Raw genomic sequence first — 107931 nt, 5'->3', positions numbered from 1 at the left:
GGGCATTCAGCAAGCAAGTGATGCCCCACACCAGTAAGGATGCAGCTTGCTCAGGCTAGGAAAACCAAGCTTTTAAAGAGCAGCTACTTGATTACATTAACCTCCCATTGGTACAGAGTGCCAGCTCTGGCCCTGGGGCTCAGATGGCCCAGCTCTTGGTATCTCTGAGTCTTATCCCCAGAGCAAGGCCCATCGGGACCTGCAGTCTTCTGGAAGTTGGGAGCCAAGTGGGGAGCTGGAGAAAGCGGCCAGCATCAGTGGGAGCACGCCAAGCTTCAGGCTGCAAGAAGGAGCCAGAAAAAGAACGTAGTCCCAAGAGCTGAGGGAGAGGAAGCTACATGGTCCCAGTGATGGAGAGCATGTCGGAAGGCAGAAAGGACTGTGGGACACCTGGATCAGAAGAAAGAGCCACCCTGCCCAGGCCACTGAGGTCGTTGGGAGTGAGATACTCCCAGTCCTGCCATAGAGCACACAGGTTCCTTCCAAATGAACATGAGTAAAAAGAGAACGAGCTGTTCTGCGTGGCTTTAATCCCAGTAAAAAAAAAAAAAAAAAAAAAAAAAAGGCAAGGGACAAGAAGGCTTACAGCAAAAACCCACAGCAGTCCCAGCTCCTGCGCAAAGTACAGGCCCAGACACAGGTGAAGCGGACTCTGGGGACCGCTGGGGCCTCCTCGGCCTGGGGAATGACCCTGGGGAAGAAAGCCGAATTTCCAATGTGCAAGGAAAAAGGCAGAACAAGGAGGAATTCTGGGTTCAGGAAGAGCTTTTAGCCTGGAACCTCTGTTCTCTGCTAGGCTCTCTCCTACCCAGACCAGAAGAGAAAGAGACACGTGCCCCACCATGAAGCCATCAAGCAGCCTCTGAGAGCCAGGGCGTCCTCATCGAGCAGAGAAAATGAGAGAGGTCACCACAAAACTCAGATTCAATGCTCAGTCAATCTGTCGCATCTAGTCTATTCCACAACCCTCGGGGGCTTCTGCCCTGAGCCACGGTGCTCAAGTCTGGACCAAGGAAATCAGGTTCCTCAGGCCCTTTTCCCAGGAGGGCCAGGCTTGGCTCTGGGTGATGGTTAGGCGGAAATTCATCCTCGGTTTCCCATGCATAGGGAAATCTCCAGAAGCAGAGTTTGCATGCACGCTGTCAAAATCTAACAGCCCCAACACAGGCATCCTTCAAAGAGGACGGTCTCTTTCCCATGAGCAAAAGGTGCTTAATGTATATATTTCTTCTCTAACAGCCGGTGCGGTCTTCTGTGCTCGCTCTGTTCGGGACGTAGTTTAGGGTAACCCAGACTGTGGGCTCAGAGCACGAAAGACAGGAACTTTGGCTCTTCCTGACGGACTGTTTTGGCTTCCCAAAGGTGACAGGGGTGCAGGGAGAAAGGAACAGTGGGGGTGCACATCTGTGCACCTGTAGGATGCACTGCACCTGCTCTGAGGCACTGTTTAAAATTTCATTTTTTCCCCTAACAACAAATGCAAATACTGTATAGCCTTCAGAAACTTCTCTCTGTGAGGCCGTAAAACTCCATCCAAAGACAAAGATAAACCAGACTTTGCCCTGCTCCCACACCTCCCATCATTTGGTACAGCTGGGAAGGGGTGTGCGTAGCCAGGTTACCAAGGGCAGACACAACCCGACATCCGCCTTCAGCTTTCAGGAGGGGTAAGGAGCAAGTATGTCTCCATTTCACACCGTCTGGGGAGTTGGGGGTGACTGGGCCTGCTTTCTTCGTGGCAGGAGACAACAGAATCCCGGATGGGGAGCAGCAGGCAGCTGCCCCCGCCAGCCCTGGCCATCCTGCTGGAGGCTTGCCACCTGCAGTGGGGACATAAGGGACCAGAAACCCCAGCTCTGGGGTTTCTGGTCCCTTATGAGGTGAGGAGCAGACAGGGAGGTGGCTGTGGGAGCTCCTCCCCGCCTGGCCAACTGCCAGGCATCTCTTACTCAGTGACCCCTTTAAGGTTCCCGAATGCTCTGATGCCCTGTCCTCTCCCAGCCCTAGAGAGGGCTTTGGTACCCAGTGTGAGGGCTTCGGGGTGTGACTCTGTGGGGAGTGACCTGGGCCAGCTGGCATGAACTCCCCAGGCCTGGGGTGGGGTTGGGACAGTAAGGCAAGACCATATACTCCTCTTCCTCTCCCTGACAAGAGGGAAAGCCTGGGGAGAGCAGGAAAGGGTCTTCTTAGCAAAACTGAGAATGAGGAGCGTGTGACATTCACGGCTTTACAAGGAATTTCAGCACACTCACAAGGAGTGCAGGTTACTTCCCAGCACTGCAGTGGGGACTTACTCCATAGCTGGGAACGCAGGCTAAGCTTCCTCTCTTTCTGGTTCCGCGAGCTCCCCCTTCTGACCCCGCAGAAGGAACAATGTCACTGCCACAGGAAGGAGGTGCTGTGTGCCAACTGAGTGGGGTGGGTGTGGTGGGGGAGGCCTGGTGGGTTCCAGGCTGACCCACTCAGGTCCTAGAATCAAGCTGTGTAGGTATCTGTCAGATCTGTGGTTTCACTCTGACCTTGACAATGAGCAATGAGGTCTCCCGCTGAGTGCATACCCTGAGGAAAGGGGGCCATGGCCTAAGCAGACTCTTCACCTTGGCTGGCCTGAGGGCATGACGGCTGGTCAGAAGCACCAGTCAGGGCTCACCCCTGGGCATGTTCCCTTTGCAGCCACACAGAGTGCCTTGGGGAAGTGAGTCAAAGTGAGGAAACGCTCTGGGGTGGCAAAGTCACCTGCTGGTGAATGACAAGGATGTTTCTGCGTACAGGGCTCCATCTACGTGTACGTGGTCCTCTGTTTGAGCATGAAGACCACACCCATGGGGGTGTTTTGGGCTGGGCTAGCCCTCTCCAGTGAGTGTCTTTGTCTTCCTTACACGGTCTCGGTCTCGATGACATCGTGCAGAATCCTGTCCCTGGTGCAAACGGATGTCCTCCAGGGTGGGAGAGTCCTCCGTGATCCTCCTGTGCCCATCTGTGTGGGGTTCACAAAGACGTTATGGGTATTAGTTATGCCTTTGGTTTAACTTTGAACTTGACAATGGGGACTCCCCACTGAGCTCAACACCTTGAGGAAGGGAAGCATCTTTCCACGGACGCTCTCCAGATGGGCTAGCTTGATGGCATTATCACAGGTCAGAAGGATCTGCCAGCCATCCATGGGGAAAATGTCCCACTTACAGCCTCACAGAGCACCTTGGGAAAAATGAGGACGGTGAGGAAAAATTTGGGGTAGCATGAGTGGTAAGAGAGGAAGGAGGAGGGGGATAGAATGATCAGTCCCTCGAGAGGATGGGCATGCCCAAGGATCGCCATCCCACACATACACGCACACGAGCACACACTCCTCCACGGTCTATCTCCTGGAGAAGGACACTGTGACGCCATCTCTGAAGGGTTTGCATGTGGGATTTGTCTTTAAGCCCAAGAAAAACCTGTGCCTACGTGTCCAGTTTGGGTATTGCCTTCTCTGAGGAAGGGGCATTCGGTGTCTGCCTGCCTTCTAACCCCACCTGGTGACAACGGGCAGGATGTCATCGGTGTGCAGAGGTGCTCTCGGTGGGGCTGAGCGGCCCCACTGTGATGTTTGTACGTTCCCTCGGACTCAGACTCGGGTGCATTAGCCATAGCTGTGTCCTGCTTCTTGCCTAATAAGGAGAGGGGCTCAGGGGGCTCGTAGAGGATCCCTACTCTGCCTCATGATGCGTAAATGCTTTTCAGCCTTCCTCCTATGGACACCTCATTCCTTAGATTTTCCTTCTACAATTTTGGTTAGCTTCTCGCTCCTCCCTGAGGACAGGAGGGTGAAGCTCTGAGTTAGGTGAATAAAGACACAGAGGGGAACAAGAGGTCAAATAGTGACGATCCTCCGGAGACGGGCCTTTGGGCGGGGTGTGGGGGGAGGGTAAAAGCATTTGTCCTCTCCTGCGGCTGTTACCGCTGGCTTCTGCAGCGACTTTGGTTGTGAGCCCCCTGACTTACACGCCACTGTGGAACCGGGGGGGAGGATCAAATAGGGCAAATTCAAATGCCACCGGGCTCACTGTTCTGACTGACATTCAGGCTTTTTTCTTTGGCATGTCTGATCATTTTTAGTTGAAAGCCAGGCATGCTGAATTGGGTGTTGTGAACTGAGGTTAAGTAGGCCTTCTCTGTGAGGGCTTAATATTAATTTGGCTAGGAATCGAGCTGTTTTTAATATTTGCATCCCTCTAGCTTCCAGAAACTTCCAGTGCCTCCAGTGTCCTTGTTGTGGCTCTCTGCTTACATGACTTTGGGCCTCCATAGATACTCCTCCTCCCTTTGTGTCCTGTGGCTCTTTCAGTTGTTCCCTCCTACACAGGCTGACTCGGGCCATGGTGTCACCTTGTGGGGAGGGGAGCATTCTGTAATTTTCTGATGACATCTCAAGTCTGGGCCTGTTTCTAGAGGCAGGGACCGTCCCATGTGTTTGTCCAGTGCTGTAGCTTTCTGCCCCCACCTCATTTGTGTAATAACATTTAACATAGATGTAGAACACGTCTAAGAAATCATGTTCCATCTGAAATAGAGAAAATAGAAGCAAAATACGTTCCTTATTTTTAATCACACAGCAAACGTTGTCCTCGATGAAGATGTGGGTGAGATGGTAGGGTATGTTGACACTACGGATACTTTCACAGCAATAGAAGAAAGGCTTACCGACTTTCTTGAAATGAAAGAGAAACTTGGATATGGTCCAACTAGTAACCAGCTATGTGATAAGAGACAAGGATGGCAGGTGGACACAAGGCTTGTAAAATTCGTATTGACCCCCTCCCAAAAGTGATTACACCACGTGGCTTTTCCTGGCACTGAAGGTGTCCCCAACTCTTTCAAATGAAAGGTCCCAATATTTGTATATTATACCTGGATCGGAGATAAGCTTCCCTTTCTCTGAATTTGGGTCGGGATCTCTCCCCAGAAATAATCCGGAATAGGAGGCATTAAAACACCAGGTGATTCTTTCGAGCCCCCAAACACCTCTCAGTAAATGGGTACATGTGTGAAATAAGTAAAATGTCTCGCTAAAGCGTTACCTGAGAAACTCAGGAATACAACGACGGGGGAAGTCCACGAAACTTACGGCCTTGGGCTCAGCATTTCAGAGAAGAGTCTGGGGAGACGTCAGTCCAACGGGGCTCCCCCATGGCAGAAAGGGGAACCAGGGAAAGACAGCCCTTAACTCATTGTTTGCTCAGCCCCGGCGGGTCTCGCAACCTGAGCGGCGGCCCCACGCGCAACCGGACCTGCGGCAAACCAAGCCTGGCTTCCCGCCGGGGAAGTGTCGCCGCATCGCCCGGACCCATGACCCCACGGAGGTGCCGGTTGGTCCTGGCGCGAGTCGGACGCCCTCTGCTGGCCGTTGGTGAGCAGCGAAAGACGCTCTGCGCTCGCGGCTGAGCGGTGGCCGCGCGCCCCCTCGCGGCCGTCTCGCCGAATCCCAGAAACTCTCGAGCTCTGAGTCTCTGCCGATGGCCCATGGGGTGCTCTGCTCCAGATTTGCTGTTCTCCTTCCTGGGACATGCCTTGGAGCCATGGCTTGGAAAGCAAGAAAACCTTCATGCCTTTGAGATATCTGGAAAGGATCTCTTCTAAGCCGTGCCGCAATGTTAGGACCGACTTCAAGTTTCATGAGAAAGAGAGGATCCCAAAATCCGGAGACAGAGGCACCTGTTTCTGTCATTGGAACGATTTTCAACCTGCTGGGCAAACTACAGTGCTACTTACATAAAACCCTTCTGGAGAGTTTTCCCTCCAGTTTTGATCCCCATCAGGAACAACGGGAGCAGAAGGTGAAAGTAGGGGCGCCTGGGTGGCTCAGTCCCTTAAGCATCTGCTTTCAGCTCAGGTCCTGATCTCAGGGTCCTGGGATGGAGCCCCGCATTCAGCTCCCTGGTTAGTGGGGTGTCTGCTTCTCCTCTCCGTCTGCACCACCCCCACTCCCCGCTCCTCCTCTCTATCCCTCAAATAAAATCTAAAAAAGAGGAAGACGAAGGAGGTAGAAAATCTTCAGGTTTGTACCTTTTTGGAATAGCCCAGAGGAACTTCCAAGAACTCAGTAGCTAATTGAAGCTGAAGTAATACAGACGGTGTGTTTTTGGAGCTTGTTAGAGGGGACAGTGAAGTGTGCGTTCCTCTCCTTTAACAAATCCAGAAGAAAAATTAGGAATTAACGAGGAAAGTAGAACTTGGAACACTCTTTATTATTATTATTTGCTGAGCACGAGAAGTCCATCTGCTCTTGTATTTCTGCATCAGCTCTAAAATACCAGAAGCCCAAATCCTGCTTGTACACCTTCAGTTTCCACAAGAAAGTTTGGAGAGAAAAACATGTTTTCTATTTCTTAAACAACTTGATGATTTTTGCATTTACCATTTGCTTTTGCAAATGTTCAGGGAGTATTTGAAATTGCTTTTTTTGTGGAGAACTTTCCTCCAGTGTGCTCTTTTGTTATAGGCTTCTGTTAGTTAAAGTGAAGTTAGCTGCTGTAACAGACAAACACAAAATTATTTGTTTGAACATCATACAAACTTCCCTTTTCTTCCTTCAACACTTAAGTAATGGGCTTGATTATGTTTACCTTCTATTCCTGTAACTTACTCATTCCGGAACTGACCTGACCTGACCTTCCCACTCCCCTGCATCCATTTTGCCCATCGGCCCCTCTGAAAACCATCAGTTTGTTCCCTGTATTTATAGGTCTGAGTCTGCTTTTTGTTTGTTTGTTTATTCATTTTTTTAAAAAATATATTCCAGGGCACCTGGATGGCTCAGTTGGTTAAGCAACTGCCTTCAGCTCAGGTCATGATCCCGGAGTCCTGGGATCGAGTCCCACATGGAGCTTCCAGCTCCATGGGGAGTCTGCTTCCCCCTCTGACCTTCTCCCCCCCCCCCTCTCACAAATAAATAAATAAATAAATAAAATCTTAAAAAAAAATTCCACATATGAGTGAAATCATGTGGCATTTGTCAAAATAAAAACAAGACAGGTGTTTCTTTCAGCTTCTTCTTTCTCCAAAAAGGGCGAAGGACAAAAAGGACCTGATCAAACCAAGATGTAACAGGCTGGGTGCAGAGCCCCAGAGCACCAGCCATCACAGCTGTCCCTGGGGACAATGGGTCAAGGACATCAGAGCCTAGGCCACCCTCACTTTGCCTGCTGGGTTTGGGAATGTTTTCATCACCAGCCTGAAACCATTCCCCCACCCTCATCCACCCAGAGGTGGAACCTCTAGAAACAATGTTTGCATACATGTAACAAACCCTGTTTCCCGCATGTTGGCAGTCCTCTGAAGAAGCGTCCCTGTTTATCACTAGCGAGGATTTCTAGCAATATTTCTTTCCTCTAACAGTCGAGTACTGTGTATTGTCTGTGCTGGTTTGGGAGTGTTCAGGGTGTCCCAGGACTGGAGGCTCAGGGCAGGGAAATGTCCCCTCCAGCTCTTCCTGAGGGCTCATGCCGGCTGCTCACGTGACCGGGGTTGAGTGGCCGATAGGAGCCTTCCAAACCCCCCCCACCCGCGCCCCAATTCTGAGGCTTCTCATTGCTCCTGCTCAGAGGTGTCAGGACTTAAATTTTTCATTTTACTCTGAATACATTTCTATAGGAACAAAAGAAAAATACTACCTAATTTTCAGAAGCCTTTCTTTGTGGGAGTAGAAAACTCCACCCAAAGCCATAGGTAAACCAGACTTTGTGCTATTCCCCCGCCATCTTTGCTTTCATAGAGCGGTGAAGGGGTGTGTGTGCCCAGATTGCAGAGCGCAGACACGACCAGACATCCGCCTTCAGCTGTCAAGTTGAGTAAGAGAAAATCCTACACTGGAATCAGTTTTGTAAAAACTATAAGGATCAATGTGTGGCTTGCATATTGTGACAGTTTATACATACTAAGACATTGTCTCAGTGAATAAAAAACTTGTAATATCAAAGAAGTCCCTGGAAGTTGTCTCCACCTTTGATACATTCTATTCTTTCCTTTGCTATCAGCTCAACTTACCGAATATACATTTTAGGTCTGTCTCTTCTAGTAGCCTGTGTTTTGAATCCGGACTATGAGGAATTTCTTACTATAGTCTCCAGGAAATGTTCTACAAGCTGATCTTGTGTAGAGCTGTACTAAGAAAGGAAAGAAAACTGTGTGATCCTATGTATCAATGCTTTCTCATTCATTCACTGCTTCAAACTCCTGCTGTATCCCAGGAACTATGGCAGGCATAGTGGATGCAGTAACGAGAAAAAGTGACACACACCCCCTACCTTCAGGCACCTGTGGATCCAGGGGAGGACACCACTATTCTTCAAATAAGCACACACGGGAAATGGACAATTATAACAATGCAACGCGCTTCTAGGAAATACACAGAGTGCCAGGAGAGATCGTGATCTACTCTGAGCAATTCCGAAACTTTCCCCAACAGCACAAAGATGAACAAGGGTGGACTTAGACAGTGTTTCAGGTCCAAGGAATTGCATGAACCAAGGCCAGAGCACCTCCCAGCCCTCACCCTCAGCCAGAGAACATGGAAGCTTCCTGATCTCCACGGAGAGACTCCTGGGAATTCACAGGCCTCTGCTCCTCCATCCTTTCTAGGGTCCTCACCCTTCTTCCTCTCCACGAAACAGGTTTCCCTTGCAGGCAATGCCTCCGCATTTTCTGTGGCAAGGACCTCGACTCTCAAAGTTCTCATCGCAGGGTTCTAGCCCTGTGCCCATCCCACATCACCCAGGTACATCCCTCTCTTTAACTCTGAGTGAGAGATGGGGGAAGAGCCAGGGAGTGGTGTGCCACGCAGGTAGGAAACCTTATGACTACGCAGGTAAGTGGAGCATGGGGCTTGTAAAACTCCTCCCTCCGAAGGAATTCCTTCAAAGAAGAGCTGACCTTGGGTGGTGTAAGGATTGCAAAGTGGAGAGCTAGAAGTACCCTATGTCTCGAGTGGAGCGCTGGTTATACGGGTGTGTGATCCATCTGTGGACGGTTTTGTGATGTGTGCGCTGACACCACCGGGCGCTCTAGGATTGCCGATAAAATCTCCTTAATGTTCGTACAGTGCAGCCCCGAAATAGGAGAACCAAAGATGAACGAACGAACGATTCAAGAGACCTTCAGAATACACAGTCGCAGCAGCCAAGGTTTGAGGTAGGAATACATTTATTGGAACCCGTGTAAAGGAGGCTTTCCGCAAGGAAGGAAACACGTGGTTTCACTTGGGCCTCAGACACCCTGCGGAGCCCCTCACCCATCCCGTGGCTCGTGGCTCCCCTGTCACAGTAGAAGCCTTGTTAGGGGTTTAAGCTTCTCAAGCTTCGTCCTGAAGAAACCCGGTCTCCAGCAGCCCCCCTCCCCCCAAAAAGGACACGTGTGTTTTACTTTTCGGCTAAAACAGGGATACGCCGAGGGACCAGAAAGCACCAATCCCGTCCCTCCAGCGATCGGAGGCCACCAGAGGCACAGAAGGGTTTCGCTCTGACGGCTCACCCTCGCGGGGTGTCTTCGGGACACCTGGCCGGTGTCCTGAGCTGGCGCCGGTGGCCGCGGAGCTGCGGTCCCACAGAAACCCGTTCCGCGCACCCGCGGGTCTGGGCCAGGCTGGTGGCGAGCTGGGGGTGCCGGTGCGCACCGGGCGGCCAGGGACGTCTGTCCCGGCGAGGGGCGCCCTCATCCGACCGGCTCGCGGCAGGGAGGCTCGCCGGCGGGGAGGCGAGCGCGCGGTGCGCCCCTAAGGCTCGGGCTGCGCGGCCAGCAGGGTGTAGAGCCGGGCGGCCGCCCAGTGCAGGGTCGCACCCGCGTGCACCAGCTGCCAGGCGAGCCAGGCGCGCTGCGAGGCCGAGGGTGGCGTGCGGCGGGAGGGCCCAGGCAGGAAGGCTCCCCCCGGAGCCCGCAGCTCGTCCAGCGCCACCTCCAGCGCGCCCACCCGGCGCCAGAGTCTGCTGGTCACCACCGCCGCCAGGGGATCGCGCGCCTCCGGCTCCAGGTGGCGGCGGCGGCGCTTCGGGGAGGCGGGACGGGCCTCGCGGCTGTCCGGGCGCCGTCTGCGGCGGGGGGGGGGGGTCTCACTGGCGATCTGGGCCGGGTCCTCCTGCCCTTGAGGCGCCAAGGAGAGTGGGCAGCAGCACCTGCGCGGGAGAGAGAGGGAAAGGGCTTTTGGTGAGTGCCCAAGGACCGGGGTGGGGGTGTGGGGGGGAATCGCTTACCCTTCCGGGGCTGGACTGCCCCACTCCCGTGACCGCCCCACCCCCATGACCACCCCATCCACTACGACCCAGCACGCCCCACTCTGGTGGCCCCTTCCAGGATCAGAGGGGAGCCGGCGCCCAGTCTTGCAAGCCTTCTCTCAGCCCCATAGTGTTCTGGGAGCATCTCGCCAGTGGTGGCAGTGTCTGTCTCCACCCCCCCCCACCCCACCCAGTGCCTGGATTGGCACGTTCCTCCATCCAACACACACACACACACACACACACACACACACCCCACTAGCTCCATCTCCACCCCTGCAGAGGCCCAGCCCAGACACCTACCTGTTCTGCCAGGACGTCCTTCTCCAGCGCAGTCAGCCTGCTGCTCCTCTCTTCTCCTTTGGGCTGGCCATGGTCCTCCCCCCCGCCCTGCTCCTCCCACTGTCCATTTTCTCTGTGGGGCTTGTCAAGGGAGCCATCCGGGCTTCTCCATCGCTTGTGCCTGGAGCCCTGGGCCACCTGGCTCTGCCTGGTGATGGCTGTGGGTGGAGAGAGAGGAGAGGAGTGAGTGGTCTGGATTCTAGGCTCCAGGAGACTAGAGGAGGCTCCAAGTCTGACCCTGGTCCCTAGTGGCTCCACCCCAAGGCAGGATTCCTTCAGTTCTCCAGGGCCCAGCCTTTTCCACCACTGTGTGTGTGTGTGTGTGTGTGCCTGAGCTGCCTGGCACGCGTGCTCCAGCAGCCCTACCCTCCAGGCCAGACCCCAAGGATGGCTCAGCTGGCAGAGCCCATGACCACAAGCAATCTGACCTTCGCCTTTGGTTTCCCTCACCACTTTCAGCAGTGGAAGGGTTAAATCTTCCCAGGTGCGAAAATCAGTAAAGGGAAAACTCCTTTAAACTGGGGTCAGGAAGGGCTCCTTGCCGAGTGTGGTGCCTGCTTAAGATTCTCTCTCCCGGGGCACCTGGGTGCCTCAGTGGGTTAAGCCTCTGCCTTTGGCTCAGGTCATAATCCCAGGGTCCTGAGATCAAGCCCCACCCCATATCGGGCTCTCGGCTCAGAGCGGGGAGCCTGCTTCCCCCTCTCTCTCTGCCTGCCTCTCTGCCTACTTATGATCTCTGTCTGTCAAATAAAAAATAAAAAATCTTTAAAAAAAAAGGGGGGGATTCTCTCCCCCCCCTCGCCGCTCCCCACCCCCATTCACCTGTGCATGGCCTCTCTCTCAAAATAAAATAAAATAAAATAAAAGTAAACATTTTAAAAAGTCATACTAAAATAAAATAAAATGGGGTCTGGAGGCCAGAAGGGGTTGTTCTCACCCCATAGAACTGGAGCTCGATCAGTTGGATCATCAAATAAAAACCCCAGAAGGAAATGATGTACATGGCCTCTCCTACCAGAAACGGATTAGGCCAGCAACTGAGCCCACGAGAAACACTCATCACCTTGAACCCGGCTTTTCTCCCCTGAACTTTCCTTCTAAACAGGCCCACCCAACTTCCTCTTCCTTCTCCATCAAGTAACATTCCTCGGCTCCGTTTGTTGGACTGGCCTGTGGGTTTGCCAGAGCTAACCGGTCCCGAATTGCAACGCCCAGCTAGTCCCTCCAAGAAACCCATTTTTCCTGGTAAAATGACTGACTTTTATTGTTAAGGTTAACGGGGGCCTGCGGCTCTGCCCACCCCAGCCCAGTCTCTTGTGTCTCCCAAACCCTCACAACCATCATGCCAAACCCGTCTGTGCAAAAGAGACGCTGGACCCCTACCTCCTGTGCCCCACGAGCCCTGTCTGGTCTCCACGATGCCGTCCTTCCTCTGGCTTTCACGGGAGCCTGGATCTTCTCCTTTCTCTGCAAAGCACAGGGATGCCTTGGGGCTCATCCCTTTGTAATTTCTGTGGGAGTGACCTCGGCTCCCTGGGGGCTCCTGGCCAGGCCTCCTGCTCCTCGTAGCCATAGCCACTTCCATTTCAGCCAAGTCTCCTGCCCGAGCCACGCGTCTGAGCCACACGTCTGGATGCCTGAGGACGGGAAAGGCCACTGACCAGGCAGGCAGAGGGCAGGCCTTCTTATACGGTCCCAGGGTCGCCCAGCCCCTCCTCCAACCGGGTCAGTGAGGGACCACACCAAGGCCAGGGAAAGCCAGGGGAGTCCACCAGCCCTCGCGGGCTCTCGTCCTGAAGCTCTTCGGGGCTGGTTTCTGAGAGCTCTTCCTGCCGCAGTCCGCAAACCCTGTCGGCTCTGAGTGCCATGCTGACTTCAAGGAAGGTGAAGTCTTTTGTTGTTTGCTTCTGGTTGCTTCTCTCGTATTTGTTTTCACAGTTCCACGTGTTTATGTGTCTATCACCATGGCTCGCCCACATGCCTGAATTAGCACGGTGTTGGTAAAGGTATGAATCACAACTTCAACAGGTCCAGCAAAGGTCAAGATCGTCTGGTCCTTTACACCAACACCACACTAATTCAGCATGGCTCGCCCAGATGCCTGAATTAGAAACCAGCCCCCAAAGAGCTTCAGGACGAGAGCCCGCAGAGGGCTGGTGGACTCCCCTGGCTTTCCCTGGCTTTGGTGTGGTCCCTCACTGACCCGGTAGGAGGAGGGGCTGAGTGACCCTGGGACCGTATAAGAAGGCCTGCCCTCTGCCTGCCTGGTCAGTGGCCTTTCCCGTCCTCAGGCATCCAGACGTGTGGCTCAGACGCGTGGCTCGGGCAGGAGACTTGGCTGAAATGGAAGTGGCTATGGCTACGAGGAGCAGGAGGCCTGGCCAGGAGCCCCCAGGGAGCCGAGGTCACTCCCACAGAAATTACAAAGGGATGAGCCCCAAGGCACCCCTGTGCTTTGCAGAGAAAGGAGAAGATCCAGGCTCCCGTGAAAGCCAGAGGAAGGACGGCATCGTGGAGACCAGACAGGGCTCGTGGGGCACAGGAGGTAGGGGTCCAGCGTCTCTTTTGCACAGACGGGTTTGGCATGATGGTTGTGAGGGTTTGGGAGACACAAGAGACTGGGCTGGGGTGGGCAGAGCCGCAGGCCCCCGTTAACCTTAACAATAAAAGTCAGTCATTTTACCAGGAAAAATGGGTTTCTTGGAGGGACTAGCTGGGCGTTGCAATTCGGGACCGGTTAGCTCTGGCAAACCCACAGGCCAGTCCAACAAACGGAGCCGAGGAATGTTACTTGATGGAGAAGGAAGAGGAAGTTGGGTGGGCCTGTTTAGAAGGAAAGTTCAGGGGAGAAAAGCCGGGTTCAAGGTGATGAGTGTTTCTCGTGGGCTCAGTTGCTGGCCTAATCCGTTTCTGGTAGGAGAGGCCATGTACATCATTTCCTTCTGGGGTTTTTATTTGATGATCCAACTGATCGAGCTCCAGTTCTATGGGGTGAGAACAACCCCTTCTGGCCTCCAGACCCCATTTTATTTTATTTTAGTATGACTTTTTAAAATGTTTACTTTTATTTATTTTATTTTATTTTGAGAGAGAGGCCATGCACAGGTGAATGGGGGTGGGGAGCGGCGAGGGGGGGGAGAGAATCCCCCCCTTTTTTTTTAAAGATTTTTTATTTTTTATTTGACAGACAGAGATCATAAGTAGGCAGAGAGGCAGGCAGAGAGAGAGGGGGAAGCAGGCTCCCCGCTCTGAGCCGAGAGCCCGATATGGGGTGGGGCTTGATCTCAGGACCCTGGGATTATGACCTGAGCCAAAGGCAGAGGCTTAACCCACTGAGGCACCCAGGTGCCCCGGGAGAGAGAATCTTAAGCAGGCACCACACTCGGCAAGGAGCCCTTCCTGACCCCAGTTTAAAGGAGTTTTCCCTTTACTGATTTTCGCACCTGGGAAGATTTAACCCTTCCACTGCTGAAAGTGGTGAGGGAAACCAAAGGCGAAGGTCAGATTGCTTGTGGTCATGGGCTCTGCCAGCTGAGCCATCCTTGGGGTCTGGCCTGGAGGGTAGGGCTGCTGGAGCACGCGTGCCAGGCAGCTCAGGCACACACACACACACACACACAGTGGTGGAAAAGGCTGGGCCCTGGAGAACTGAAGGAATCCTGCCTTGGGGTGGAGCCACTAGGGACCAGGGTCAGACTTGGAGCCTCCTCTAGTCTCCTGGAGCCTAGAATCCAGACCACTCACTCCTCTCCTCTCTCTCCACCCACAGCCATCACCAGGCAGAGCCAGGTGGCCCAGGGCTCCAGGCACAAGCGATGGAGAAGCCCGGATGGCTCCCTTGACAAGCCCCACAGAGAAAATGGACAGTGGGAGGAGCAGGGCGGGGGAGGACCATGGCCAGCCCAAAGGAGAAGAGAGGAGCAGCAGGCTGACTGCGCTGGAGAAGGACGTCCTGGCAGAACAGGTAGGTGTCTGGGCTGGGCCTCTGCAGGGGTGGAGATGGAGCTAGTGGGGTGTGTGTGTGTGTGTGTGTGTGTGTGTGTTGGATGGAGGAACGTGCCAATCCAGGCACTGGGTGGGGTGGGGGGGGGGTGGAGACAGACACTGCCACCACTGGCGAGATGCTCCCAGAACACTATGGGGCTGAGAGAAGGCTTGCAAGACTGGGCGCCGGCTCCCCTCTGATCCTGGAAGGGGCCACCAGAGTGGGGCGTGCTGGGTCGTAGTGGATGGGGTGGTCATGGGGGTGGGGCGGTCACGGGAGTGGGGCAGTCCAGCCCCGGAAGGGTAAGCGATTCCCCCCCACACCCCCACCCCGGTCCTTGGGCACTCACCAAAAGCCCTTTCCCTCTCTCTCCCGCGCAGGTGCTGCTGCCCACTCTCCTTGGCGCCTCAAGGGCAGGAGGACCCGGCCCAGATCGCCAGTGAGGACCCCCCGCCGCAGACGGCGCCCGGACAGCCGCGAGGCCCGTCCCGCCTCCCCGAAGCGCCGCCGCCGCCACCTGGAGCCGGAGGCGCGCGATCCCCTGGCGGCGGTGACCAGCAGACTCTGGCGCCGGGTGGGCGCGCTGGAGGTGGCGCTGGACGAGCTGCGGGCTCCGGGGGGAGCCTTCCTGCCTGGGCCCTCCCGCCGCACGCCACCCTCGGCCTCGCAGCGCGCCTGGCTCGCCTGGCAGCTGGCGCACGCGGGTGCGACCCTGCACTGGGCGGCCGCCCGGCTCTACACCCTGCTGGCCGCGCAGCCCGAGCCTTAGGGGCGCACCGCGCGCTCGCCTCCCCGCCGGCGAGCCTCCCTGCCGCGAGCCGGTCGGATGAGGGCGCCCCTCGCCGGGACAGACGTCCCTGGCCGCCCGGTGCGCACCGGCACCCCCAGCTCGCCACCAGCCTGGCCCAGACCCGCGGGTGCGCGGAACGGGTTTCTGTGGGACCGCAGCTCCGCGGCCACCGGCGCCAGCTCAGGACACCGGCCAGGTGTCCCGAAGACACCCCGCGAGGGTGAGCCGTCAGAGCGAAACCCTTCTGTGCCTCTGGTGGCCTCCGATCGCTGGAGGGACGGGATTGGTGCTTTCTGGTCCCTCGGCGTATCCCTGTTTTAGCCGAAAAGTAAAACACACGTGTCCTTTTTGGGGGGAGGGGGGCTGCTGGAGACCGGGTTTCTTCAGGACGAAGCTTGAGAAGCTTAAACCCCTAACAAGGCTTCTACTGTGACAGGGGAGCCACGAGCCACGGGATGGGTGAGGGGCTCCGCAGGGTGTCTGAGGCCCAAGTGAAACCACGTGTTTCCTTCCTTGCGGAAAGCCTCCTTTACACGGGTTCCAATAAATGTATTCCTACCTCAAACCTTGGCTGCTGCGACTGTGTATTCTGAAGGTCTCTTGAATCGTTCGTTCGTTCATCTTTGGTTCTCCTATTTCGGGGCTGCACTGTACGAACATTAAGGAGATTTTATCGGCAATCCTAGAGCGCCCGGTGGTGTCAGCGCACACATCACAAAACCGTCCACAGATGGATTACACACCCGTATAACCAGCGCTCCACTCGAGACATAGGGTGCTTTTAGTTCTCCACTTTGCAATCCTTACACCACCCAAGGTCAGCTCTTCTTTGAAGGAATTCCTTCGGAGGGAGGAGCTTTACAAGCCCCATGCTCCACTTACCTGCGTAGTCATAAGGTTTCCTACCTGCGTGGCACACCACTCCCTGGCTCTTCCCCCATCTCTCACTCAGAGTTAAAGAGAGGGATGTACCTGGGTGATGTGGGATGGGCACAGGGCAAGAGCCCTGCGATGAGAACTTTGAGAGTCGAGGTCCTTGCCACAGAAAATGCGGAGGCATTGCCTGCAAGGGAAACCTGTCTCTTGGAGAGGAAGGAGAAGAGTGAGGACCTTAGAAAGGATGGAGGAGCAGAGGCCTGTGAAATCCCAGGGGGCTCTCCATGGAGACCAGGAAGCTTCCATGTTCTTCTGGGTGAGGGTGAGGGCTGGGAGGTGCTCTGGCCTTGGCTCATGCAATTCCTTGGACCTGAAACGCTGTCTAAGTCCACCCTTGTTCATCCTTCTGCTATTGGGGAAAGTTTCGTAATTGCTCAGAGTAGATCACGATCTCTCCTGGCACTCTGCGTATTTCCTAGAAGCACGTTGCATCGTTATAATTGTCCATTTCCCGTGTGTGCTTATTTGAAGAATAGTGGTGTCCTCCCCTGGATCCACAGGTGCCTGAAGGTAGGGGGTGTGTGTCACTTTTTCTCGTTACTGCATCCACTATGCCTGCCATAGTTCCTGGGATACAGCAGATGTGCAGGAAGTACTTAGGGAGTTTTGAAGTGGTGAATAAGTGCTCTTTCCCTATAAAACAATGGTGTCTACACGATCGGGCTTTTTCTCCTTCGTCCCTCAATCTTTCTTTCTATTCCGGCTGCCTCGAGTCCTTGCTGGACATCATGCTTGCGGATTTCCCGGCAGCGGGATGCAGTGACCAATTCGGAGAGGAAACTCCAACTTCTGCCTTTGTGTGGCCAAGCCCCTGGGCGTCGGGCACCGTGAGGCACGGTGCAGTGAGGAACTGAGCACCTTTTCCGCCGGCTCGCAGCTCACCCCTCAGGACCCTCCACGGAACCCCCCACCCGCCCCCCCCTCCACCGGCCACCTGCCTGCGCGCCGGCTGGGAGCGCGGACCCCCGCTGTACGGCGGAGCCTCGGTCAAGATGGCCGCGCCCGGCCGCGATACCCAGGGGCGCCGCCATGGCAGCCGCGGGACCCGCTGAGGCCGCCCTTCCAGCCGCCGCCATGTCGGCCTCCGCCTGCGAGCGGATCCTCACAAAGCGGGAGAGCCTGGGCCGGAGGAAGAGCGCAGGGAAAGTCGAAGGGGCCGGGTGTCCTGCGGAGATGGCTGTGTCCGAGCCGGCGGGCAGCGCCGCGGTGAGCGCGATCGCGGGGCGGGGCGGCCTGGTGGTCGGAGGTGGTCTCATGGGGGGGGGGTCGGTGATTGGAGGGTGACTGTAGTCTCTGAGAGGAGCGATTTGGGAATTGGAGACGATTCTGGAGGGCCTTCTGGCGGAGGAGGGGTCGTCTGCGCTCTGGGGGGGATCTGTAGGGCAGTGATGGGGGCCCTGCGGGGTCCGCGGGTGCTACAGGTTATGGTTAATCCATGTTCGGGGAGATCTGCGGTGACAGGGATGCGGGGAGTCTGCGGCACTCACGGAAAGGCCAGAGTCTGGAAGGCTCTGGGGATCGGAAATAGGGGCTTTGTGGTGTGTCAGAGACTGGGGAGGTGTGTGGCAGCTTGTGGTCTGTGGGAGCCAAGCGACTCTGGTGCCTGTGGTAGTTAAGAGACTGGATTGTCCCTGTGTGTGTGCAGAGGTGCAGGGAGGTCCATTAGGAGTTTATCACAATAGTTAAGAGATGGTGATGGTTTAGGATAGGGAAATGCAGGGAAATGAAAAATCAGATCCAGAATACATCTGGAGATGAGCCAGTAAGACTTACTGACGAGTTGATATGAGACATGGGGGTGGAGAAGAATCAAGACTTACATCTTGACTTTCGGCTTGAGGCACTGGATAAAGGGGTTTCCCTTTTCTGGAAAAGGATTGTATTGGAGACAACCAGATTTGGTGGATATAAATGGGAGCCAGAGTTGGATGACCGTGGTTCTGTTTTGGCCAAGTCAAGATGCCTATTACATGTCCAAGGAGAGTGAGTAGTTGTTAAATGTATGAATCTAGAACTTAGAAGAGATTTGGGCTAGAGAATCCATATGTGAAAGGCTTCAGCATAGAGATGGTATTTAAAGCCACGAGATTGGATGAGATCACTAAGGAAGGGAAGGCAGCTATAGAAAAAAAGTGGGACCAAGGACAGATCTCAGACATTTAGAGGTTTGGTAGAGGAGGGGACGGGAGGGGAAGGAGAATGAGGAGTAGTAGCCACTGAGATAGGATGAAAAATGTAAATGTGGTGTCAAAGAAGTATAAAGAAGAAAACTTTTCAAGACAATGGGAGTTGTGTTGTCACCATTGTGTCATATGCTCTTGTGAGTCCCAGACATGTGACTGCAAAGATTTGAGTTTGGTGAGATGTAGCTCAATGGTTATTTTGATTGATTAGAGCTTTTTCAGTGGAGTGATAGGGATAAAATCCTGGTGGAATAAGTTGAAAGAATGGAGGTAATGAAGTAAAGACAGCAGGTGTAGACCACACCAGGAATTTTGCTGGTAAAGGGAGCAAACACACTGACATTACATGTGACATAAGATTAAGAAATGGTTTTCACTAGATGAATTGACATTAAAACAACTTTGTATGTCAGTAGGAATGATTGAGTAGAAAGGGAAAAATAGGTGGTAAAAAAGAGAAAAGAGGTTAATTGCAGAGGGTGAATTCCTTGAGAAGGCTGTTGGGGTTGGGATCTAGAGCATAAGTGGAGGAACTGGCTTTAGGCAAGAGAAGGGACACTAACTCCATTTTAATAGAAAAGAGACAATGATAGGGGTTTTGGAAACAGATTGGTGGAATTGGTGGTAACAAGGCAAGGTAGTGCTTGTCCATTTACACTTTCTCTTTGAAAGTATATTTGAAAGTGAATCTGTCAGCTGAGAATGGGAAAGTAGCAGATGCTGGAGATTTCAAAGAGAAAGAGGAGAATGTTTGGAATAACCATCTTGGAAAGAGGAACAGGAAACTCTCAGTATTGGATACCCATTTGCGATACGTGTTATAAACCTGAAGTGGGTCCAGGCAACTCAGTTGTTTGATTTTTCTCTCTTGGAATGTTCAGCTGCAAGGTTGCAGGCAGAGATTAAGAGGAGAGTTGAGTTTGATTGAGTTTGAGGCTTTGCTAGGTAAGTACAGTGGAGAAGAAAACGGGCAAGGAAGTTAAAGCTGTTTTCCATGGAGTGCATATGGTGTTAGAACAAAGAATCTAGGCAAGAGAAGAGAGAAGAAAAGTAAGGCCATGTGGTGATGGAAGATTGTGGAAAAGTGGTTAGCATCAATGGCTCATGGGGTCTGAATGCTTTTGGAGAATTATTGGCATGGAAGTAGTAGAGGACGTAGGCTGGCAGCATGGGAAACAATAGTTGGGGATAGAATGTTTTCAGTAAAGCGGGGCTGCCATGGTACGTGGCAAGGTTTAAGGAATGGATGGCTGATGAGCAGGTGGCTGAGTCTGGGAGTGAGAAAATCTTTTGGAGTCAGGAAAGAGAAAGGCTAGGCTGTGGAATGGTTCCTCTACATTGATGTAGCGCGAGTGCCGGAGCTGGAATGAAGAGGAACGTGGTAGTCAAGTTTTCAGTGAACAAGGAAGAAAGACTGTGCACAAAAGTTGACCAAAGTGTCCCCAAAGAGCATCCTTAGAAAAACCTGCTTGCAAGGTTGACCTTTGGCTGATGTCTGAGAGCTTAGACTTCAGAAGGCATCCCATCATTTCCAGAAATGATAAAAGTGTCTCACTGTGCCTAAACTAGGTCAACAATGTGGTTTATGCCGAGCTCCTGACTTCCTTCTGGACATCTAAGATCTTAGTGGGTGCCTATGAGTGCCACTGAGTCTCCATGTCCTTCCTTGGGAAACATTTCACGCATGTTCTTACAACTTACGTCTGGAGGAATCAAGTATGTCCTGTGTAACTCAGATACTTGTGTCTGGTTTCTGTAGACTTTACCCCACCTACCATTTCCTTAGCCATTTTCTTTTTCTTTAAAGATTTTATTTATTCATTTGTCAGAGAGAGAGAGAGAGCGAGCATACAAGCAGGCAGAGGCAGAGAGAGAAGCAGGCTCCCCACCAAGCAAGGAGCCCGATGTGGGATTCGATCCCAGGAGCTGGGATCATGACCTGAGCTGAAGGCAGCTGCTTAACCCAGTGAGCCACCCAGGCATCCCTCCTTAGCTGGTTTTGCTGTGTGTTCCTTTGCTGTACTAAATCATAGCTATGGGTACAACTATATGCTGAGTTCTGTGGGTTTGCCTAGTGAATCATTCAACCAGAGGATTAATGGTTTAAAATCTCGTGATATTCTTTTTTTTTTTTTAAGATTTTATTTATTTATTTGACAGACAGAGATCACAAGTAGGCATAGTAGCAGGCAGAGAGAGGAGGAAGCAGGCTCCCCACGGAGCAGAGAGCTCAATGCAGGGCTCTCCCAGGACCCTGGGATCATGACCTGAGCCGAAGGCAGAGGCTTTAACCTACTGAGCCACCCAGGTGCCCCATAAAATCTCGTGATATTCTAAACATGATAGGGATTTTGAAAGATGTATGAAAAATGGTTGAAAGTCATCATTTACCTCATCTTCAAGCCCTGAGGTACAGAAGTCATGGTTGGGCCGCAACAAACAACCTCGGCTAGGGCACCTTGTAAGGAAGCAGTGTTCTCAGGAGACGGGTAGATTTCAGGTAAAGCGAGCAGGTGAAGACAATGGCCGAAGAGGTTGAAGGCATAGTGCAGTGATTAGGGTTTCTGTAAAGGCCACTGTTGGTGGAGTTCTGTTGGTGTCAGTGATTGGGGATTGGTAAGATAGGGGTTTGGGGTCATATCAGAGATAGTCTGTGTTCCATGGGTATCAGTATTTGAAGGACCCCTGGGAATATGTGATTGGAATGTTTGGGGAGTGATTGGGGGAAATCTGTTGCTGTCAGTGATCGGCAAGTTTGTTGGGATCAGTCATTTGGAATTAACGCCAGTGATTGGGAGGCCAGTGGCAATCAATAAGGGGGCTTATTAGAAATCAATGACTGGAGGTCTGTAGAGGTTACAGATTGTTGACATACGGCAGCTAATTGATTGGTGGCTTATGGAGGTGGGGGTCATTTTTCAATGTGAGATAAATATGTTTGAATGTGTATTTCTTGGTGGCAAAATTCTCCAGTACCTGGGTCATCCTTCTCTCACCTGCCTAATAAGAAGAGAATCTTTAGGGCGCCTGGGTGGCTCAGTGGCTTAAGCCTCTGCCTTCAGCCCGGGTTGTGATCTCAGGGTCCTGGGATCAGGTCCCGCATCTGGCTCTCTGCTTGGCAGGGAGCCTGCTTCCTCCTCTCTCTCTCTCTGCCTACTTGTGATCTCTCCCTGTCAAATAAATAAATAAAAATCTTAAAAAAAAAAAAAAGAATAGAATCTTTAACATGCTTTAATTTCTCCCTCATCCCCCACCCCTACCAGTTGTAGTCCTGCTTATTTTTCTTACATCACACCTCTTGATTTTAAGGATACTTTTGTAACAGTTGTACAAGAACATTATCAAGTTACTTGGATATAACTAGACATTTGACAGGTTTTATTATTCATCTTTCTTTCTTGTATATTTCATCTTTCCCAATATTGAAATCTTTATTCTAATGCACTTTTCCTTTAAAAAAAAAATCATTGCTTTTCTCCTCCTCCTCCTCTTCTGTGTCCCTGTCCTTTTCTTTATTTCTTTTTTTTCCCCTTCTCTTTATTTATAAAGCACAAAGGCGATAGACTTTCTGCATCCTTACATGCCTAAAATATGTTATTTTTGGTTCCAAACATGAATGATCTTTTGGCTGGTTATAAAAATCAAGGGTCTTGATTCTACCTCACAACTCTAGTCCGTAGTAGTCTTTGGTTCTAGAAGGAAAGATAAAGACTAATTCTTTTGTTTTTGGTAATTTTCTTTCTCTCTGATAATTGTATAATTTTTTTATCCTCTTAAATAAACAAATTTGCCAATGGGACTGTCATTTGGGGGCCGCTACAACAAAGTACTATTGACTGGGTAGCTTCTAAACAGCAGAAAATTATTTCTGACAATTCTGAAGGCTCGAAGTCCCAAGATCAGGGTGCCAGCATGGTTGGGATCTGGTGAGACCTTCTGCCGGGTTACAGACTTTTTGTTGTATCCTCACTTGGCAGAGAGAACAGAGAGGAAGCAAGCAGTCTTATGACTCTTATAAGGGTATTAATCCCATTCACAGAGACTCCACCGGCATGCTCATCTAATTCTAATTACTTCCCACAGGCCCTATCTCCTAATGCCATCACATTGGAGGGTAGGGTTTCAACATATGAATTTTGGGGATACACAGATATTCAGTCCTTAACAGGGACAGTTCTTAAAATGATCTTTGTTTCTCAAAAAAAAAAAAAATGCAGATGTGGGTGAAGAATTAGTATCCTATATAATAGCATGATCAACACTGAATGGTTGAGGTAAGAGCAAGTCATTATTATCTCGTGCAAATCACCCATTAATGTGGATAACATTAGACTGAATAGGAATATTGCTATTACAGGGATCGGTAACATTCAAAGATGTGACTATGGCCTTTACCCAGAAGGAGTGGGAGCGACTAGATCCTGCTCAGAGGGACCTATATAAGGATGTGATGCTGGAGAACTACAGCAACCTTGCCTCAATGGGTAAGGACAATTCTTTCATAATTCAAAATGTGGCCACTGTAGTACCTTCTCTCTAAAGTTCTTGATAAGTTTGGCCTTGGTTATTATGAATTGAAGAGTTTTAATCCCTTTGGGTATGAGGCAGGATATTTGTGCCCCTGTCTCCAAAATGGAAGGTCTACTTAGATGGGGTACATGAGCAATCACATTGTGAAATTTCAGAAGCCATATATTCTCTCCCTCCCTCCCTCCCCTCTCTTTCCTCTCCTCTCTCGCCTCTCCTCTTGGAAGCCATAAAATATATATATATATATATATTTTTTTCTTCTTCTTCTTTATCCTCTCAGGGTTCTGAAGTCCAGATATTAGGGCTTGACTTCTGGGATGTTTGTTTTCCTAACACTCAATTTTTGCCATTTCTTATGAGCAGGGTTTCAAGCTCCCAAACCAGACATGATCTCCAAGCTGGAAAAAGGAGAAGAGCCGTGGTTGGGGAAGGGCAAAAGACCCAGACAGGGCGGTCCCAGTGAAATAGCAAGACCCAAGCAAATAAGAACCAATGGAAGTAAGTTTCTAGTTTTTTGGTGATCCTTTGGAGTTCTTCAATGAATAATTTATTTTTAAAATCTTCTTCAAGGTCCCATACCCTTTTTTCTTAACTGGGAGTGGCAGTTGAAAAATAGGAGAATTTCTTGGGGAGGAAGAGTTCAAACTACAAAGGTAGATTCTAATCTCTCTTCCATCTACAAACCTCTTCACGTGTGAGGCTGAGGTTCATTTTAGTTGTAAACCAGTGCTACTCATGGGAGTTAGCTTATACTGCTTGTATCGGTTAGCTTAGGCTAAGTTATGCTCTATTAAGGAATGACCCCTAAATCTTAGTGGCTTCCAACAAGAAAGATTTGTTTCTTGTTCACTCTGTAGCCTTATCCCACATAATCCTTTGGCCCTATACTGAAAGAATGGTCCCTATTTGGCAAATTCTGGTTTCATGGCAAAAGGAAAGGAGAATGAGTAGAACCACTCTTTTTACACCGCTGATTGGAAGTGGTCCATAATCCCTTTCAGTTCACATTTCATTGGTTAATTGGTTAGAGCAGATCACCTGGCTTCTGTTAAGTTCAGCAGGGTAGGAATCCTCCCCCTTCCAGAGGGAGGATTCAAGGGACAATGGGTCTGGGAGGTACAGTCTTTCCACAGGGAACAGTAATCCAGTCTGCCACACCATTTGTATTGTGGTAGGAAAAAAGGGAAAAACCAGAGCTCTGAACCTCTGGTAGCAGCCCCCGAGATGCCTAACTGACCCTTCCTTATTAATTGTCTGTCCTCATCCATGCTGTCCATCACTAAGCTTCCAGAAGGAACAGTTCTCAGAATCCCATTACTGCTTGCCTTATTTAAAGCAGAGTTGTTTTTTATTTTATTCTTTTCCCCCAATATCCTCAGTGTTTTCCCTTCATCACTCAAACTCTGGGACTCCATGGTATCACGTTTCTCTCCTTATGTGTTCAAACCTTCTTAGATCCATCCTCTTACCAAATCTCTTGGCATGATTCTCCCCTGCCTTTAATTACTTTCCATGTCCCTCCTTTTCACTGTGAAATGCTCTAACCCCGTAGTGCATCATTATTTCCATTTACTCATTAACCTGTGCAGTCAACTCCCACAGAATTCATGCCTATATGTGAATTTCTGGCTTTATAGTAACCACTGCTTACCTTTCAGTGCATATTTTGGTAGTTTCAGTCCGCATGAAATTCTTGCCTACCTGGCTTGAATTCTACCACTTGAATCTGGCCTTCTCTTCTAAGTGCTTCTTTACATTTATTTCACCAGATTCTCTGCCTTCTCACTTTGCTGAAGTGTTCCTAAGGTTTTGTCTTCTACTCTGTGTTCCTTTTTTTTTTTTTCCTATTGTATTTCCCTCAAAAGAATCAAGATGTTTATCGTACCCTGGTGAGTTTTAAGGTAAATTGATCTTGTCCAGATAAACCTCCAGTTTCTTTATGTTGCACTCATATTTTACCTGCTTACAGGAAAGCCCAGTCTCACAGTATCAGAAATGGAAAGCTTTGTCTTCCTGTCTTTCGGTGTAAATTAGAGCTTCCTTTCACCTTCCCTATTTTTATCAGAGTCTGCTTTGAGTTGAGGCCTGTCTACCTCAGAATTCCTGTGAATCTCTGCCTTCTCTTTTACTGTTCTCTCCTCAGCTCCTGGGTTGTTTTCTTCAGTTCTCAGACATCACTCAAATCAGGTGTATATTATCTCATACCTGAATTGCTCCAATTCTTAAGCCGATTTGTCAGATCCATTTTTTTTAAAACAATTCATCTTGGATGTTGCCACCAAATATTAAAATATTCAGTTATTATTTATATCACAATAGTCCCCCCAAAAGCAGAATGTTTATAGTATATATTTAAGTGTCCAAGTGTCCTCTGAATGTTCTGGGACTCTATGAGTTTCCCAAAACCAGAGGGACTAGTCCTTCAAATGACAAATGAAGAGACCTCGTGGAGTTTTAATTCATCCATTAGTGGCTCCAATTTTGGCTGTGTTCACTTTTCTTTCCAATACTCGGTGTTACAACTAAAAAATAGTCCTGGTAGTCATCTAATAGATCTTTGTCATTGCTGCAGTAACTTTCTTCTTGGTTCAGGTTCTTAGATAGTACTTGGAGTTTCTTCAAAGAAAGGCTATTCTATTCCCTCCAATGATTGGCTGAGTCTAGTGAGCAATACACATCAGTTTCTGAAGTTAGTCATTTTAGCTTAAAATTCGCGTTTTAGTTGTTGTCTCAGATTCAGGAAAAGCTTACAGCCTTAAACCCATGCTTTGTCAGACCCAACTCTCCTAATATTACCTTATTATTATACCATTTCACTAGTTCAGTATCCTCTCCACCCCCCACGGTAAATGTCTCTCACAGTGCTTTATATATTTTCATGTTGGCCAATCTCCATGATTATAAGGGGTTCTTATAATGTTGCACCTCAAGAGGAAAGGTTTGAGTTTTGGTCCCTTTCTTCCTAGAAAGAGATTTGCCTCTATTTTTTCCAGCATCCTTGGGCATTGGAAGATGCCGCCTTTGTCATGCTCTTGTTATATTCTTTCCCCCCAAATGCTTGCATCACTTAAAATTTCCTAAATGGAAAAGCAGCTGGCAACTCTACTTCTTCCTACTCTATCTATACTATATATCTATACTTACAAAAATTGATCTTCTACTCCATGGGAACTAATCTCTTAAGAGTTCTTGATGAAAGGAATAGTATTTCCTGGCTATGTTGAAATACCATAACTCTTTTCTGTTTGATCCCAGTTTTCACTTTCATGTAATGTTCCTTTATGACCTAGGCAGATATTTAATTTCTCTCTCTCTCTATTTCTTGGAGACTCATATCGGCTTTTCTCGTGTCTGTTTAATTCCCACCCTAAAGATTTTTTCTGCTTTTTCATACATATAACTGAAAAAAGTCACCTCAAAATGGTAATCTCAACTCTTTAAGTTTTTAGATTTTTACACATATAGTATCCATACCTAGCTAAAAGAACTCTTTGAATTTCAGTTCTAAATTCTTAGGAGAGAGAATATTATTGGTCTAGGTAGGGCTTTTTGTTTACCACCGACCAGTCAATTGTTTTCAACCAGGGGTTGGATCATATGGTTCACACGTGGTTGCTGCCATATGTCAGTGTGGGTGTGGTGGTCTCAGAGAAGGAAGACACACACTGGGAAGATATCTTAAAATATGTCACTGTATAATGTATGGAGGGAAGGATGTGAGCAATCATTTAAAGTTGGGAATCAGTTTAAAGTTGATAATTAGTGGGGTGCCTGGGTGGCCCAGTGGGTTAAGCCTCTGCCTTTGGCCACAGGGTCCTGGGATCAAGCCCCACATCAGGCTGTCTGCTCAACAGGGAGCCTGCTTTTCCCTCTCTCTCTGCCTGCCTCTCTGCCTACTTGTGAGCTCTCTTTCTGTAGCAAATAAATAAATAAAAATTATTTTTAAAAATTGATAATTGGTAATTCGTAGAGTGAGCTGGCAGAAACAAAGGTATGCTCCATACTTCCATAAGAGGAGGAAGGCTCTTAGTGGACACCATGGTTTGAGCCAGGTGTGTCTCCAATGGTGACCATGGAGAGTTGAATTAATATAGTAAGGCTGTGGGAGCCAAATACTATGGATGGACTGGCTGTTATCAAAGCTGGGATGCTTGGGCTGAGAAGAAACCTCAAAAAATATTAACTACAATCACAAACTCTTTTAACTTCATCTGTTACCTAGTGACTGTTCCTTATGTTTATTCCACCCCCACCCAATCCCATGCTGCAAGGTCATAATTATGATCAGGCAAAGTTTTATATAATTACTATTGTCAATTAACTTTTCTTGTTTTTCCCACAACACTTTCCCCTCAAGTCCAAGAAGTTAGGGCCATTTGCACTTGATATTTCACTCACTTTGGGATACTAAGCTTGAGTAAAGATGCAGCCCCACAATAGGGCTTTTCTTTTATAATTTATATTCCAGTATATGAGAGGACAAAGATTCACAAGAATGTCTTATTGAATTCCATTTTAGATGAAGTCCAGCAAGGTAATGACCAGCTAGAGAACCACCAGGAATCTCAAAACAAACTCTGTAAGGAAGTTGCATTCAAGAGAAAAGGTCTGACTAAGAAGAAAGGCCATGAATGTAGTTCACTGGGGGAAAAAAGTGTGAGTACAAAACATGTTCCGTCAAAAAAAAGGCTTAAATTTGATTCACATGGAAAGAGTTTGAAACAGAATTCAGATTTACCTGGTCATATAAGAAACTATGCAAAAAAGAAACCTAATGTAGCTAAAGAGCCCAAGAAATCATTCAGCCATAGCTTACCTGATACAAAGAAAGTCAAAAATCAAGCTGGAAAGAAACAAAAATTATCCAACCATAGCTTATCTGATAAGCATGACAAAACTCAAGCTGGCAAGAAACATGAGAAATTAGCTCATCATAGCTTATCCGATACTAAACGGGACAAAATTCAAACTGGAGAGAAACATGAGAAATCATCCAGCCATAGCTCATCTCCTACTAAGTGTGACAAAACTCAAGCTAAAGCAAAACCCTACGAATGTAATCAATGTGGGAAGGTTCTCAGCCATAAACAAGGACTCATTGACCATCAGAGAATTCATACTGGAGAGAAACCCTACGAATGTAATGAATGTGGGATAGCCTTTAGCCAAAAGTCACACCTCGTTGTACATCAAAGAACTCACACTGGAGAAAAACCATATGAATGTATTCAGTGTGGCAAAGCCCACAGTCATAAACATGCTCTCACTGACCATCTGAGAGTTCATACTGGGGAAAAACCCTATAAATGTACTGAATGTGGGAAAACCTTTAGACACAGCTCAAACCTTATTCAACATGTGAGATCTCATACAGGTGAGAAGCCCTATGAATGTAAGGAATGTGGAAAATCCTTTAGATATAACTCATCTCTTACAGAGCATGTGAGAACTCATACAGGGGAAATACCATATGAATGTAATGAATGTGGAAAGGCTTTTAAGTATAGCTCATCTCTTACTAAACATATGAGAATTCATACAGGTGAGAAGCCCTTTGAATGTAATGAATGTGGGAAAGCTTTCAGCAAGAAGTCACACCTCATTATACATCAAAGAACTCATACTAAGGAGAAGCCCTATAAATGCAATGAATGTGGAAAAGCATTTGGACATAGCTCTTCTCTTACTTACCACATGAGAACTCATACAGGTGAAAGTCCTTTTGAATGTAGTCAATGTGGGAAGGCCTTCAAACAGATTGAAGGCCTTACTCAACATCAGAGAGTTCACACTGGGGAGAAACCCTTTGAATGTAAGGAATGTGGGAAAGCTTTTAGCCAAAAGTCGCACCTCATTGTACATCAGAGAACTCATACTGGGGAGAAACCTTTTGAATGTAATGAATGTGGAAAGGCTTTCAATGTGAAGTCACAGCTTGTTATACATCAGAGATCCCACACTGGAGAGAAACCCTACGAATGTAATGAATGTGGAAAAGCTTTCAAACAAAATGCATCCCTTACCAAACATGTGAAAACTCATTCAGAAGAAAAATCTCATGAGTGAACTAAACGTGGGAAATCAAATGAAATGCATCCCTTACCAAACACGTGAAAACTCATTCAGAAGAAAATCTCATGAGTAAAATAAATGTGGGAAATCTTTTAATTCAAGCTAAAGGTTTTATTTAACCTTAGTAGGATTCTGAATTTTAAGGATGTTAGAAAGCATTTAATCAGAAGTCACACCTAATTACACCTGAGAGAATTTGAAAGTGAATCTTATGTAGTAGCAATGGATGATACCAACCTTTTATAAAAAAAACATTGTTTTAAAAATAATCATTAATTATTTATATATTCAGACCCAAATATAAAGCTTTAAAAATCATTAATTAGCTGAAAAATCAGAGCAATAGAGAAACAAATTACATATGCTGACAATTCCTAAGTTGCTTGAGTGGATGTACATATATGAGAATTGAATTTGCATATCTGTTAATTTCCATGTATAAGTGTGTCTGGCCACTGGTATGAGCCTCATCTTTGATATTATCACCTAACCCTTTTTTAATGTCTTGTTAGCTTCTACATCAGCTGGAAAGTTTCTAAGAGTTATTTATGTAAAAAATAGTAACACAAAATTAAGAAAAAAATAAAAGCTGCTGAGGATAGGGACATCATTCTCTACCAGCACCAGTGTATTGTTAAGTGAAAAAAGCAGTTGCTGAACTGTGTGTATAGTATGTTCCCACTTATGTACAAAAGGGGTGTTTACCTGTCCTCTCTATGTATGTTTGTACATATGTATGTATACATATATTTGTATGTGAATAGACTTGGTTTGAAAAAATATAGAAGAAAGTTTATAGTGGTTGTCATGAACAAAAGAGTACAGGAGTGGGGACTAGGAGGAGACCTCCTTTTTATTATATACTGCTGGAATTTTTAAATAATGTACATGGGTTATTTTCACAATTAAAATCTTTTTAATATGCATACATCAACACTGATTAATATTTTCACTGAGCTCACTCCGTGGTGGTGTTTGATGAAGTGTCTATGCCTGTTATGAAGGGTGATGAATCTGAGGATGTGCTACTAAACTTGGTATTGAATTCACAAAGACTTTTCCTATCCAACACTCATCTTTTTATTAAAATAATGAATTGCAATTGTAATTGCACTGTGTTTCTTCTATATGCCACATTTTTTAAAAGATATGTTGTGATTGCAGGTGAATGAAAGTGATTTTCTGAACAGTCACTCCTTTTTATCACTTATTCAGAGTACTTATATATAAACCCCTCAATCTAGGATTTCAAATGTGTTGCAAGAAATGCCACTGTGTCCTGTTTTTGTTCAATAGCAGACATTGTTAATGGATCACTGCACTTTTTTCTGAGTGAACCTAAACTTGACCTCAGAGTCACTCCTAAGCATGTATTCCAAAACGTACTGTGAATCAATTTGGGTTTCCAGATGAGAACTATTTTCTACTGCATACCTATTTACTATTATTACTTTTTAACCTCATAAGTCATGGATAAAAAAATACAACTGAATTGTTTTTGAATTGTTACACTAAAAACAGTGACATAAGGACAAAAATGGTTTTGTTATGTAAGGTAATAATATTTGGCATGCATGTCTCCTTTTACATTTTCACAGTACATTCACTACATTACCTCATTTGTTCTTCAGAATAAACATATGGGTCAATAAGCAAGCCTTTTCTAGTGATCAATTCTGCTCAATAAATATTTCACCTGGATACTAGTCTAGCATAATGATGGATCCTCAACCAATATGTGATCCAGTGCCATTTTTGCAAATACTTTCCATACCAAGTTCCTGCCTTCCCAATTTCCTCATATCAGAGAATTAAAAGATGTAAGTATTGAGAATGAAATTGTGTGTGTGTGCATTCATGTGTGCACACGTGCATTAAAAAATCAACACATGGATGTTAGAACCTCATTTTCAAGTAACTTATTTACTCCCACAGAAGGAAAATGCAATGCGAAAGCCATTTTCCATCAGTAACTTCTAACCAGGTGGAAGTCTGGTACTATACACAGAATGAATCCTCACTGTCCAGAGCTGTGGAAAATCTGCACTTTTTAGAAGGATAAAACAGTTGCATGTTATGGCCATGTTAAATTTCCCACACTTCTTGGAGAATCCGTAATAGTACCCCATACCTGGGAAAGTATGCCTGAATAGTAGAAATGAATGCTGAAAGCCATCTTATAGAGTAAGGAAGGAAGTAAAAGTTAGCATCAATAAATGGGGGAGTGATGTCTAAAAATTACTGGAGGTGAGGGATAAAGAAAATAGACATACAGAGGTGAGTCTAAATCAATGATAAGATGTATCAAAATTGCCCAGAGAATTTGTTAAAACATAGACTTTAGAAATAGGCCCCATCTGTAGAGTTTCAGATTTTGTAGGTTGGGGAGGGTGGAGGTGGCTGAGATTTTGCATTTTTAGTAACTTGCCAGAGATGCTGGTGCTGCTGTTCTGGGAAACACTTTGAGAAACACTGATTTAAATCATTGTTGAAGTAAATTTAAAAAGTATTTAAAAATGTTTCTGAGATATTTTTTTAATATGAAGATAATGTTTATATACACATATACATATGTTGGAAAGTGCATATCACCATCATTATGTGGACAGTGACTCATTCAGCATTGTCAGTTTAAGAGTAAGCTTAACGTTTTTCCAAATAATTTTTCTATTTTCCTGAATTAACTTTATTTTGTTGTAATGAATTTTCATTACTGGGGTAAGGCCAAGTAGAGTCCTACTAATCCTGATCCTCCCACAGAAAACAGTTATAAACTCTGGACAAAATCACACACACACACACAACCTGGTCTCTGGGTCATGAGGTACTGGAGAGTGAACAAAAGCAGATTATGGGAATGTGTTGAAATTTGGGAGAAGGGAATGTAGGAGGTTAGATCACAGCTTTTAGCCTGAGGATATGCTGAAGTTGGTATGGCAGAGGGTTGGGTAATTTGATTGAAAATGGGGAAATCTATTTGAAATAAGAAACCACATGACTGAGTTCAGGGCAACCAGAGCCACTTGAAAGGTGAGAGGGGAATCCCAGAGAAGAGAGATTCACAGAGGGGGAGGGGTAATCCAAATTCTGTGAATGAATTCTGCCCAAATCTCTGACTTATTCCTGAACCATGCATATTTGGCACAGACTCCTAATGCTTCCCTTAAAAACAAGAGAACTGAGCTTTTATTTTTGCTGTTGCCCCATAGACTTAGTCTGAAGTTTGAGCTCAACCCTGCTAATTACTTGATAAAACAAAAGTATTAATACTCTTCAAAGAAATATAACAGAATCCAAACTCTCCACAATTTATCACTCATGATATGGAGAATATAAGAAAAACTTATTTGACAGCCAAAGAATTAAGAAATTGTGACCCCATTTCAAGAAAAGAGACAACCAACCCAGAAGTTGGAATGAGCATATGAAGATATTAATATAATTATGGTGCTTAATTAAATAAAGATATACTCACAGTGAATAAGGATTTTTTTTAAAAAAAAGAACTAAACAAAGAGAAACAGCAGAAAAATGACAGGGGAAAGTGTCATTGAACTTGAAGCAGCTCAGTAGAAATGATTTAAAGTGAGGGGAAAATGATTAAAAAAAAGATAGGAAGAGAATCTCAGTGACCTCTGAGACAATAACAAAATATCTTGAATATGTGTAGCTGAAGTCCCAAAGGGAGAGCAAGGAAAGAATGGGATACACAAAATATTTGAAGATATAATGGCTGAAATTTCCCCCAACTTGATAAATGATATAAATATACTGATTTGAGAATATCAGTGAACTCTAAGCAAATTAAGTGTGAAGAAAACACTTCCTAGACAAGCTGTTAGAGCCTAAGGATAAAAATAAAATCTGGAAATCCAGGGGAAAAAACAACATATTACATGTGATAAAAACAATTCTAATGATTGGTGACAACATCAGAAACTGTGGTGGCCAGAAGACAGTAGATCGGTATCCTTCAAATGGTATGAAAAAACAAAATGAAACCCATTAGCCTTAAATTCTGTATCCAACAAAAATAGCTTTCAAAAATGAAGGTGAAATAATGATATCTTAGATAAAAGAATTAAGAGAATTTATGTGCAGAAGACCCTATGTTTTTCAGGTTGAAAAAAAAAATGACACCAAATGGAAACTCAGTTCCTCAGGAAGCACTGAAGAGCATCAGAAACGGTAAATATATAATCAAATATAAGACTATTTTAATTTCTTCATTTCTTTATAATACTTGGGATTTTTAAAAGATTTTATTTATTTATCTGGCAGAGCGAGAACACACAGTGGGAAAGGGAGAAGCAGGATCTCCATGAGCAGGGAGCCTGATGTGGGGCTCCATCCCAGGACCCTGGGATCATGACCTTAGCGGAAGGCAGATGCCTAACTGACTAAGCCTCCTAGGCACCCCCTTAGGACTGTTTGAAACAAAACTTACACACATAATTTATATGTGGATTATAAATTATTGAGATGCATTACATGTAACAGCGCTAGCATGAAGAATGGGGGAAGACCTAAAATGCAGAAACGTTTCTAAATTGTATGTGATTTGGTACAATATCACCTTCAAGGGGACTATGAAAGTCAAAGATGATAGAGCAATCCTTAGAGAAACCACTGAACAGTAAAGCAAAGAGATATAGGCAAAAATATAACAGATAAATTTATGAACCTCTAAAAAAGCATTTTTAAATTAATAATGGAAATAGGAAGGGAAATACAGAAGAAGAAAATCAAAGAAGACAAGCAATACAAATAATAAGATGGTGGACCTAAATCCAATCTTAGCAATAATTACTTTAAAAATTAGTGGACTAAACTGTCCAATGAAAGGCAGAGATTTTAATAATGGGATAAAAAAGCAAGATCCAGGGGCGCCTGGGTGGCTCAGTGGGTTGAGCCTCTGCCTTCAGCTCGGGTCATGATCTCAGGTTCCTGGGATCAAACCCTGCATCCGGCTCTCTGCTCAGCAGGGAGCCTGCTTCCCCCGCCTCTCTCTGCCTGCCTCTCTGTCTACTTGTGACCTTCCTCTTTGTCAAATAAATAAATAAAATCTTAAAAAAAAAAAAAGCAAGATCCAATTTTACACTCTGTATAAGATCTAGACTTTAGGGGCACTTGGGTGGCTCGGTGGGTTAAAGCCTTTGCCTTCGGCTTGGGTCGTGGTCCCAGGGTTCTGGGATCGAGCCCCACACTGGGCTCTCTCCTCGGCGGGGAGCCTGCTTCTTCCTCTCTCTCTGCCTGCCTCTCTGCCTACTTGTGATTTCTGTCAAATAAATAAATAAAACCTTCAAAAAAAAAAAGAAAGATCTAGACTTTAAAAAGACACAGATAAGTTAAAATTAAATGGATTGAAATGGTATATCATACAAATAGTAATCAAAAAAGTGTGAATTGATGTATGAATAGTAGACAAAACAGACTTCTCAATAAGTGTCAGAGGGCCAATTTAAAAATTTAAAGATTAATTCCTCAAGAAGACATAACATTCATGAACACTTATGCACCTAGAACAGAGCTCCAAAGTGCAAGAAGCAGAAACTGAAAAAACTGAAAAGAGGTATCAGCAATTCCACAATCATAATTGGAGATTTTCACATCCTTCTCTAGGTAGCTCAGGAGAGCTAGGCAGAAAAATTAGTTAAGACAGAGGTGCCTGGGTGGCTTGGTCAGTTGAGTGACTGACTCTTGATTTTGGCTCAGGTCATGGTCTCCGGGTCATGAGATCTAGCCCCACCTTGGGCTCCAAAATCTGCTTGGGATTCTCTCCCTCTGCCCCTCCCCCACCTCGTCTGTGCACTCTCTAAATAAATATATAAACAAACAAATAAAACTTTTTAAAAAAAGAGATTAGCAAAGGCATACACTATCTGAGGCTTTTTGTAAAACGTCCCTCAGTTTAAAAAAAAAGTGGCCATTTTAGGAGGTGTGTAGTAGTGTTACTTTCTGATTTTAATTTGCTTTTCCCTAAAATCTAATGATGCTGACATCTTTATGTGTGCTTATTGACAATTTGTTTACCTACGTTGGTGAAGTTTCCAAATCTCGTGCTCATTTAAAAAAATCAAATCATTAGTCTTTTTATTATGGAGTGATAATAAGTTCTATCAGATATATTTTGCAAATGCTTTCTTCCTATCTGTGGCTTGTCTTTTCGATTCCGAAGCAGTCTCTTCAGAGGAGGAAAGCTTTTCATTTTGATAAGTCCAGTTTATCAATTTTTCCTTTTATGGTTTGTGCTTTTTGTGTTCAAGAAATCTTTGCCTAAATTAAAGTCATAAAGATTTTTTCCCCTTTATTTTCTTCTAGAGATTTTTTTAGTTTTAGCTCCTACATTTAAGAGTCCTATTTAGTTAATTTTAATATATTTGAATTAAAATTGAAGTACGTATTTTTGCATTGAGATATGCAATTAACACCATTTTCCAAAGAAAAGATTATCCTTTTCTAATGAATTACCACTCTGTCAGAAATTAAGTATATATATATATATTTTTTTTTACTCTTTTTTCCTCTGATATTTACATTTATCCTTACCACATTGTACTTTTTCTCTAGTTTTGTTGTGTTGAAATAAACTTTATTCTTCCTTTTTCATGATCATTATGCATATCCTAGACCCTTTGCATTTTTACATCATGTTAGAATCAGCTTGTCAATTTCTACAAAGAAACCTGAAAAGATTTGATTTAGATTTAATTAAACCTATAAATCTATTTGGAGATAACCCTCTCAGCAATTTGAATTTTCCTTTCCATGTGTACGGTATAACCCTCTTATTTGGTCTTTAATTTCTCTGTGTAGTGTTTGTAGTATTCAACCTGCAACCTTACACATATTGTGTTGAATTTTCTCTAAGAATTTCATGTTTGAGATATATTAGGAGGAGGAATCCAGTAAGTGAATTTAGCAAGATTATAGAAGTAATACAGTAATTGTATTTTATATACTAACAATGAGAAGTTTGTGGCGGCTGGCTGGCTCAGTTGGTTAAGCGACTGCCTTTGGCTCAGGTCATGATCTTAGGATTCTGGGATCCAGCCCCATGTCTGGCTCCCTGTACAGTGGGGAATCTACTTCTCCCTCTGCCCCTCCCCCCGCTCATATCCCCCACCCCAGAAATAAATTTAAAAATAAAATATAAAACAATAATAAATAAGTAATAAGTATAAATAATAAAATAATAATAAATAAATAATAAAAATTTTTGAAAAAAAATTTTAAAAAGAGAATTTTGAGTTGAAATGAAAATAAAATACCATTACAAAGGGTCTAGACTATGCATACTAGTCCTGAAAAAAGCCCCAAATCCCAACGAAGAATGGGACTGTGAGACTTACTTTTAGAATACTGTGTCTATACCATTGTTTATAGTGATTATGTCTTTGTTAAGGAATTCCATCTAGTTTGGGGTTGTTTTTTTCCCTCCATTTTTAACTTACTTGTTGAATAAAAGATTATATTCATCTATTAATATAGTGAATAGGCGTTCCTTTTATGAAAAGGTTAACGAAAAACCTGCATCCTTTCGGATTCATATTTGCCTGTTGCAAAAGAAAAAAGTTTTCTTCCATCCCTTTTTCCTTTTTACTTAAATAACGGAAGAAGGCCACCCCCGCTTCCAAGTAGCCAGGAGACCTAAAGGCAACTCCGAAGCGGGTAGGAGATGCCGTTTGCGGACGCACGGCCTTTGCAGAGCATGCTGGGAAATGTAGTTCTAGGCGGCCGCGTGCGCAGGCGCGCTTCCTGGCTTGCGGGATAGGGGGCTCTGGATAGTCGGGGGAAGTTCATTTCTCCTTGGCCTGGTGAGATTGTTCTTTCCTTGACGCCTGCACCCCGGTGGTAATTGGGGAGGGATCTCTGCTCAGGACACCTCACGACCCCGGAGGGTGGGGCAGGGGCGCGAGGGGCTGGAAAGCGCGTCTTCCCGGCTCAGGGGCGGGGGCGGAAGAAAGATGGGAGAATTGGAGGTCCGGATTCACGTCTGAGTTCAGTGCAAGGGGGTCACCTGGTCTCCGCATTGGGTTTTAGCGGGTATAGGGCTGTGTCTTGATTGGAGGGAGGCAGAGCTCTGGCTGGGCATCCCAGCCCTAAGGGTCGCGGTTTGGGCTGTCACTTGTGGGTTGGGAGCTGGGGGTAGGTCACGAGCACGGAGCGTGGGGCTGCGGGTCTTTTGGCTGTGATCAGGTACTCAAAGGGGCAGGGACGGCCGCGCCAGACCTTGTTTGGGAGTTAGAAGAAAACTGATCTAGGAACTTAGTAGCACCCCCCCCCATCCCCCAAATGTAGGATCTAGGTCTTCTGATATCCATTTCTTTGCTCTTTCTTCTGAAAAGCAGTTTCTCCAGAGATTTTTTGGTTTGTTGTTTTATAGGCAGATTTCTGAAGCCTCTTCTGTAAGAAGCTGTGGAATTGCTTCCCTACTTTCTGTGGGCTATGAAGAGCAGTGATTGTTCTCATTCACAATCTAGATAGTCAGGGTTCCCATAAAGACAATCCCGATTTCTCAACGCCCTTGTCTTTTTCAGCTCTGCCTTCTCAGGTCTCTAGTTGACTAGGCAAGATGGCATTAAGAAGAAAGATCTGACCACATAGTCTTTGGTGAGCAAAACTTTCAAGGCCAGTTTGTACCTTAAGCTGGTTTTAATTTCTAAAGTGCCTACCTGAAGTTTGAAAAATCACATGTTGTTAAATATCCTTTGAAATTTTCTTAAACTGCTCATAATTTATATGTACACATTAATGTATGCAATTATGCAGTAATACATGTATAAATGTACCCAAATATGTTCTTTACTCTTTACTTTTTTATAAGACAACCATTTAAAAAAGTTTTTATTTCTTTATTTGAGGGAGAGAGGGATTGAGAGAATGAGTGGAGAGGCAGAAGGAGAAGCAGACTCCCCATAGAGCAGGGATCCTGATATGGGACTCAGTCCCTGGACCCTAGGATCAGGGCCTGGGCTGAAGGCAGACACCTAACTGACTGAGCCACCCAGGCACTCCCCAAATATATTCTTTAAATATTGAAATAAATCCTAGTGTAACAAGATGCTCACTTATGAGAAGCATTTGAGAATTGAGACTGAGGAAACAGCAGGCTTTTTTCCATCTCACACTTCACTCCACGTGGCATACTTTCTTGAGCCTGTCTGGCAACTTTGTGCACATAAAACATACAAGTAAATCTTAATGCAACTTGGTTTTACTTTTCCTTTCCTGAAATATCATCTCTTTGCCCAGCGGGAGGAAAGGTCTTTCTTTCTTAAACTCATTGAATAAATGTTCATGGAGGGCCTGCTTTTTTGCCAGGTAATGTTTGAAGCACTGGGGATACAGCAGTGAACAAAGCAAAGTCCCTGTGTACACAGAACTAATGTCTAGGGTGGGCACACAGACAATAAACAAGTAAATTTAAGTGTGTCAGATAGTGGCTTGCCGAGGAAACTACACTAGAGTAACAGGTTTAGGGAGAGCCAAGGACACCTGTTATTTCATGAGTGTGACATTGAGTAGAGACTTTTTAAGAAAATGGGAAGGTGAGCATTGCACATATATGAGGTTGGGCTGGGGGTTCTTAGGCAGAGAGAACAGCAATTGCAAAGGCCCAGAGGTTCAAATGTGTTAAGCCTTTATGCAGGCCATTGTGGACAGAAGAGTAACAGCATAGTAGATGTTGGGAAAGGTAAGAGGGATCCAGATCACACAGGGCTGTGTAGGAATTTGGCTTTTACTCAAAGTGAGAGGAGAAGCCACAGGCAGTTGGCTATAGTAGTTATTGTTTAATCAGCTCTACTGTGGTATAATTTACATGCAATTTACCAATTTTTGTTGGAGGATTTTGAGGAGAGAAGTGACCTGATTTGGCTTATATGTTATGTATTATATGGCTCCTCCCATGCAGGAGCAGACATAGGACATTTAGTTAGGAACTAAGGCAGCAATCCAGGTGAAAGATGATTTCCCTGTTTTCTTTTCTTTTCTTTTTTTTTTTTTAAGATTTTATTTATTTATTTGACAGAGATCACAAGCAGGCAGAGAGGCAGGCAGGGGGTGGGGAGCAGGCTACCTGCGGAGCAGAGAGCCTGGATCCCAGGATCCTGAGATCATGACCTGAGTTGAAGGCGGAGGCTTAACCCACTGAGCCACCCAGGTGCCCCTATTTCTCTGTTTTCTTTACTCTCCCGTTCCTGCCAACTATGTGGCAGTAACTAACATGTTACTCACATCAGACCTCCAGGTCCTTCCGCATGATCACCCTCCAGTGATGATCCTGCTTCCTGTTTCACTGAGAGAAGAGAACAGCCAGAAAAGAACTTCCAAAGGCTCTCCACCCTCACATTCACCAACCTTTCTAGAAGTATTTCCATGTAGTCTTTCCTCTCATTTATGGCCAACCCCTCTACTTGTGCATTAGATCCCACTTCTCATGTACCCAGACCAGTGTCTGGGATAATCATTGGGTAAAATTCTTGGTAGTTCTGTTGTTCATACATTTTTTTTTAAATAGATATATCGAGAACAGTAATTTTTCCAGAAAAATTCAAATGCGGGTTTAAAAAATTATAAATGATATATTATCCACCAACACTGTTATACCTTGGAAGAAATCTCTACAGGTTCATGCGTCTATCTTTCTTGACTTCCAAGGGATTTCTGTTCGAAGAGCTCCACTATGCCCTCTTGAAACAGCTAAATGTATAGAATTTCCTTCTCTTCCAAGTGTGTCTCATTTTCAGTTTAGTTTATTTCAAACATAGAAAAGACAAGACACCTAGGCAATTCTCAAAGCTTTGATATCTGTATTATCAGCTTGGGCTAAGAACATTGAAATGCATATTGATTTCAGTTGTGTACGGATCTCATTGTCATTTATGAGTGGAGAGTTGCTTAACAGGCATTCAAGTTGCATGTCAGCTGGGAGGCTGTCCATTTAAAATGTTTACAGCTGGGCGCCTGGGTGGCTCAGTGGGTTAAAGCCTTTGCCTTTGGTTCAGGTCATGACCCAGGGTCCTGGGTTCGAGCGCCACGTCATCAGGCTCTCTGCTCAGTGGGGAGCCTGCTTCCCCCCCACCCCCACCCCACCGCCTGCCTCTCTGCCTACTTGTGATCTCTGTCTGTCAAATAAATAAATAAAATCTTTAAAAAAAAGTTTACAGCTATCTACCTGTTTGATTAAAAATGGATACATTGTTATGTTCATCAATATTTCAACACTTAGTTTATAATGTATTCATGTCTTTAGAAAGATTCAGGAAAACTTGAATAGCCCATTGCTAAGACCTCTAAACCCCTGATTTTTAAATAATATTTATCTCTGAATTTGACTGATAATTCAGAATACACTTTTGGTCATTCTTGTCATTTGGACGATTTTTAAACGGAGAGAAATAATTCTGAACTTGAGAATGGGAGAGAGGCTATAGTGCTAGCGCTGCCCGTGGCTAGCTATGTGACCTTAGGCCAATTTCTTAACTCCTGCTGGCTTGAATTGTGTCTTGGGAAAACTAGGGAATTAGTTGTCATGTTTCCCAAACCTCTTTCTAGCTCAAATGCCTGATATCGTGACCTTGTTTGCAAGGTTCTGAAGGTAAAAGCCTCTAGCATCTGGTCCTGTGTTCATCTTCTTGTCTCTACTTCTCTAACAATATCAGAGTCAGCCCCCACAAAACAAACAAACAAACAAAGAATTCACAGTTAGATGATCTGAGGAACATGGGAAAGATTAGCAAGAGTCACTATCTTTGCCTGGCTGAATTGTGGGGATGGTTCTGAGTTGAGAGAACAGTAACCACAGAGAGTTTTAATGACAGATGTCAGGTCACCAGTATACTAGGAAGAGAGACAGGGTCTATGATGACATTTTTGGGGGCTTGTCATGGGTTCTGTCTGGCTGCTCAGATCCAGAAATCTCACAGGTTCAGCAACAGCAGAGGTATAGTTTGGAATTCAGAGATGCAGGCTTCCAGAAAGTAAGCTAAAAAAGGAATAAATATCAATTTGTAGAATTCAATCAACAAGTGCTCACTGAAACATCCAAAATGCACCCTACCAAGTACATGGGGCTTTAAAAAAAAATAGGTGATTATAGTCCTTGCCCAGAAATAGGAAAGCTGACCACAGGAAACATGAACTCTAAACTTCCTTTGCAGTTAGAAGATGTTCCATAAATGCTGGCATGAAAAATCTAATTTCTGATGGTTTAGCTGTAGGTAGGTCTGCATAGAAGGGGGACAGATCAGATGATATTTTAGGATCCTAATCCTGTTCACTCTGAATTTTTTATGGTAATATCATAATATAGTCTGTATACTTTGATTGACTCTTAAGACATAGGGAAGAATAGTGTCTTAAGTCATACTACTTTAAGGGAGCAGGTGTAACTGGCATCATACTGTTGTATGAAGGCCACTGGACTGGGAATCGAGAGAAGTCTCACTCACTCAAGAAATATTTATTGGGTGTGTTATACATGCCAGGTTCTGTGTGTGGAGCTAAAGACAGAAGAGTAAGTTAGACAGTGTCACTGTCCTCAAGAAGATTGTACTCTAGGAAGAAAAAGAGAACATTGAAAGTAGAACACTGAAGTATAATAAAGATAATAATAGAGGAAGTATAATGTGCCACAGGTTAATTTTTGCTGGTAACATAATTATTATTAAAATATATGATTGGAACAAAGATAAATTTGGTGTGATTGTAATGAGACTTTAATACATATAAATAAGTGTCCTTTTCAGAAAAAATCCCCTCCCTGAAAGGCTATTGCAGTTTAAAAACCCACTTAATGTTGTATGAGAGCACCCGTTTCCCCACATACATAAGCAATACAGGATATTATCTGTATTTTAACATTTTTGCCAATCTGATGTTTGAAAAATGAGGTCTCATTTTAATTTGTGTTCCCATGATTAAAAGTGAGGTTGAAAATCTTTTCCTTTGTTTTGGCCATTTGTGTTTCTTCTGTAATTTTTCTGTTTGTTTTCTTTGCTCACATTTGTATTGCATTATATTTTCTCCTAATTGACTTATAGAAATTCTATATAATACAGCTAATAATCCTTTTGTTTTATTAAGTTGTGAATATTTACTTCCAGTATAGCTTTTCTCTTAGTTTCATTGATTGCCTTGTAGGTTTGCATAGTCAGATCTTAGTCTTTTTCTATATAACCTCCAGGTTTTACATTTTTAAGGGATTTTCCCACTGCAAGATTATAAAAATATTTTTCTGATATGTTTTCTGGTTATTTTAATGTTTCACTCTAATTCACCAACAATTTAAGGCAATTATGTTAAATTTATTTTTTCCCTCAGTGGATAGGCCACTTGTCCTAAGATCATTTATTGAATCTTCATCTTTCCCCAAATATTTGACATGCCACATTTCTCATGGATTACATCCCTAAAAAGAGTGGACCTATTTCTAGGCTCATTATTCATTTTCATAATTTTTTCTGTCTGTTCTTGTGTCAGGACTACCCTGTTTCAATATTTTGTTACATAGGATGGGTGCATCCCCGTTTGGCCTCATTTTGTTTTCGTTTTGAAAAATGCAGGGCACCTGGATGGCTCAGTGGGTTAAGCCGCTGCCTTGGGCTCAGGTCACGGTCTCTGGGTCCTGGGATCGAGCCCCGCATCAGGCTCTCTGCTCAGCAGGGAGCCTGCTTCCTCTTCTCTCTCTCTGCCTACTTGTGATCTCTCTCTGTCAAATAAATAAATAAAATCTTTAGAAAAAAAAATAAAAATGCATATTCTATAAGTAAAATTGGGAGGCATATCAGTTTTGTAGGGCTGCTTTAGCGAAATACCACAAAGTGGGTGGCTTAAAACAATAGAGATGTATTATCCCATAATTCTGGAGGCTGGAAGTCCAAAATCCAGGTGTCAGGAGGACTATCCTGCGTCTGAAATCTGTATGGGAATCCTTACTTCTGGCAGTTTGCCCTCAGTCTCTGGCATTTCTTGATTACAGCTACATAACTAATCTCTGCTTTCATGGTCACTTGGTGTACTCCCTGTGTGTCTGTGTCTTCACATGACTTACAAGGGGCTTACCCTACTCTCTTATGACCTCATCTCTATCTATCTGTACTGACAACTCTTTCCAAGTAAGGTCACATTCTGAGGTCCTGAGGGTTAGGACTTCAGCACATTCGGGTGGGGAGGGGTACCTTCAACTCACATGAGAGTGCTGGCGTCTTTAAGATATTGAGTCTTTCCATCCAGAAACGTACATTTTCAGTTGGTTCTCTTTAACTGCTGAGAAGTGAGCAGAGGGTTGCTATTTTGAGGTGACCATGCCTATTTTCTTACACTGCTTTTTTTTTTTTAAGATTTTATTTATTTATCAGATAGAGATCACAAGTAGGCAGAGAGGCAGGCAGAGAGAGAGGGGGAGAAGCAGGCTCCCTGCTGAGCAGAAAGCCTGATGCAGGGCTTGATCCCAGGACCCTGATATCATGACCTGAGCCGAAGGCAGAGGCTTTAACCCACTGAGCCACCCAGGTGCCCCTCTTACACTGCTTTTAAGATTTTTCTTTTGTCCCTGATTTTCAGAAGTTCGACTGTGATATCGTTGGATATGCTTTTCTTTGTATTTGGCTTGCTTTTGGCTTAGGACTTCTTGAATCTATAAGTCATCAGTTGGGAAAATCTTCCATCCTTATTCCTTTACGTATTGCAATGTTCTCATTCTCTCCTCTTGTTTTGCTTCTTTGTACTCTCAACAGATATGTAGTGTGGCCAAATAATGCACTTTTAACCACTTTTTTTTTTAAACTTAGAACTGTAAATCATCTTTGAACAACTTGCTAGCCCTCCACTTTGGTATTTTCAGTTCTTAGCTTTATTCTTTCCATCATAAATGATTGCATGAATGATCCTTTAGTGAGTAGTTATTTGATGTGTTAGGAACCAGGGACATTGGAGGAGGTGCTGGTGAACTTTACCTTGTAGGAACGAAAAGAACCAGGTCATTATCAGACACTGTAAGAGATGTGATGGCAATTGTAGAAGACTTGTCTCCTTAGATAAGTAAGGCTTTGTAATTAATGCAGATTACAGTAACTTTTCCCCCAAATGTCAAAATATGTTTTATAAGTGTTTATCTGAGATTGGGCTTTGAGTTTGGGGACCAGAGGTGTTTTATTTTGTTTGCATACAGAGATAAGATATGTCTTTTCTTCAAAACATTGTAGATGGATAGTTTTATTTTGCCACCTTAGCATCAACATTCCTATATCTCAGAGTTCCTGAAGACAGCTTAGGACACACTTATGAGATCCATCATAAACATCCAAGCCTATATCCTTTTTTTTTAATATTTTATTTATTTATTTGACAGAGAGAGATCACAAGTAGGCAGAGAGACAGGCAGAGAGAGAGGAAGGGAAGCAGGCTCCCTGCTGAGCAGAGAGCCCGATGCGGGACTTGATCCCAGAACCCTGAGATCATGACCTGAGCCGAAGGCAGTGGCTTAACCCACTGAACCACCCAGGCACCCCCCAAGCCTATATCCTAAACCAAGAATGGGATATCAGCTTTTTAAATTGGATGTTATCTTTTAAGTAGGAAGAGCCCTATTTATAGATAACAGGAGAAAATGGGGAATACTTAACCAAGAAAAAAATCAGATAGCTAAGTAACAACCAAATAGATAGAAATCCTTGTAAGTAACAGTCCATCTGTCCATTGTGCTAATGGTAGTAACAACATTGGTACCAGGAGGTAGATTTAGAAATATTGGTTAGTGCCCACTGCCCAGAGTCCTTTAATCGGTGTCAAAAACTTAGTTCATCTAGTTCAAATATCAGCTTCATATCTGCATATCTTTATCCATCTTCTTACGTAACTCTGTGATCTTAGAGAAATAGATATCAGCTCTTCTACTGCTAATTAGTCTGTCCTTCTGTACCCCAGACTCCATTCTTTTCCATTCATCAAGGTTTTAAGACCTTGATTTATTAATTATTTCATAATCCAGTCATTCTCAGTTCTAGCTTCCAACAGTCAAAAGTTTTTCTTTTAAAGATTTTATTTATTTATTTGACAGAGATCACAAGTAGGCAGAAAAGCAGGCAGAGAGAGAGAGGAGGAAGCAGGCTCCCTGCCGAGCAGAGAGCCCGATGCGGGGCTGGATCCCAAGACCCTGGGATCATGACCCGAGCTGAAGGCAGAGGCTTTAATCCACTAAGCCACCCAGGCGCACCAAAAGTTTTTCTTTTATTTATTTTTTTAAAAGATTTTTTATTTATCAGAGAGAGAGAGGGAAAGAGAGCGAGTACAGGCAGACAGAGTTGCAGGCAGAGGCAGAGGGAGAAGCAGGCTCCCTGCTGAGCAAGAAGGCCGATGCGGGACTCGATCCCAGGACGCCGGGATCATGACCTGAGCCGAAGGCAGCTGCTTAACCAACTGAGCCACCCAGGCGTCCCAAAAGTTTTTCTTTTAAAAGAACTCCTTGCATAACATAATTTAATTTTTATCCACCTTTCAATTTTATTCTCTCCTTTCATTACCAGGCTTGCTGCACTTGTAGCTAACGGCCTCCATTCCTATTCTGTTGTAGTCTTTGAAGTAGATTATTATCTTCTATTTTTATACTAACATTATTTGGAAGACACTCCTGAATCTTGAGTTCTTTCTTGTTAGCATCCTGTTCTTAGTCCTTTCTGTAGTCAAGAGTTTCTGCTGCATTCGATGTTTTTTCTTTGCTTCTGTGACATCAGTTGATTTTGCTGTTGTTGTTCAAATGTTTTTTAATTAACTTTACTTTTGCCTTAGCATAATTGCACATGTTTTTAAGGTTTACTTTCTACTTGTTTATTTTTTATCTCAGAGAGTCCGTGCATTCTGATATCTTTATAATCCTTCCATGTCATTAACTCCCTGAAATGTTTTTTTCATTCCAAATATTGCATTTGAATCCTGTCCCCATAGTTTTCTTGCTTAGAGTGTGTCTCCATTAAATGTCCCACTTCACTTTAAATCACTTTAGATGCAATATTATGAAAAATGAAATCACCGACTTACACTAAGCCACCTCCTTTTACTTTCAATATTTCTGTCACTAGTACCACTATTAGGGTACTGTTAGTTCCTCTATTAGTACAACAATTAGTACAACCATTAGTGCCAAAATTATTGGCAAAGAAACTTGTATCCTTATAAACTTCATTTTGTAAAAAGTCCCCATAATCAGTGTCGGTGTTTTAAAAAATTTCTTTCCTCTTTTTTATGTTTTAGATTTACTCCTGCACTAAGTTATTGCTAGTATTATCCCAGTCCAGGCCCATAGCACTTATTTTATCCTTTTTACTGAATTCAATAGCCTTGTTATTCACTTTAAATAAAATTAAGAAGCATCTTCATCTAAAACATTTACTATTTATCATTTTGCTACTAAAAACTTTAGTTTTCCTATCTCCTACTATGTGGTATTGAATTTCTGTGTTTGTCAGAGTTTTTCTTATCGTCACATTTCACTTTTCCTTTCTTATTTTTTTAATCTCTGCTTTCCAAAGACATTCATTTGAATTAATGTCACTGACTTTTTCATGTCATGTACTTTCCTGTGTCTGGTTTTTTTGTGTTATATATATTTTGTCTCGATGTTTCCATTTCTTTTACTCTCCTATCTGTATTGCTCCTTCCCTTTTTTAGACTTCCATATTAATCAGGACTCATACTGTATAATCTTTTGTTTCATCACAGCACTGGTTCATTATTATTATTATTATTTTTTCTGTTATTGATAAGCGAGTTTTGTTTTTTCCTTTTATATTCCAGAGGGAAGAGAGACTGTCTTTTCCTTAATCCTGGATACTATATCCAGAGTCAGAACATCAACTCCAAAGCAGAAAGCTTCTGAAAAAGAATAGTGTCATGGCATAATGTTAGACATTTTTCTAAACGATGGTTCCTAAAACTTTGTAATAGAAGAATTTGGCAACCAACTTGAGAAACACTAGTAAAAGTGAATTACAAGGACACTCAGTTAGGAAAATCATTAATATAATAATTTTCAGGAAATATTTAACCTGAGCTCAACTCTTTTCAAACTGAGAGCTTCTAAAGATAATTGTGACATAATTATGATGTAAATCATAGAAGCTTAAAGCATAGGGGTCAGTCCATTTTTTTTTAGAAAGGCAACTCATAGATGGAAAACAATTTATTAGATATAAGCAAGGATGCATTTTTATCTCAAACCTTACTTATTCTGGAAAAAGTTTAAATGTAAAGCCATAGTTCAGCACTAATGGAACCTAAGAAAATTTGTACAAGAGAGAAGCATGAATGTAAACTGTGTGGTAAATCCTTCAGCCGGAACACTAATTTTATTCAGCATCAAAGAATACATACTGGAGAGAAACCTTATGAATGCAATGAATGTGGAAAAGCTTTTAGTGAGAGCACTAATCTTATTCAACATCAAAGAGTCCATACTGGGGAGAAACCTTACAAGTGTAGCAAATGTGAAAAAACTTTTAGTCATTGGTCATCCCTTAGAAATCATGAGAGAATTCATACTGGAGAAAAACCCTATCCTTGCAATGAATGTGGGAAGACTTTCAGTCATATTTCGGCCCTTACTCAACATCACAGAATTCATACTGGGAAGAAGCCATATGCTTGTATTGAATGTGGGAAAACCTTCAGCCGGAGCACACATCTTATTGAACATCAGGGAATTCATTCTGGGGAAAAATCCTACCAGTGTAAGAAATGTCGGAAGGCTTTTTGCCACAGCACATCACTAATCCGACATCAGAGAACTCACACCGGAGAAAGACCCTATAAATGCACGAAATGTAGAAAAGCCTTCAGTCATACCCCAGCCTTCATTCAACATCAGAGAATTCATACTGGAGAGAAACCCTATGAATGTAATGAATGGGGAAAGGCCTTCAGTCAGAGTGCACATCTTACTGAACACCAGAGATCTCATACTGGAGAGAAACCTTACGTTTGTAAGGAATGTGGAAAAACCTTCAGCAGAAACACACACCTTACTGAACATCTAAAAATTCATTCTGGTGAGAAGCCCTATCTATGTAATCTATGTCAAAAACTATTTTGCTATAGAACATCACTAGTTCGACATCAGAGAACTCATACAGGAGAGAAACCCTACCAGTGTGATGAATGTGCGAAATCTTTCAGTTTAAGTTCAGCCCTTACTAAACATAAGCAAACACACACAGGGGAGAAACCTTATAAATGTAATAAATGTAGTGATGTTTTCTGTCATAGTACATCTTTAATTCAACATCAAAGAACTCATTTTAGAAATGAAATCCTATCAAAGTAATGCATGTGGGGAGCTGCAGCCATAGGTCATCACTTATACCTGAACACTCAGTGGTAAGAAATTCCAGGATTGTTAATGCAAGAAAAACTTTAGGCAAAATGTTCATTTTGTTTGTACTGAGAAAAAGCATTGTTCTTGCAATTAATCCTGAAAATGTGTTCTCGTTCAGATAAAAATTTATAATGGAATTATCCCCAACATGGTTTGTTTTTAAAAACATATTTGGAAAATTATTTTTAGAAATAATTTGTTACATATTTATTTATTTGCTTATAATTAAAGGTTTTTCAGGCACAAAGTTTTAGTGGGATGATGAAAATTGTTTATATATCATCTGTTATCCTTTTAGTAATTCTCATGTTATTCTTCACTGTTAAAGAAGCACCTTTATAGCAGGTTTGAGTTTTTTAAATTAACAAGTTTGTCTAATAGCCATATAAGAGAATACGTCACAGAAAAATGTGAATTATTTTCTAGTATTCATGAAATATTTTTAATGGAATATATGTGTGTGTGTGTGTGTGTGTGTGTGTGTGTGTGTAGTTTCTTGCCAAAGTGTATCATATATATACATAGTCCATTAAAAATATTCCATGAATACTAGAAATAGGTATGTGTGTATATATATACATATATTCCATTAAAATATATATACACTAAAGTGTATACACTTTAAATATAAAATATATATAAATATAATAATATATAATATATATAAAATATATATACACTAAAGTGTATATACATATATTTTTATATATTTGTGTACATATATGGTATATGGTCCATTAAAAAATATGTCTACAAAGAAAATACTAAACTCTTCCTAAGGGAAATATTCAACTCTTCCCATTTTTTTAAAACCACAATAAGATAAGAAGTAGATATAAGGGGCGCCTGGGTGGCTCAATGGGTTAAAGCCTCTGCCTTCGGCTCAGGTCATGATCCCAGGGTCCTGGGATTGAGCCCCGCATCGGGCTCTCTGCTTAGCGGGGAGCCTGCTTCTCCCTCTCCTCTGCCTGCTTCTCTCCCCACTCGTGACCTCTGTCCGTCAAATTAAAAAAAAAAAAAAGTAAATATGAATGTTAAAATGGCAACACAAAACTTATTTAAAAATCACAGAATAATTTTGTAAGTAACTTTTCTGTTAAAGGATAAAGCCAAACAGAAAAAAGACAGTTATTAGAAAATAATAAAATTAAGGCATAAGTTATGTATTACATTACAGAAAAAGGAAACAGAATAATGATGTAAAACCAAGGAAAATAAAAGAAATGCCTCAATAAATATAAAAGTACACATCAATGAAATAGGTACAAAAATATGTTTGATGAGCCAATAGACAAACTCTAGCAAGTGGGACAATGGGAAAGAAAGGGAAAAAGCAATATCTATAAGAAAAGGAATATAAATATAAATAAAAGGAAAGTCAAATTTTCTAATTCAATGAATAACAAGCCAAATCTGTTTTGTAAAATCAATACTGAGATATATCATAGGACTTCCAAACTAGTTCAAAAGTAGAAATGTACATTAAAATAAAGAGAATTTACTTAGCAGATGATATAAAAATATTTGGCAAAGTTCTACAGGTATTTGGTGTTTTTTAAATTAGGGATAGAGGGACGCCTGGGTGGCTCAGTTGGTTGGGCAGCTGCCTTCGGCTCAGTTCATGATCCCAAGTGTCCTTGCTTGGCAAGGAGCCTGCTTCTCCCTCTGCCTCTGCCTGCCATTCTGTCTGCCTGTGCTCACTCGCTCTCCCTCTCTTTCTCTGACAAATAAATAAAATCTAAAAAAAAAATAAATTAGGGATAGAAGGAAACCTAACTTATGTTGATAAAGGATATTTATTAGAAACCTATGTAAACATTATGAATAGTCAGAAGCACTTATCAGAAAGAGGAGTGAGAAATGATGTTTGATGTCAGTACTATTGGCATTCCTCTGAAGGTCCCAGATAACTTAATAAGAGAAAAAATTGAGCTAGTAATATTTGAAAGAACTGACATCATTTGAGATGGTATGTTTGGTGACTAGAAAATCTAACTAAAGGGGCACCTTGGTGGCTCAGTTGGTTGAGCAGCTGTCTTCAGCTCAGGTCATGATCCCAGGGTCCTGGGATCGAGTCCTGCATCAGACTCCCTGCTCAGTGGGCAGCCTGCTTCTCCCTCTCCCTCTGCCTGCCACTCTGCCTGCTTGTGCTCTCTCTCTCTTCCTCTCTGTCAAATAAATAAATAAAAAGAACATCTAATTAGAACTTGTAAGGTGGAGATATATAGTCTGTCAAGAATGTGTAAATAAAAAACTATCTTAAGTAGAAAAATAGAAAATGCAATACGAAAAGTGACAGTCACAATATTGACAAAAAATCTAAAAATACCAGGAATAAGAAAAATCCAAGAGATGTTTATAGGAGAAAAATTTCCAGAAGAACATAGAATAATGTAATAAATGAAGAAATGTATTTGAAAAATAATATAAAGATGTCAATTTGTTTAAAATTTATCTTTGATTTGTAAATTTAAATCAAATCAATGGAGTTTTAAAAAAGGAACAGTTTTATTGAAGTGTTATTCTCACACCAAAAATTTTGCTCTTTTTTTTTTTTTTTTTTTTTTTTTTTTTAAAGATTTTATTTATTTATTTGACAGAGAGAGATCACAAGTAAGCAGAGAGGCAGGCAGAGAGAGAGGAGGAAACAGGCTCCCTGCCGAGCAGAGAGCCCGATGCGGGACTCGATCCCAGGACCCTGAGATCATGACCCGAGCCGAAGGCAGAGGCTTAACCCACTGAGCCACCCAGGCGCCCCAAATTTTGCTCTTTTAAAGTACAATTCAGTGGTGGTTAGTATATTCAGAGTTGTGGTACCATCATCTAATTTCAGAACATTTCACCACCTCGTTAGCAGTAATTCCCCATTGCCCTTCTCCCTACAGCCCCTGGTCACTACTCATCTACTCTATTTTTGTGGATTTGTCTACTCTAGCCTTTTCATATCAGTTAAATAACAGAATGTGTGTCCTTTTGTGACTGGCTTTCACTTAGCATTAATATTTTCAAGGTCCATCCATGTTGTAACAAGCATCAGTACTTAATTTCTTGTCATGGTGGAATAAAATTCCATCGTATGGGTCTACCAGATTTTGTTTTCCATTCATTAGTTTATGGTCGTTTCAATTGTTCCCATTTTTTGGTTATTGTGAATAATGCTGCTGTAAACACTCATGTATAAATTTTTGTATGGACGTGTTTTTAGTTTTCTTGGGTATATACCTGGAAGTGAAATTGTTGAGTCACAAGTTAACTCTATGTTTATCTTCTTGAGGAAATGTCAGATTATTTTCTAAAGCAGTTGCATCATTTTACAAGCCCACCAGAAACATGAGGGTTCTTATTTTTCCACATCCTCATCAATACTTGTTTTCTCTGTTACATGTATATTTTAATAAATTTTTCCACACACATACAATAGGTGTATTTTTCATAAATATTTTTATAAATACACATAGATATATATTTTCTTTGGGGAAATGTTTTTCCAGATCCTTTGCCCATTTTAAATTAGATTATTGTCTGTTTGTTGAATTTTAAGAGTTCTTTATACTGGATACTAAACCCTTATAAATGTAATTTGCAATTTTTTTTCTGTTCTGCGGGTCTTCTTTGATGATATTTGAAGCAGAAAAGGTCTTAATTTTTATATAGTCCAGCTTACCTATTTTTTTCTTTTATTGTTTGTCCCTTTGTTGTAACCCAAAGTTGAAGAGTTATGGGTTTTCTTCCAACAGTTTAACAGTTTTAGCGCTTACTGTTAGGTCTATTATCCATTTCGAGGTAACTTTTTTGTATATGGTATGAGGTAGGGGTCCACCATTATTCTTTGGCATGTGGATATTCAGTTATCCCAGCACCTTTGTTGAAAAGACTATTTCCAGCATTTAATTGTCTCAGCATCCTTGTCATTCAATGGGATTTTAAAATAAAATTTAGCACACTAAATATAAGTATATTTGAATAACTAAAAGAATGTTAATTAGGAGCAACAAATGGGGCTTGCCCTCCAAGCAGTTCAAATAGGAGTCTGTAGGAAACAAAATAGTTGGTACACTGCAGATGAAACCATTGGATCTGGACAATAGAAAACAGAAAAATATGTGAGAATTTAGTTTATGGGAACAGTAGCATCCCAAAATGGTGGAGAAAAAATGGACCAGTCATTAAATTATATTTTGCTTTTTGCCCCATTTTGCAGTTCTCCAAAAGGAGACTGGCCACTTGATAAAGTGTTAAAGCTTGTGTGTCTCACCTAAGCGGTCTCTTTAAAGCCATTTTTAACAGCACAAAGAGAAGTTGGTGACAAAGATCTGAAGGGTTCCAGAGCTGCTTTGGGGACTTTCTCCATCTTACTCCTCTCAAAGTGAGACCAGCGGGGGTTGAAAAGATCCCTATGGGTAGAAACCACCACCATGTGGGACTGGGGCTTTAACTGAACTCTCCCAGTGCGCCCTGGCAGGACGCCCCCGCCCGCCCACCAGCACGGCACGGGCCCAACCACCCCTGCCCCCAGAGAGGACGTGCCAGGGCCAGCATCCCAACACTGAGAGGCACAAGGAGACCAACGGAGAGGAGCGGTGGAGCCCTGCAGGCAGCACCCACCGCCTCAATTTATTTTGAGTTTACTTCGCTCTTCCACGAGCCTCATAAAGTGAAACGTTAGGGCACTGATTTTTAGAATTCTCTTCTCAAAAGAAAAGCATTTATAACTACAATATTCTTCCAAACAGGGCATTAGCGGCACCCCTCACCCCAGATTTTGATATGACACATCTTCATTGTTATTTAACCGACCTGAGCATCTCTAATTTTGTTGTGATTTTTTTTTTTAAGATTTTATTTATTTGTTTAACAGAGAGGGAGAGAGATCCCAAGTAGGCAGAGAGGCAGGCAGAGAGAGAGGAGGAAGCAGGCTCCCCGCTGAGCAGAGTCCAAGCGGGGCGTGATCCCAGGACCCTGAGATCATGACCCGAGCCTAAGGCAGAGGCTTTAACCCATGGAGCTACCCAGGTGCCCCGTGATTTCCTCTTTGAGCCGGGCTCTGGCTGCCCCTTCGGGCGGCGCTGGTACCAAGCCCTGGATGACTTCATTTAAGCCCGGGAGGCCTCGAAACCGGTCCCTGCCTCCTGCGATCCTGCCACCAAGTGATGGGCCTTGAGGCCCCTCGCGGTCCTCGCCAGAGCCGGATGACCCCGTGCGTGAACACACGCGCTCACGGGCACACCGCACCCTGCGGAGCCGAGCGCGGGCCCTCCTGCCGTCCTGCGCCGGTGGCCCCAGTCTCCCCTGGGTTGGGGCACGTTCGCCCCGCCTCGCGTTCTTTTCTGGATCCCCATTTTCTTCCCGGCGCCCAAGGGGTTTCTCGACTGGTCTCTTTGGCCGACTTCCAGGGCTTGGCGAGGGCCCCGTGGGAGAGAGAGACGGAAAAGAGCGGGTGGGGGGGCTAACTTCGCTCAGGAAGTCTGGCGGATAACTAATTAGACCCCCGTGGGGTCGCGCTGGAAGCGGTGGCCCCACGCACGCGTGCTTTGTCTCCGCCTAGCGGCCACCAGCCTCAACTGCAGCCTCCCTGGGCCGTGTCTTTAGGCAATTGTGGATTCACCCGCGGAGAAAAGGAGATTTGCCTCTCATTTTAAAATGGAGCTCCAGGGCCAGGGAGAGCTCTGCTGGCTTAGCAGTGGATAGGAAGTCAGAATTTAGACTGTAGGGTGTGTCAGTTAGAATGGGAGGACACAGATTCTTTCAATTCCCATCTCAAAAAGCCCACAAAAACATCAAGATAAAGAAAGGACAGAATAAAAATAAGAGATTAGTGATGTGTAAAATAGGAAGGTAGTAGAACTAACATTTAAGTCAGAATCATCATTCTCTGGAAAAAACGAGGAAAAATTAGACAATGACTGGTTAATGTAGTTGAGGCAAAGTGAGGAGAGAGAAGGAAACAAGAAGACACTAATGAAAAATGCCAAGGGAACTGGACCTCAGAAGCAGAACTGGCTAACTAATTTGTGGGGCCCAGTGCAGAATGAAAAGTCAGGAATCCATGTTCAAGAAAGCAGGGAGGGACGCCTGGGTGGCTCAGTCGGTTAAGCTGCTGCCTTTGGCTTGGGTCATGATCCCAGCATCCTGGGATGGAGTCTCACATCAGGCTCCTTGCTCAGCAGGGAGCCTGCTTCTCTCTGTCCCTGCCTGCCACTCTGCCTGCTTGTGCGTGCTCTCTCTCTCTCTTTCTCTCTCTCTGACAAACAAATAAATAAAATCTTCAAAAAGGCAGGGAAACTGTACCCTGAAAGGTACAACAGTAGAACAGGGGTTTTTTTTTCCTTCCTGTGGTCTTCATTGTAATTTATTAGCATAAATTTTCATCTTCCTATTGTGCAATGTTGGCTTTAAATGCAATAAATAACATTCAGTGCCTATGTAGAATGACCAAAATTAAACGAGTTGGGTTTTGTAATTCATGTATGTAGATGCATTTCATTCTCCCAGAACAGTAGAAGAATGCCACACAAAACTAACTCACTTTTCATTTCATTTCTTGACATGTGTGCATTCCACGAACACGCTCTCTGTCCAGCTTCCGGATGAGTGAGTAAGGACCACTTACCCTAAAGGATCTCCATGTCACGCTACCTTTTCTTTCCTGTCTTTGTCATAATTTTCAGCATTAGTAAATGCAGGGATGTATCTCTAATGAAAAAGGACAAGATGCGGTTCCTTGATGTCTTTTGTATTTCTTACACCACCACTGGCTTCTTGCTGAGAGGGAAGCGAGTTTCTCCTTGGAACAGAAAGCTCAGCCTCTCTTTGGTCGTCAGCACCTGTATTTCCTCACTTGTCCATACAACACACTCCACCTTTCTTGAGTCTCACGGAATTCCTTCCTACTCACCGTGGGTCCACTGCGATCCTTGTTCGTGGGACATGGGGAACACCATATGCAAACGGAGAGCGAGGAATGGCAGACATACTTATTGTGCGAACATCCTCTGTCCATGCACCTGCTCCTTGTCCCAGTGGGCCTCATCCTGGGAAAACGAGCCCTGCCCAGAAGCACATGGGTGCACAGCCCCGTCCATGTGATCCGCCTGTCGGTTTACAGGTCAATCCCTGCTGCCGGAGTGCAGAGCAGAGCATGGATCAATGACCCACTGAGCCAGGTGCACCGCAGGGCTCTGGGCCATGCACACACCCAGAAGCGTGAGTCTCCAGCCCGTCTGGGGCTACTTGTAGTAAAAAAACGCTCCCATGGGTAAAGAGCATCAGTATTGGCCTGGGCTCGCAAACTTCCAGACAGGTGGCTGCACTCACAGCCTTACCTTATGTGGTCCCTCTTAATATCACTTATACTGGAACTCAGTGGTGTAATGTTATTACACATCTTTTCTTCCAGAAACATCCATTTTCCTTAGAGTTGCTTACTATTTTGTAGTTTTACTTTCCTTATGTATCTCTGTCTTAATTCGTTAAGTATGTAGTGGAAGTATAAATTGCCTTTAAATTATTTCTTTTCTTCCTGTTTTATCTTCCTTCTCCTCCTCCTCCTTCTTTTAAACTCCGAGGCGCAATCCTGGCGCTTAAGCCCGTCTCCAGTCAGGTACTTGCTCTTGTCTGAGAATGTTCCTTTCCCGTTATTCATGGCTCTCCCTTTGCTTCTCTTGTGTACCATCCTGGGTCCACATCTTTCTTTTTCTTTGCTTCCTTCCTCATTTTGTGACTCTCTTCCTCCAGAAACTTCTCGATAAATGATTCGTGGAAGTGAATATGTTCAACTTTTCATAGGTGAAACAGTGTTGATCCTATTTCTACATTTGAGAGTTTGGCTGGATTTTGTAAACTGTTCAAAATTACATTCTCTCACGAGTGTGAAGTTATTTTGCCATCATTTCTGAGCTTCTAGGATTTTTGTTAAGAATGCCATCTGAATTTGCGGACGGGGTCACGAGGCTGGGCTTGGAGAGGTCAACACCACGAGCCCTTTGGATGGTTTTTCTAGGAGGAATGGGAAGATGAGGATTTTGAGCGGTGGAGTAAAGTGATCTCGTGCCTGTTTTTATAAAACATGGTCTCTGGCCTCAGAAGAGGAGAGAAGAGAGTGCAAGGACTAATATTTTCTGGGAACCTATTGCATTCTAACACTTTCTAAACCTTTTCATGTTACCTTTGCAACAACTCTTTGAGGAAAGGGAGGCTGACAGGGGTTCACTGTAGTCAGAATTTGAATCCAAGTTTTTCTGACTCCAAAGTCACTATTATCTTTTCAATGGAAAGTTGACTCTCTGGGTAACTTGGGGCCATGTGCACATAAGTACTTGCTGAATTTTAATGAGTGGCTCTGGATTAATAATTAATTAATAATTAATAATCCCAGTGGATCACTGGGATTATTGGTTTTCTGACCTAGAGGGATCCCTCATGCTGGGGTAGAAACTTGACATTAGAAATTGATTTTAAATTAAATTATTAAATTATAATTAAATTACTAAGTAACTTATAAATTATAATTAATAATAATAATTAATAATCCCAGTGGATCACTGGGATTATTGGTTTTCTGACCTAGAGGGAGCCCTCATGCTGGGTAGAAACTTGACATTAGAAATTGATTTTAAATTAAATTATTAAATTATAATTAAATTACTAAGTAAATTATAAATTATAATTAATAATAATAATAATCCCAGTGGATCGCTGGGATTATTGGTTTTCTGACCTAGAGGGAGCCCTCATGCTGGGTAGAAACTTGACATTAGAAATTGATTTTAAATTAAAAAAAGGAACTCCAACCCAAAAAAGAAAAGAAATTAGGAAAAGGTTCTGCTTTCACTTCTGCTTCTACCTTATGTGGGACGAGAACTATAGACCTCTTTTGAGGAGACTCCTCATTTCTGGATACTAAGATGGTGTGCCAGACGTGGAGAGTCATTGCTCAGATTCCCCCTCCAAGAAAGGGCTCCTGGCTGAGCTGTGAGGAGTGTGGTTAGCTGACAGCCTCCACTGCTCAGATTTGCCTCAGTTCTTGAGCTGAGGTACTGGTCTTCTTGAGGTGGCTCCAGCCAATGACCGAACATGACTGTGGTACAAAGTCCTATCTAATTTCTGCCTGATGCAGGACTTTTCCAACATCCTTCAGAGCTTCCCACTGGGCTGACAACTTTTGTTGGATCTATGTCACCTTTTCCTGATCCTCTGTAATCCTGCCTCCTCCTTTTTCCTTTCACAAATGTTGCTCTCTGGTAAGCCTTTTATACCCCAAATCTGTCTCAGTATCTGCTTTCCAGAGGACCCAGCTGACACAGATGGTATGTTGTTAGCCCCAACCAACCTTTCATTCATAAAGGGCGTGGATATTTTTGAACTGGATTTGAGTTGGTACCAAGAGAATAAATAATCACGCTGGCTGCTAGGGACCAAAAAATACTTCCATTCTGGCACATGAATTAAATAAGCTTGTGTTTCTTCCTATTCTTGGCACTGAGAATGTTTTGATATTATATAACACGGCTTGGATGTTCCCACTGGCTTTCTCAGTGAGTGATCTGTTCAATTCATTGAAAGTATGACTGAAGACAAGGTCACTAAATCCATTTCCAGTCAGCCAGTTTGTTTCAGTCAAGTTGCCTGGCTCTAAATGGATTGTTATCCATTCAGATATGGATTCCATAAGCCCCTTGCCCACACGCTGAGTCACAATGTAGACCAATAGTTTCTCAACCACATGGAAGACTGTCACCCTTCTCTTGGATCACTTATAAAATATCCTGTATCTGGTGTTGTGTGAGGAAGTCCTAATGTGTTGGTGACCGGGTTCTTCGTTTGAAGCCATGAATGAAAGGGAAGAACTTTTCCTCTTTGGTATGGAAGTACCTCCTAATTCCTTATAAGAAGAACAGTCTTTTCATATCATCCATTCAATTAGCAAATATCCATTTACTAAGAAGAGTTGTTACATGCTCTTCACTGGGTCAGACTCTTGGCGGCTCCACCCAGATTTTTACGTTTCTGAGAAATCCGCATGTGGCTTCCCCAGTTGTAACCACCAGGCAGATGCCTCTGAGCGTCTAAAGCATTGCTTGTTCCTGTTCCATTTGTCCTTCATGTTAGAAACATCAAGCTTTAATCTTCGACAGATGAAGTCTTAAGAGTCGGGGTTCTGGGATCAGACAGTCTTAGCTTCAAATACAGGTTCTCCTACAGACTGACCGTGTGATCCTGGTCTGTTTACTTAACCTCTCTGAATCTTAGTGCACACCTCTGTAAAACAGGATAATCCCTATCATATAAAGCTCCTATGAGGATTAAATGAAAGAATATTTATAAAGCACTTATCTAATACTGAGTTATGACTCTATTTCTGACATTAAAATATTGTTTTTGTATATCAGGCTCTTGGACAGATGATATTTGTACTGTTGCCTCCTCATTGTAACTATTTGCCTTGGTGAGTGAATCCTGGCACAATCCCATCCTTGAACAAATGTGACTTTGAACAAGACCTTCTTTCTTTGATTACCAGATTATTCCTAAGTTTGATGAAGCCTGAAAGCCTTAAATATAAAAGTTGCTGATGCAACTTTACCGTAATATAGCAGTTTGGATTCAGGCTTCATGTTTGAAATGTGGCTATCGGATTGACTATTTGCTCTCTGGTCTTAAAAGATCGGTAGATATTTGGGGCCTAGGCAGTTCATCCCTGGAATGACTGTGACAAGAGTCAGGACCTTACTCAGCTGATCCCATAAAAGATAAGGTACAAAGACTAGCTTCCCAATACAGCGTCAGAGGCAAAAAAAAGTACCCTTAGCCCATCTGCTGTCATTGTGCTGGCCGAGACGGCCTCATCAGAGGTGCTGTTTGTCCCCTAGCAGAAGGGAAGGGGTCCACGTCTTGGGGCCCATAAGCTGGAAGGACAAGTCCATTCTCAGCTCTTTCTCCACAAAACCTTGACTTCCCAGAGACCCTCTCTCTCCTTCTCCACTGGACTGGGAAAGGACAGATGTCTATTAAAGCTTATGTTCCACTCATCTGAAGGGAAGAAATTCTGTCTCTGCTCCTGGGTTTAAGTGGTTAGTCTTTCATTGAGTCAAATCACATTTTAGTCTTTCCCCTTTTATTCCTCATCTTCATTACTATTGTCTTGCAAATAAAAAAATGTATACATACATATATATATATATATATATATATATATAATTGCAAGTGTTTTCTCCCAAATTGTCTCTTTCATTCTTTTGTGACTTTTATAGAACAGAACTATTTAATTTTGATGCTATCCTATTTATGAAATTGCTGTTTTAGGACTCATCCTTTTGGTATTGTATCTAGAAAATCTTTGCCTAACATAGGGTGACAGATATTTTCTCCTCTGTTCTGTTTGAAAAGTTTGTAGTTTTAGGTTTCCAGTTTATGTCTATGATCCATTTTGTGTTAAGTTTTGTATATGATGTAAGGATTGAAATTCATCTCACTGCATGGATAGCCAACTGTTATAGCATCATTTGTTAAAACTATCATATCCTATGACAAAAATTAGTCAGTCATTCATATAGGTGTTGCTCATGCTAATACCACACTGTCTTTCTTATGGTAGTTTTATTTAAAAATCTTGAAATAGAATATTGTTAATCTTCCAACTTGTTCATCATTTCCAAATTTGTCTTGGCTATTCTAGACCCTTTGTGTTTTCATATAAATTTAAAATCTATTTTTCAGTTTCTAGCAAAAAAAAAGTCCCTACTGTGATAGTTACGTTGCTTAAGCGAATGGAGGAAGTAATGTACACAGCCTTTGCCACCAATTCAAGGTCAAGTCTTCCATCAAGGGGCAGGAAAACCCATAGCCAACCGATAGTGGCTAAAGTTACATAGAACTCAAAATCCCAGTGCCTGGACGCTGGTTGAGCAGGAATTAGGAATTAAGAATAGTCACAGGGGCTGGCGTGACCTTTTTTTTTTTTTTTTAAGATTTATTTATTTATTTATTTGAGAGAAAGAGCGAGGGAGCTAGCACAGCAGGAGAAGGGAGAGAGAGAGAGAGAATCTCAAGCAGACTCTGCACTGAGCACAGAGCCTCATGTGGGGCTCTATCTCAGGACCCTGAGATCATGACCTGAGCCAAAATCAAGAGTGAGATACTTAACTGAGTGAGCCACCCAGGTGTTCCTGAAGTGCCTCTTTCAGTGGAGCTGCAGATAGAATGCCACAGTTCCTAGGTTCACTGCCTTGTGCACAGCCCCGTCCATGACACCAGCCTCTTTCTGTTTTGGGGGGAAGTGCAGAAGGGGGCAAGGTGCAAGGTATAAATGAACCACAGCGTTTGACAAGCCCCAGCTGGGGGCGAAGACCCTACTCACCTGCAACGCTCTTCCCACATGCCCTCCGCATCTTCTTACCCTCCCTAACTTTCAAGACCTACGCCAAGTCCCACCTTCTCCAGGAATAATTCTCTGACCAGTATGTGCCAGACATTACACTGAGGGTTCTACACACATCATCCCATCGAATCCCTATAGTAATCTATGAGGAATAGATTTTGGAAGAATAGATTTTGAAGAATAGATTTTGAAGCCTTATGGCTTCAAAATGGCAGAGATAGGAAGGAAGCCCAGATCTACATTAATTCCAAAGCCAGGTTCTTAAGCCCTTTCTACCTGATACCACCTCCTCCGTGTTATCCCTTTTCTGACCTATGATGGTTTGGACTTAGTCTTGCTCAGTTGGGTTATTTCATACGCTTGTAGAATCAAGTTTTCATTGAGGAGATGAAGCATTTCCCCATCTCTGTTGAAGGTTGCCTGCAGGAACAGATGACATCTTGCACTTCTCCACCTCTCTTACAAGGCCCTGTGGTCTAGTGAGGTATACACGGGGTTAAACAATTTGTCCGTTCATTGTGGGGGAAGGGGGAAACCACAGTGGTTTGGAGAATAAGGAAAATAAATTAAAATATACTGAATACCAGAAACCATATTTCATTATTTTATTTGATCCTACTTTGATCAACTCTATTTTAATGTTTCATGAAAGGTACGATCATCTTTGGTAGAGATAGTTTCTTTGCTTCTGAAATTAATAACAATGGAGCGGCATGCCCAATTCTGCACACTATGTGAGTGGTCGAATATAGACCCCTACACACCCCTCTTCCCAGTTACAATGCGTTCCCACCACACATCATCGCCTTTCTGATTTCAAGCCAGATCCATGGTTAAATTTGGTTCCAAAAGGCAGCTCTTTTTTTTCCCCCACTATTTTTCTTGTGTATATGTTTTCGGAAATTTAAGGCCACCAAGTAGATCTAAAAGAGATGAGACTGCCAAGTTTCAAAAGGGCAAGAACAATTCTTGGCTCCACACCAGTGAATGACAGACCATTTCATGGAGTGGGAGGAGGAAAGGTGGTGTCCCCTGGACAAAAAAAAAAAAAAAACAAACAGATCCAAACCAGATACAAAAACAGAGGAGCTGGGGAGTGGAGCCACCATCCAGGAGAGACTCCCTCTCAGCGACTGTGGGGAAGACAGTACCATCTCCTGCCAAGATGAAGCTGTTGTTGCTGGGTCTGGGGCTGACTCTAGTCTGTGCCTTTGAGGAAGGAAATGATGTTGTGAGAAGAAACTTTGATGATTCGAAGGTAAAATTGGTAGAGTGCAGTAGCTTCATACCTGGGGGGTGGTATGGAGGAATCTGGGGCAACATGGCCATACTGGAGGGCTGGTGATCAGACTTTCCACTAAGAACAGTTGTCCCATGTGAAAAGATGGCAATGTTTGGGGGACCTCTCTTCTCCCTGGAGGGACAGTCGAAAGAGCCCTAGATGTGGCACCAATTGACCTTAGGTCTAATTCCATGTTCATGTCACCATCAGGAGTCCCAGCCCACAGGCCAGGGTTCACAGAGACACGTGTGTCTCTGTGGTGTTCCCTTTCCTCTTTTCTTACCCAATCATTTTATTGATTTATTGCAGATTTCTGGATATTGGTATTCCATTCTCTTGGCCTCTGATGTCAGGGAAAAGATAGAAGAAGGTGGTAGCATGAGAGTTTTTGTGAAACACATCGAAGTCCTGAGCAATTCTTCTCTGCTCTTTAACATGTATACAAAGTAAGTGTGGCCTTTTTCACTTGGGAGAGTCTGAATATGGTGTTGGACCTCTGCGTGGGGCACAGAGGCGTACACATACATCCCGGCTCTGTACTCAAAATCAGAGCCCATTTCCTCACACTGATCCAGAACCTAGAGAACCTGGGCCTTTTCTAGACTCAGAGAAAAGAATCATGACAGAAATATATTAAAGCAGGAGTAGAAGAGTAAGGGGTAGAAAGTTTCAGAAGCATAAGGAGTGTGGCATAGGTTTGGAGCACAAGATTTGGAATTGGCACCCTATCTCTCCCTTGAACCTCTCTCTTACTACCTGTATGACCAAGAAACTTCATCTCTTTCCACCCCAACTTTCCCTTGGGTAAAGAGGATAATAATAATTCCCTTGTGCTGTTTGGCAAGGACCATGTGAGATAAGGTTTGTAGAGCACTTTTCTGAGAGGTCGGCCCATGGCAAGTCTGTGGCTAATTATCTAACCAGGTGTTTGTAGTAATAGTGGGAAATGGTGGCAGAAGACCAGTGATGGAAACCATTGATTCATTCTTAAAGTGTCACCTGAAGTGAAGTAATGCAAATAAAAGCTCTTTGGAAACTGCACCCCCAAAGTGTTCAACAGTTAAGTGGAATCAGAAACTCATAAGTAGAGTGTGAGAGAGCCAGTCCATCAATACTCTGGGATGTCAGCTTATTCTGTTTTACAGAGTGGATGGAAAGTGTACTGAAATTTCTCTGGTTACTGACAAAACAGAAAAGGATGGTGAATATAGTGTTGTGTGTAAGTACATGAAAACGTCTTTCTATATTCTACTTCCAAGCCCAAGAATTTACTAAACCCCAATATCTTCAGGATCTTGACCCATTCCTGATCAGTGTTTATGCACATGATATAATGGGGGCCATCTGATAGACAATATCCTGAATTAGGAAGAATCTTGCATACAAAAGCAAATACCTGGCACATCATACCATCAGATAAAGAAGGCAGTTTGGTTATATATACGTCCACCAAGGAAAGAAAATTGGCAGAAAAACAAGTGGCAGGACGGCTTCTCATTCCCTGCCCAATTTCTGATGATGTCTGGTGGGCCATTGCCACAGCACATGGCTCAGCATATAGCACCGGGTATGGAAAGCCAGTGGGGCTTGTAGAGAGGACAGAGAACCAGTGTTGGCAGAGATGGTCAGGAGTGGTAGGTGAGTCTCAGGGAGGATGATAGAGCATAAGTTGACACTTTGGTTAAATTTTTCTACCACTAGTAGTCATTGTACCAATATCTCTTGGGATGTTGCCTCATGAAGCCCACGGGAGATATAGATGAGGGCATTAGATATCACTTTCTATCTCTTCCACCATATGCACTTGAATTTGTTTTGTGGATGAGACCAGGTAAAGGGTTTCCCTTGCTTCCCAAGGACCACACAAGCTCTGAGCTGTATTCTGTTTCCTCCACAGATGATGGATACAATTTATTTAGCATTGTTGAAACAGACTACACTGACTATATTATATTTCATCTTGTGAATTTCAAGGAGGAGAACACATTCCAACTGATGGAACTCTATGGTAGAGTATTTTCACGCTGACACTCATCTTGGGGTGGGGAGGGAGAAGAAGGGAGCTAAGTCTGGAGACAAAGCAGTCCTCCCAATTTTATCCTGGAATGTCTTAGCTCCCCTGAAGACAGATGCTCACCTTTGGTAATCCCTCAGATTTGGTGATGGGAAAATGATAACATCTTTCATCATGCCAGAAGTATATCCTGAAGATGTCACATTCAAGACAGGTTATAACTCATCCCCAAGACTTCCACCTAGGCACCCAATCAGTGCTCTCCATTTCCCCGTCCATCTGGAGCCACCCCATCACAAGCCTCAGTGACATCATATGTAAGACACAAGAGTTCCTGTCACTCTTCCCACAGCTCGAGAACCAGACGTGAGTGAAGAAGTCAAGAAAAGGTTTGTGAAATATTGCCAAAAACATGGAATTGTTAAGGAAAACATAATCGACCTGACCAAAGTTGGTAAGTTTAGCTATTTTTGGTTTTTCCTTCCTAAATTCTGATGTTACTGAAGGGGAAAAAACCAAGAGAAGACAATGCCCCCAATCAGTCCCCTTTGTCTTACCCTGGAAAGTGAACTGATGTCAGTGTTCTCATGTGCTCTGTCTTTCCAGATCGCTGTCTCCAGGCCCAGGGGAGTGAAGAGGACCAGGACGCCAGGTTGGTGATCTCTGGTGGAGAGGGTGGCCCAGGGATGAGTCCCTTCCAGAAGCATTAGGGGTTTGTGTCTAAAGATGATAATGAAAATAATTTGGTAAGGAAGCTTATGGGGAGAGCTTGAGATGTGGAATTGGAGTGGCTGGGTTCAGGACTCATTCCTACCATGAGCTTTTGAACAAATGACCTAAAAAATACAAGGGGAACAACAATGTCTCCCCTCCTGAGTTACCTCTTGGACATAATGCTGGCGAAAGACTGATGACGTGCTAAAAATGATTAAGACTTAAACATTTGAAAAGGGGGAAAGAGTAACAGGGTGTGAGTTTCATATACATTCCTGAAGATTCGTGCTAACACCCATTCCTGTGTTCATGGTCTATCTTCCGTGCCCAGAAGCCATCTCACCCTCTAATGTATGGCAAACATTTCTTCCTCCAATCTCTGCACATCTTTAACTTCTCATCTCAGACTAGAGCTGTCTGAATGCCTGCTTGTCTTGTAAGCTGGAAAATAGACTCTGAATTTTCTCTTTGGTTTCCTAGCTTAGATATATTGTGGAGCTTCGTTAAGATACTGTGGGTTGCATAAAGTCAGCCTTTATTAAAGGTAGCTATGGCTTTGCCGTTATCTCTCCATTTATCTAAAACTCTTCAATGGCAGAAACAAACCTAGCATTCCTCTTTGCTTCCTTTCTTTGTTTCATAGATTCAGTTTGGGGAGGATTGAGATGGAATCAGCAACAGAAAAAAAAAAAGGCATTTATTCATTGTCCTCCCTCCCCTATTCTGGCAAATAATGTAGGTTAGAACACAGGTTGATATCTTCTTCTTCACCATTTGGCTTGATAATAAATTTTTTTTTTTGCTCCTAATTCAATCCATGAAGTGCTTAATATATTTCTGTGTTCTCTTTTTCATCTGCTGATTTAGTGCTGAGTGAATACTTCCTCATCTGGGCTCCAGGATCTTCCCTTCCATGGTCCCCACGCCATCTAGTAACAAGTTTTGATTTCCATTATCACTTGTGGAAGAATTAGCTCTGTCTGCATTTTCAGGATCTTCCCTAATTGTCTAGGAAAACTCATCAACCGACCAAGAATCAAAGATTTCCTCCTAACTTCCAACTCTCTTTGCCATACCCAGGAGAACTCTACCATGAATAAGACCTTCTTCTACCTGGGCAATAAATGATTAGCCTTGCAGTCCTGTGGTTTGTCTTTGTGTATATGAGAGACGTGGGGCTGATGACAAACAAATGGGGGGGGGTGACCTCTGAACCCATAGTCTTTCTCTAGCTTCTCAGAATCGTTCCTGAGTTTCTCCCTCCTCTGTAGTAATTATCTGTCCCTGTGAATGCCACTTACCCTTTGATTTGTCATTTCTTAGTGACCTGATAAGACAGCCATGCCCAGAGTTTGCCCCATCCTAGAATTCTCTTTTTCAATGGTGCTGACAGATGGATGCTGCTGACCTTGGTACCGGCTCAACATGTTTCAGGACATGTCCCCATTTCTCAGCTTCTCCATGACATTCATTCTAGGAGATGGTCAGTGTCCTTCCATTCTCTTGGTAAAGCTCTTTCAATCGTTACACTTATCTACTGTGAACATACTGAGTGAAATTCTATGAAGTGTGAGCAATCCCTATGTTCCACAGTTTGCACTTGCTACAGTCAGGAGGCATCAAGGGGGCCAAAATGCCATCAGCCTCTTCTTTGGGGAGCTGATGAGCTTTGGGGAAAGGGAAATTAAAGATCCACCTCCACTTACAAACCTTTTGCAATAGCGTAAAGCTTAGCAAGACCTGGGTGGGGTTGTCATACAAAAAAAAGGAATGCCTTGGTCATTAAGGACATAAGGCTAATGAGGGAAGACTTTAGAGGCATGTGGCTCTCCCCACATTGTACTCTTCCTCCAGGTCAGAAGAATAAGTTAGGTTCAGACTTACTGCTCCAGACTTCAGCATTTGGTCTGCTTGGCTAAAATATGGCGAAAGGCTATGTAAAAAGTCAACTAGTCAGGGGGAGATCCCTCATTTTTTCTTTAACTGAAGGATGGTTGACACACAATGTTACAGTAGTTTCAGGTGCACCACACAGTGATGCAACAAGTCTGTCAGATGGAGTAGCCATCTCTCTGATGTCAGATCTCAAGAAAATCTAGGACCCCTCATTTCCTAAAAAGATTGATTGATTGATTTAAGGGGGCAGAGCAAGAGAGAGAATCTCAAGCAGACTCCCCACTGAGCATGGAGCTCAACCTGGGGCTCGATCCCAGTACCCTGAGATCACAACCTGAGCCAAAATCAAAAGAATCAGATGTTTAACTTATTGAGCCACCCAAGTGCCCCTAAGACTCCTCTTTTTTTCTTTTTTTTAAGATTTTGGGGGCACCTGGGTGGCTCAGTGAGTTAAGCCTCTGCTTTCAGCTCAGGTCATAGTCTCAGGGTCCTAGGATCGGGCTCTCTGCTCAGCAGGGAGCCTGCTTCCCCCTCTCTCTCTGCCTGCCACTCTGCCTACTTGTGATCTTTCTGTGTGAAATAAATAAATAAAATATTTTTTTAAAAGTTTAACTGATTAAGAAAAAAGATTTTATTTTTTTATTTATGTCAAAGAAAGAAATAAAGATTATTTAATCTTTAATTTAATAAATAAAGAAATAATTTAATTTAATTAATTTAATTTAATTTAATAAATAAAGAAATAAAGATTTTATTTATGTCAAAGAAAAAAAGATTTTATTTATTTATTTGAGAGAGAGCGAGAAAGCAAGAGAGAAAGAGAGCACGAGTTGAGGGGAGGGGCAGAGGCAGACTCCCACTTAGCAGGGAGCCTGATGCAGGGCTTGGTCCCAGGACCCTGAGATCATGACCTGAGCCAAAGGCAGATGCTTAACTGACTGAGCAACCCAGGGGTCCCATAGAACCCCCTCATTTTTAAATGTTAACACTTCAGGGATAGAACAGCTAATACCCAGAGGGGCATGGTTTAACATACCCTTGGGAACACTTAAGACATTACCAACAATAACAATACAAGGAAGGCCCCATTAATGACAGGAGATGGCTGGATAGCATCATATGACAGCCAAGAGGGAGGCACAGAAAGACCCCCTGTTGTTCTCAGGTCAAGATGGCAGCTTGAGCTCACATGAGACCTACCCTCCAACTCCAGACACTTGATGCAAATGAGCCAAGAAATGTTCAGAATACTGGAAAGCAAGGAGTGAGGATGTCTGTAGATCAGAAGCAGAGCAGTCTTTCTGGAAATGGAAGTGTAAGGCAGGGGAAGAAAGAAATGATGTGGGCAAACAAGCCAGAGCAGCAGAGCCCAGTCCTCTGGGTTCTGAGTACAGAGCTGGGTCCCTCATGCAGTGACTCGCGCAGGGTTGGGAGCAAGTGTCACAGTGGCCAGCGGGGTCACAGAAGGAAGCTGACTGCCTGTGGCCTGCAAAGGAGATACCACCACCCATTTAAGAAGGAAAAAAACAGGCCCTGCTATTCTGGAACCAGCCTGACTCCCACCACTAGGCTTCCGTGTTATCACAAGTTGGCCATGATGCTCACCGCTAGACCACTATTGATCCAATTAGACATCAACAACCTCATCAAACATCAACATCAGACTACGTCACTCTGAGATCATAAAAACAAGGTCATTGTGCAAATATGCCCTCTCTCTCCTAAAATGAGTGAATTCTACATGTTTATTCTCAGGTTCATGTCCTCTCCTTATGGATAAGATTTATTAAGATAACCAATCTGACTCGCCCCTGCTTTCTGACTGCACCCAATCAAGAGTTTCCCCAGATCCTCCCCAAATCCTGTAGTAGGTTCTTCCTAACCCTCTCTTACCGAGATGCTCATGGTTCCCCATGGTGACGCTCTTCCTTCCTGCAATAATTAACCCAACTTGTTCAACTCCAGTATGTTCCTGGTGATCTTTGGTTGAAGAGTATTAATCTTTTTAGGACTAGAACTGGGACCTACTCCATGCATGTGCTGCCTGGAATTCTGGGAGGCACCAAGCTAAATCACAAATGCTAGGTCTGCTTTAATGCTATGCATGCTTAGGGGCTAGGACATAGGACCCTCCAAGGAGTTTGGCCTGGACAACTAGGAGGATGGAATTGCCATTTTCTCCAGTCAGCTGGAGGAACCGGTGTAGTGGGGAAGGACCTCAAGATCTCAGTTTGGGACACTTCATTAGTTGATCTACCTTGCCTGCTATTAAAAAAAAAAGAGAAAAAAAGGAGGGAGAACCCTACCATAACCTATGATGAAGATAGAATTAATTTTGCCCTCCCATGAATAATCTGAAGCAAGAGTTCCAAGTGGACTGGCAATTCTGTTCTTTCTATCTTATTTCTCCAACTCTAGGACAGTTGTCTTCAGCCCTGTGGTTAAGCGGAGTTGTAGGAAGTGAGAGAAAGGAGAATGTGGTGGAAACATGGTCTATGCCCACTGTCCTCTGTGGCCCCTGGCTCTGGGAGCTTCTGGTTCATTGCACCATCAGCCACACCCACGTTCCACTTGTCAAGGCTTGGAGAGATTACTTTGAGGATTAAAGAGTCACATGCTTTTGCTACAGGCCAGACCTAAATTTCTTTTGGCAATGCAAATGTCTTCAAAGACAGTAGTAGGCTTCTGATGCGTTTAACTCTTGACTTCTCCTGAATGGATAACAAGATCCCCCAAAATCTTATGCAAGCATAGATTTAAGCCTGGAAACACCAGGATTTTCTAGATTGACATTTATGCCCTTCCCACCCCATCTCCCTTTCTTAATTTAAAGTGGTTACTTTGAGCCCATTGGAAACAAAGGATTTGGGTGCAATGGGCCGTAACACCTTCTTTGCCTGCAGGCTTGTGACCTTTTTACAGCACAGCCTTACATCCTACTTCTGTCCTACTAAGACTTGACTGCCACTTCACAGCCGCGCTTACAACTGCTTCACTTCGGGGTAAAGAAGCCGTGACCCTCCCTGAGATTCTGCTTTCTCATGAGCTCCCAGAGACGCCAATGCTGTGCCACCCAGGGGGTGCCGTAACACAGGAGAAGTGAAACTATTCCTTTAACTTTCTTCGGTGCTTCTAGTCTTGGATTATGTTGCTCCACCTGGGTGCTGGAACCTCCCAGGTGTACTTCCCAACTCCCACCGAGGGATTCTCCCCCACAACTGGTGCCTGAAACAGGTGATTCTGGGAGGGGATGAGGGCTCACACCGCCTCTTCCGCCATCTTGCTGATGTCAACCCAAGTGGGTTATTTCACCAAAAAGACATACAGAGAGAAAGGCATCATGTTTTCAAACCCATTTAAACATCTTCTAGAGTATCTAATGGAATCAGGAATCCTACAAAAGGTGGCGGAACCTGCCACTACCAGGAGCTATGCTACTGCTTCTTGGTACACTTTGTTCAGGAACTGGAGGTCCCAGCTCCCAGCCAAGTCCGACCAGGAATTCTCCACCATGATACTTAAATCCTAAGGGGTTTTTTTGCCTTTTTTTTTTTTTAAGATTATTTATTTATTTATTTGACAGACAGAGATTACAGGTAGGCAGAGAGGCAGGCAGAGAGACAGAGGAGACAGCAGGCTCCCTGCTGAGCCCCAATGCGGGGCTCAATCCCAGGACCCTGGGATCATGACCTGAGCTGAAGGCAGAGGCTTTAACCCACTGAGCCACCCAGGCGCCCCAATCCCAAGGTTTTGGTTTTTGTTTTATTTCTTATCATCCTAACTATCACCTCACTGGCCATCAACACATTCTTAGGGCCTGAAAACAAATTGAGTAAAGGAAGGGAAATAAATTTGCTGCAGAGAGCCCCAGTGAGCAATATTTCAAAGGCAGACAAGTGCGAATTAGGATTACTCAGTAGGTCATATATGCCACGTTTCCTTCCAGGAGTTAAAAATATATGCAAGGAAACTCTGCTTGGGCCTCAAAATATAACAAGGAAAGTGTATTTGCATCCAGTGGAATGGGAGACGTGTCCCAGGTTGATTTTCTGTTTTTGTTTTGTTTTAAAGATTTTATTTATTTATTTCACAGACAGAGATCACCAGTAAGCAGAGAGGCAGGCAGAGAAAGAGGGGGAAGGAGGCTCCCTGCTGAGCAGAGAGCCCGATGCGGGGCTTGATCCCAGGACCCTGGGATCATGACCTGAGCCGAAGGCAGAGGCCTAAACTCACTGAGCCACCCAGGCGGGGCTGATTTTCTGTTTTGCTTAACAAGTCACCGCAGCACAGGTTTTGAAGGTCACAAGACTGACACAGGGTTCACTGAACCAACACAAAGTGAACCCCAAGTCTGCCAATTTATTCAGATCATCTTCTATGTCTTTTTTTTTTTTTTTTTTTTTTTTAGAGTTTTAAAGTTTTCTCCTTAGTAATCTTCTTGTGTATTCATGGTTGGTGATTCCTATATGCTTCGACTCTCTGTTTTGGTTTTTGGTTTTTGTAACCACTAGTTGTTATCATGAGTTTTCGCTGGCTATAGAGAAATGGTATTGGTTTTCATAAGTTGATTGCTTTAGCAAGCTTGATGACAATTTTTGATTAGTTACAACAAAATCAGTTCTAATGCTTTATGGATTCTGTTGGTTTTATAGGTGTATGGTCATATTATCTGCGAAGAGTGTCAATATATGTCTTATAATCCGTTCAAGTCTCTCTCCCCTCCCCCTTTTTTCTCTCCCTGTAATGTTAGCCAGAACCTCGGGCCAATTTTAAACATTGAAACGATACTTCCTATACCAGGGGCTGGCAAACCATGGCCCGTAGGCCAAAGCCTTCCATCTGCCTATTTCTGTATAGCCTGTGAGCTAAGAACATGTTAGGAACACTGATTTTCAACCCCAATTAAGTAAAATATTATCCCTCCCAAATCCATCCTTCTAACCAATAGGCCTCTGTTAAAAATAAATTGTACTCAATATTATATTTTAAGTCTCATCAACAATGTGCTTTCTGTATTATTATGTCAGTACCTACATAATATCTTTGATTTTGCCTCTTAGCCAACAAAAACTAAAGTAGTTACTCTCTGGCTCTTCAGAGAAGCAGATTGCCAGCCCCCGTTTCTATACATGGCGTCTCCCTCCCTATTATCCGTGCCGCATTTCCCCCAAGCAGACAGGCTTGTCCCTGCAGCGCGCCTTCAGTAAAATGAGCCTTCGAGCACGTCACTGTGGGACAAGGGGCTATTTGCAAGCTGTCCTTTTACGGCTCTCCTTCAAATAGCAGGACTGTCTTGAGCCTGAAAGGAGGAAATTTAGATGAATGTTTCCAGAGTAAATATCAAACCAGGACACCCTGAGGTTATTTTGGGGTTTAAGGACAAGGATGAAGATTCCAAATCTCTATGCTGGGCTCAGAGGACTTGGTCATCTGCTCTTCTTGTCCCCGACAGGACTTCGGTGCAGACTGTGGTCCTGGAAGCGAGCCCATCGAGATACTCGCTGTTGTTCTTAAAAATTAACACTTCAGAAACACTGTTCTGTTGGATTCAAAAAACATATGATGGATCAGTTCGGGTTATTAGGATAATAGACAATTACTGGCTAACTTCTTGGTAAAGCCAGAGAACTGGAGTGCCCCGTGGCTCCCGAGAGCCTGGCCTGGGAGATAAGACCTGGCCAGCAGCGCGGACGCCATTAACCAGCAGCCAAGATCCCCATAGCCTGACACGATGACCTTAATTCTCCACATTTCTGGTAAGCCTGATTAGTTACGCACACTCTTTTCCTCAGACACCCCACGAGCAATCCCATCTCCGCACCCTTGCCCTTGCTGTTGCCTCTGTGCGAAATACTCGTCCCCCAGATAGCGGCCTGGCCCATTCCCTCGCCACCTTCTGGCCCCTGTGCGTCCCTCCTACAGAGGACTCCTCCAAACCCCAAGGATCAAGTAGTACTCTTTCTCCACCTTCCTTGACTGGCCTCTCCCTTTTATTTGTTTATTGCTTGGACCCCCTCCCTCAAGAGTGTAAGTACAAGGAAGCCAAGGAGTTTCTTGTGTTCACCACAGTAGCCAACACCGGCAGCATGCTTAGCACGACACAGGCTCCCCATGTTCGCTGCCTTAATAAGTAGGCTTCCCTGTCCTGCGCAGGAAGGATCAGAGAACCCATCTTCTTTCTCCCTTGTCTTGCCCTAATCTTTTCAGGAGTGTCTCAGCTCAGACCAAAGAATGTGGGACCTTCAGAATTTGCCCATTGGTGAAATTGGAGAGATGGGAACACTGGGCTCTTGGAGGGGGACTTGGCTGTCTCTTACACACCCAAGAAGAGCAGGCCTAGCAACTGACCCCTGAGAGAGGAAGAAAGGACCGATTCATGCATGATCTGCCTCCCCACCTCCTACAACCCAGGCCAGGGTGCTAACTCACTGCCATTTCTGTCCAGGCTCCCGGGGGGCTTGAAAGGAGTTGTAGAAGTTGAGATTCAAGAAATGAGTAAAATGGGGCGCCTGGGTGGCTCAGTGGGTTAAGCCGCTGCCTTCGGCTCAGGTCATGATCTCAGGATCCTGGGATCGAGTCCCGCATCGGGATCTCTGCTCAGCAGGGAGCCTGCTTCCTTCTCTCTCTCTCTGCCTGCCTCTCAGTGTACTTGTAATTTCTCTCTGTCAAATAAATAAATAAAATCTAAAAAAAAAGAAAAAGAAAAGAAATGAGTAAAATGGTAGACAGAGACTTGGCCCGATGGAAGGATATGGATGTTTCTGAAATGTGATCCAGTCTTCAGAGTTGAATCAGGGAGGCCTGAAGGCACCAGAGGTCTCTGAATCTACAGAAGAAGATGGAAGAGCAGCTTTGCAGGGTTCCGAAGAAAGGGAAGGACTGAGGGTGTGGGGAGCTGGGGGGCAGCCTTTACCCCTCCCTGACTGTCTCCCTTCCCTCAAATCGGCTTCGCTGGTTTGACTCAGATTCTTACAGCCCCTACACATATGAACCTCCACTCAGCAAAAACAAAGAGATGACTACATTAGCATCATCCTGTGTGATACTTAGGTTACTCCGCCTTTCCCCCAAACTGACAGCAGGGTCTGCAAGTCCACATTCCCTTAGGGCCAGGAAAAGATGCGCAGGAAGCACCTGTGAGCGGCCATTCTCCATTCGCATGTTTTTCATCTCAGCACTAAAGCAAGGAATATAACAAGAATCCACGCGTTTCTTCCCCATCTATAAAAGAGGGATAGTAAAGAGTAACATCTAAATAGTAGATCCTTGTAAATATTAAATTAGTTAATATTGCAAAGCCTTTAGAACAGTGCCTGACACACAGTAGGCACTATCTAAAGCCTTTGCTGTTATTATTCCTTTACTACATTTCTGCAGTTTGCTAATAATTTCATTGTAATTCTCGCACACACCTTCACATGTGAGCTTCATCCATAATGTATTTTTTAAACAAGATTTAATTAATTTATTTGACAGAGAGATCACAAGTAGGCAGAGAGGCAGGCAGAGAGAGAGGAGGAAGAAGTCTCCCCGCTGAGCAGAGAGCCGGATGCAGCGCTCCATCCCAGGACCCTGAGATCATGACCTGAGCCGAAGGCAGAGGCTTTAACCCATTGAGCCATCCAGGTGCCCCAATCCATAATGTATTTTTATATGATGATTCTTATCAGATTTTAAGAAAATGCTCACTTCATAAGACAGGTAAGGGAGCTTTGCACCTGAAAATAATTTGAATAGCTTCAGGGTGATCTATTCTTTAGAGAGTATCATTTAAATTAGAGAGAACTTACCTATAAAATCCCTGCCTCATCTTCTTTGGTACCTCTTTTTCTTTACTAGTTTTCTATTTCTCTTGGGTTGTTGTTGTTTTTTGTTTTTGTTGTTTTTTGTTTTTGTTGTTTGTATTTAGATTTCATTTATTTATTTATTTTTAAAGATTTTATTTACTTATTTGACAGAGAAATAGCACAAGTAAACAGAGAGGCAGGCAGAGGGAGAGGGAGAAGCAGGCTCTCCGCTGAGCAGGGAGCCCGACATGGGGCTCAATCCCAGGACCCTGGAATCATGACCTGAGCTGAAGGCTGCAGCTTAACCAACTGAGCCACCCAGGTGCCCCTAGATTTTATATATTATTTGAGAGGGAGAGAGAGCAAGAGAGAGCACAAGCAGGGGAGAGAGGGAGAAGCAGGCTCCCGGCTGAGCCCGCAGGCTGACCTGGGGCCCAATCCCAGGGCTCCAGGATCGTGACCTGAACCGAAGACAGACGCTCAGCCAACTGAGCCACCCAGGTGCCCAGAGGGCTGTGATGGTTGTGCTGACCACCAAAGATAGCTGTTTTCCCTGGGCATCCTGAAATTAGATGTGGCTCTGTAACTTTCTTTGATCAGTGAAAGGCGAGGGAAGTTCCATATGTCCAGGGGAATCGGGATTTTTCAGTGCCCCCCAGGTGATTCACAAGTACAGCCAAAGTGAAAACCGTTTGCGTAAGGACGGAAGGATCTTTAAACCAGAATCTCTAGAACTGTCGCTGCGGAGAGGGGATGCCTGGAGAGGCCCCAAACCAGGGCTTTGCCGCCGCGGGGCGTCGGTGGATTGGAGGGGAGATCGGCCTTTTCAGATCGGCCCCGGTGCCCAGAGGAACCCAGAGAACGGCTTCCACCCCCTCACAGGCGACCTCTCCATGCCTCTGCCCGGACTTGTCTCCCTGCAGTAGGGCGAGATGTACCTGGAGGGCGGCACGGCCCGCGGGCAGGTGCACCGCGCGGGAGGCCTGGCGCCGCCTGGTGGCCGGCTGCGCACATCGCAGCCACCGCCGCCGCCCGCTCGGGCGCGGCTCAGAAACAGCCCCGAGTCCGAGGGAGCCGGCTGGGTCGGGCTCGCACGGATACATGGAGGACATGGGCCACTTTGGAAAGCCTCTTCCAGAAGGCCTGGGGCTCACGTCGGCTTTCTCACATGGTCTGCAAGCCGAAAAAGGCAGGTCGGGCGCGGAGCATGGAGCGGAAGGCCGCCCAGCAGGGATGTGGGGAGACCAGGAAGTTTGAGGCTACAGAAGGCCTAAGGGAGGCCGGTACAGCAACCAAGGCCTAGGGGAGGCCGGTACAGGTGCTTTTAGAACCTAGGGGTCAGGGAGCCCCCAGAGCCTTCTGGTCTCCTCCCCCGACACCCGCAGGAGTTGCAGAGTTCAGAATAAGGACCTGCAGGGCCCTTGGGCTGGGAGAACTTGTGTGGCAAGGTCACTAGTCCCGTCTCCCACATAGAAGCATTTTCCGCTTAATGTCAGGAATAACAAATCATGTTCATGACCATCGGAGGTTCTATGCGAAAAATGCTAACTGGAAAGTTATTTCCTCTTTTTAATAGGGTTGTGTGTGTGTGTGTGTGTGTGTGTGTGTGTGTTGAGGTGTAATTGTCAATCGACTGTACGTTTTTATTTTTTTATTATTTTTCATTTTTAAAAAGATTTTATTTACTTATTTGACAGAGATCACAAGCAGGCAGAGAGGCAGGCAGAGAGACAGGAGGAAGCAGGCTCCCTGCTGAGCAGAAAGCCTGATGCACAGCTTGATCCCAGAACCATGGGATCATGACCTGAGCCTAACGCAGAGACTTTAACCCACTGAGCCACCCAGGCGCCCCCCCAACTGTACATTTTTAATGTATAGCATCTGATGAGCTTTTATGGAGTTACACCACACTCAGAATAGTGAGTATATCCCTCATGATGGAAAGTTTTCCTTGTGATTCCTCCCTCCCCGCCATCACCCAAGTCCCATGCAACCACTGATCCATGGTCTGCCTCCAGAGTTTGCATTTTCTAGAGATTTATATCAATGCTGTCATGAGTGTGTACTCTTTTTTTGTTGTTGTTGTTTTGGTGACTTTCATCTCTCATCGTTATTCTGAGGCTAATTCATGTCGTGCTCACCAGTAGTCCATTCCTTTGTATTGCTGAATAGTGTCCTGGTTTATGGATATACTAAAAATTTTTACCCATTCATCTGCTGGCAGACAGTTGGCTATTAGAAAGAACACACAATGAATGTTCATGTACAAGTCTATCTATGGACACACCTTTTTTTTTTTTTTTTAAGATTTCATTTATTTGACAGAAAGAGAGATCAGAAGCAGGCAGAGAGGCAGGCAGAGAGAGAGGAGGAAGCAGGCTCCCTGCTAAGCAGAGAGCCCGATGTGGGGCTCGATCCCAGGACCCTGAGTTCATGACCCCAGCAGAAGGCAGAGGTCTAACCCACTGAGCTACCCAGGCGCCCCTGGACATACCTTAAAAAAAAAAAAAAGATTGTATTTATTTGACAGAGAGTGAGAGAGAGAGAAAGCAGAAGCAAGCTGAGGAGGAGGCAGAGGGAGAAGCAAACCCCCACCCCCAGCTGAGCAGGGAGCCCCATGCTGGGCTCAATCCCGGGACCCTGGGATCATGACAGACGTTTAACTAACTGAGTCACCCAGTCATCCTTCCATATCCATTTTAAATAGGAAAAACTGTAATGTGTTACACAGAACCCCACACTTCCAAACGGTTTCCTAAAATCCAAATAAAACCTGGGAAGTGCAATGTGGAAATGGCACCGGCAACCAAAGGGTTAACAGGACTACTGGGCACAGCTGAAACTTCTTACCCCCAACTTTCTGTGCTTTGCCTTCAACTAGCCCAGACTGTCCTCCTCTCAGGAGGCGGAGTTGAGGCGTGCTGCCGGACTCCAGGGTTGGTTCCCTCTGCAATACATCTTTTCCTTGCTCTGTCCTCAGGATCTCGAAGTTTGGCTTTGCTGCCAGTTGGGCCTGCCAGTCTGGGTTCAGTTACAAATCGGGCAAGTCAGCCCCGAGCTCATTGTTGGGGGTTCGGCCCCCTCAGCTTACAACAGGAGTCCGAGCAGGAGTGCAAGTAGCTGCCCAGGCTCTTTGTCCTAGGGACCGTCCCCAGGACCCCACCCTGACTCCTCGCCACAGACCTTCGATGCTTACTATAACTCTTGTGGCAAAGAAACCATTTTTGGTTTCCGTGTGGACAGACATCTCTTGGTGAGAACTCTGGGAGGGCAGGTGAGTTTCTCCTTCCTCCTGTTTGGTTTGGCTCTCTTAGCCTTTTTTCTTGCTCCATTAGTAAGGGGCGGGGGCGCCCGGGTGGCTCAGTCGGTTAAGCAGCTCAGGTCATGATCTCAGGTGAGATCCAGCCCAGTATGAGGCTCTGCACTGGGAGGGGAGCCTGCTTGAGATTCCCTCTCTCCCTCTGTGCTCCTCCAAACCCCTTTAAAAATAAATAAATAACAATCCTTTAAGCAAACAAAAAAAGGTTATCTAGGAAACTATTTGGTTCAACTGGTGCAGCCCCAACTTTCAGGAAGGAATAAACGATGCTCCAGAGGTACTCTGAGCTTCTTCGGTTTGCTGCTGGAGCTTCTGGTGTCTGAATAAAACCAGCCTTGTTCTGATTGAAAAATGGGAAATGACGATCAGCGCCTGCCTGCAGCCGTTTGGGCTGTGTTCTCCAAAACTGTGCAATCTCTCCCCCCGCCCCAGCAATGCTTGGTAACAATATTCAGTAGGCTCTGGAGGAAAATGGCCCCAAATGGATCCATAAATTATAATACCACCTTGAGATTTTTATTTTGTAAAAGGTAGGTATTTGGAAATTGGGCCTCTAAGATTTTGTTCGATCTTACTTGTGTATTTGTGTGTGGTCCCTGTATGTTGTAAATGTGAGCTGTTTTCTCTAACCTTGGGTGGTTTTGCTAAAATTGGTTTGTGCAAGAGCTCGAGGTATTTATTCTAAACTCTGAAAGACAGAAGCTGACCCAGATGTTTTTCAAGTTCATGTCATCTAGGAAAATGGGCAAAGCTCATTGGTTTAATTAAAATGGACATGTCTTTAGAGTTATCAACATCTGATATAAAACATTCATTTTTGCCCGTGTTCACAAGTCAGGTAGGACCCTGTTATTCATGTTATTTCTGTTGTAAACTTTGTTCGGGAGGGGGAAGGGAAAAAAAACCTAGAATTTTGTGTAATGTCCTATGAAGTTTTATGGATAATCTGCTCCGTTTTCACTAGGAACTACAGTTTCTCACAGTTTGTTTTTGCTTTGAATTTGAGGATAGTTGATGCACAATGTTCCATTAGTTTCAGGTGTGCAATTTGGTGATCGACCACATTTACTAAGAGTTGGAAATTTTAATAAGGGAAACAACTCTGCAGGGGAAGCGAGACTCGTTATTTAAAGAGGTGAAAACTTAGGGCAAAATCTGAATTTAAAAAGGAAAGTTGTAGAAGTTTTGTGAGAAAGGAATCTTGAGAAAGGGATTTTTGTGTATGGTCGGGACTTAGAGTACGGAGAGGAGTAGGTCAAAAAGCTTATTATCGAAGTGAGGGACACCTGGGGAGGAGAGGGGAGGGCGCGGGAGCAAGGTTAGGTAGAAGCTGAGCGGATTCTCTGAGCTTCCAAAAGCTGGGGTGCCTTTGAGAACCCTCCTGAACTGGAGCAAAAGAGCCAGACTTTGCTACCCTCTTATGAATGGTCACTGGATGGGACCACCTGGGAAGAGGCTATGACCTTGGCAAGGCAGATCTTCAGTCAAGACCATCCTTGACAGCCTCTGAGGGTTGAGAACGTCTGCTGGCGGCCTCCCCACAGCTGAGACTCGCTCGTTCCTGATGGGGGCTCTGATCAGCCCATTCTCTCGCCCACCGCCAGAACAGAACGCAGATCCAGGAGGCGCCTCGGTGTCCTTGTCTCAAAGAGCCTAGATCGACATGCGAGATGACCAGGAGGAAAATAGGGACTGCATAAATTATTTTAAAAATTCGTCTTCTGGGTAGGCTGGGTGGTTCAGTTGGTTGAATGTCTGACTCTTGGGCCTGGCTCAGCAGGGAGCCTGCCTAAGGTTCTTCCCTTTGCCCTTCACCCCACCCGTGCACACTTGTGTGCTCTCCCCCAAAATAATCTTTAAAAATCAACTTTTTGGAATGAAATGTTTTTTTAAAGATTTTATTTATTAGAGGGGCATCTGGGTGGCTCCGTGGGTTAAGCCTCTGCTTTTGGCTCGGGTCATGGTCTCGGGGTCCTGCAATTGGGCCCCGAGTCAGGCTCTCTGCTCAGCGGGGAGCCTGCTTTCCCCCCTCTCTCTGCCTGCCTCTCTGCCTGCTTGTGATCTCTCTCTCTCTCTCAAATAAATAAATAAATAATCTTTAAAAAAATTTTATTTATTTGAGAGAGAGAGCATGATTGGAGAAAGGTCAGTGGGGGAAGCAGACTCCCTGCTCAGCAGGGAGCTAGACGTGGGACTCGATCCGGGGACTCCAGGATCATGACCTGAGCTGAAGACAGATGCTTAACCAACTGAGCCACCCAGGTGCCCTAAGATTTTATTTTCTTAAATAATTTCTACACCCAGTGTGGGGATCGAACTTACAACCAATCAGGAGTCCCATGCTCTACCAACTGAGCCAACCAGGTGTCCCAACTGGTCAACTGGTGGGTGCCTTTTTTTTTTTTTTTAGATTAAATTTATTTATTTGACACAGAGAGAGAGAGAGAGAGAGAGAGAGAGAGCAAGCAGGCAGAGAGAGAAAGGGGGAAGCAGGCTCCCTGCTGAGCAGAGAGCCTGATGTGGGGCCTGATCCCAGGACTCTAGGATCATGACCTAAGCTGAAGGCAGAAGCTTAACCCACCGAGCCACCCAGGCGCCCCTGGTGGGTGCCTTTTAACAGCAGATGTGCCCTTGCACTACCTGAATCCTGGGAACATGGTGTTTGTTATTAGAGACCTGGAAAACAAGCCACTTGAAGGACCAACTCCCATTTCATTGGACAGGACCCTGTGAGGTGTTGTGGGCCACCCATTCTTCAGGGAAACGAAAGACCCGATCCACTGGAATTTGAAGGTTGTTACCACAATATACCATGCATACCTTGCCTAGTAGATGGCATCCATGTTGGACACTCAGGCTTTTGGAAGAAAGCAAAATTCATTTAGGTATTCAAGCATATTGCCATAGAGTTATCCTTCATACTCTCATGTATTTTGTCATCATGTCTAATTGTGTTATTAGGTATGCTGCCTTTCTTAGTCTCATTTTTACTCTCATGCTATCTGAATCAGTCTATCAGTGTAAAATGAATAAATCTTTTTTAAAGCTTTTTTTTAGTTTAAAGAGGAAAGGAGTTTTATTCAAGCCGAAGTTAGGACAGCTGCCCAGATTACATAGTCTTCACAAAGAGAATGCTCTAGGGAAGCAACATTGTTGCAGGGTTATATATCTTTTTTACATAAAGAGTCACAAATCATTATGACAAAGAATATTCCAGAACATTACAGGATTTATTTTATGTTTTTAGTATGTGCAAGGCTATATGGCCTTAATTTTTTTTTAAAGATTTTATTCATTTATTTGATAGAGAGAGAGATCACAAGTAGGCAGAGAGAAGCAGGGGGAGAGCAGGCTCCCTGCTCAGGCAGCCTGATTTGGGCCTCGATCCCAGGAGCCTGAGATCATGACCTGAGCTGAAGGCAGAGGCTTAACCCACTGAGCCACCCAGGTGCCCCCTATATGGCTTTAATCTTATGGGACAAGGTTTGTTTGTTTTTGTCTTTGTGTAGGATGTTCTTTTTAAGGAAGCAGATGTACAGTGTGTCCTCAGGGCAGAAATAGAGCCCCTGCTCTGAGGTTTTGCCGACTCACTTTGACCTTGGTAAATGTTAGTTTCTCCGGGAGCCCAGAAGCAGCGCCTGTAAATGTGAAAGGGTGAAATTTTCCTTTATCAGAACTTACCAGGGATTTATATACTTTACTGGTCTTTGCAGAGAGCCAGTTTCTGGTTTTATTTGTTCAGCTTTTTCTAGTCTGTTAATTTCAACTTTTCCATGAAGGGAGGGACCTAGCATAGCAGTTAATGCCACAGACTCAGAAAAAGGCGGCCTGGGTTTGAATTCCTCCGAGAGTCTAAGTGTGTGATGTTGAGCCAGTTTTCTTTTCTTTTTTTCTTTCTTTTTTTTTTTTTAATCTTCTCTGGGCTCGTTTCCTCCTTACTTGCTTCATCTGGTTTGTGTCAGGATTGATGCGTAAAGCAGCATCTAACACTTGCATCTGTTCAATGGTATTACTGTTTGTTTTTCCCCATATACTGAAATTAACATTTGGTTCATTAGAACACTTCAGTCTTTTTTTTTTTTTTCTTAAATATTTTACCTATACTTGAGAGAGGGTAAGAGAGTAGAGAGCTCAATATGGGGCTGGATCCCAGGCTGAGATCATGACCTGAGCTGAAGGCAGTCGCTTAACGACCTGAGCCACCCTGGAGCCCCAGAACATTTCAGTCTTATAAAAGACCTTTAAAGCTAATATATGCTCTCAAATTTGTCATTTTTTTTTTGGTATGAAATTCCCTTTCTATAGATAACTTCTACTTTATTAAGTTGAACATCTGGATCAAATAGGAAATCAGGATACTCTCTCAATTCAAATTAGTAACTATTTCTTACTGTTCAGAGAAGAGCTTTAAAGTGTTAAATAAGTAGTTGTATGTGTCCTGTTTTATGTATTACGCAGGATGTCTGTTCCCCGTGTACTTTACTACAGAACTGTTAGATTACTGTAAGCTTATTTTTGCCTCTTAAGTTCAGCATGATTGTTAAAAACCGGTCTTACCAAGTTACATTTGTCTTTTGAGTGATTTTTTTTTCTTTTTTCTTTTTCAGGTGCTTAAATGTAAGCCAAGTTTCACTATTGTATTTATTTTTTAAGAAAGGACTTTTATTCATTTCAGAGAGCGCAAGTGTGCACAAGCAGGGGGAGCAGCAGAGGAAGAGGGAGAAGCAGGCTGCAGGCAGGCTGCTCAGCAGGGAGCCTCTTGTGGGACACAGTCCTCAATCCTGGGATCATGACCTGAGCCGAAGGCAGAACCTTAACATATGGAGCCATCCAGGTGCCCCTATTATTTTGTATTTAAACTGCAAATTATATCTATTTAAACTGCAAATAATTACATCCCACCTATCTGCTGGGCCCGTTCCCTGTGCTGCCCCAGAGAGGTTCTCAGGCCAGTGATCAGGCCAGATGCCTGCCCGAGTCTCTGCCAGCTTAAGGCTTTTCTGCAGGGACTACAGGTGCTCTGGTGTATGGTTCATTGCCCAGGACAGGAGTCCCTTTGGAGGGTGCCTGTCCTTGCTGGGGCTGCTTGCAGGGTGTGTGCGGGCACACAGTGCCAGCTGGTGGCTGTGGCTCCCACAGGTGTCTGCCTTTTGAGGACTAGCCAAGTCTCTACCCGCTCTTTTATCCTTAAAGAAGTCTCCCTTCCCCCTCCAGTGTGCTCGGAGATTAAATTCCTCCCCCCATGCTCTTTAAACTGCTACCTTGCCAGGTGTCTTTAAGGAGGAAGGCTCCGTGGCCTCCTGGCTCTTCCAGAACTAAGCCTGTAACCAAACCAGGGGCATTTGTGCACTGGATGCACCACAAGCCAAGAAAAACGGACACCAACCTTCTACAGTGAAGACAGGCTTTTTATTGGTGTGGCCCGGCCCAGGAGAAAGTTCCCAACTCCCCAATGGCTTATAAAGCAGGGGATTTTAAAGGGTGAAAATTCAGAGTGAGAGCTGCAGGGGCTTGAGTCCCACTGATGGCTGATTAGGGACTGGTTCAGGGTAGGATCCCTTTCTGGATTATCTTGTCCCATCTGGCGCCTCCAGTCCCCTCTGGCAGTCCATCCTTAGGCTTCAGCGGCTGATGCCGCACCACAGCTCAGGTGCCTACGTAAGTGAGTCTGGCTCCGGACTACAAAGGCAGAAGTTCCTGGGACTTGGTAAAACTCAAAGCTTCTTCTTGCAAACACAGCACCTGACATTTCTTAGGTCAGGCAGAACAGCATCCTACAGGCTGTTTGGCAGGCAACTTTGTTTCTATTTTTTTTTTTTTAAGATTTTATTTATTTATTTGACAGAGAGAGATCACAAGCAGGCAGAGAGGCAGGCAGAGAGAAAGGAGGAAGCAGGCTCCCTGCTGAGCAGAGAGCCCAATGCAGGGCTCGATCCCAGGACCCTGAGATCATGACCTGAGCCAGAGGCAGCAGCTTAACCACTGAGCCACCCAGGCGCCCCACTTTGTTACTATTTTCAAAGACCTGTAAACTTGTCTCCGTGACTCCGGTCCCAGACAGGTTGAGGGACAGGTCTTCGTGGTGGGGACTGCAGGGTTCCCTCCGATTTCTCAGTGAGGAGGGACGGGGCGGGGACGGGCGGGAAGAAGGACCAGTCTAGCTCCTTTCTGCGGAAGAGCTGCTGAGGCCCAGACTGGAGGAAAGAAATGGTTTTGGTCCTGGCTGTAAGCCTGGTTCGGTGTCTGGCCTAACTGTGGTGCTTCAATTCCTGATTTTGCCTAATTTCAGGAGCAGGTAAGTCACAAAAAGAATAGCCCAACGGAGAAGCTCATTTTGGTTAATCCCCAAAGCCTAGAAAACCCACCCCCATCTTGCTCCAGGGACTTGAGCAGGAATCTGTCGCTGCACCGGGCTTGTTCTCTATTCTTCTCTGGGGGGCTGGTCCGCTTAGGCGGGAGAATTAATGTGAATGCGGCAGGAAGCTAATTACCTGGCATGGCCCTCTCCTTGTTCTGCCAAAATCTAACCCGAGGTCTTTCTCTGGTCCAGCACTACCCCGGGCACAGGCATCGAATCGAATGGTTTTTGTGTGGCAGCTCATGCTTGAGCAGGTTCATGGGCCAACGTGCCTAAGGGGATAAAAAGATTTTTGATCATGTGTTCATGAGCCCTTATTCCCCACCAGGGCAAAAATGAAGATCAAGATTTCTCCTTTTGATAACGAGGCAAGGAATCCCCACTCGGAGTTGATTCCCTGGTTGTTCAATAAGAAGTTTCGTCAGGGACTAGCCCTCTAATTCCACTGGAACTGCGAACAGAAAGGGCCAACCAAGTTCCTTAATAAGTAGATCCCTCTTGTGTTTCCAACTATGGAAGTGGAGACATGGAGAAGTGCTGAGAAATGAGGGGAAGGACCTACCTTCTGACCAGATTTTTCCCCCCCCTCAGACCAACAGTATGGATCAACATTAATCCCTCCTAGCCAGAGTTTAACTGTTCTGGACCTTCGGGAAGAAGTCTGTTTCATGTCTCATGATGAAGCCAGTCTTGAGAACAAGTTCAGTTAAACAGAGGGGGCTCTCTGAGTTAGGCCTGTATTGTACAAGCAGTCCCACAATAAGAGGCATTTCTATGGAAACAAAGAAAAATATGTGATTGGTTGGAACAGATTGTTAACCCAGTACCTGAGTGACAAGGGCTGCCAGGGAGAAATTTCTAGATGTCAGGTGTGAAGCATCTTTAGCTGGAGTGAGGGCAGACAGTGGCAAGCTGGCAGATCTTCCCCAGTCTTCAGTCCGAATGCCGCTGGTGGTCCTAGTGGCCCATACAGCAACCGGCACAAAGATGGTCTAAGCATGCGGCAACGTCTCTGACATTTACCTGAAATTGTCTAGCTCTGGTTTATAGGGCTTCCGTGAAGAGGGCAGGGGGAGTCCAAGTCAAGTAGGAGAAAATTGGAAACCTTAGAGAGTCCTAGTCAGATGCTCAAGGAACCTAGAAGAATTTAGGATCCAGCCCAGTTTTAGAGGCAAACATTCAAAGGCAATGAGAATCAGAATTTAACATCCACAAAGGTAGGTTATTAAAACAGGATTTCCAGAATTACCCTCAGCCCAATTAAGACTAACTTGTTGTCAAAAGAAGCCCAGTTTTAATGTCTGGGCCTAATTATGTAAGTGCAACAGGAGTACTGACTGACCATATAAGCTTTTTAAAAATCTGCTTTGCTGGAACTTTGTGCAAGGAATTTTAGACTGAACTTTTTAAAAGTCTCTCAAGACACGTGCCCTCCAATTTTACTTGTAATAGCTACAGATTTGGTTATTTAATCTCTTAGGATCTCCCCAATATCCTGGGGCTTGAGACTGCCAGGAAGTGACTTTTTGACTCACCAGGTAAGACTTCCAGGGGCCCTGTCAACAAGGTAGCAGGTTGATAGTTATTTCCAATGGGCTTCCTTGGCTCCATAATGTCAACCCTAGTTCCTTAAAGCTGTCTGGTCATGTCTGACTCTATGCTTGTCTCGCTCAAATATGACCTTCCAGTCAAAGCTTTGGTAACAGAACCAATGGTTTCCTGTTACAAGGAAACAGTCTTACTGAACTTGTGAAAATAACAAATGCCATCAAAGGAGACTCAGGGAGAGTTTCTGAATTCTGGAGGGATCAGGCAGGGAGAAAGGTTTCATATTAGTTTGCGAAGGAAACTTTTACCAAATTTGTGTAAGTCCTAGAAGGTTAAGAGGAAAAGCTTCCTTAAATGTGGGAGAGCAAACCTTAGAAACAATAAGATTTTAAGTAAGAGTCCTAAAAACTATAATCTTCCTCAATTTTTCTGGCCCCCTGTTAATTCTTGTTCTGTTTAAATGCAGTTTTCCTACTAGTTCTAGAAATTTAGTTTTAGGATCTTAAAGGGATCAGAAACCTGTATGTGTCCAAAGTCCTTTCCATGGATCTCCTTGAAGCTTAGACAGTTGTAAGAGGATCAGAGTAAAATGGTGACCATGAAGACCATTCAGAGGGTCACTGTTCAAGCACCAGGGAGTGTTCATAATGCAGTTGACAAGGAATGTTTCTGTGACCCACAACATTTCAATGACAAGGACAGATCATGACCTTATACTAGGACCTGTAAAAACTTAAGGATTTTGTATAATTTCTGGAGCAGTTCTAGCATTCACCCATACAACCTAACCTAAGAGGATTTATCATCACTTACTTGACAAGGCCTCTCTTATAATTCGACATACCGAGTAAGCCTACCCAAGACTTCATTTAGAAGCTGAATTTTGGGAAGTTTGTCAAAAATAAGATTAAACTGAAGTAACGCAAGACCTGATCAAGAAAAAACATGACTTTTTTGGAGCACATAAAAACCTTGGTTTAGGGACGCCTGGGTGGCTCAGTTGGTTGAGCAGCTGCCTTCGGCTCAGGTCATGATCCCAGCGTCCTGAGATCGAGTCCCACATCGGGCTCCTTGCTCGGCAGGGAGCCTGCTTCTCCCTCTGTCTGCCATTCTGTCTGCCTGTGCTTGCTCCCTCTCTGTCTGATAAATAAATAAAATCTTTAAAAAACAAACCAACCAACCTTGGTTTATAAGTTGTCAAGAGTAGGCCCATCATCTAAGAACTCTGTCATTTTAACAAAAACCCAATTCTAGTTTTCTACTGCTGTATATTTTGATATTAAAATTCATTCAGCTCCATCTTCTGAGGACTCAATTCTTTTCCAAAAACTTTCTATAACTTTTTTACGTTTAGATTTTGTCCTACATTTAACTGATCTGTTTTTAGGATTGCTTTTTCCTTGACAAAAATGTATTTCTATCCCTCGTGTTTTTCTTACCAAAACCACATCTTACTTTCTTTGCATAGAGTCATTTCCCTTAGTTCCAGGAGTTTTGATTATACTTATTAGAATTCTGAATTTTTAGAAACCTTAGTTTCTAGTGAAAATGTAATAAGCAATTGAACTTCTGCAGCAGAATTTAGATGAAACAAATTTGCCAATTTCTAGACATGTTTTTATAGTAGCTTAATAAAAGCACAAAATACATTTAACAGACCCAAATAGCTTTAGTTTCTCTGTGATAGGAAACCAAGCTCAGATAAACCTATATTTAGTATTTGATTCATTATTGATCAGAAATTAGAGATTCAATTAATTTAACTTGGTTTATCACTGAACCTACCAAAACTTCAAAGTTGTAGCTTGTAAAATCTTTGGTAACCTATTTATCTAAAAATTCTTAAAATTTACTGTTCTTAACTATGCTTAGATTACCCATAAAAATGTTTATGTTGGTCAGTCTCTCAAGCTATGTATGTTTTTTAAAAAACATTCTTAGTTAAGCTGGTCAAATAAATTTGAATTTTAATCCTGATAATTCTAAAGTCATGTATTTTAATTAAACCAATGTCAAAGTAACTTTAATATCGAATATTTCTCCAGATCACATGGACTTGAAAAACATTTATGAGTTATGGAATGCTCAATTCTTACATACATTTGCCTTTAAACCAATTAAACAGAGCTCTTCTTAAAAAGTTTAGTAATACCTTCTAGAAATAGAGAAAAATCCTATAACACCTGCACACCCACAAAATAAATGCAAACAAAATCTAGCCTTTGGTTCACTGATTCTTGTGGAGAGGACATTAAAGTCCCCATAATCCCCCACAACTTAAATGTATGGCTCTTAGCACCCTCTGACCAGAGTCCCATAGCCCTTAGATACTGTTAAAGAAAACTGGAAAATTGTCTCGGGAAATAACAAAGTAGCCTCCCCAAAAGTTTGTGAAATGCTGTTCTGCTGGAAAAAAAACATAATGTGCCATGTTTGGGAGAAAAAAATTTTTTGCAGAATAGTAATAGTCACAGAATAAAGAACTTCTGTCTGTCCTCTAGAGAGGACATCGCTAATGTAATCTGCTGAGAACGTCTGGCAGGGCCAGGCTGAAGCTGAAGCACCACCTCCGTCCAGTCATGCCGAAGCCAGACGGGACGTCACCAGAAGGGACAAGATGAGGAAAGGAAGTACTGCAGGGATCCTGATCCCTAATCAGCATGATCTAAGGCCCAGAGACCCTTACCCTGAATTTTCACCTTTTAAAAACCCTGCATGTGGGGTGCCTGTCCATTAAGCAAACCACTCTTGATCTTGGCTCAGGTCATGATCTCAGGGTGGTGGGATAGAGCCTACGTTGGCCTCCACACTGGGCTTGGAGCCTGCATAAGCTTCTCTCTCACTGGGTGTTGTATGCAAATGATGAATTCTTGAACTCTACCCTTGAAACTAATAATACATTCTATGTTAACTAAATTGAATTCAAATAAAGAATTTAAAAAAAACTGACATAGGGTATTATCCCCTTTTCTTTCCTCTTATAAAACAAATCTAATGGTAAGGCAGTGTGGTAATTTAAGGATCCACTTTCTGGCCAGCGTCCTCCTGATTCTAGACCACACTGTGGCTATGCCCTGTTGTAAAATGATTTTTCCTCTTCAGGGGTTCGTAGCTAGATGGAGCCCAGTTTTGTAATGTGCAATTCAGAGGACCACAAGGGATAATGAACTCAGTTCCCCGTGGTGAACACGGGACAGAACCCAACTAGAAACCAGGGTAACCTCTCAAACGGCTAGTCTCTTATACAATCAGAAGATGTTCCCCCAAACCAAAACCACCCCGAAGGAGTTTATAACAAATGAAAGTTTGGGTCATCACACCTGTGGTGACTTACCAGAGAGGTTTTCTTGGACAAAGGACACCCTGTGCCTTGTTTCCCCCAAAGCCAGCCCCAAACGCCGGAGGTCCTGGACACGGGTCTGCGGAGCACGCCTCAGCCCCGCCTCTGGAGGAGCAGGGTCCACACTTCTGCGCTTTGCCCCAGATCTGCAGCCACCAAACCACAAGCGGAAGTGTCTGTAGGGACAGAACCCATTGTGGTTTTCAAATGTGTAACCAAACTGGAGTTCATCCACCGCTTATGCTGCCTGCCAGTAAAAACTGACCAAGAGCTTCCACCGTGAAGAAAAATGGGCTATTTACTGGTGTGGAGCCACCCAGGAAAATGAGTTAATGCTCAATGTCCCAAGCTCCCTAATGGCTTACAAGCTTTTTTTTTTTTTAATATTTTATTTGTCAGAGAGAGTGTGTGCACCAGCACACAGCAGGTGGAGGGAGAAGCGGGCTCCCCCCTCAGTAGGGAGCCCGATGCGGGGCTCCATCCCAGAACCCTGGGATCATGACCTGAACTGAAGGCAGCTATTTAACCAACTGAGCCACCAGGCCTGGTGTGGGGTCTGATCCTCTTGCTTCCCTCTTGCAGTTTTAAGAGGGAAGTTTACACCAATACAGCCTACTTTGGGCAGTCAGGAGGGTCTGATCCTCTCGATTCTCCATGCTTGTGGTATCTCTCCCATTTTGGGTTAGTCTCACTAGGGGTTTGGTTCCTAACTGCATCTCCACACCCCCTGCCCTTCCCAATCATGAAGTCTGCTCTGCCCATCTTCTGGTGATTTTCAGAGTTAGTTTCACTAACTGTGGCTGTTACCTTGGTATGTCCATGGGATGACGAGGTGAGCTCAGGATCCTCCTACTCCAAGTTAAAGATGAGAAATAAAGGAATCCAAGCAGAACACTAAAGAAAGCCATCATCAAACCACAAAGTAAGAGAGCAAGAAATGAGGAACAGTTAAGAACTACAAAAAGAACCATAAAACTGGGGAAGCTGGGTGACTCAGTTAAGTGACCAGCTCTTGGTTTTGGTTCAGGTCATGATCTTGGTGTCCTGGGATAGAGCCCCACATTGGGCTCCATGTTAAGTGGGGAGTCTGCTTGAGGAGTCTCTCTCCCTCTGCTCCTCCCCAACTCATGCACTCTCTGAAATCTTAAATGACATAATGGCAATAATACACAGCAATAGTTACTTTAAATATAAATGGATAAAACGCTCTAAAGACATAGGGTGTGGGCCACCTGGTTAGCTCAGTCGGTTGAGTGTCCTACTCTTGATTTCAGCTCTGGTCATGATCTTAGGGCCATGATATCAAGCCCTGGTCAGGCTCTGTTCAACACGGGGTCTGCTTGAGATTCTGTCTCTGCCTCTCTCCGATCACTCGCTCTCTAAAATAATACATAGGGTGACTGAATGGATAAAAAAGTGAGACCCATCTACATGTTTCCTGTAAGACACTCACTGCAGACCTAAAGACACATGCAGGTTGCAAGAAAATGGATGCAAAAGCATTTACCAAGCAAAAGAAAGAAGAAAGCTGGGGTAGCAATATTTATATCAAACAAAATAGACTTTAAAAAACAAAGACTGTAACAACAGACCAAGAAGGACACTACATAATGATAAAAGAGAACTATCCAAAAGAGGAAAGGTAATAACTAAGTTCTCTTGTCGATGGGAGAACCTGAATACATAGAGCAACTATTATCAGACATCAGGAAGTTGACAGTGGTAGGGGTCTTAAACACCCCGTTTACATCTATGGACAGATCATCCGGACAGAATATTAACAAGAAAGCAGTGGTTTTGAATGACACATCAGACGAACCTAACAGACACTCAGAACATTCCATCCAAAAACAGTGAAATACATCCAAGCACACATGGATGGTTCTCCAGAACAAAACACAGGTTAGGCCACAAAATACCTCTTAATTCTAGACTGAAATCCTATCATGCATCTTTTCTAATCAGAATGTTATGAAACTATAAGTCAATCACAAGAAAAAAATCTGGAAAGAACACAGATATATAATAGGTTGAACAACATGCAACTAGACAATGAATAGGTCAACCAAGAAATCTAAGAGTAAAATACATGGAGACACATGAAAATGGAAGCACAGTAGTTCAAAAAGCTTTGGGATGCAGTAAAAGCAGTTCTAAGAGGTAAGTTTATAGCAATACAAACCTACCTCAAGCAACAAGAAAAATCTCAATCTAACCTCATACTTAAAGGAGCTAGCAAAAGAGCAAAGCCTAAAGTCAACAGAAGGAAGAAAATAATAAAGAACAGAGCAGGAGTGCCTGGGTGGCTCAGTCATTAACCATCTGCCTTCAGCTCGGGTCATCACTCCAGGGTTCTGGGATCGAGCTCCGCATCGGGCTCCCTGCTTGGCAGGAAGCCTGCTTCTCCCTCTCCCCCTGCTTGTGTTCCGTCTCTCCCTGTGTCTCTATCCAATAAATAAACAAATAAAATCTTAACAAAACAAAACAGAGCAGAGGGCCATCTGGGTGGCACAGTTGGTTAAGTGTCTGCCTTCAGCTCAGGTCATGATCCCAGGGTCCTGGGATCAAGCTCCACGTTGGACTCCCTTCTCTGTGGGGAGCCTGCTTCTCCCTCTCCCTCTGCCTGCTGCTGCACCTACGTGTATTTGGTCAAACACATAAAATCATAAAAATCTTAAAAAAAAAAAAGAGCAAAAATTAATAGACTTGGAAAATTAAACTGGGAGGTTAAGATAAACAGAATGGACAAATATTTAGCAAGATTTCTCAAGAAGAAAAGAGGACTTAATCAGAAATAGAGGAAAAATAACCAACAAATACAAAGAATCATAAAATTATGAAAAATGCCAATAAACTGGACAACCTAGAAATAAATTGCTAGAAATATAACCACCCAAAACAATCAGGAAGAAATAGAAAATGTGAACAGACCAATTATTAGCAATGAAATTAAATAATCAAAAAAATCTCAGAAGTCCAGGACCAGGTGGGTTCACAGATGAATTCTACCAAACATTTAAGAAGTTATCTATTTTTTTCAAGATATAAAAAAAAAAAGGAAAAAAGAGGAAAGAACGCTCCCAAATACATTCCATGAGACCATCATTACCTTGATACCAAAACCAGATAAAGATATTACAAAAAAAGAAAACTATAACCCCATCCCTCTGATAAACATAGATGCAAAAATCCTCAACAAAATATTAGCAAACAGGGGCACCTGGGTGGCTCAGTGGGTTAAGCCACTGCCTTCAGCTCGGGTCGTGGTCTCGGGGTCCTGGGATCAAGCCCCACATCGGGCTCTCTGCTCGGCAGGGAGCCTGCTTCCCTCTCTCTTTCTCTCTGCCTGCCTCTCTGCCTACTTGTGATCTCTGTCTGTCAAATAAATAAATAAAATCTTAAAAAAATATATATTAGCAAACAGAATCCAATAATTTATTTTAAAAAAATCATTCATGGGGCACCTGGGTGGCTCAGTGGGTTAAAGCCTCTGCTTTCAGCTTAGGTCATGATCCCAGGATCATGGGATTGAGCCCTGCATTGGGCTCTCTGCTCAGCAGGGAGCCCGCTTCCTTCTTTCTCTGCCTGCTTCTCTGCCTACTTGTGATCTCCCTCTGTCAAATAAATAAAATCTTTAAAAAAAAAAAATCACTCACCACAGGGGTGCCTGGGTAGCTCAGTGGGTTAAAGCCTCTGCCTTCGGCTCAGGTCATGATCCCAGGATCCTGGGATCGAGCCCCACATCGGGCTCTCTGCTCAGCAGAGAGCCTGCTTCCTCCTATCTCTCTCTCTCTGCCTGCCTCTCTGCCTACTTGTGATCTCTGTCAAATAAATAAAATCTTTAAAAAAAAAAAAAAAAAAATAAAAATAAAATAAATCATCACCACAATCAAGTGGGATTTATTCCAGGGATGAAAGAGTGGGTCAATGCTTGAAAATCAACATGATATGTAGACAAGAGAAAGGATTAAAACTATATGATCACCTCATTAGACATAGAAAAAGCAGCTGCAAAATTCAACATTCATTCATGATAAAAATTCTCAAAGTACATTTAGAGGGAACATACTTCAACATAATATAGGCCATATATGAAAACCCACAGCCAACATCCTATTCAGTGGTGATAAACAGAACTCCTAATCTTAGGAGTAAGGCAAGGGTATCTATTCTCACCACTTTTATTCAACATAGTACTAGAAGTCCTAGCCACAGCAATTAGACAAGAAATAGAAATAAAGGAAATATAAACTGGTAAGAAGCAAAAATTTCACTATTTGCAGATGACATGATACTATGTATAGAAAACCCTGACGACTCCACCAAGAAACTATTAGAACTGAAATGAATTCAGTAAGTTTGCAGGATACAAAAGATGTGGAAATCTGTTGAATTTCTATACAATAATGAAATAGCAGAAATTAAGAAGACAATTCCATTTATAATTGCACCAAAAACAATACCTAAAAATAAACTTAACCAAGAAGGTGAAAGACCTTTACTCAAAAAACTATAAAACACTGGTCAACAAAAGTGAAGTGGACACAGATGAAAAGATAGGTCATGATCATGGACTGAAAGAACCAATATTGTTAAAATGTCCAAAGGACCCAAAGCAATCTACAGATCTAATGTAATCCCTATCCAAATACCGGCCATGTTTTTCATTGAGATAGAACCAATAATAAATTTGTGTGGAACCAGTAAAGACCCCCAAATAGCCAAAGCAATCTTGAGAAAGATCAACAAAGCTGGAGCTATTAAGATCCCAGATTTTAAGGTATGCTACAAAGCTGGAGTAGTCAAGACAATAAGGTACTGGCACAAAACACACATCTAGGGGGCACTTGGGTGGCTCAGTGGGTTAAGCCTCTGCCTTCAGCTCAGGTCATGATCTCAGGGTCCTGGGATCGAGCCCCGCATTGGGCTCTCTGCTCAGCAGGGAGTCTGCTTCCCCCTCTCTGTCTGCCTACTTGTGATCTCTGTCAAATAAATAAAATCTTTAAAAAACAAAAAAACCATCCATGGATCAGAATAGAAAACCCAGAAATAAACACACACACTTGTATGGCCAATCGATGACAAAGGAAGCAAGAACATACTCTAGGGAAAAGACAGTCTCTTCAACAAATGGTGCTGGGAAAACTGGACAGCTATATACAAAAGAATGGAACTAGACCGTTTGTTACACCATGCACAAAAATAAACTCAAAATGGATTAAAGACCTAAGTGTGAGACCTAAAACCATCAAACTCCTAGAAGAAAACACAGGTAGTGATCAGCAGTAGAAACATTTTTCTAGGTAAGTCTCTGCAGGCAAGCCAAAGGAAAGAAAATTAAACCCCTGGGACTACACCGAAATAAATTTTTTTCATAGCAAAGAAAACCAATAGAGCAAGGCAACTTACTGAGTGCAAGAAAGTATTTGCAAATATCCAATAAGGGATTAATATCTAAAATAAAGAACTTACACAACTCAACACCAAAAAAAAAAAAAAAATTAAAAAGTGGGCAGAGGACCTGATAAGACATTTTCCCGAAAACATACACATAGCTGAGAAACACTTGAAAAGATGCACATCACTCACTAATCATCAGGAAACTGCAAACCAAAACCACAATGAATACCACCACTTACAACGGTCAGAATGGCTAGAATCAAAAACACCAGAAACAAGTATTGGCCAGGACGTGGAGAAAAACGAACCCTTGTGCAACTGCTTGTGGGAATGCAAACTGCCGTAGCTGCTGTGGGAAACTGGATGGAGGTTCTGCAGAAAAACCTTAATAGGATTACCATATGATCCAGTAATGCCACTACGGGGCATTTGCCTAAAGAAAACACAAACACTAATTCAAAAAGAGATATGGGTCCCTGGGTTTATTGCAGCATTATTTACAGTAGTCAAGATACGGAAACTGCCCGTGTCCAAGCACAGATGAATGGATAAAGTGTGCTGCATATACACCATGGAATGCTGGTCATAAAAAAAATGAATCTTGCTATTTGCAACAACATGGTTGGACCGAGAAGGTATAATGCTAAGTGAAATAAGTCCAAGAAAGACAGTTTCACCCATTGCATTTTAAGAATCAAATGAACTAAGAGGGAGGAAGAAATCCAGACTCTTACATACAGAGAGCTGGTGGTTGCCAGAAGGGAGGTGGGTGGGCGGGTGGGTGAAATAAAGGGAAAGAAGAGTAAGAAAGTTATTAAAATCCTTGTCTTGTTAATGCATTAACTGTATCATCCTTCCTTAAGCGCCGATTTGTCCAACAGCATTCATTCCCCAACCTGTTTTTAATTTCTTTGCCTTTCATTAAGTCACTCTAAAGACTCAAAACTGTGTAGGTGTTTTTTTTTTTTTTTTCCCCAGGATTTATTCATTTTGGAGAGAGGACGCAGGGGGTGGGAGAGGGGCAGAGGAGTCCCAAGCAGACTCAGCGCTGCATGGGGAGCCCGACTCGGGTCTCAATCTCAGGACACTGAGCAGAAACCAAGAGTCAGATCCTCAACCGACTGTGCTACCCAGGCACCTCTTACTATTTTTTGAAGATTTATTTTAGAGGGAGAGAGAGTGGTTAGGGGCAGAGGGGCAGGTACAGAGAAAGACAAAGCAAGAGTGTCTCAAGCCTCCAGTGCAGAGCCTAGGGAGGGCTCGATCTCACAACCCTGAGATCATGACCTGAGCCAAAACCAAGAGTCCGGGGCTTAACCGATGGCACCACCCAGGTGCCCCACATAGCTGTGCTTTTAAATTCATGCCAGTGGTGCATTTGGAAGTAGAAGGATTCACCTGGCTCCCATTTCAGATTGCAGTCCTTACATTTCCTTTTTTTTACTGCTTATTTGGTCTTTGGTCGGATCACATTCTTCTTTTTCCTATTAAATGACAAGGTCTACAATCTTTAATCCTAGGAGTTCTGGTCCCCTTTTTAAACACACTCTATTGCTCTTTGCTGCATTTCTGTCCTAGAACTTGAGTAATAATCTAGGAGGCACAAGGAACTATTCTGAAGAGATTAACGATCCTATACATGCTGAACTTGATTACAGCAGAATTCCAGGGGAATTTTGTTCACTTGACACCAGTATACCATACACGATAGGAAGTCCTACTGAACACCAAGAACAGGATACATGCCTAAATTTGTAGAATAAAAGTGCATAGGTAAGAGAAGCACATGGATATCAGAAAGGACAGGAACAAACAGAGCAAAGTACATATTTACCAGTAGAGTTCTATATTCTAGAGGATTCTTAGATATTACCTGCATTAGAAACCTTAAGATCTCTACCTTCAAATTATTTCAACCTTCTCAGGTCATGCTCTAGATGTATTTAACATAGTTTCAAGCTCAATGTTACAGCAACATTCCTGGTGCTTCAAGGCAGGGTTCATGAATACATCTATAAAGCGTCTGGAGATGGTGTTGGGGAGCAGCACAATCAGCTCTGGTCTGTAGGGCTGCCTCGGTTTCTGAGGTTACTGCTAGGACTTGCAGTTACACTTGGTGTGCTGGGCGGACGATTGCCCCTGCTGCCTCTTGAAACCTCACTACAGTGAATTTAAATGGCTGAAGGAGGGGAAGTGGCATCAGAATCTCTTAAAAACAAAAGAAGGAGAGAGAAGGTAATAGCCAAAGAGGGGCAGACTCTGCACTGAGAGCAGAGCCTGACTTGGGGCTCGATCACACAACCCCGAGATCACCACCTGAGCAGAAACCCAGGAGCCCCCCCACCCCCCCTTTTTTTTTTTTTTTTAAGATTTGAGAGAGATGAAGAAGGAGTGGGCGAACAGAAGTACAAAGGCTGTCTTAGCAAACCAGAAAAAGCTGGAAAGCTGAGAAGAATCTCAGTGCAGCACTCTGGAAAGGCTCCATGCAGGGGCATAAGGCACATGTGGAATGAGGGCTCTGCGGGCCCCTGCGGCATCACCTCAGGGGCAAGCCGAGAGAAGAGACAGTCCAGGTTGGTACCAGGATGGGAGGAGTAGAGGCAGGGAGACCTAGCAAGGTTCTGGATGCACTTTGAAAGATACCCCACAGGATTTTCTAATGGGTGGGACACAGGCAAGAGGAGAAGGACATCTTACTAGGATTTTACCCAAGCAACAGGAAAAACGGAGTTGACATTAGCAGAAAAAAAAAAACAAACCACAGGAACTATAGGTTTAGAAGAGACCAGAAGTTCCTATGTAGTCATGTTAGGTTTGAAGTGCCTACTGGACAGCTCAGTGGCGATGGTGAGCTGTTGTCAGTGGTCAAGAAATAAACATGCCTTCTACCCTTCTGTCTTTGCAGTCTATCTGTCACCTACACACAAGCTAGGCTCTCTTTTCACATAACTGGTCCCAAGATATACAGAAAAGCTATTGAGGATTACCTGCTCCCTCCCCAAACAATATCCATTCTTCTTTATTTTTTCATTTGAGAGAGAGCGAGTAAGAGCACAGCAGGGGAAGGGTCAGAGGGAGCAGAGGGAGAAGGAGAAGCAGATTCCCCGCTGAGTAGGGAGCCCGATGTGGGGTTTGATACCAGGACCCAGGATCATGACCTGAGCTGAAGGCAGACGCTTAACTGAGTCCCCTATCCACTCTTCATTTCTGTATGGTCTTGGCTTCTGGCAAGTTTTCCTATGAATATTCATAATGGCTCACTGGCATAATTAAGCCAACTGGAAACAACACCAAATCCATTCAATTTGTATTCTAAGCAACAGAATCAGAATCTGCAATACCATCAGCTCTGCCCCAGGATTCCAGCTGAACGAAGCCCATGAAGCCATTTGTGTCCACTCTAGACAAGTGGCTCTCTAGAAGTTTCTATATCTGCCTGAAGCATTAACCCATAAGGACAGGCTGCATTACAGACACACAGATTACCTTAGCCCCTGAGGAGCAGGCTTAGGGCGATTCTCTCATCCATAACAACCAGGTCAGAAAATTAAGGCTGACCTGGGTACCTGCCAGGACCGATGTGGTGTTGCCTTAAACACTTCAGGTCACCTTTTATGGTGTGAGCCATGGTGTTTTAGTAGAGAGGGAAGCCACAACGCTGCTTCGGCAGAGGCATCAGAATCCCAACAGAGAATACAGCATCCCTGGGAAGAGTTTTGTTTGGGGCGGCCCTCTGAACTGGGATGTACGTCAGTCAGAAAGCACAGCCTCCCAGTAGCTCCAACACAGCCTCTTAGTCAACTGGGGAGCATTCCAGTCCCCAGGTTTGTCCATTTGGAAGGTCTGAGAACAGGGTCATTTGTCCCCAGCCCTATGTGGGTCACAGTAACCACTTTATAGGACAGTCAGAGCTGTCTGGCCGAGAAAGGAAGACTCACCAGGTAGTTCAGTTGCTTTCACCAGTTGAAAGACACGCCATGGGCTTTCCCCACCACAGCACAGCTGAGGGAAGTTCTGAAAGACATGTCCTTCGTGCCCTTCCTCACCACCTCTCAGCTGCATTGTTACTCTTCCTTCCCCCCTCCCCAAACCTTCTATCCCCTGCCAGTAGCTACAACCACCCTTTATCCAATCATCTCTTACTCCTGCCCAAACTTTTCACCTGGAAGAATCAGGTGAAAGATATGGACATTTTTATAAAACTTAAGAATTAAGTCGAAGTCCTCTAGGCCTCCCTCTCAGTGCAGAGGAAGCTGATCAGTACCCTGAAGTAGTATCAGTGGTGAGGAAGCCCCTGGAAGCCAAACAGGGGGTCAAGGGCTGAGGAGGTTGACCTGTAAGGAAGGGGAAGGGGAAACCTCGCTTGTGATATGGCCACACCAACTGTGGGCTGGTCTATTTATGGCTGGAGTCCCAAGGCTACTATGCAACAGTAGCCTCCAGGTCAAGGGCAGAGTTAGGTCCCATCAGCTGCTGATTCCAGGAGGTCTCAGAACCAGTTTTTGCCACAGACATTTAAGTGAGTGACCCAGAGAATTTGGTCAACAACCCAATTTGTTTCCATAGCTTGGGGGCATCCCTGATGGGTCTTCCACTTGGAAGAATGCAGACTACCCGAATAGCTAGGCCCGTGGCAACAGCCCACAAGTCTGAGTCCCGCCCAGTGAATGGGATGACTACATGCATTTCCAGCTCCATGGGGCTGACTCTCAGGGTGCACAGCTCCATGGACACTGACAGGTTTCAACTTATCCAAGACCTCATCAAGCCAGAACCAGGCAGACTCTGCAGAGGGCACCACGGGGTCAGTATCTTTGACTCCAGGTAAGGAGGAAAGAGGAGGGAGAAGTTTCCATAGGGACATATGTGCTTTTCCCCCAAGTAAAGACAAGATGCTGCTGGGGTCAGGACACTTGTGTTTAACAGATCAGGTCATTTCTTGACCAGGATCTTTGGAGCTCTTTCTCCTTGTTAGCCTTTGAGTCCAAGTTGACCAACTCCAAAACGGCAGCTGGGGGACTGAGCATCTCAAGGCCTTCATGAGTCAGTTATTCCAATTCCCTAAGACCTCCAAAATGGGTCTACTTGGTAGTCCCCCTCATATGGCTACAAGTCCAAAATCCCAAGGACAACTCTAGGTGAAAACTGTCTCGCTTTGTTAGAGGCTCCAATTTGCAGAGTCCAACTTCTGTCTCAGATGCTTACAGAATCAAAGGTGTTAGGGTTCCATTTGTTGGAGGGAGGGGGTAGAAGTTAGGGCAAAGATAGGCTTTTCCTCCCTTTGAGTACCAGAGATTCGATGTCTTGAACCCACCCATATACACCTTAGAAACTATATCTGGCATCCATCCCCCAAGTTTTTTCAGGTTTGTCAGCCATACCTGCTAACAGAAGTGTGCTAACATGAGTCAGGGCCATGGAGATGGAGATTTCTCTGACTGCCAAACCAATAAGATATCCATGCAGTGAAAATTTGGACATCTGAAGATGGAGGTTCTTGTGCTGAATTCTGCCTCACCTACTGGTGGAAATGGCAGGGGAATTAGGGATTAGATAGTTGCACTATCAGGCTAATCCACCCCTAGGACGGGGAAAGGTAAGCACATAACAATTCCTACAAAGTGATTCTAAGAGGGAAGTTTATAGGAATACAGCCATACACCAAGAAGAGAAGTCTCAAACAACTTTACACCTAAAGGAGCTAGAAAAATAAAACCCAAATCCAGCAAAAGGAAGGAAATAAAAATTAGAGCATAAACAAATGGCTAGAAACTAAAAACAAACAAACAAACAAAAACAATAGAACAGATCAATGAAACCAGGAGCTGGTTCTTTGAAAAGAAGAAAATGGATAAACCTCTTGCCAGACTCACTTAAAAAAAGACCCAGTACACAAAATCACTAATGAAAGGAGAAATAACCCATACCACAGAAATACAAATAATCTTAACAACATTATGAAAACCTGTATGCCAACAAATTGAAAAACTTAGAATGGATAAATTCCTAGAAACATAAGCTACTAAAACTAAAGCAGAGGTAGTAATTTCTGACATCAGCCACAGCAACATGACCATTCTAGATCGGTCTCCTGAGACAAGCAAAGTAGTAAAACAAGCTACTGGGACTACATCAAGACAAAATGTTTTGCACAGCAAAGGCATGGAAGAAGATATTTGCAAATGAGGTGTCTGATAAAGGGTTAGTGTCTAAGATACATAAATAACTACAATTCACCACCCCCCCAAAAAACAATCTGATTAAAAGATGGGAAAAATGCATGAACATACATTGCTCCAAAGATGACCTATAGATGGTCAATAGACACATGAAAAGATCATCACTCATTGTCGAGGAGCTGCAAATCAAAAGTCTCAAGGAGACATCACCTCACACCTGTCAGAATGCCTAAAATCAAAACCATGAGGAACAGAGACACCTGGGTGGCTCTGTTGGTTAAGCATCTGACTCTTGGTTATGGCTCAGATCAGGAGATTGAGCCCCAAGTTGGGCTCCACACCAAGTCTGGAGCATACTTGAGATTCACTCTCTCCCTTTCACTCTGCCCTTCCCACCCTGAATCCTATGTGCACATGCGCTCTCAAGAAGAATCACCCCTCCCCATGCACACAAGAAACAACAAGTGTTGGTGAGGATGTGGAGAAAAAGGATTCCTCTTGCACAGTTAGTGGAAGTGCAAAATGGTACAGCCATTGTAGAAAACTGTATGGAGTTTCCTTAAAAATTTAAAGACAGAACTACCCCATGATCCAATAATCCCACTGGGTATTTACCTAAAGAACACAAAGACACTAAATTAAAAGTGTGCATGCACCCCTGTGTTTATTGCAACATCATTTACAATAGCCAAGATATGGAAGTAGCCCACAATTCCTATAGTCAGATGTAGACAGAACAAAGCAAGCATAATCAGTCACCCCAAAGGATTCTGTACACAAGATCACATTAGTTTCTCTCCCAGCTGTGACCCTGAAACTCCTCCAAGTATCCTTTCCGCCTGTTTCCAAGTAAGATGGGGACTCTGGTGCCTATGTCCAACACAGCCACCATCTTGCCCCCACCCAAGGTTCCCTAGCATACTTGGATTTTACCTTAAAGTGGCTGGTGGGAGGGCTCCATGGGGAAGACTGGAGGGGAGAGACCAGCTCTGCACTGGTAAGCAAAGCCCATTACGCTTTCCAGCAGCCCATCAACTCCTCATAGCATCTCCCACTGGAAGAGGGAGCCACCACTAAAAGCACTATTGGGACTTCATGTTTCGATTCTACCTCCCACCGCTCAGTCTCATCCACAGTAGAAAGGGCCAGACTCTTAACTCACCACCACTTGGGCAAGAGACATGCCACCAGATCCTAGGGTATTTGCTTCTCCTTTCCCCTAACCTAGCCTGCAGGGTCCGTCCCTTCTTTCCCAGAAAGTTAGGTCTTAGTTGGCACCCCATGCTCACAACCAAAACTGTCAAGAACTGTGGTAAGTCTGAGAGTCTACCTTCCTTGCAAGCTGTCCAGTAGACCTGCCACATTCTACACACTTCCCATCAGGCAGCATGAACTTCACAGTTGCATGGGTTCTCCTCACCCCACCCCGCAAGTCCCCTGGCAGCCACATGGAACAGACTTAGGTTGATAACTATACAGAATGCCAGTCACAGCAGGGGAACACTAGTCCCAGGAAACCACACTCACTTAAAAGGGCTAACCAAGTGTCTGATTTTAACCATGTATCAAAATAACATTTCCTCAAGAGTATTCAGGGACTTCAAAATGAAATTCTGCCAAGAGGAATATCCCTTCCAATAAAGGGACCGTGGTCTAACCTGTCCCTACTGCTCTCCCCTCCACATCTTGCTATAGACTCTAACACCAACCCTCAGGTTGGTATGGCTAAAAACCCAGAACCCTTTTTGGTTTCTACCAGCTCTGTGGTGTGGTTCTGACAAGATGGTCTCCTTGTATAGGAAATTTCATTTTTTTCTTTGATGGTTTGGTGCCTTGACTTGCTCAATGCTGTCGGAGGAACCTATGAAAGCAAGTGTAGATCACAAACAGAGGGAATATTTCTTCCCCTTTCCCAGGGAATGTTCTCCTTCCCCAGCCTCCAACAGAAAGAGCCAAGAGACCTACCTTGTCCTGACATGATTTTTCTTTTCCCATTCCTTCCAAAATGAAGATTTCTTTTTCTCTTCAGAGTCCCAGTTCCCATTAGTATTAATTTCCTCAAAAATCCAGGTTTGATGCCTTTGGAGTCTGGGGTCTGTCAGGAAAGTCTGCTGGTTTGGCACAAGAGTAGAAGAAACAAGGTCCCGCGGGCCTGAGATCTTGGCTGGCAAATTGGGATTGGGGGATATGAAAAAGCCTCTTTGAGGTTTTAACTGGGGTCTAGACTCAGGTCTGTGTTTCACGTGTAGGTCTTGAGAAGCTCTCAGAGGATTAAGGTTGTCCTAGGATGTAAGAATTTGAAGCCAACAGAGTTAAGGAGAAAAGATTTCTCTCACAAGTTCTAGAATATGGTTAATTGAAGGTTCAAGTGTAGACATCACCCCGAGAGGGATTTTCCTGAGCAGGAGATGAAACTTGCATAAACTATTGAGGACTGAAGTTCAGTTACGTCCGTGGAAGAACAGACCCACTGCAAACGTCAAGTCTCCCACCCCAGACTCCAAGTTCTCCCTCTCAAAGCACAGAAGCCGCGCCCCGCCCACGGAAGCAGCTGAAATTTACCAAGCATCGCACATCAGTAGACAGTCACGGCTCATATTCTCGTGGAAATCTTTCCTCCTGCCGCCTTTTAAAGCTGCTGGTCACCCAGATTCCTAGACTCCCTCCAGCCATTTCCCTCTGGGTTTGGAGGCAAAGTCAGGTGGTATCTAGTCAAGGCTCCTGCTCCTCGGAGTCTTCTCAAGCACAAAGGAATCGGAATCACCTGGTTGTTTACTAGCCATACCCTGAGGGTCAGCTGCATGTGTTTTACTTTATGCCCAAGGACCCTACACCTGGGAAAGCGCCTTAGCACAGTTCCCACTGGTGGGGGATTGCTGCCCCCAGGGGTACATTGGCAGTATATTGAAGACATTTTTGGTTATGGCCACGAGGAGGGGGAGGCTACTGACATCTAGTGGGGAGAGGCCAGAGATGCTGCTAACCATCCCAAACGCACAGGACAGCGCCTCCCCACCCCCAGTAGAGAGACCCATCACAGGTGCACTGAGTTTTAAGTGGTAGCCATATTAGCCTTACAGAATTATTTTTCTGGCATTTTCTCTGAAGCTCCAATTTCTGCCTCCAGCAGAAAACAGTCTTTCTGATTCAAAAAAGACCTTGACCCTTTCCATTTGAGATTGGCTCTCTTTTGGATTAATACCCCGTGCTTTCGGGATTTCTCCCTTATTTTTTTTTTTTTTTACTCCCTGAAGAGCATTCCTAGGGGAGGGCTTCGGTACCGTTCTCACTTTGGGGAAGAGGTTTCTGGGCGACTGTCCTCAGTGCCCACTCATGCGAACTTTGAGAGGCGTCCGGCCCCCGCTGGCCCCTTGTTCGTCTGGCCCATTCCTGTTGGCCTCCTTGCTGAAGGCCTTCCCAGTCCCCTGGCCTCTCACGTCCCCCTCACTGCTCTCTGCTCAGCTGCCCTTCCAACAACAGGGCCGGTCCAGGTACGCCGCTTCGCTTTACCAGAGGGTTGCTGGTCCAAATCAGTGAGGATCAGTCTCCTGCTCTCCTATGACACATTGGGACTCTGAGGACTGCAGGGGAAGAAGGGTACCCCCCCCCCCCCGTCAAGCTTCTCTCAGCTTCCTGAGAAGGTGGTCTCAACTGCCCTCTGGGCCGGCACCAGGCCTAATACCCACGACAGACACACGTAGACACAGAGAGCAGGGCTGCTGTTCTTCCAGACCCTGGGACAAAGCTTACCCACTGGAAGTCCCCCCAGCAGCCTAGGGGGAGCACGGAGTGAGTCTGTGCTCACTGATGTATGAGCTGCGAAGGCCAGTTCCAAAGTCCCAGCAGGGGCCAGGCTCATGTGCTTAAGTACTGACGCCAGCTGGGTGGGGGGCAGCAGCAGCCCCTGATCCATAGCTGATTGGTTCACGAGCCTTTTAGGAACAATCAAGAGGAAAGAGGATTCTGCCTCCTGTGTAAGATACCGGTACATCCAGGCTTAAATTGTAAGCACCTGGTGCATGGAAAAAAGTGGTGTTTTTTCCTTGTAAAGGAAAATATGTCCCTTACATATGTTAAGCCTTTTGCTGCATATCCATGACTCCTTGAGAGACAGGTAGCATGTTTTGCATGAATTAAAACTTTATGTCATGGTGTCACTTGTACTTTTCTTTCAGCAAGTACTTTTTCCCATTCATATCCTGGTTATAAGATGTGAATAAACAGAAATGGGTGAAATCATAATCGTAATGGAATTTTCTTTCTTTATTGTGGTAACATACACGTCACATAAAATTTACCATCTGAACTATTTTCAAGTGGACCATTTAGTGATACTAAATACAGTCACAATGATGTGCAACCATCACTATCCATCTGCAGAATGTTTTTCATCTTGCAATATTAAAACACTATACCCATCATAGGCGAAGAATAAATGAAACAAGATGGGATTGGGAGGGAGACAAACCATAAGTGACTCAATCTCACAAAACAAACTGAGGGTTGCTGGGGGGAGGGGGCTTGGGAGAAGGGGGGTGGGGTTATGGACATTGGGGGGTGTGTGCTGTGGGGTGTGTGGACCTGGCGATTCACAGACCTGTACCCCTGGGGATAAAAATATATGTTTATAAAAAATAAAAAATTTAAAAATTAAAAAAAACACTATACCCATCATTATAAAATATTATAACTTGGAAAATTACAGAATAACAAAATATAAAGCTATAGAAAATTTAAATAATTCTTATTTATAATTCCAATATAACACACACACACACATATATATAGAAAGAGAGGACTATGAAAACAGCATATATTCACAGCATATATTTGCGGGCTACAAATATCGGTGGTCCTATTTTAGACCACAAGGAAATGATTTATTAATTCTGTGCTTATAGAAAATTAAAACAGGGGCGCCTGGGTGGCTCAGTGGGTTAAAGCCTCTGCCTTCGGCTCAGGTCATGATCTCAGGGTCCTGAAATCAAGCCCCGCATCGGGCTCTCTGCTCAGCGGGGAGCCTGCTTCCTCCTTTCTCTCTCTGCCTGCCTCTCTGCCTACTTGTGATCTCTCTCTTTGTCAAATAAATAAATAAAATCTTAAAAAAAAAAAAGAAAACTAAAACATAAAAACCTTTATTTAATCTTTTTTAAAAAAATCTTTTTAAACTCTAGATGCTAAGTCACAGTAGTATTAAATGGGAAACCTTGAGACATTATAGCCTTGTTCATGCAAGTATTTTGAGAATCAGGAATTCAGTGAGACTTCCAGGTGCTAACCGTGACCTATACCCATTATGCTCAGAGAGGACCGTCCTATAAATAACAGGGCTCAGAAGGGGGCTGTTGAGAGGCTGCCTATGCAAACCTCTGTAAGCTAGACCCCACTGCGAACTTCCTGCTCCTCCTGGGATGTGGTCCTTCTGTTCATCAGTGGGACTAATTGCTTAAGAGAATGCACTCTGTTCTGTTGAAGGAATCAAGTATCAATCAAAAAACAGGTGAGGACAGTGGAGAAAACAACAAAATAGAAAATCCAGATGCGTAACCAAGTACATATGGGAATTTCCTATAAAATAAGTCAATATATCCGGTCATTGGGGAAGGGAAAACTTTTAATAGGTGGGGTTGCCACAACTGACTAGGCCCATGGGAAAAGAGAACACTTCAAATGGATCAGAGAGCTATATGTAAGGGGGGAAAAACCCAGGACTAAAAACAAAAAAAATATATTGGGGCGCCTGGGTGGCTCAGTGGTTAAGCCGCTGCCTTCGGCTCAGGTCATGATCTCGGGGTCCTGGGATCGAGTCCCGCATCGGGCTCTCTGCTCAGCAGGGAGCCTGCTTCCTCCTCTCTCTCTCTCTCTGCCTGCCTCTCTGCCTACTTGTGATTTCTCTCTGTCAAATAAATAAAATCTTTAAAAAAAAAAAAAAAAATATATTGATAAAACTGACTGCACCAAAACACCAGAAAACTTTTGTGCGACAAAATACGCTATATGGAAAACCAAGAGACACTTAACAAACTGAGGAAAAATGTTGGTAACATATCACAAAGTGAGAATGGCCCTACTCTTCTTGAAGGCTTTTAAAATTCGAAAAGAAAATAATCAGTGACAGGGAAAAATGGGGAAGAAAGAGGAACAGATGCCAGAAGAATAAATGCAAATGACCTTCAAACAGGAAGAGATGTTCACTCAGAAGAAAAATGCAAGTTAAAATGATCCCGAGACACAATTTCTTACCATCCAATTGGCAAAAACTCCCCAGGCCAACAATCAGCTGTGTGGAGGAGGCAGAGGGCAGATGGACAGGTGCCCCCAGAAGCTGCAGGTGGTCTTGGGGGGCGGGGGGAGGGTGGGGGACGGGGGCGGGGCTTTCTCCGGAAGTTCACGTAAACCAGCCCACAGGATCACTCCTGAAGTTTGTTGCAAACGTTAAAAAAGAGAAACAGATGTTATTTTTCTCTAAAGTCGAAACAACTGGTAGAAAGCGTTTGACATTTTTCTTTTCTCGTCGCTTCCTTTAAGCCACTGGAGAAAATGTATGTATTAAGCCTTTTCAATTATTTTCCCTGGGTTTTCTAAAATTTTCATCACTTCCCTCTAACTAAAACCGTTGCCTGATTTATGATGTTTTCCCCTGTGACCCGCCTCATTCCATTAAGAAAATCACACCCTGCCAGCTGTTATTGTTAATAACAAATCTCCAGTGATCCTTAAATATATAAGTATATTGATAAGGAGCACCAACAGGAATGTGATGTGACGGATTGAACATGGGAACACATATGAACATGGGAACATATATGAACACAGGAAAATCCACACATTAGGTGTCTAACATACTGCTGCGCCTTTTGATTTCTAAGTTTGAGTCACTTTTGGATGAATTACAGAGCGCTGTATGAAGATGACAAAGAGAGCCCCAAATCCAATAGAGATTGGTAGGGTGGTCAAGAATATTTGTCAATGAGAGTATTTTACAAGGTACTTTGTAGTTCCTGAATGAAAACTGTTACAATGGCGGCATCTGGTGGCCATCATCTTAACCAAATGACTTGATCGATAGTGGGACAATCCCAGATGTTGTGTGTCCTTGTGTGATACAGTGTGAAGTATATTGCATCACCTTTGACAAATTCTTGCCCAAAAATGTCTAACTTGAGGTTAATAGAGCCTTCAGCCCTAGTCCCCAGGTTACAGGAAATTCAAGAAATACAGGAATAGGTTAAATAGCACTATGGAGAGACAGACAATTCCAGAA

The 107931-nt window shown here is 44.2% G+C and overlaps 4 protein-coding genes across 6 annotated transcripts; all 4 read left to right on the top strand.

Annotated features, from left to right (window-relative positions):
• Positions 1–12941: 12941 nt before the first annotated feature.
• Positions 12942–15915, top strand: LOC123392491 (serine/arginine repetitive matrix protein 3-like). Its single transcript, XM_045081784.1, has 3 exons — positions 12942–13131; positions 14269–14550; positions 14952–15915. Exons 1-3 carry the CDS (start codon positions 12942–12944, stop codon positions 15338–15340), a joined length of 861 nt encoding a protein of 286 aa, XP_044937719.1. The 3' UTR covers positions 15341–15915.
• Positions 15916–17130: 1215 nt separating this feature from the next.
• ZFP37 (ZFP37 zinc finger protein) lies at positions 17131–30184 on the top strand. Of its 2 annotated transcripts, XM_045081721.1 has the most exons (4): positions 17135–17503; positions 22838–22964; positions 23374–23508; positions 27530–30184. In XM_045081721.1, exons 1-4 carry the CDS (start codon positions 17327–17329, stop codon positions 29074–29076), a joined length of 1986 nt encoding a protein of 661 aa, XP_044937656.1. In that variant the 5' UTR covers positions 17135–17326; the 3' UTR covers positions 29077–30184. The 2 variants fall into 2 exon arrangements, with proteins under 2 accessions (XP_044937657.1, XP_044937656.1); XM_045081722.1 differs by lacking the exon at positions 23374–23508 and having other exon boundaries at positions 17131–17503.
• On the top strand, positions 27534–48933 carry ZNF883 (zinc finger protein 883). Of its 2 annotated transcripts, XM_045081724.1 has the most exons (3): positions 27534–27666; positions 33203–33270; positions 46879–48933. In XM_045081724.1, exon 3 carries the CDS (start codon positions 47351–47353, stop codon positions 48401–48403), a length of 1053 nt encoding a protein of 350 aa, XP_044937659.1. In that variant the 5' UTR covers positions 27534–27666; positions 33203–33270; positions 46879–47350; the 3' UTR covers positions 48404–48933. The 2 variants fall into 2 exon arrangements, with proteins under 2 accessions (XP_044937659.1, XP_044937658.1); XM_045081723.1 differs by lacking the exons at positions 27534–27666; positions 33203–33270 and adding an exon at positions 36775–36899.
• Positions 48934–61902: 12969 nt separating this feature from the next.
• Positions 61903–65979, top strand: LCN9 (lipocalin 9). Its single transcript, XM_004747830.2, has 7 exons — positions 61903–62088; positions 62422–62558; positions 63258–63331; positions 64010–64120; positions 64479–64580; positions 64733–64778; positions 65708–65979. The coding sequence occupies exons 1-7, from the start codon at positions 61996–61998 to the stop codon at positions 65715–65717; spliced, it is 573 nt and encodes a 190-aa protein (XP_004747887.1). The 5' UTR covers positions 61903–61995; the 3' UTR covers positions 65718–65979.
• The last annotated feature ends 41952 nt before the right edge of the window (positions 65980–107931 follow it).

The sequence above is a fragment of the Mustela putorius genome, unplaced genomic scaffold, assembly GCF_011764305.1.
Source record: "Mustela putorius furo isolate JIRA1106 unplaced genomic scaffold, ASM1176430v1.1 tig00000580_pilon_pilon_pilon, whole genome shotgun sequence".
NCBI classification, from domain to species: domain Eukaryota; kingdom Metazoa; phylum Chordata; class Mammalia; order Carnivora; family Mustelidae; genus Mustela; species Mustela putorius.
Note: the sequence above shows the minus strand (reverse complement) of the source record. Positions and strands in the feature narration are given on the sequence as shown.

Coding starts and splice junctions, on each gene's coding strand:
- LOC123392491 (XM_045081784.1), top strand. CDS start 12,942: ATGGCTACGAGGAGCAGGAGGCCTGGCCAGGAGCCCCCAGGGAGCCGA. Junction 13,132..14,268: donor GGGCTCGTGGGGCACAGGAG/GTAGGGGTCCAG, acceptor TGGAGCCACTAG/GGACCAGGGTCAGACTTGGA. Junction 14,551..14,951: donor AGGACGTCCTGGCAGAACAG/GTAGGTGTCTGG, acceptor TCTCCCGCGCAG/GTGCTGCTGCCCACTCTCCT.
- ZFP37 (XM_045081721.1), top strand. CDS start 17,327: ATGGCAGCCGCGGGACCCGCTGAGGCCGCCCTTCCAGCCGCCGCCATG. Junction 22,965..23,373: donor CAGCAACCTTGCCTCAATGG/GTAAGGACAATT, acceptor TCTTATGAGCAG/GGTTTCAAGCTCCCAAACCA. Junction 23,509..27,529: donor GCAAATAAGAACCAATGGAA/GTAAGTTTCTAG, acceptor ATTCCATTTTAG/ATGAAGTCCAGCAAGGTAAT.
- ZNF883 (XM_045081724.1), top strand. CDS start 47,351: ATGGAACCTAAGAAAATTTGTACAAGAGAGAAGCATGAATGTAAACTG.
- LCN9 (XM_004747830.2), top strand. CDS start 61,996: ATGAAGCTGTTGTTGCTGGGTCTGGGGCTGACTCTAGTCTGTGCCTTT. Junction 62,089..62,421: donor GAAACTTTGATGATTCGAAG/GTAAAATTGGTA, acceptor GATTTATTGCAG/ATTTCTGGATATTGGTATTC. Junction 64,581..64,732: donor AATCGACCTGACCAAAGTTG/GTAAGTTTAGCT, acceptor CTGTCTTTCCAG/ATCGCTGTCTCCAGGCCCAG.